Below are 144,179 nucleotides of genomic sequence, written 5' to 3'. Positions count from 1 at the left end.
CCCTCAAAATGGAAAAGTTTTGTGCTCTTTTGAGCAAGAAAATCTCCTCTGAGGCTCTTCTCTTCCCTTGCCTCTCTTACACTGTGGCTTTAACCTCTGCCATCATTATAATTTCCTTAACCAGGGACTATGATGTCACAACATTTTCATGTTATGATGGACCTCTTTGGGTTCTGGGTATAATTACTACTTTTCTGGGTGTAGCTATGCAGTTGTCAAAGAAAAAGAGATAATATAAAAATAAGGAAACAAACTACAATGGCTGGTTCTTGGTCTATTATTTCTTTATGTTGATATTGTCTGAATACCAAAGTCTGTGGCACCTTAACCACTAACACACAGAAGCATTTTGCTATCTTCTGAAGGAATCACAAAGTAAACAGCTAATTGACTTATTTCACTTTTCCCTACTGAAACCTGTTATTGGTTGAAACACAAGAAGAACCGGTATTTCTACCACATCTCATTCTACTGCCTAATCAACTTCTTTCTCCATTCAGCAGAAACTGAATATTAAAATTAGCTATAATGTAGGTCTATGTGATGATACAGAGTGTATAATGTCTATTTTCTGGCCTTCTTTGTGCCATTCAATACACTTTCCCGGATAAATGACTTTTGGGGCCACAAAGTCACTGAAAATTCTCTTGCAATAGGAGCTCTGCACAACGAAACATTTTTATTGTGAGCTTTGCCATTGCAAGTGAGTTGGGCAATCTCTGTTACTTTGGATTTTTAAAATTGCTGGGGTACGGTCTCTCAAAAGAGGAATCCTGAAGAAATCAGCTTCTCAGTCTGCTAAGTAAAATATCAGAACCAACTGATAAAGGCTGAAATCAAAGCTCGGATCAGCTCAGGAGAGTTTAAACAAGAGGCACACTTCCTCACTGAATGCCGCAGACATTCATTTTCCCTGCTGGAGTTCATAGAATCATAGAATGCTTTGGGTTGGAAGGGACCTTGAGAGATCATCGAGCCCAACCCCCCTGCAGTGAGCAGGGATTGAACCTGTGAGCTTGGCGTTATTAGCGCCATGTTCTAACCAACTGAGCTAGTTCTCCACATCTCCCCCAAAAGCCATAGATGGGACCATGGTTTGTCCAAGCAGCCGTGCAAACTGCTGCGCTAGAAGTGCATAATCCTTACTGAGATGCTTTGGCAATGAACACGTATCTGATGGCAGCCCTGGTTTAGATAATCTTATGCTCTGTCCGTTCCTCTCTGCCCATGCTGAGAGCTACACAGCTAAACACAGGGCAATCTCCCCCTCAGAAGAGGAGAAGCGTTTCTCTGCATCTTACCCTGCAATACACAGAGCTCAGCCTTGGCAGTCACCTGGGGATTGGACATGAGTGTAGTCAGAGTGGGTGCGTCCTGTGTGGCACAGAGAGGTGATGAAATCTTCATCAGCAACCTGGAAATGAAGGTCAGACATTCAGTCTTCACAGAGCCCCATGAAACAATCTCGGTTTACTTGAGGTGCTTTGAGTCATGGGGCCTCAGAATGAGAACAAACCCTGCAGCAAGTGGTCAAGTCAAGAGCTATAATAGCAGCTGTATGTGTGTCACAGTTACCTTTACAACATTAAGACTGGGCTATTGTTACTAAATGCAGTCAAGTGCAATACAGGGAGCTTGTTTGTGCCTGGAACGACTGTATTTTAAGTATAATGGAAGAAGCAAGCATCACTACCAAATGTCTGCCTGTTGTGTGAGTGGTGTTTTTATTGCCTTAGCTCACAAGCCAGTAGGAATTTCTTGGTCTGTCAGCTTGAAATAAAACTCAGGGAATTTAAATCTTTATGGAACTGTTTGAATATCATGGCCTGTTCTTTGTTTTCGTTGGGTGTTTTCAGCTTGATGACTTAAAATACAGAGGGTGGGTGTGGTTAAACACCCTACTCCCATTCAGTCATTCCTAAAATATATGTTCATGTTCAGTTTCTCCAAGGTCCCTCTGGACTTCTGTCACTGCAGCAATGCTATGCCAGCTCCACAAGCTGAGAACAGGCATCCTGCTCTCACTCAGTTGCACATGCTCTAGGACGTATAGTAACCACTTGGTGGAGAGGAATAATGTGATTAATGCAGAAGTTCCTTAAAAGTGGTTGCAGAGCTTTGCTTCAAGCCTTTGAGCCCTCAGACTTTCTGACATATTAAAACAAATCCTTGCTCAGACTCTGTCCTACCAGTTCTAAGCAAGAATGTTGGAGGATACAATATGCCGTACAAAATAATTTGCTTTATTTATTTGTAAAAATTCGTGCAATAAAATAATGAACATCAGATGTCTATTTCTTGCTAATGTGCTGATACTGCATAAAAGAAATACCTCAACTCCCAGCCCAGAATCATGCCCATAAGAAATCATAATCGAAATTCATTTCATGAAACATTCAGCTTTCAACTTATCCTTATCCACGTCCTCTAATGAAACTTCTGTAACCAATGAACAGACATAGACACTCAGTCCACCTCAGTCCCTTTCTGGAGGTGACTATCTCTTATTATTAGCAGAAACCTCCTGCAGAAACTGCTCTTCTATCTTCACTGTCTTCATGAAATGCTTGAAGCAGGGGGGATGACTTCATCTCCGGCTGTTCTAACTTATTCTTCCCCACATTTCTCTTCATCTTGACATTATTTCTGGTGGGAATTCAATCAGGCAATGATGCAACATCCTTTCTGCATGCTCTGATCTCTCATGATTTTAACCAATTGGGTGTATTTTGTAATGGGAAAAGAAAGTATTTGGCCATTGATTTTGTCTGCAGTTTCCCCCTGTATTTTTTATAACTGTGTTTCCTAACTGTGTTTGTTCACTGCCTAAAAGCTTACTGGAGTAGATGTCATGCAAATTCAGACAATCTTATTGCTCTGCTATATAACTAATGCACAAAGACAAACCTATTGAACTGGATCACTTCTATGTTACAAGAGGAAACTCATCTACCATGCACCACTCCATTTACGCATGAGGCAAATTAAAATTAGTATCAAATGAAGTAAGAGAGAAAAGCCAGCATCGGCTAAGAAGTTCAATGTATGGTAAGAGAAGTAAGGTAAAAACTTACAGAAGTTAGATGCTATGGTTTTTTGTTTTTTTTTTTTTTCTTTATTAAGTGTCATTCGTATGATGGGTACTCAAGGACTTATTGATCTTGGCAAAACAACAAGATTGTTTTTTAAAAGTCAAATTTTTCTTGAAATTATCCCTGACCAGACCTTATAAAAATATATTCGTGTCTGTATTTTTATCAATATTTAAATCAATATCATATTCCATTTTTTTTATTTTGTTGTATGATCTTACTCTTATGGTCACCCAGATGAAATATCTCTTTTTTTATTTACAGGTGCTCTCTCTGTCTATTTCAAGGTTTTTGATGAAGCATGGGGTTTTTTTCCAGTTTTCTAAACTTCACTGCCTCCTCTTCAAAAATACTCAGGCCAATCAATATTTGAGATTTTATCAAACTCAATTTTGATAAAATTTGAAGGTAAATCCAATGCCAAAAAAACCAGTGCTTTTTTTCTTATAGGTTATCTAAATTTGAGAAATTAGGTTCTTACTATCAATATGTACTGGGGTACATATTGATTAAACATTATATCTCTCTATATTTATCTCAGTATAATAACACAGATGAAGTAAAATATGCTAATTAACAGGCATGATTCTTGTTAATAAATACTATTTGCTGCTGGTTTTTTTTTTGTTGTTGTTGCTTTTTTTTTCCCAAGGATAAGTAACTTCATAACCAAGAACTGTTAAAAAATTGCTGTTCTTTATACAAGTAACCTTTTCTGAAGTTGCAAATTGTTACAGCTGGTCATGTTACTAATTAGTATATATTCATTATTTCATTGGACCCTCCCACCTGTGTGTTATTTCTTCTATTAAGATTTCAGGATCTCTGGAGAAGAAACCATTTTGCTCTGAGTTCGTACAGTATCTACCATGCTATGCTCATATTTTATGAATGATCCTACTGATAGCATAATCTTTGTTCCTTTTAAATAGTTATCTGTCCCCACAAAAACCTCTATAGGAGATTTCCAGTTTCAATGCTGATATTATGAAAACTCGTGCAATCACTTTATTATACTCAAAATTTTATGCTGTGAATCTAATGTAATAGCTATAAGTAGGGATAATCATCTATGTAGGGGATATTTTTAATCTTAGAAAGAATCCAAAGATCAATGTACAACTCACACTATATGCTAAAATGTGCCTCTGTTAACATAAGGGACATCACTGCACTGAAGGTGGATAGGATGAGCACAGTGAATGTACACAGACATTTTACACTGCAAAAGTACCTCTGTGGTGTTAAACAATAAGTTTAGCCTAAGTTTTCAATAGGATCTCATGAGTCATGCCAAGCTGCTTTGCATGCTGCCTTGCAAGACGTAAGCCTGCTACTGCAAACTACAAGTTGGCCTTTTGTCTCAGAGCAGCTACACAATTTGGTGCTGCCATGTTATATCATGTGATTATCATATTCTTGAGGCCACTCCTTGAAAAGCCTGAGCCATTTTCAATGTATGGTTTACTGGATTTATAGTATTATCCATTAATATGCTAGATTTTTCCAGGAATTAACTACTACCTTTTATTGTAGCAGTAAATTATGTAGTAAATGTGGCTTCTACCATCTTTTTACTGACAGTGTCTAAGAATAAGCAAGGTTAAAGAACAATGCTAAAGATATCATCACATGGCATATACGATACGGTTATATTTAATCTCAGGTTTAGAGACATCTTTTGTAATGTAATTAGGACTTCTTGTTTTTCTTGGTGTTAGAGACTCCCTCTGTAAAATGGGGATAAAAATATTAATCTTTATGATGATGTAAGCTCTGCTGTTGAAAAGCTAGGTATTATCCTCCTCCTCCTCTCTAGTGGAATAAATCTTTATATATGTTAAAATTATTCTCCCCATATATTTTTCCCTGCTTCAGCATTTAATAAAATAGCCCCTGGATTACAGACAAAATTGTTTTTTATAACACACAGTGATGTCTGGTTTTATGCAGAATGACAACAAAAAAACATCATTACTGTCCTCATGAGTAACTGAAAAGTTAGATTGATTATGTTTTGCATTCATCCACAGAAAAACTTGGAGGGAAGAATTAGTCTTATTTCTAGAAATAAAATACATGTTTCACTATCCAAGGGTTTCAGAACTCTTTCACTATACCTAGAAAATATGTACTGCATCATATTTTATAAGTGGCTTTTGTTCTGAGTAAGTTTTTTCTGATTTTCATTAAACTTTTCTCTGTAATGGCATGAACAATTTCAATCATTTTATAATTTTGCTGCAGTCTGCCTTTTTACAGTATTCTGGTGCAATGGTTTCTCCATCCCAATGAGACTTAGCTGAGTGTTTTAAACAGTTTCTTGAATTCAAATATAAAATGTAAATGAGACCCTTAACTGAATCACAGATGCAAATAAAATCCAGATGGATCAGTACATGTATTTCATAAACAGTCCCTATCTTTGTAATGGGTTAAATTAAAATCCTGGATCCAACATGCAGTAAGTGGAAGTTTCAGTCTTCTTAAATCCTTATTTGGATCTGATCTGCACGTCCACCTCTAGTCAAAAATCTGTTTGCCCAGAAGAAAATGATTCCCAACGTAGTCACAAATAGTTACACATGTTTCCATGGGTGCCTGTGAAGCCAAAAGTTTGCACAGGCTAGGGAAGCAACCTTGTCAGAGGAAAAAAATATACAAATTCCATACTGCAATTTTTTTCCTATATAAAATATTTCAAGCCCTGGCATGTCTGGACTGCATATGGAATGAGCATATGTATATTTATATGCATGTGCTTATGTTTGTATGTAGTTTCCAATTGTAATATATACAAAAAAAGGATATGAACGAAAACTTATGCATTTGACATCACCATAAGCAAGAATAAATGACCACTTCAGCCTAAAATTGCAATTACTTTCAGTATTGTAAGAAAGAAATTTTATACAAATCTACATGAATTTTATGTATGTACGTACATGTATGTGTGTTCACATCAAACTATATTAAAGCATATTTATAACTGTATGATTTGATGGGACAAGGATTTTTTATTTAAATGTACTGTGATAGTACCAAACTCAATACTGGAAAAACTCAGCAGTGTTACAGCCAAAGTGCTAGACTCAACAACGGAAACAATGGGAGATGAGCGGGAGTTACAATGACAACAGAACCAAACACTTCTTGGTAGCAGCAGACAGCAAAGCAAGGGGCAAGCAAAAGAAATTGCAGCTTGGGAAGCTCAGATTAAACGTTAAGAAAAAAAAAATGTTAACCAGAAGGTTAGTGTTGGCAATAGTCCCACTTTGAGCAGGAAGCTGGACTAGACACATCCAGAGTTTCCTTCCAATCAGCATTTCTATGGTTCCATGAAATGTATTAAAAGTGTGTCCCAAGTATCACATCTTCAAAAAACCAGCACGCTGATATGATAACCCAGGTGGATTAGCAAGGTTTAGCTATGGATATTAATTAGTAGAAAAAGAGGTAACTGTATTTCTATCCAGGTCACAGACATATGCCTATTTGTGAAAATATTAATGGGATTCCTCCAATAAAAATTTTACAGAATTTATCTATAGCAATTTACACTACAAGACTCCCCCCTGGAATATCTAAAATTTATTTTTTCTTTGATGAGTATTGCAAGGTTAAGAGGTGTTAGGCAGCTGTTAAGAGTTATTATCTGTATCAGCATCTTGGATTCCATTTTCTGGTTCCAGTAGTCAGCTCTCCCATTCCATAGTGCAATAAATTGTCAGTTTCTCTGATCGGGAAAGATCTTCCATTATAAATGTGCCAAAAATGTACCTGTATGTAATAATGTTAATTTGAGCCAGCAAGTTATCATAGAAATATAATTACAAGAAATATTAATAAATAGAATTTATTTTAGTATTCAAGTGTAATGTCAAAAATTATTTTTTCATTCACTGTGTTCTCTACCAAAACAGAGTATGAAATATGTACTTGATCATAAATTCTAATTTATTCATTTGAAAACACTTGCAAACATTCCTAATGCTCCATTCATTGTCTTATATAATTCTACACACTGTTGCATCCTTTCTTTCTAAGGAGAGAATGACCTTGTCCTTGTGGTTGCAGGCTCAGACATTTTGTGACACTCCCAAAAGTTTCCTCTTGTGCTTCTGTCCAAAGGTTTCTAAATGTAAATGTAGGTACTTTAAAGTGTGTCCTAATTGCTTAATGATGAACAACCACAGATGACTTGACTTCTACTTACTTAGGTATTAATTGTAGATGTCTAGCTGAAATACACCCAACATTTTGAGTTAGCATGGGAGGGGCTTGGATACCATTCTGACCAGCGCTAGAATAAAAATTTAAGACAGATGAACAGGAATCATTTAGGGAAAAAATGACTGAAAAGATTGACTGTAACTAGTCTTTGCTTTGGTTTTTCAGCTGTAAAATAGAGATAATGGTATCTCTTAACAAAGAAATAACCCTTTGAAGTGTTATGAAGATGCCCTGATTTTGCAGACCACTGTGAGTTTCTCGTCTGGAAGGTGTTATATATGGTGAGAACAAGTTATTGCTTGCTGTCTCCTATCGAAGACAGATGCATAGTTAATCATGAATCCCATGCTTTCATCTTGCAACCCAGATGCAGCAAATATATTTTTTACTTGCCTTCAGCTTAACAAGCAGAATTACTGGTTTCTTAATGAGGTATATGAGCCTGTGTCTAAATCCAGCTTTCACTACCAGACTGAAACACTGGTTTACAGTACCCTGATAGATGTATCTGGTTCTTTCATATTCACTGTAAATGTGTATTCTTAAAAAGTCAGTGCACATTTTAAAAATGTCACCGCACATTTACACATCAATGAACCTCATAGGTTTTTGTTTCTGCCATACTGATCCTGAAGAAAGAAATATTTCTTTTGTAATATTTTTGGTTTTGTGATGAGGAGAAATTACAAGTCTATTTTAATTTACTTGCACTGTTTGGTAACTATTAACACCTGGTGCAAATGAAAAGCTACTGACATAGTAGAGACAAAGCAAAGCAAAGGTACTCTCTCTAGTTAACTAAAATTAAAAATTCTTAATCTTTCAACTCTTCATTTTCCCATATTTACCAAGAAATATTTCAGTATATGTCAAAGACTCAGATATGTCCTCCTTCTGTTTCTCTTATGAAAACTTAAAAAAAATCCCTGTTGCCATCTTACCTCCTAGTGCAAATTTCTTGGAAAGGTACACTGTGGTAGTACCGACGCTCTGAAGAAATAGGACTAGATGGGGTGGGGGGGGGAGGTTCTGCACTGCTGTCTTTGCATTGGTAACATTGGGCCTGCTACAGAATAACTTGAAAGGTGTTCTAGGACTGAGCACTTCAGCAACTGAAGAGCAAATTAACCATGTAGAGTGTGATATTTTATATTACATGATTTTCAAGAGGAAAGTGGGATGACAGAAGAATCACATGCTCTTGCCAGAAACAAAGGAAAGGGTAAAATAAACTGTAGAAAATACACAGAATACTCTTGCCTACTTCATAGAAAGGGGAAAGCAACACAAAATAGAATTGCTCAAGCCTTTGCCTAACTTCTGAAATCAAGATACCATTCATGTGTTAATAAAGAGCTGCCTGCTCGCTTAGAGCCAAGCATTTTTCTGGACTGGGACCGCAGTTCTCAGCACCAGGCAGCATCAGGTCTTTCTGAAACAGTCTCACAACCCCAGTTGATGAAGAAATTCCTAAGAAACACTTGATCAGATAAGAAGAATGTTTTCAAGCAATAATCATGCAAAGGTTTCCCAGATGGATGATTTTGTACCATGAATAGAACACTGTGGGGCACTTTTTTTTACAGATAACTTTTATCCTTTTTTTTTTTTTCACACAGTTGTCTTTTATTTCCTCACAATGTTGGTGGTAGGAATTGCTGTAGGCCTCACAGGAAGCAACCAGCCAACTTGGAGTTTCATAAAACACAGCGTACAGGCTTAAGCCTGCCCAAATACACTATTAACCACAGAGCTGAGTGCAGGGCAGCTACTTTACCTACATTCAAGTGCTTTTTTACCAGTAAAACAAATCATAACATAATCTGATTTAGGATATACCAACACCACAATGTAATGTCCTCTTTGAGCTACCTCAGGTGCTGGAAGGAATACAAATGATGTTCATAAAGTGGTCCGCTCAGCTAATGTAACCAGCTTCGCAGCTGCCTACCAGTTAGCCTAGGCAGAAAGCAACGTTAATAAGCCTCTTCTACTCTCTGTATCTGAACTTCTTCAAATTTCATGAAATAGCACAGAACTTTTATAACCATGACCACAAACTGGTCTCTTTGATGCAGTCAGAGTCCCCTTGAAGGCAGCAAAATTTATTAATAATATCAATGAACAATTTAACCAAGAAGGAAGAGAAGGGGGCATGATAATCTTGTTTGGTCGTCTTCACTTTCTCCTTACCCAGAAATGAAAAACAGTGAAAAAAGAATCAGACTTGTCTTTCGCGCATGATTTCCAGCAGCCTCAGCAATATGAATTGGAAGCCACCCATCTAGCTGATGCACGAAGACCACTAACCATATACTCAATAATGTATTTCCATTTTTTGCTGTCTTTTTGGATTATTTCAATGGCACAGCTCAAGGCAGCTGTGCTCAGTGCCTAAGGAGTTGCAGCTGTTCATCATGGATGTGTCAGGAAGGACAGGGTTTGGAGCTTGTTTCCAGGCATCCTACTGTGTAGAAGGCTGGCAAGGACTGTGGAAAAGGGAGGGTATTGAAAAGAATTTCTGTAAAGCTGTTTCCCATAGTTGTGGCTTTGGTCACATGTGGTGAATAGCTGAGGTGGTTTTTGGTTGGACAGCCTGGGCACTCTCACAGCAACTATCAGGCAGTCAACATTTCAGAGCTGGTAACTAAATTGTTGAGGGCTTTGGTTTTCAGCCATTTTCCTTGATATATCTTATAAGGCCAGTCATGTACGGATGTTTGTAATGAAATAGCTCATTCTTTACAGTTGCTCTTTCAGGTTGCCAGCATATGAAGCCAGGTCTTTCTTTCAGTCAAACTCATAATTTTTTGGGAAGCACTACTCAAAAACACATAAGGATAAGCACAATAACCTACTGAAAGGAGACTTCCCGATTTATTTGTCTTAAGAGAGACAGAGAAGGTTCTTTTCTGATCCCAAATAAGCAGATGACTTTGCATTGATTATATCACTGTAAAGAAGGCCTGGTGTTTTTGCTGCTGGCCTTTTAAGATCTCAAAAGCAACATTCTTTGCAAGACTAGGCAGTTACCATGATGCAGTGGACTTATTTTCAGCCAATAGCTGGAGAATTTATCTAGAGGGAGAATGATGTAGATATATCGTGCCAGAAAACTTGTCACATAAGATTTGTGCAGAAATCTACTGGGCACTTGTTTAGGTAAATATAAATTACTTTTATTCAATTAAAGTTTTGCTCTGGTCTTCGGTGGTTGCCTGAAGCACATTAGTGACAAACTTAAAGATAAATAAATAAATAATGCTACATTACAAGGAATTCTCATCTCTACTGGTAAATGTAGAAGATATATATTGACAATTTTAATATGGATCAAATGTTTCACAGATTATGGAACCTTTTTCCATATGTGACCCACACAGTACAGTTTTATGGGTCTAGTTCTCCAGCTGCATCTGTTTATAGGAGGTGTATATGCCTACAATGCCTGTCTCTTGGTGCTGAACATATTTTGTATCCCACCTCCCACCACTGTGGCAAAGATAAACAAAACAAAATTTAGAAGATAAAAGAGGATGAATGAATCCTGCAGCCTTTTTGTCAACTCAACCCAGAAGATGGAAAGGAAGTGATATGCTGCAACAGGAATCTTATAGAAATTCCTGGCAGTTTTGCCATTCTCCCACAGATTTTACAAACGTTTTGGATAATCCTTCATGTCATAATGACAAAGACTGTACACATGAATGCAGATGATGTCTAACAAATGTCTTTTCCCTCCCCTTGTGTGTATATATAAATACACACACACACATATAAAATTACAATCAACTCTTAAATAGAAATTTTATTACAAGTCATATCCTAAGGACCTTCACGATCCATAAAATGTGACAACAAAGCAAATACGTAACATGTGTTCCACACAATCATGGAAGAGGCATTTACAGGCACTCAGAGATCACAGTGGTATACCTGCATGGATTCAGGTTATACCTCACATGAAGAAACTTTATGTTCATTGGAATAGTATATGCATGTTCAATGTTTATTTCATGTGTAAGTTCCACATATGCCAAGACCCTAATGTGATTTAGGTATAGTTTTGCCTAATGCCTACAGGATCATGAGGCTGAAACCTGGTATTTTCTAGGTGACTGGGTGTGAAAATTGGGGAATACGCTCATGAAGAAGATTCATGAAGAAAACCCCCACGTTAGACAGGAAGGTAATTCTTGAGGCTGGCCTCAAGCTAGCAAATCTGGCACTTAACCTCTATGTAACTTAAAGAAGATCAGTTCAAGGTTTTTCTTTCTTTTGTCCTAACAAATAAAACTTAATGAACTTAGAGAACTGAGTAACTGCCTGAGAATTTACTAATTTTATCCCTTTGGTCTCCAGTCCTCAGCATTTAAGCTTATGACTTCTGTGAGCCTTCTAACATGGAATTGCATTTTCAGCTCTGAGTGAAATTTTCACACAATCATTTCCCATCATCCTCTGAGATGTCATAGTGCCAAAAGTCTGACTTATTTGGTAAAAAACCATAAGGTAAATCATGGAACTCATGACGCATGTGACTGCCACAAAGAAAATCCACTTTGCCTTAAGATTCTCAATGCTTGACTCCTAGAAGCCTGGTGATAGTTTAGTTTCTATCCACAACTTTCAGGAATTTATGTTTTTAATTCAGTGCCTGATACAGAATTTTGTCTGATACATCACATAGTATCTTTCAGTGATAATCTTTGGGGTTTTTTTTGAAAGTAACTTTATTTTTTTCCTTTTTAAATATTTGAAGTCTACCATTTTAAATATGCAGGATATAACATAGTTATGGTGGTAACATGAACTTAAATAACCAGATCTGACATAATCTGATTCCATGATGGTTGGCTATCCACAATCTGTCATATCAAGAGCGATGCACACTTTTTTACCTGTTGTGATGTGAAATAAACAAAACTATTATAATTTTCTAGTTGGCTGGAAATTAGTCTTTATGAATATATCAACAAAAGTCTAATGGAGAAAAAAACCCCAAAAACAAACCCCCAAACAAAACACCAAACTGCTTAAAAGATTTTAATCTATGTCTATAGATCTCCACATCACATTTTCAGGTCTTATCTCTTACAAACTGCAAGCTATTACTAATTGTTAGTGCTAAGCTAGTAAGGTAATTCCTGCAGAATTTCCCCAAATCATCTTGTGTGCACAACTTGTTTTCACTGAAGTTATGTGATCTGAAAGAAAGATATTGAGAGGATAATAAACTGAAGCTAAATCATATATTGACATCTATGGAACTATATGAATGCAAATCAAAGAAAGAATAATATGAGACCTGGAAATGTTGTTTATGCTTTATAGCTGGAAAATGGCAGCCAAAAGAGTTGAGATTAAAAAAATTCAGAACTGGATGATTAGAGGTGGGAAAAGAAGACTTCGAGCATCCAATTTATGCTGTGTGTGCAAGGTTGCACACCAATGCAAGGTTGCATGGCACATCAAAACCCAGGCTAAGCTCAAAACACAAGCCACAGATCTCCAGCTTCGAGCTGGTGTATTGTTCAGACATCCATTCTAATTATCCATGAAGGTATCTAAATAACATTTTTGTCATAGCCATGTAACCTTGCCATGTAACCTTGCCATGTAACCTTGCCATCAAAAATACTGCAATCTTTCTTTGAGGAATTTTAGCCCTTTGTTATGCTGACTGCATTTAAGTGGTTATAAAATATTTTAAGTCATTAAGTTGATCTGCCCGGAATGCAAATTTTGTTTTAAAATATTTTAATTTAAATCTAACAGAGAAAGTGACATGGTTTTGGCTTTACGTCTACTTAATAAACTGGTAGAACTCTTACACTGTACACATTGCAAAGCTAATATTTTTTCTTTTATATCTATTATTTCATAGAAATATGTATTTCCATTAAAATGGCAATTTCTCTCCAAAATATTTATTCTGAAAAAAATATGGGGAATTACATTTTGTTAAAAAAAAAAAAAAGTTCTTCTTATAAAACAAAATTGAGACTTTCAGATTGTCATTGTACTTCTTCAGTAAAACCAGACGTTTTTGCTAAATCAGATGCATTTTTGTATTTATTAAAACTGAAATTTCTTTGGGAAAATATTCATTCTTAGTTGGAAAAAGCATTTTTTTAAAAAAATTATTTCTGTTTCTGGATCTCAAAATTATTTTTTGCAATAAGACTTTGAAATTTGTATACTAACATGGAAATTAGAACATGATTTTCTTGGATTTTTTTTTGCCAAAACTGATGAAAGAATTACTGGATAGTGTGATAGAAATATAGAGGAGAAAAAGGAGAAGAAGATAAGGAAAATCAGTGAATAAAAGTGACAGAAGGAATTACAAAAGAAGGAAAATACATTTTTAATTTCTTTAAAAAAACCCTAATGATAGTAATGCATTGTTGAGTTGGGTTACGATTTCTTTATACAAGTGCAATAGAAATGATGAAGTACAAAATCTGTACAAGATATTTGGAAGAAATTTACAAAATCATTAACCATGCACTAGCAACTCACCAATAACAAATGAGCCCAAGACCGTAAATACAATTTTGGTGTTGAATTATTTGACTAGTTAGATTCAATAAATCTTTAAATCAGACCGTCCTTCTGAGGTATCTTTTATTGTGTGCTTTCACATTCATGTAGCTTTATTGATTGTATCTTCTTCACTGCCATATGTTAAATTGCAAGCAATAAAATTGAAACATTAAATCACATTCCTTGCCTTTCATGTGTCACTTACCTATTGGGAACATATGTTACACTGGCACAATAAAACTTGCCCTGAAGGCCTAGTCTATGTACACAATGCTGTGAAAATGGAGGCATATAAAAATGTCCCTATGTCCTAACTGAAGATTAAGCTTCAATAAAATAATATTATAAATATTTAAAACATAAAATATGACTTGTAATGATGTAATAACAAATTCTCTGGAGTCTGTGGCCGTAAAAGGAATGCAGAAGGATATCTGCAGTGCATGTCTTCCAGCAGAGTTTACCACCTCACCTGTGATGCAGGCCATAATCTTTCCACTCAGTTGACTTTTTTGCCAGAGTAACCTAGCACGTGTTTATATAACACATGTTTTTGCTATTCGTCTGAGACAACTGAGAGATATACAAAGAAAACTAATATTAAAGTCATTAAATTTTAAAATCATTTTAACATGAAGGAAAATTAAGTATTCTATACAGTAGTGAATGAAACACCCTGGGTTTAGTTTGAGTTATACCACTGTACTTTTGATTAGATCAGAAACTGGTTTCAGCTTGGTTTTCTCTTTTGGAAAGGCATAAGCATTTATGACTGTCATTTTTATTTTTCCAAAGACCCGGTTCTGACTCATTACAACTGCAGAACCAGATGTCTGGAGTACGTCTTCCAGAACACTGAATCATATCTGATACTTAGTTAATTGAGATTAGGATATGAAATATTCACTTACGCCTTTGTTAGAATCAGACTGATCAGTTCTCTCTGACAGACAGGCTGTTGAACTACATAAACAGTTCTGATCCAGTCATTCCTTAAAACTCCCACCTTTATAAAGAACTAGTGTAGAAAATGAGATTAAAATGCTAGTTTTCAGACCAAGTTTTGTTCCTAACTCATAAGCACCAGACAGACGATCCTCATACTAAAGTCTTATACTTTGATCATAAACTTATATTATACAAACAATGTACAAATTTACTAAAAGGAAGTGAAAAGTTCTGAATTTTATTTTTTAGCAACGTGCATAGTTCCAAAAGTTTTGCTCGTCTTATTACTTCCCTCTTGGTCTAGCATTGGCAGACATTGTTCGGTAGCAAACAGAAGCATGGCACAGCAGTTTGAAGAAGTGAAGAAAAATATTTTTTATAGCTGAAAGTTAAGTTAAAACCAGAGAGTATATAATCGTCAAAACCACACTGGAACTAACTCACCTATTCTTCCTAAAAGTGCCATGGGGTCTTCATTTCACAACTGGTCCGTAGGACACTATATTTTATTGTTTGTTTCATTGAAAAAGACTGTGAAATACTGAGATTGGAAGTAACTTTAGTTTCATTTCCAAAAGAAAGAACAAAGTTTAACTGATATTTGCTAGAGCATGAGTCCAACAAAACAGCTGGAGTTTAAATGAAAAGGACTTCTATTTCCATTATAAAAAGGAATTTTCTGTGTTGTCTGGGAGAGATTCTAGGTTCCTTCATCTGCTCCAGCATAACAACACTACAGTCTGACTATACTTATCTATCTCATCCAATTCTTTTTCTTCTGACTATAGTCCTTGCAAATGAGTTTTTCACTAAAAAATCAAAACAATGTCTAACTTAATGAGCATTATAGAACATTGAGAAAAGCTGCCAGTTAATATGACCCTTATTATTTCACCATGAAAAGTCTGATCCTCAGACATTACCCATTGCTTTTTATTCTCAAGCCCAGGAGGGAGTAAATCAATTACAAATGCAAAATTTGTCAAAGGCTTTGGGCCCAACCCTTGAAAAAGAAGTACAGCCCATGCTAAATGGCTGTGCTCCATAAAAACTACAATGGGGGTAGTGGGAAGGAGTCTTTAATCCTGGCCAGAAAAAGTGCTTATGCAGCTGGGTCACAGATGCTAATTTAGAGGAAGGGGCACAGAAGTGATTGCAGGCATTTTCCTTCAAAAGATTTGATCCAATATATCTGTACAGCATTTCAATATGTTACATACATTGATGGACTAAAAATAACTATAGCAAACAGGGAAGATGTAACAATCTTATACAACGTATAAGAAGTCCTCTTATAGCTGTTGTTGCCCTCTTTGTGCCACCAACTTGCAGCTCTTCAATGAATGCATCAGTCCCATAGATATGTATCTTAGGGTAGGATATACCTCTTCAAGTTTTAGCCATCTCAGGTTTGATATTTACGTCTGAGCTAGTTACCTTTCCTCTACAACAAAGAAAGCTCTTTCAGAGACATAGATGACTATTTTAGAAAAAGGCAAAGCAGTGTTTGGATGTGTCTACTTCTTTTTGTTGGTATAAAGGGAATTTAGGTGATTTGATCAGAGATTAACTTCTGTTAGACTATTAAAATCCTATTCCTCATTCCCATTTATTGCTCTTATAGAGCTGAATTCTACAAACCTCAGTCACTCTTAAAGCAGTCCCTTCCTAGGCAACTAGTACCACTGTTTGCAAGGGGTTAACAAGGCTGTCAGGTACTACTCAGTGAATAAGCATGGTGGAATCTGGTTCTCTGCCTGAGCATGTTAAATGAAGTTGGATAAGAATTCTTGATTTACTGTGAACAAATAGTTAAAGCAAAATTCAAACCAGATAAATAAATCTTTCTTGTAACTGTCACCCACTACTACCACCCCCTGCTACTATGACATTATGAAAACAGAATATCATTAGGGAACTAGAATTGTGCAGCTTAACTGTATTGCAAATTCTGTGCATGGCTACACAGGGTTATCTCAGTTCTGTGAGTATAGTTCCACAGAGTGCACCCTTGTAGAACTACCAAAAAAAAAAAAAAAAAATGTGTGTGTAACCGTATTGATTAGGGTGAAAACATAACATGGTGAAAGACATTTCCAATACAAGTATAGTGTCTTCTCATCTGTGGCTTTTTGTATAGAAAAAAAAAAGGTGTATGCTTGCATTTAATTCACAGGTAGGTAGGCAAGCCTGCTCTACCATCAAAAAAGCAGAGTAGACTGGTCTGTACTGAGATTTCTGCTGTTAACAGCTAAGCTATCTTTAACCAAAGGTGTTCACCTAAGTTATGTTGGACATCTTTATACATACACATACAGAGATATATGCAGAAATAAACATGTCTATACAACCTACAGTTATTCTTGCACAAAAGCTATGTCAGAGCTATGACAATAAGAGCCTCTGACATTTTGAAAGTATTCTGAGTTGGTTAATGCTTTGAGGTAGATCTGCATAGACAGTTGTTTTGCAGTGAACTCACCAAAGGAGTCTGAAAGACTTTTAACCTGAAGAAAGACAGATTTAATTAGAATACACGTTAGGACAACATAAATACAGCTCATCACAACTCAGTCAAACACAATAGAAAAGGGTTTATATACAACTCTCTACTGTGTCTCTGCAGGGATGCTCTTAGCTTCTAGCCAGCTCAGTAGCTTTGAGTTGCAGCAAAATTGGCACAGCTCTTTCTGGCCCTGGGGAGGTTTCTTTCCTCATTTCTGATGCCTAGTTGTCTCTGTCTGCTGGTCCTCTCAGCAAGCTCCCTCATTTGTGCTGGACTTTTCTGTGTTTTTTACTCTTTGCTGACCAACTTTCAGTCTCTGAAAGCTTGCCTCCTGTGAATGAACTAAATAATTTCCAAGGAAGGAACAATTTTTCTACCCAGGGAGCTTGATCTGACCCAGTGATTTTTCTTAAGAGAACGTAACACGTGAACAGAAACAAAGAAAGAGTAGTTATATTAATATATATAAAAAATAGTAATATTCTTTCCTTAGCAGTGATATTATATACTGATCCTAAGAAGGAAAGACAGGCTACAAGGAAGGTTTGCAGGACCCAATGCAAGATGGAAAGTGCTCAGAGACTGACTGAATCAAATCTATGGTAAAGGCTGGTTCACCTATGCAGGATATTGTTTGCAAAGTTTGGCTAAAAGGCTTGAGTAGGAAACAGTGTCTTACAATTATCCAACTTACAAAATGCATCACAGGAAGAAAGATTCCTCAAAGAAGCTCAACAGAAGAAACCTAATAACTAAGACCTTGTGCACTGAGAAGTGACTTCAGACGAAACAAGAAGAATCACTAAATCCAGGATAGCTCTGAATTACTTTTATTCTTTAGGGAACTGGCACCAACCCAGGAGGAGCTGTAGTCCACCAGGTTTTCAGAGTTTGGAAAAATCCAAACTATAAGTCTCAACGTCTCTTCCTTACAAGAAGGGATTCTGGGTTTTGGTCATTTTGTTTAATTTTGTTTTGTTTTAAACTGGAAGGATAGTAGTGGTAATACATACTCCTGTGCTTCCAGGGGATTTAGTAATAGTTTTCTGCTAAGTGTAAGATATGTCAATACTCCTGAAAGTGGGCTGCACAATAAAATTACACCCTGAGCCACTGGCTGTTTGAACTGCGTAGCTTGGGGCAGAGCAGTAGGCTTATAGGGAAGTTTTCTGTTCAAGTGAGGAAAGCTGCAATAAGTATTTATACCTAGAGAATTAATAGCAAAGCTGAGACCTTTCTATCCAACTTGAAGTAATATTTGATGACACAGTTTCTAAAATGTGTTTTCTAATTACTCCTAGCAAGTCACTGAAAGCCAATTAGGAGAATGTAAATTAGATTCCCTGAAATAAAGCCAAATCATTGCATAATAAAGATCTATGCAACGTGCATTTTAATGAAAGAAAAGTGCAGTACCTAAGATAAATAACTTTTTAACCTTTTCTTCCTAATCCTTGCAACCAATGAACCCTTGAATGGAGGAAAATTCTGGAAAATCTCTGTCCCCTAGCAATACTTATTGCTCTTGAATTTAGCACTCCTGGTTTGTAGTTACAGATTTGGCTACTCCTTTGTTAGTTTAGTAAAAGTAAAGAACAGCTTGACAAAAGTCACATTTTCAAAAAAAAAACCCTCTTCCAATATGAAGCTATAAGGAAACTGTTACACAATATTTCATGACAGACATATATAAAAAACCTTTTTTAGAATCATAGAATGCTTTGGGTTGGAAAGGACCTTTAGAAATCATCCAGCCCAACCCCCCTGCAGTGAGCAGGGACAGCTTTAACCAGATCAGGGTGCCCAGAGCCCCGTCCAACCTCACCTTGAATGTTGCCAGGGATGGGGCCTCCACTACCTCTCTGGGCAACCTGTGCCAGTGCTTCACCACCCTCATTGTACAAAATGTCTTCCTTATGTCTAGTCTAAATCTATTCTTCTTTAGTTTAAATCCATTACTCCTTGTTCTGTCACAACAGGTATTGCTAAAAAGATTGTCCCCATCCTTCCCATAGGCCCCCTTTAAGTACTGGAAGGCCGCAATAAGGTCTCCTCGCAGCCTTCTCTTCTCCACGCTGAACAACCCCAACACTCTCAGCCTGGCCTCATAGGAGAGGTGCTCCAGCCCTTGGATCATTTTTGTGGCCCTCCTCTGGACCCGCTCCAGCAGGTCCATGTCCTTCTTGTGCTGAGGGCCCCAGAGCTGGACGCAGTACTCGAAGTGGGGTCTCACCAGAGCAGAGTAGAGGGGCAGAATCACCTCCCTCGACCTGCTGGCCATGCTTCTTTTGATGCAGCCCACGATTCGGTTGGCTTTCTGGGCTGCAAGCGCACACTGTTGGCTCATGTCCAGCTTTTCATCTACCACTACCCTCAAGCCCTTCTCTGCAGGGCTGCTCCCAATCCCTTCATCCCCCAGCCTGTACTGATATTGGGGTTGCCCCGTCCCAGGTGCAGGACCTTGCACTTGGTCTTATTGAACCTCATGAGGTTCACACAGGCCCACCTCTCCAGCTTGTCCAGGTCCCCCTGGATGACATCTCATCCTTCTGGCATGTCAACCGCACTGCTCAGTTTGGTGTCATCCGCAAACTCGCTGAGGGTGCACTCGATCCCACTGTCTGTCATTGATGAAGATGTTAAACAGCACCGGTCCCAGTACAGACCCCTGAGGGGCCCCACTTGTCACTGGTCTCCATGTGGACACTGAGCTGTTGACCATGACCCTCTGGATGCGAACATCCAGAGAATTCTTTATCCACTGAACAGTCCACCCATCAAACCCATATCTCTTCAATTTAGAGAGAAGGATGTTGTGGGGGACTGTGTCGAACACTTTACAGAAGTCCAAAAGATGACATCCATTGCTTTTCCCTTGTCCACTGATGCTGTCACTCCTTCCTAGAAGGCCACTAGGTTGGTCAGGCAGGACTTGCCCTTGGTGAAGCCACGCTGGCTGTCTCAAATCACCTCCCAGTCTTCCATGTGCTTGAGCATAGCTTCTAGGAGGATCTGCTCCATGATCTTCCCAGGCACAGAGGTGAGGCTGACAGGTCGATAGTTCCCAGGGTCCTCCTTTCTTCCCTTTTTAAAAATGGGCACAACATTCCCCTTCTTCCAGTCAGCAGGGACTTCACCTGACTGCCATGACTTTTCAAATAACATGGAGAGTGTCTTGGCAACTACATCATCCAATTCCCTCAGGACTCTGGGGTGCATCTCATCAGGTCCTGTAGACTTATGTATGTTCAGGTTCCTCAGGTGTTCTTGAACCTGATCTTCCCTTACAGTGGGAGGGGCTTTACCCCCCTGGTCCCCATCTTGCAGTCCATCGACTTGGGAGGAGTGAGGAGAGAGGTTGAGGGTAGAGGTTCAGGAAGTTATCATCAATGCATTCTAGGAATCTAGAAGGCTGAGGTACTCAACAACTTCTTTGCCTCGGTCTTCACTGGAAATCCTGGGCTGCATCAGAAGAAGTGTGGCCAGCAGGTCGAGGGAGGTGATTCTGCCCCTCTACTCTGCTCTGCTGAGACCCCACCTCGAGTACTGCGTCCAGCTCTGGAGCCCTCAGCACAAGAAGGACATGGACCTGCTGGAGCGGGTCCAGAGGAGGGCCACAAAAATGATCCAAGGGCTGGAGCACCTCTCCTACAAGGCCAGGCTGAGAGTGTTGGGGTTGTTCAGCGTGGAGAAGAGAAGGCTGCGAGGAGACCTTATTGCGGCCTTCCAGTACTTAAAGGGGGCCTATGGGAAGGATGGGGACAATCTTTTTAGCAATACCTGTTGTGACAGAACAAGGAGTAATGGATTTAAACTAAAGAAGAATAGATTTAGACTAGACATAAGGAAGACATTTTGTACAATGAGGGTGGTGAAGCACTGGCACAGGTTGCCCAGAGAGGTAGTGGAGGCCCCATCCCTGGCAACATTCAAGGTGAGGTTGGACGGGGCTCTGGGCACCCTGATCTGGTTAAAGCTGTCCCTGCTCACTGCAGGGGGGTTGGGCTGGATGATTTCTAAAGGTCCTTTCCAACCCAAAGGTTTCTATGATTTTATGATTCTAAATATTGGTAAACCTACCCCTAGCAGGTTACAAAGAAAGTGGATTGAGACATGCTAACATGAGAACCACACCTTTTGTCTGGAGTTTTGTTTTCCTAAAACCTTTCAGCTTTTTATGTAAAACTACTCTCTAATTCTGTCCTTCTCTTATCAAAGGTGCTTAGAGTTTTTTGAGAGGGAAAAAAGAAAAAACAAACCAACCCCCCAGAAAGAAATCAGCCTACTTTCTTTGTACCTTTTGTTCACACTTGCCATGTAACTCAGTTTTTTTTTAGTAGGGCCAAGGTATGAAATTTGCCTTTTGTCTTGTTTCACCCAGTCAGCAAAGCAAACCATCCTAGGGAATGCTCCAGGAGACTTAACCTCCACTTCTAAAAAACTAAATATCTTTAATATTAATAGCCCAGAATTGCCAGTATCCACCCTTGCAGGAGGGTGATGAAACCGCTTTTCCTGTCTAAAATTCCCACATGCCATCTCAGAAATGTAATATATAAATCCCATTTAGAAAGATATTTCCAAATACCCCCACATTCACACTATTTTCCTGGGGGCTGAATTTATTTTTAAGATCTCTGCATATTCATTTGTCCAAAAAAAGGACACCAAACACCATGCCTATCAATTACTAAATACATATATATGATCCATTTGGAAAATATTGCAAAAATCTGAAACTGTAAATATCTTTGCAAGCTGCAAAAAAATCAGATCGATATGCCTAAAGGTGGTATGAATACATGAGTGCCAGATGCACTGGGCTACAGAAAGCACCAATCCTTTTTGTTATTTAATGCTTTGAGTCCACATGGCAGACTAGTGGTAAAAACAAATCTGTTCACTAAGGCTGTTCACAAACTGATGAGCAGTGTTACCAAGATAAAAGCAAAGAAAACAAGGACATGTGAGTGTTTAATATGATCAAACTAATGGCAGCACAACTTTAAATTTATAAAAGCTCTTAACCACCTGGTTTTCACAACATACAATTCAGGGTAGAATTATTGTTCTGATTCTCCTGTAACACTGCCATGACAGAGGGTAGGTTTTCCAAAATTAATATAATCAAAACAATCCTAGGCAGTTGCATATACCCAAAACACTCTGCAGGACGAGGCACAGATGTGAATAAATGGCTCAGATGTATGCTTTATAACTCTTCAGGTTATTTTCTGCTGAATTTAAGGGGGACAATTAACAAACAATATTTCTTTACACAGTTCAGAAAATATTTAATACCAGCCATCATTATTTCAAACTAGTAGACCTGCTTTTGTGTTTCAATTCAGACGGATGTTATCTATTCTAGTTTGATTGCTGTATTTTACATGATTCTATGTGGTCCAAGTCATGATTATAATTATGGCCTGTGGGCATTCTTGCAATATGAGTTGATCAATTGTATAGGTCTTCAGTTATAATGATAATAAATGTGTAAAGCAAACTAAAGTCAAGAGGGTAGGTGCAACAATTAGCACAACAGTTCCATGAAAAGTATAATTACAATATTGAGAAGTAGATAATACTTGGGAGAATGAGACTATTAAGTGAAATAGTTTTCCTCTTCACAAGTAAATTTGTCCACGACTTAGTGATCAGAATCTGGGATCATTGTGAGGAGATTATTCTTTTGCTATAAGCCTTAGATTCGTCTCATCAAAATGTAGCTGTCTACAAACCAGGTACCTAGGTTTAGCTAGACATCTGCAGTCTCACTGTGCCTAAAACAAAAGGCAGGGTCATTTCCCCCTCTGTTTTAGGACTGAATGAACTCTACCTAAGGAAGAGTTGATAAGAAAAACAATAGTTTTCTTCAGTATGAATTATCAGGATGAGTTTGTTTATAGCAATCATCAGTTTAGTGTTTCAGTATTGCTAGCTTATATCAAGAGTATCTGATGCACTTTTTCAGATTTTAGCTACTTAGACTCCTCATGCTATCAAAGAAAACTTTGAGATGCAAAGGATATAGGCTTGAGATATACCAGCATGCTGTTCTGAAGGCTTTCATTTAAATGACTTATATTCGACTTTTATCAGAAATCAGTAAATTTTCAGAATAACGTTCTGGAGTTTATGACTGTATTTCCATTATTAATGATGAATCACATTTTCATCTGGCATAAGCTGGCACAGGTCCTTTGAAATCAATGGGTCTATGCCATTTTTTTATAAACAGAAATGGAACCCATTGCACCAGCTTCTGCTTGTTGATATTCTGTGAAATAAAAGGGGTTTGTTTTTGAGTTGAGCCCTGTATTGGGATGCGTGTCAAGGTTTTGGTAGCAGGGGGGCTACAGGGGTGGCTTCTGTGAGAAGCTGCTAGAAGCTTCCCCTGTGTCTGCTAGAGCCAATGCCAGCCAGCTCCAAGATGGACCCACCACTGACCCAGGCCGAGCCAATCAGTGACAGTGGTAGCACCTCTGTGATAACATATATAAGAAGCAGGAAAAAAACAGACAAAAAGACCAATGGGACACAAACTGCAGCTGGAGTGAGGGGTGAGAATATGTGAGAGGAACACCTCTGCAAGCATCAAGGTCAGTGAAGAAGAAGGGGGAGGAAGTGCTGCAGGCACCAGAGCAGAGATTCCCCTGCAGCCTGTGGTGAAGACCAGGGTGAGGCAGGCTGTCCCCCTGCAGCCCATGGATGTCCACGGTGGAGCAGATCTCCACCTGCAGCCCATGGAGAACCCCACGCCAGAGCAGGTGGATGTGCCCGAAGGAGGCTGTGACCCCATGGGAAGTCCACATCAGAGCAGGCTCCTGGCAGGACTTGTGGATCCATGGAGAGAGAAGAGCCTACACTGGAGCAGGTTTGCTGGCAGGACTTGTGACCTTGTGGGGGATCCACACTGGAGCAGTCTGCTCCTGAAGGACCCATGCTGGAGCAGTTCATGAAGAACTGTAGCCCATGGGAAGGACTCATGTTGGAGAAGTTTGTTGAGGACTGTCTCCCATGGGAGGGACCCCACGCTGGAGCAGGGGAAGAGTGTGAGGAGTCCTCCCCTGAGGAGGAAGGAGTGGCAGAGATGACGTGATGAACTGACTGCAATGCCCATTCCCCAACCCCCTGTTCTTCTCAGGGGGAGGAGGTAGAGAAAATCGGGAGTGAAGTTGGGCCTGGGAAGAAGGGAGGGGTGGGGGGAAGGTGTTTTAAGATTTTGATTTTATTTCTCATTATCCTACTCTGATTTGACTGGTGATAAATTCAACTGATTTTCCCCAAGTGAAGTCTGTTTTGCCCATGCCAGTAATTGGTGAGTGATTTCCCTGTCCTTATCTTGACCCACAAGCTTTTTTGTTTTATTTTCTCTCCCCTGTCCAGTTGAGAAGGGGAGTGATAGAGCGGCTGTGGTGGGCACTTGGCATCCAGTCAGGGTCAAACCAGCACAAGCCCTCAGGATTGCACCAAATAGTCTGACAATTTTGCATGCCAAAACTGCGGGCTGTTAGTGTGTAGAATAAATGGGCAGATACACAGAAGACTTGAAAACAGAAATGAATTGCTGCCTGATCTATTTCACCCTCCACATGTGGTGCAACTTTACTCAACAAAACCATCTTGTTTCATTATGAATTTTTTTCTCTTCTTTTTGTTCCACTATCTGGAGATTTTATGGTTGTTTTTGGGATATAGCCATTTTGAAAATATTGTTTTAGTTAATTTTTTGATAAAGTGCCCAGAAGCTTTTGCTCTGAAGGAAGAAAGGCTCATAGTGTAAAAATTTTAGCATTTAAATTTAAGTTTTAGTCTTGCAAACATTTACAAACATGTTCAATTCAGATGTAGTCAACCTAAAGTTGCTGAACTATGAGTGTTTTGCAAGCATAGGATATGAACAGATGATATAGAACAGGATAATAGGAGTTTGTAAGAGCAGACTAGCATTACCATAGAATCATAGAATCATAGAATCGTTTAGGTTGGAAAAGACCTTTAAGATCACCCAGTCCAACCACTAACCTAACATGGATGAGTTTTAAAGTTATCCAGCTACTGAATTCAAGAAACTACTATAACTCGCTCTGCCATGTAGAGTTACTCTATGTAATTACTATAGCTGGGGTTAATAATCTGCATTTTAAATACTCTGACTACATATTTAAAGTTAGTGATGTTTCTTACAATCTGTTCAGGTAATAAAACCTAAGAAAAATTCTTTGTTTAAAATTGTTGTTTAACTTAATTCTTTACCACTACTTTTAATGGAGTAAATAATATTTTCATGTTATCCAGTCCTCAAGAAATGAACCTTTTTTATCCAAGGAATTCACTCTGCAAATTAAGTACATTATATAAATTTTACAGAGATGCCCTTAATTGGTCATATTAAAACTGATTTCCAAAGAATAAGGGAATAAGTTTAGCCAGTTTTTCTTCTTTGGTAATTCTTGTGCCAAAGATGATCCAGAAAAGAACATCTTTTCACACTGAAATACATGTCAAAGGAATGACTATTAAAATGGGAGAAAATGTAGAATATAGAGGAAGATGGGAGAAAGCATAAAAGTACTTTGGAAAAGAGAGAAAAAAATGCTAGGAAAGAAAGGTGGAATAGAGCAGAGTGAAATAAATCCTATGTCTGAATACAGTTTGAGCACTGGAACTAGGAAAACTAAGAAATGAATGTGACACCATAGGTATGAAAGAAGAAACAAATGAGGGAGTGAATAGGTTACTACTGTACTTTGTAAATCAAACAGTGATTCCTACATTTCAGACAGGAAGAAGACTCTAGGAAGAAGCAAGCCAAAGATGATGACGCATGATCCAATTTTTCAGCAGGATTGCTGGAGAATTTATGCTTTACTAGATTTCAGGACCAGAAGAGACCACTATCATTATCCAGTTTAAACTCTCACATCATAAACCAGAGAATTGAGCCAATGATTTTGCAGCATGCACATAATTTTTGATTGAACCAGTACATATCTTTCAGCAATATATCCTAAAGGACTCAACATGCTGAAGAGCTATACCTAGGTTATTCAAGTCACTAGTAAACCACCTTATTAAGCTATTATACTGTTTTTCTTACAAGTTCAGCCCTTGGACCTAGTTACATTTCCCACTGGATCAAAGACTCCCCTGCAATTTTAGCAATGTCATGGACCAGTAAGATTTGATGATGACCTGAGTATAAGAGAAAATGCACCAGGACACTAAAAAAAGGACAGTGTGGAATAGCAGATTTAAGCAAACAGGAAGACTAGGAAAGAACCAAGAGGAAATACGTGATGTCAGTTTTGTGAAATAAATTCTCATCACAGGAGAAACATGGCAAAAGAAATCACATTTTTGCCAGATGCATGAAAAGCAAAACATATGGCTTGTTTGTCTCACATTTTTTGCATATTTCTTCTGTGTTGACAGACAGGTTTTGGAAGATGTAAAGTGCCCTTCATTTCAGTGAAGTGTCCATATACTTTTTATCATTGTTATTATTATTTTGCCAGCTTGAAAAAGACTGTTCCAAATAGTTAAAAATTACTCCAAAGAAAACTAAAGCCAGGAATACATTGGAAAACTTCAAGAACAAGCCAGAAATTTTAATGAAGTCTTACAATTTTATAAAAGATAACATTTTTGGGGAGCCCCATTTTTTCCAAATCCCTGGGAGGGGGTTTTAGCAATGGAAGAAAACAGTACTTATTATCCATTTATTTGTCAGGATATTTATACAGTCTTTGCTTTTATTTCCCCTTTTTTTTTGCTACTTTTTACCTGTCACTGAAAAAGAAATGCTATTCTTTTTGAAGACAGTGAACAAAACAGATTCAAGGAAGTAGCTTCTTATTTTTTAAGACATTTTTCATTTAAAAACAGAAAAAAAAAATCCTGCCTTACTGTCCCACAATATATCCAGAAATTAATAAAATTAATGCTGGTTAAAAAGCTAAGGTAAAGTCCTGACCCACCTGACCCACAGCAAAAAAAATATTTCTAATTTTTCTGCACTGATGAGTGTGATCGTGCCTAAATGTAGATGCCTGGTCCTGAGAATAGACTTCACAGATGGGCTCCCAAGTTTGTTTCAGTCAAAGGAGGCAGTTTGGCAGCTGTGAATGGGCTCTGCAATACACAGTGTATTGGGCAATAGAACAGTGACACATAGTGAAGAAATCTTCCCTCTTCTAGGCCTGGAGTATCTGTCCCTTGAGCAGAAGCATTTGGTCTTGTTTCATAAATGATAACCCTGCATCTGGATGTCCTGGGAACATGTCATGAGGACATCTAAAGCATCTCCAAGCTCAAAGTGTTACATCTATACAGCACTTACATTTGGACATAAAGCATAGTTATATAAGCCCATACCTATCTTCTTCCAAGACCTTTCATCTCAAGGAAATCTTAGCAGCACAGAGCACTTGGCTTACCTCTTCATTTTATCAGGGTCTGGGTACTGGAAGTGGGGAATGTAGATGCAACACTTTCCACACAGAAACAGTTAAAGGGAGAATTTTTTTAATAAATGTTAATTTCATGGGCCATTCTTTCCTTTTTTCTTTTTTCTAGTTTGTTTCTCTCTCTTGTCATTTTTGAAACATAGATTTTTTTTGAGAGTTGTGTGAAACCGCAACCCTCAAAACTATGACAACACTTTTGAGTAACTGCCACTGTGCTGATAGTTAAGCATCCAAGTTTAACACAACATGTCTTTGAAAATGATCCTAAAGTGATGACAATAATGATTTTGATTATGAAGTGGAGAAAAGAAATTATAATTAGTAATTAATCTTCAACATATATGTTGGCAGTCAAAGCAAAGGCATTATTATTATGGATTGAAAATCAAATGAACTACTGGATTCATGTAACAAGGACAGAATTAAGCTGTACATCAGGAAGGTATTCAAATAGGCATCTAACAAATAAAGAGATGCCACTGAAATGCATAGTTTAAAAACAGGAGTAAATGGAGTCAGTGAGATAAAATAGCAAAGTATTTAAATATGTTTGGGGTAACTAAGGATATGTTTTGCATGAAGCAGTAACATAAAATTAAATTCATGGATGTGCTTTCAGCCAAATATTTTAATGGTATGCAACAACTATAAAAAGAATCTGTCTGAGAACAAGTTGTGTAAAAATTCAATAAGGGTCCTGAGATACATGCCTTTGTACGATACCTTTATAAATCATCCCTGCATAACCAAGGAGTCAGCATCCTGCTACGCACAGCTGCTTGCCCAGAGAACTTCAAATAAAAAAAAAATAAATATAGAAAAAAACTAATGTGGAAAAATGCTATACAGCTGAAAAATTAAACAAGCGCAGTTTGTACTGTATCATTAGTCATGTATTGGCAAGTCCTGATTATCAAGGGTGTCACCAGCTCAGAAGTAATTTGGAATTCTGATTTAGCCTGTAAATATCTAGTCACATGCTAAACAAAACAATATTTTTGCCCGTGTTATTTTAGCATAAAATTCTTTAGCTATTTAGAAACTCCTGCGAATGTTTTGGAATTTCAGCATGCAGAACAACTGGAAAAGCAAACCCTTAACTAAGCCAGTTATAAACTACTCTGTTCTTACAAAATGGGTTATCTATGTGCAATAGTCTATGCCCTGACAGTTGATCACACTTTATTGAGCTGAGCCAAGAATAATGCAGGTAAGATCCAGAAAGCTAATCGCAACTAAAACAAAGTTAATTGGATTGCAATAAAAGGTTAACATTGATAAAAAATCTTCCACAAATAGAAGTGAGTCATGGAGTTTTGGTTAAAAAAAAGGTCCATTGCAGGAAATGCCCAAGAAAAACCTGCTCCATGGAAGTGGACAGAAATGGTACTTTCAGAATAAGCAAAGGAGCTTTACAAACGGGGTGGATAATAGTACTATCCAAACAGTTAAATACATTTTGGAACTTAGGAATTTCCAGAATGTTGAATTGAAATGAATAAAGTTTATTCCCAACGCACATACACAGAAGATGAGCAAGGAATGCTTTATCCATTCACAAAGCAAGTGAATGAAGTTTTCCCCATTTCTCCAGATGCGTTAGATTAAAAGGAGATCAAGCTGAGGAGACTGTTTCAGACTGCTAAAAGCAAATACTCCATTAAAAGCAGATTAACACTGAAAGCATTATTGTTCTACACATTTTTCTTAAAGATTTTAATGTCACCTACTAGGGTGCAAAATACAGATGATGACTGGAAATGCTAGGTCAGAGACTAAAGGTGAATTCAAGGTGAGAAGTGTCTTAAGACTAGAAAGAGAGACAAAAACACTCAGTATACCCAGCCAGGAAATCTATAAGATGAATTGGTCTGATGGCATAGTTTATGCTTTTCCTTTAGGGATAGTGTACTTATAACTAGAAGATATCAATGCAAGATCTGCAATGAGAGCAGAATTCAACAACATCTACAGGGAAATACAAGGGTATAGCTTATATTTACTTTAAGCCAGGCAGGGAACTGCATTCAAAGTTGAAAATGGGGAGAACATATTAGCATAAGTTCGTGACAGTTGGATAGCCAGAGAGAGAGTGTAGGGGTTTTAGCATTTGCATTCTTTAAAAACTGTTCTAGATTAATAGGATTCTATTGCCAAGGATTTGACATTCCTAGATATTTATTAGTTTTCCCTCAAATATTTAGGGGATAGTTAAGAATTATTGAGATTTCATTTTATTGGCAATGCAAGACTTATTTCTAAAATATTGGAATGTACTCTGTGTTTCAGGGAGAAATCACAAGAGCAGGAAATCTCACCGGCAAAAAGTTTTTATGACAATAACTGAAACAATCTTTTAGACTGAGCGGGATTTGTAAAGGCTCTTACCTGCCTCTAGATAAAAGGCATGCTACGTCTTTAGCAATACAGGAAGGATGAAAATGGGGAATAATACTTAGAAACAAAGTAGCAGACAAATACCTACTTGCTTTAGTCATGAATGGTCATTTGACTCAGAGGTCAGGGTTCTGTTCTCTATCCACCAATCATAATAGCTGAAAGAACATCAGCACATTGCAATCGCAGAGTAATATAGCAGTAAAAAGAAAGCACATTGGCACTTGACAATAGTTTGGAATAGTAAAGTGGTACAGTGATACAGTGAGTGAGGTCAATGTCTAGTTAGGAGCTGTAATTGTTTACGAGTCTGGAAAAGCTGGTTTTAATGTTTACACTCAAGGTTCTTGGTAAGCAGAGATTTGGCTAGACTGGTGGAAAAAGTAATGCTTTTTTAAAAAGTTTGGCTTTCAGAATGGTTTCTAGCCCTTATATTTTTGGTCACTGAGGATGAATGGCCACTAGGACCGCAGAGCAGTGCTTGGGGCTTATGATTTAGGCATTGCTAAGACTATTAGCCAGGCAGCTGCAGATCCAGTGCTAGTGATTTTACACTGTGGGCTTTTCATTTTGAAGGATCCTCAAATACAGTTTTTCTGGGCAGCCATTTAGTCAGGTTCAATAGAAACACATACCTGTTTCTTCCCTTTTCCCACCTGGTTACAATATTATTTGCTTTAAGAAGTCTAAAAAAGACTTTAACAATAATGCTGATTATTTCTGTCACCTGTGGCTCAGCAGATGAGCTTAAGCAGTACGTGAATGTATATTTGGATCCCAGACAAAACCTCAGTGGAGCCAAAACTAGACTTTCAAATGTCCGCTCCCTGTTTATGTAATATTTCCTAATATTTCACATGCAATTACATTTGGTGTCTGGCTGCCGTCTAACTTACCTGCCTCCACTTTGTGGCTTCCCTAGTCAATTATTTAAACATAAAAAAAGAAGAAATCTTTTTATCTCTGTCTATTTTATGGATTTTAAGAGCTGAGTCAAAGTGAATTTACCAATGGGCCAGACGGGGATGTACAAAGATGAAAATAGATTTCAGACCTGTTATTTAATTCAGGAAGCATCTGTGGGTGGTGGAAATTAAACAATGTCATCTATCCTGAGTTTTACTGGACTTGAGATTCCTTTTCCTCTTCTGTAGGGAAAATAAAGCTTTAGCAGTCATGATTAGACTAAACCGAGGCCTTGTTTTTAGAAAGAGGTGACCCTAAAAATCAAAATTTATTATCAGATCTATATTTTCACCAAAGATGAGAGGTTTTAGACATGTAGTCATATGGCTTGTAACAGAATTTGAGTTTGTCATTAAGTTCTTGCATAGATCCAGATCATTGCTTTGCTGAAGTATGAGGACATCCAGGTCCATTCCACATTCTAACAAATTGGAAATAATGACATTGTCTTGGTTTTGCTCAACTCCATATAATTTGGCTGCAGATCCCTTTGCAAGAACAAATTGTTTAAATCAAGTTATGGTATGTATACCAATAGCAGTGGTAAAGCTACTTCAAAGTATGTGCAGAAAAATATCTGGCCTACTGCCTTTTCCCCGGAGAAGATGGGGAACAGCTGTTTGGCCAGTGAACTCTGTCCGCTCATTTAAGTGAAAAATGCACGGCCCACTGCAGAGGTGGCAGATACTGATGCCGTTGCTGCCAACTAGTGCAACTCAGTTCTTACTCTGTGGTGGCATTCTCTATTCAGGAATTGCAGATATATGGAATTACTCCATGTTGGATATCTTTTTGCATCAAAATATGACTCCAGTTTTCAGTAATCTGTAGTTTAGGTACAAATATTTCTGCAGTCAACATGGTCTAGTGGGAGCCTAACCTAGACTATAGACAGGGTTGGTTAAGATCAACATCCAGTATGTGACATTGGCCAGGGGAGATATTTAGAAAGAGGTGTGTGAAGCTTTATGGTAGACAATCATACCAAGAAATTTTTGGTGGGAAATTCCTCTTTACCCTCAACCAGGTAGTGGTGGGTTGGTGACCTGTACAACAAAGGATCAGAAAAAAAGTCGAAGTGGATGAGAACCTCACTTAACTAAGGAGGTTCACAATATTTTCTACTGGAGTTCTTATCTATTCAATGCTCAGAATAAAGCCTAAAAAATAAACTGTTAGACTACTTGCCTATGTTTTTGTCTTGCTCTTCTTTTGTTAATTTTTCCATGCAAACACGCATACCAACACTCACGTTTTGTATTGCTGTGCTGGTATGTTACTGCAGGACTTAAACTAATAAAATACTTGTTGGTTGAAAAAGTGGTTGGGTGTTGCTAGCAGTGACATATTATTAATTAACATTTGCCTTCTTTGGTTGGAAGAAATGTGGAGTTCTTAGCCTTTAGGTTGGGTGAGGTGACAGTATTACAAACAAGTTAGGGAGAAAGGCTTAACTGTACTCTACAGAAAGAATAAAGTTGGTAAACAAATCCCACTTGAATAACAAGCAGACTACAGAGCTTTGGCAGCCTTGCTTTTGTATTATTTTTGCCTTGTGTTGTTTTTTTAATTAAATGAAGCAAGGCAGAACGTTCAGACCATGACTCAAGCTATTGCTAAAAGTACTAAATTAGATTAGTTTGGCATTTAAGTCCCAGAGATTTTGACTCAAATGCTTGGACTGTAAAGGGAAGCCTTGAGGAATGAGGGTGAAGTCATTGCTTCTGAAAAGTCAAGTCCACATACAAAGCATCAATACAGAAGGTTCTTCTTAATGCTGTTTCTGGATCATCCATATGTCTTGGTTATGCAGTATGTCTTAGCAAAATCGTTTATTAGATGTTTCTGCACATAATTTGGGAGGGGGCAGAAGAGAAGGAATTAAACCTAGGAAATTACAAGACGTCATACGTGAAGCATGTGTAAGCCAAAGGCACTGTGTATGTCTAAATCCTTTGCATTTTTTCAGGCTACCAAATGTCCTTGTCCAGAATGTGTCAATCCACTGTGCACGTGCTATCCTAACATTAAGAGCTTGTGTTGCATCTGCTCCCATTCTGTATACCACAGGGTGCACCAACAGGAGGCTTCCCAAAAAGGGGAAACTCTTATCATAGGGCTGAGATAGGTACCTAGATTAATAACTTTCTAAAATAATTTAAATTTCTTTACATGCCACATTACCAGAACTACAAAGAACTACAGTTCATACACTGCAAAGATCCTTTTTTGCCTGTGAAGAGACTTTTTTTTCCTTTCTTTTTATTTATTTGTTTTTCTTCCTGAAGGATGCTAGCTAGAGAACTGCAGTCTTAATATAAGATGAAGAGGCAGAAACATTTAGAAAAAAAGAGGATGACGTAAGACTTAAAGGTTAAGTAGGTTCTTGCCTACTTCAGCCCCCCTGATTAAAAAAAAAAACCCCAAACCTCATCCACTTTATACAGGAATATGATGACCTTTCATTTATTTACCACTGTCTGACAGCAAGCCCTCTGTGCCATCAGATGTTTGCAGAGCACTCAGCTCAGTCTGACCTCACTTGTTACTGAGGCTTTCCTGTTACTCTAACGCCAATATTTGCCAACCATGATTACTAATAGTTGCAAGGTCGTATGCTTTTTCTGTATGGAAGTCTGTCTAACTTGGGATTAAAATCACATTTTGTCTAATAATTTTCACTTATCTGAATAAATCTAAGCATGGATATCAAACATGTTTATCAGAAAGGAACGTGCTTTATGCCTATGATTTGTTTTTGAAAGTGCATTGTATCACATGCTATATTTCTCTTTATTTAAATTACCTTCAATAATTTTCATTATACCTTCAATTTTACATTCCAGATGTGTGACAACATGTTTTTCATTTATGACACGGCAGTTGCAGGGTATAGGTCATTATCAGACAGTAAGTAACTGACTTTAAGTTGTCCAGTGATGGGATTTTGCTATACTGGATAAATTTTAAATGCATCCTTTTAAAAGAACAAAACATTATGCTTAGTCCCATTATATTAGTGGTGCAAGAAAAGTTTCTGCCTTCATATGTAACACTACTGGGGGCAAAGAAAAAAAAGATTACCTATCATCTTCTCTCTTCTTTAGAAGTTAATAGACCAAAGTATTTTAGTGTTTCCTTAATGCTCCCTCCATAACAGAGCTCAGTGTTGAATCCTAAGTCACAGATCTGACTTGAAGGATGCAATCAATCTACATGCAAAGGGTGTTATATTTCCCCATGACAGGTTCTAAACTTCCTGGATGTAAAATGCATGCCCATAACTGCTTAAGCACTGATTATTGTGCCTCTGGAGCAGATGTTTATTGTTCTAACAATTCCTTCCTCTTAACAGCCTTCCAGTGACACAAATAAAGCAATAACGAAAATCCAATTTGTGGACTTCGGTTTTGTAGAAGAAAAGTGAAAAAATTCTTTTTTTTTCTTTAATGAAGAAATTTTTAGAACAACCAAGATTTCTAAACCCAAGGGGGGAAAAAAAAAAAAGAAAAAAAACCCCAAACCAAACAGACCCATCTTCAAGATATATGAAGAATTTTCAATACCAGTGACCATGAGGGGAAACACTGGTTTTTTTAGCCACTGATTCTTTACCCATATTGGCACATTAGTGTTCGGCATACCCTCTTGAAGCTGATGGTTTTTATGCCCAGTGTACTATTGTAGCACTTTTCACCTTTCCAAATTATGCAGAAATTAATCTATTCCAAACAACACTAGTAAAAAAGATAATATGGAGGACAGGATCACACAATAAAGATTTATTGGGCCAGGAAAAAAAGTAATAAAATAACGTGCATCTAGAAAGCTAAATTCTTGATAGCAGTAATTTTAAATGAGTCCCTGCAGAGCTATTCTGAGAGACCTTTTTGGCTTGTGTAGGGAACAAGTGCTCTGTTAAAGAAACAGAAAGCAATTCTAAAGACTGCAGCAAGTAAACATTTGCTTCCATAAAAAATCACAACAACAACAAAACAAACACAAAAACCCAAACCAAAAAAACCCACAAAAACAATACCACCTAAAATTTAATCTAATAGTAGATCATTGACACATTATTTTTCCTTTTTCATTGGACTCAAACAAATACATAAAATCATGCGGCAGCAGAATGGTACTACTTGTATGAGTAGTGTCTACTTCAAAGTGTGTGTTGAATCTTCATTGTTATGATAATTTTGGACTAATAAATGACATATTCCATACACATTTAAACACAAAATTGTGTGCAAATTTCTGTTATTTCTTAAAAAACAAAATTGATTTTATTCACAGAAGTATCTCAGCATTTTTTCCCTGAAAAAAAAATTGAGATAAAATATTAATGTTTGTTGCCTTGTTACAAATGCATGGTAATTTAAATTATCTCTTAATGGTTTCATTAGAGATGGTTGTTTCCTTCTTGCAATCTTGCCTATCATTGTGGAAAAAAGGAAAAAAAAAAGAAAAAAAAGAAAAAAAGAAAAAAAAGGTGACAAGTAACTTGTCAAAATTTGCAATCCATTTTTTACACCTAGAGTTGTTTCTGAAAAGTTTTAAAAAATTGTACAAGTATGACAACTGAAGTTATACTCTAATATATACAATGACAATTAATTCTTCAGTGGATACTGTTCTAAATATAACTTTGGCTTCTTTTTACTGGCTTTGCCAGCAAAAATAGAGTTCTAAAACCCTGTTATGATATGAATTACTAGAAACATCATCTCCAGTGTGAGCTGAACATATATCTAGACAACTGTCCTTCTCCTGTTTGAGGCTGGCTAAGATTCAGAGGTTAGGTATGATTACCTAACCTATGGAACCATACACAGCAGCATGAGTGCCATGAATGTACTCTGAGAAACGTGGAGCTGAGCACAAGAAGATAGAGGCTGTCTTTTGCAATAAAAGCCTCATGGTTACAACTCTGATTTTTCAATTGGGAAACTTAGATGCAATCCTTCCTTATCCTAAAGTTTGAAATCTGTTTCTTGGGAAAGAAGTTGCTCAGCTACGATCTGTTCTGGGGAAGAGGAGAGGACCCTGTACCCCTCCTGGTGATGTTACCTGCTGTGCTGTCAACCACATAGGGTACAAAGTACTAACAGAAGTCAAATGTCCATGACTTATAACTAGAGCATCAGCAGAAAAGAAGCTCAACTATGCATCAGTTTCCCAGTTAAAGCAGCAGCCTTACCTTGGCAGCCTAGCAGGTAAGCCATTCAGGTGGATAGTACCTGTGTCAAATACCTTTTTCCTGCTCCTGGAATATACTACGGGATAGTGACTGTGCTAATGCTCTAGTCTGAAGCTCCCTCCAGGCTGCAGGCTGCAGAGGTCCACTATGCAGCAGACAACAGTGGTGAGAGGACACCACGTTTTGCACTGGGTCAGTGCTGGTGGTGGTCATAGTCTGGCTCAAACAAGAACTGCCTGATTATCCACCTGCTGCCAACAGCCTTCCCTAGGCAGGTAAACTAGTGCTACTGTCACTTAGAAAATAGTCATAATGAAATTAGCCAGCAACTGAGAGTCAAAAGTATTCAGTTAATAAAAGCAGCGTTGTTAAATTAAATGGGTGTAGAACAGGTAGTCTCAGTACCTCTAGCTATGTTGTTCTCTGTCTGCCAGATACTATTTAAAAGTTGTACTGCACTGTGCACAAAATGAAAATAAGTTTCAATAGCTTGTGAGAGAGTTAATATACAGAAAATTACTTTTAAATGTCTTAGCATTATGACAGGTAGACCTTCAAATATTTAAATCAAAAGTTGCTTCTCATAAAAAAAAAAAAAAAAAAAAAGAGGCAAAAAGCCAAGTTAAGAGTAATACTAAATCACCTGCTTTACCTCCATCATGATAAATCCTCAGCTTGTTCCTGGAGAGATCTAGTGTGTCTGAATGCTCCAGAGTAGAAAATATCCCACCTACTCAAGAAACTATGCAACGTGTGCAGGGCCCTGCTGGGTGCTGACCCATGGTGCGGGTTTACTCCCCGCGTCATCAATCAAGAAGACTATTTGAACACTAAGGTGTACAGAGAGCCTTATTAACTCTCTCTCCACCAGAACAATTTACTAAATATAGAAGTGTACCACATTTTTTTTTTTTGGTAATTTTGGGTTGTAAACAGAGAAACACAAAAGCCACAAGTAACTGTAAATGTTTTCATTCTAAATTTGTGTGTGGTTATTTTAAACTCAGGACTTGTTTTTTGAAAGTGAGGAAGAGGGAATCGCTATAAAAAGCCACTTTCTCATTCAGATCATCTGGTGTACAAAATAATTGCATTGACATTATTCTGCATCTATGCTGTTGGTGTACTCAAATAAAGGATTTGATTCAGAAACTGAAGTTCACGTTGAGCTAAGAAAACTTTCCTTCTGTAACCTTCTGTGCTTCATCTGGTTGAGAGAACATGGGGGGTGCTTTCCTTAGCTGAGTTAGATAGAGATATTGTGCTGATACTGGTTGCTAATGTATCAAGTCTCAAGTCCAAATACAGTAGTCTAATAACACCACAGACAACCTATATTCAGGCAGTTCAACAGCACAGAAAGAAGTCAGAAAGTCTAAGACTTTGATGTACTTTTAGATAAAGATCTTTGTGTGTTTTAAAAAGAAAGGGACATTGTATGTCTTTTACCATTTCTAAAGATGCATTGTGCTGTATGGAATGGATTTTGCTGTCTTATGCATCAGTATTACACCTACGTAATTCCAAAGCTGTGCTGGACTTCCACTGATGCTGATGACAAGAGATCCAGGCCCCAAATCTAAAATCCAGTACATTCTCAACACAGAAGTGCTTAACTTCCAAGACATATGACCGTAGCTGTCTGTAAACCAGCTGTCTCTGCTGATGTGTTGGCATAGCACCATCATTGCCTGTAGAGCTACAGACATTTACACAAAGTGAACATCTAACTTCCTTTTGCACTTGAGCAAAGATCAAAACAGTTAAGCAACGTACAAGAGGCAGATTGGGCTATAGCAATGTTTCTTGGCTAACTAAAGTGAACTAAATTAATTTTGCAATTATAAAGCCTAAATACTAGGATTTAGTACAAGTGACACTGCGAACATTTAGGGATTCTGAGCATTATTTGGAATAAACAGAAGCTTAAAGCCTGGATGGCAAAACCAATCCTTTCTCGTAAGGGCGTTGCCTGAAAAAATACTGAGAAGGAATCCCTCCTCTGGGACATATAACTACTGCACAGGCTTTTTCCCAAGGGGAGGGTACAGACAGATGGTTGTAAATCCTCTGGCTTCTTTCCCCACGAGCCTTACTGCAGACTCCAGAGGACTCTGCTTGAAGGCGGATTGAGTGCCTGTAGAGCTATGCTTTTCTCTACAAGTAGCCGTGGAGCACAGCTCCTGCTCCAAGCAGAAGGGAAGCACATGGTTCTGCGGTATTCCCAGCTGTCCATCAACTTTTGTTTTAGGATGGACAATTTTGCTCTGAGGAAATGTGTTTAAATTCATCCTATCCTCTGGTGGATAACAACAGCCATGCCTGTGTTACCTTGTGTAGTAGAGAAAATAATCACGGGAAAGATGGCAATTATAGTTAAACGGAGGGCAAAGTTTTTAGAGAGAAGAAAAAGCTGATGGCTTCCTGGCTCTGAGTTTTGTATATTTCTCTACATTTATTACTCTGTTGAAATGTTTCCTCAAACCAGAATGATGCAACACATAATCTCTTGTTCAGCTGAAACTGTAGATGGCAGAGAATACAGGGAATACAGCTATAATCAAAGAAAATAAGAGTAGACATTGGATCTGATCAGGCAGTCTGGTTATTTTATGGCTATCCTGGCCCTTAAGGAAACAGATCTCTTTCCAAACAGAACCTGTTAGAATGCAGACATTTTTTGACATGCTAAAAGTCTGCATTTGTTTGATCTTGACCAACAATCTGAATGTATATCAACAGAAGGAAAGCACACATCTGCCACAACAGGCATGTTTACAATCATTTTAATGACACTATTAGATTCTGTTTGCCAGTGTTCACTTATTTCAGGCTTTTATACAAAAAACATGTGAGATAAGTTTACCACCTGTGCACAATGGAAACAACCCATTTAAATGAATAATTTTAATGGCAATACATAGCTTAACTGTTTTCCTCTGTTCACCAACATAATTGTGGGAGCACAATTATGTTTACCTAGAATACACAGAGTTTTTGTATTCCTGCAGAAGGTTTCTTTTCAAAGGAGCCTAGGCTAAGAGTTACTCTAAACAGAAATTTGCATGCTTGCAAAACACACAAACTCGCTTTAAAGATGGGCTACTTTAGAAAGCTTTTCGGGTGACAGGTGGGATTAGTTTTAAATGAGAAATCGAGTCTTAAAAGACATCTGAAAACATTTACCCACAATGTTAAGCTCCTCTGGATTTAAATGTTTTAAGAAAGTTAAAGAGCTTGTCTTTGAGGGCTTGATGTTGTTCCCACTGACGTCACTGAGAAAATTCATGGTAGTTTCTAGAGAGCACAATTTAAATTGAGATGGAATATAGGTGGTGTCACACAAAAAGTCAGAGAGACTGAAGATACGGTAACAGCTTCCACTGCAGATGTTGTATTGGTTAAGATAAACACACATGAATCTCCCTCAGATCATTATTGTACTGCTACTAAATCTCCCAGAACCTCAGGCATTAACTGCGCCTTATTGTGCAAGATAACAAAAGAACAACAAAAAAAGAGTGTCTCAGACACAAAGAGTTTAGCATCAAATCCACGAGGGTGTTTAAATCTCATTGATTGGATGGATATTTATAGTCTAATTATCTAACATGTAATTAGCACTCCTTCTGGAGAGAGAACAGAACAGGGGATTACATGCGATGTTGCTGAGATGTTACAAGAGGTTGTGTGCTACACAATCCAGCATTTTGTGTAAGGGAAAATTGTGATACTAATACACAGCCCAGGTCTGCCCTGTGGCTTTGCTCAAGGGCACTGAAGAAAACCATTGCTAGGCAAACAGCAGTGATGAAGGTGTGAACTGCACACAGGTCGCCTGTCCAAATCAACATGCGTCTATGTCAGAAAACTCAGCTGGAATCAGACCTGTACTAACACCTGGCTTCTGTTAAACTATACATGATTTTAACACCATTTTTAAAAGGAGCTTCATTATCTGCAAGGATGGTGTTCAAAATGTACATAAAATAGTCACTGACTGGTACTTCCACAGAAAAACCATGGGGTTTAAAACCACAACAGAACAAAACAAACAAAAAAATCAGCTAAACCCCAGATTTTTGTATTTTTCAGTTTTACTAAGTGAGATTCCAGTGAGCAGTTCTGAGTTTTGGGTTTGCATTTGGTTTTTGTTTTTTGCTTTTTTTTTTTAATTGCTGGAAAAATATTGTTAGACTTTAGTTTCATTGAAACATTCTTTCTCCTTACAGACACTATGTTTATTACAGCTAGCCTAAAAAGAAAAATATAGAGTTTTCTTCACATGGTACTTTCAGTGTTGTTCTCTTACTGCCTCATGTTGTCTTTCATTCCTAGCAGGTAACACCACTTCTACATCCCAGAAAATGAGACATGCTAGCATTTTATTTTCTTTATGGAATAATGCCCATGCAGAATGCAAAATGGGATTTTACAGTTTTGTTAAGAGTCTTAATTAAAACTTACTGTGAATCTTAAAGTAGTAAAAGTAAATTTTAAAATATACTCAAATAAAGCCTAAACCTTTATTTCAATCTGCATTTTAAATTGCTGGAATTAAGCATAGCAGAGAGCTGCTGGCAGTTACGTTTGCAAACAGATTTGCAAATCATAGCATTATTCAGCATCTTGGACTATACGGAGTCTCAGAAATGCCAGGAGCACCTTTTCAGCAAAACACTTAATTGCACAGTTACACATGTATCTAAGTACCACTGAGTTATATGAAAATGAATTAAAACAGGGTTTGAGCATATACTTACATGTAAGAACAGTGTTAAGCACAGTACTGATCTGGGCTCTATAACATTTCTATTTTCCAAATAATCAGTAAGCCACTCTAGACTATTTAAGGATGTTCTTTCATATTTCACAGGTGGGTAGTTAAATAAAATGGATTTTTTTTTTTTCTTCAGGTGGTTTTAAGTTGTTTTCATAAGGAGAATGTTATATGCACTTCACTGAGCAAGTTCAGTGAACTCAGCTCTGACACATGCAGTGTGTAAACCAGGTGCTCTTGTTTGCCTGCTTACAGTGAATGCATGATTCATTAAGAAGCTGGATTGCCCATCACCACCTCATATACGGTAAACAATGCAAGTAAATGGAGGTTTTGCAGTTAATCTCTCAATAAACCATATTAACTGGGAGATTCTCAGTTATGACAGAACCACCAAGATGGGAAGGTACCTCTGCAGATCATCTCGTCCAACCCCCTGCTTGATCATGGTCAATGAGAGCAGGTTGTCCAGGACCATGTCCAGTCGGGGTTTGAATACCTTCAAGCATGGAGAATTTACAGCCTCGCTGGGGCAACCTGTTCCAGAGTTCATCTAACCTCAGAGTAAAAAAGTGTTTCCTTATGTACAGATGGAATTTCCTGTGTTTCAATTAATGCCCACAGCTTCTTGTCCCATCACCAGGCACCACTGAGAAGAACCTGGCTGTGCTTTCCTCACTCCCCCCGTCAGGTATTCATACACACTGCTAAGATCCCCCTGAGCCTTCTTTTCTCCAATATGAGCAACGCCAGCTCTCTCAGTATCATTGAATGACAGATACCCCAGTCCCTTAATCATCCTTGTAGCCCTTCAGTGGATTTGCTCCTGCAAATGAGTATCTTACTTGTACTGGAGAGGCCAGCATCGTACCCAGCACTCCAGATGGGTCTCACCAGTGTTGAGTAGAGGGGGAAGATCACCTCCCTGGTCCTGTTGGCAGTGCTCTGCCTAGTGCATCCCAGGAGCCTTTTGGTCTTTTCTGCCATAAGGGCTCGTTGCTGGCTCATGTTCAGTTTGCTGTCTGCCAGAACCACCAGGTCCTTCTCTGCAGATCTGCTTCCCACACAGTTGGTCCCCAGTGTGTACTGGTACATGGGGCTACTCTTCCCATGGGCAGGACTTGGTTTTTTCCTTTGTTGAATTTCATGAGGTTTCTGTCAGTCCATTTCTCCAGCTTGTCGAGGTCCCCCTGAGTGGCAGCACAGAGCTCGTATATAGAACCTCCTCCAAGTTTTGTATCATCTGCAAACTTGCTGTGGGTACACTTGGTCTCATAATCCAGCTCCTTGAGGAACAGTAAGTAATTTAACAGTATTGGCCTTGGTATCAACACTTGGGTACACCATTTATGACTGGTCTCTGGCTGGAGTTCATGCTGCTGCTGACAACCCTTTGAGCCTGGCAGTTCAACCAGTTTTCAGTCCACCTCACTGTCCACTTACGTAGACCATACTTGAGCAGTTGCCTATGAAGATGTTATGGGAGGCAGCATCAAAAGCCTTACCAAAAATCAAAATAAACTACTTTTACTGTTCTCTGCTTATCCACCGTGCCAGTCATCTCATCATAGAAGGCCATCAGGTTAGTTAAGCATGATTTCCCCTTTGTAAATTCATGTTAACCACTCCTGATCACCTTTTTGTCATTCATGTGCCTGAAAACAATTTCCAGCATTAGTTGCTCTATCGCCTTCCCAGGGATTGAGGTGAGGCTAACCAACCTGTAGCTTCCTGGGTCCTCCTTCTTGCCCTCCTTAGGTCAAGGAGTGATATTTTCTTTTTTCCAGTCCTCAGGAGCCTCTCCCGTTGCCACAGCCTTTCAAAGATAATCAAGAGTGGCCTCACAATGACATTTACCAGCTCCCTTAGCACTTGCAGGCAAGTGTCATCAGGGCTTGTGTATGTCCAGGTTGCTTAAGTGCTTCCCAACCTTGTTCTCCACTGAAGGTAAGTCTTCCTTGCTCCAGACTTTCCTTGTGGTCTCAGGGGCCTGGGACCACTGAAGGTCAGTCTTACCAGTAAAGTCTGAGGCGATGAATACTTCAACCTTTTCTGTGTCCTTTGTCCCCAGGGTCCTTACCCCATTCAGCAGCAGGTGTGTATTTGCCCTATCCTTTCTTTTGCTGCTGATATACCTGTAGAAAAACATCTTTTTGCCCTTCATGTCCCTTGCCAGATCCATCTCCAGGTGGTTTTTGGTTTTCCCAACTCCATCCCTCAACACTTGGATGGTGTATCCATACTCCTCCTGGTCCCCCTGACCCTGTTTCCACCTCTTATGTACTTCTTTTTCATGCCTGAATTTAGTCAGGAGCTTCTTGCACAACCATACAGGCCTCCTGTCACCTTAGCTTGATTTTCTTCTCGTCAGGATGGGTCTTTCTTGGGCTTGGCAGAGGTGATCCTTGAATATCAAACAGCAATCCTGGACCCCTCATCTCTCCAGGGCTGTATCTCATGCAATTCTTCCAGGCAGATCCCTGAAAAGGCCAAAGTCTGCTCTCCTGAATCCCAGGATTGTGATCCTGCCTGCAGCCCTGCTCCTTCCTTGCAGGATCCTGGACTGCACCATCTCATAATGGCAGACTTACAGTATTGATAACTTATTTACGGCTGGTCATCTTCACCCATGCTAAGCAGAACTGATAACTACTTAAAATCCTCTTATTTCCCAGAACTAGTAATCTGCAGCTTTCACTGCTGTGTAACCCCCTAAATGAATGCGTGCATCCTGTGTAAGGAACTACTTTGTATATTTTTAAGGTTAATCAGTATTCTAAACTAGGGAACACAATTCCTCTCTTGGAAGATGTGGTTTACAACTGTTTGATGAAGTAGACAGTTTATTTCTCACATCTCTCTTTCTTTCCAAAACATAAAAATATTTTGGTTTATGGATATATGAGTCTAGTCTCTATTCTAATCTCTCACTTAACTATTTTTATCATCTGCTATACAAAATCACTCAATTATTGTAGAAACAAACATTTCTAATAAGGTTTCAATTTAATTCATTGAGATTTGCAATGAGGAAGATCATAATATTATAATAGAAATGTCTTCCTTACTGACTAAATGAATAATAAATAGAAAGAGAATAATTGAATCATAGAATCACAGAACAGCCCGCGTTGGAAGGGACCTCGAAAGATCATCTTGTCCAGCCTTGCACTGGAACAGGACCCTAGATGGGATCATCTAGCATCCTGTCCAGTTGCATATTGAAAACCTTCAGTGATGGGAGGTCTACCACATGCCTGGGGAGGTTGCTCCAGTGATTGATTGTTCTCACTGAAAAAAATTCCTGTCTTATATTGAGATGAAACTTCTCCCAGTGCAACTTGTACCCATTGCCCCTTGTCTTCTCCATGTGGCTCCTTGTGAAAAGAGAGCCTCTGTCTACTTTGTGGCCACCCTTTATGCACTGGAATACTGTGTTCAGGTGTCCCCTGAGCCTTCTTTTTTGCAATGAGAAAAGACCTAACTCCTTCAGTTTTCCCTCGTAGGGCAGGTTCTTCAACCCTTTGATCATCGTTATGTCCCTCCTGTGGACCCTCTCCAGTCTTTCCACATCTTTTATGAATTGTGGGGACCAGAACTGGACACAGTACTCCAGGTGCAGCCTGACAAGTCTTGAGTAGAGTGGGATGATCATGTCTCTGCCTCTGCTAGTAATGCCCCTGCAGATGCAACCCAGGATCCAATTTGCCTTCCTTGCTCCAGCAGTGCACTGCTGACTCGTGTTCAGCTTGTTGTTGACCAGGACCCCTGGGTGCCTTTCAGTAAGGCTACTCCATAGCCACACAGATCCCAGCCTGTACTGGGTTCTTCAGTTATGTCATCCCAGGTCCAGGACCTTGCACTTGTCTTTGTTAAACTTCATATGTTCTTGCTACCCCACTCTTCCAGCCTGTCCAGGTGTCTCTGTACTATGACACTCTCTTCTGACGTGTCCATGTCACCACCCAGTCTAGTGTCATCAGCAAATTTGGTGAGGGTGCTTTCAATCCCATCATCCAGAACATCTATGAAGATGTTGAATGGCATGGGGCCCAGTATTGACCCCTGGGGGACTTCACTTGTGACGGGCTGCCAGCCTTGAGTAAAAAACCCATTATCCCCACTCTTTGAGTGTGACCTGTTAACCATCTTCCTACCCATCTTGCACACCACCTACCCAATCTCTATCTTGCCAGTTTTTCTAGGACAAGGCTGTGGGAGACAGTGTCAAACACTTTGCTGAATTCAAAGAAAAGATAAATGAAAAGTTTGGCATAATGATCCAGGATATCCATGTGTTTAGTATCATCCACAAGATTAACTTGGCCCAAAGTTAGCTTTGTGCCCATGTTTAAAGAGTTGTGAAGATTGGAATGTGAAAAATGTAGAAATAAAATACAGTCCATGCTTCAACAGTGAAGTACAAAAATATTTCTACTGTCTTCTGCAGATGCATGGTTTTTGGTGACCTGATCCCTTTCCCTTTCCCTTTCTCTTTCTCTCTTTTCTTTTCCCTTTCCCTTTCTCTTTCTCTTCCCCTTCCCCTTTCTTTTTCTCTTTCCCTTTCCCTTCTTGTTACTTCTTTTTGCCAAAACACATCAAAACTTTTTTCTTCAGAAGAAATATTTTTTTTTTTGTTTCATACATTGTACTGTGTGGCTATCAACCAAAAATCACTGACCCTTGTATGCTCTGTACTTTACAAAAAGATGGTAGGAAACAAAACTTATCTCTAAGACCCTGTGCATTCGAAGTGCACAAAGGTCTGTCACGCTGATAGCTGTGAATATACCTTGTAAAAATACAGGCTTTAATCATCCACTTCATCTTTTGGAGCAAAAGAACTGCATCTCCTCAATTAGAAAATACATCCCTATGCCTTGGATCTTATATAAAATATTCAGTACTTTTGAATATGGACTAGATGCAAATAAGGAATAGGAATATTGTTAGGAATAAATTTAATCCCACTGCTAGTTTTATAGTAGATTAGCAGTTTAATGTATACAGACAATACTAACCACTGCATCTACAATCTACCTTATAATGAACTGGTTGACTCAAGATAGAGGAGTGGTTGGGAGGGTCCATGAAAAAGTATTCATAAGTACCTGATGGTAAAGGTGTGGGTAGGACAACAGGTTTGACACATACTGTGATCCGTGTGAGTCACATTGCTGTAAGGCTGAGTTTACCATTATGATATGGTCAAAGGCACATTCCTGAAAGATCCCTTTCCTGGCTAAGAGGAGGTAGAAGATATAATCACCTGTCAGTGGGAACCTTTTTCCCTTTGTGGATTTATCCTGCACAGAGAACAGTCTGGATGTGGTCAGGGGTCAGGCGTCCTAAGCCCAAGGTGTTCTTATTAAAGTGTGTCTAATTCCAGGGAATTGGCACAGGTAAATCAAATACTGTTACAGAGCATAAGGAGAGTAAGAGTTTAAGGAGGTGTCTATTCCAAACAGGCAGAAGACAGTAAGAGAAAACCAGTTAACCAGTTTGTTTGTTTGGTTGTTTTTTTCTCCCCCCCTCCCCCCCTAGTAAATATGCATGACTGAAAAAGAAAAGAAAACAAAAATCACAGGGGAAATAAAGCCAGAAAAGTGAAATCAAGTATTGTATACACTACAAGTATTCCATAAATGAACATGTTCAAGGCTTTGCTTGTGTGTCTCACTGAATTCACTATTTGAGTTTCTTTCAGTTAAAACAGCTACTTATTTTCCTACAGGATTTTTATTGTTTATTGCACTAAGAGAGAAGCATCTGTACCATGACGGACCCTGACTCCTCCACATTTCCCAGCTGTTCAATATAAAAAGAAAAAAAGAACTTGGTGCCCTCCCTACTCTGATTCAGTGTGCCCCAGACATCCGCCACTGGTGTATACGTGTTCCTCTCTGTTGCAAAATGAACTTGATTTCTACTACTGCTGACTACAAACAGGATCTCAAACATGAAAATCTGCCTCTTTACTTTTCAGTGAAATCAGCAAACCTTAGCATCCAGCATATGAGTGCAGAAAGTTCTGACCCACCCAGTTCATAATGTGCCAACTTCAAGGTCCTAACAAAAAACATCTAGTACAATAAAAAACCCTTTCCATAGTCAGTGTGAATCATAAAATTTCTATGTCTGGTCTAAGTTTAGACTCAGAGATCCAGATTCAGGTAAAGAGTCTTGGCACACCTCTCTGTATACTGAGGAAATCTGGGAGATGGAAGGCTGAATCTGTTCCACATAGTGCTATCCAAATGCCACATAAAACTTTCACTGGAAAAATCATAAACCAAATTTTTCCTAAATAAATTGAGATATACATTCTTTCCAGTCATATGTTTTCTCCTCTGACAGCAGATAACAGCTGGATTATACCAGACAACCCTTTGGTAATGTATTCTGATTTTTATTAAAGAAAAGAATATCAGGAGCAAGTTAGTGGGAGACAAAGTGACATCACCTGACCTACCACAGAAGAAAACTGATTTATAGGGGGAAAGAATCCTATTAAAACTATAGTCTATCCAGGTTATCTCCTCTCTAGGTAACACAGCCATGTTTTCTTGTGTCCCTTTATTCTATGTTAACTTCTTTCAAACTTTCCATATTCTACAAAATGTCTGCACCGTTTCACCCTGAGGTTTTTTTTCCCTTCTTTAAAGAACCATAATGGTCTTTTTCTTTTTTAACTGCGCCTGGCGTATTTTGAAAGGTATCTTCTAAGATTTCATTTATGATAGCTCAAAAATGTATGTCTTGCTAAGACTACAAAGCAAGCTAATGGTTTTAAAAGCACAGCGATGAAAAGCCTGGCAGGGGAGTCCGTGCTAACTACATACACGGATCATGGAAGAGGGTACAAGAGGTCATTTTTTTCCCCTTCTCTTTTTTTTTTTTTTTCTTTTCCCCCCCCCCCAGATACAGGATCAGTTCAGGTTGCATTGGTTACAACCAATTGCACAGTGACATTCTTTGCCATTCATCCTTGTCCAAACCCTTAATTATGGTCTGCACAATCAGAGCTGGAGCGAAAAGTCACAGCCCTGTATTGTTCCATGGCAAGTGCTTAGCAAAAAGGCAGGAAGCCGATACTTGGTCACAGTTTGCAAACACTGTGGCTGAACCACCTGAAAGGGTCACATTTTTACATTCTGAGACAATTTATTAGTAACGGTGCTTGTCACTTGGAAATCCCCCTAAAGCTCCTTCCTTTGCGTAGGCTATCTGAAGGCAATTTTGCTTAGCAGTGATTTAAGCAAGAGGCAAATAAAATAGGTGATTCACCCACTTGAAGTAATTTACAAGACAGCAGATCATCCTTTCCTTAGAAGTTGTCTGTTAAGAGCTTCAAAACATAGTGACAACCCCTTTTAACTGAAAAAAATCCTGTCTGAGAATTACTTTCACATCTAGAACCAGATGGGCCTGATGCAAACTTGACTGATGTTTATATATATTTTTAAAAAATCCCCCATTAGACTTCAAGAGGCAAAAGAGAAGTCATATGTTTTCCTTATATCACTTATGTGCTAAATACTACCGATTTGCAACATGCTGTACAAGCCACAGAGAAATGTAGAATTGCCAGTCCTGCATCAGAGACCTACCTCAACTTTTATTTTTGTTTCTTTTTAAAAAGGCAAATAAAAGAATGGCAAAACAGCCAAACAAGGACACTTTGTTAAAATTCAGTTTGCTTTGTGACACAAACCCTTCAAAAATGGCAAGGAAATTTGACCTTATTGATGCTTCTTGAACTTCTATATACACCAAAGCAAGCTCAGAGGGAAAGGACTCTGAAGTCGATATAAATACTCCTGAGGTTTTAAAGAAGTTTAAGATCTAGACATGTATGTGTATGCTGTTATTAAGTGTGTGCTAAGATGTTCCCACTCATCTGCAACATTTACTCAGTAAAAGTAGCCTTATTATGGTAAACAGGTCTGCTGAAAATAATATTCCAAACCTGCGATGCCTGACCTGCTAGAGCATTCCAAAGTCGAGGAAGTATTTGTCCAGCTAATGGTTACACTGTTCATGCAATTATTTCCCCAAAGAGTCTTCCAGTCCTACAAAAGGTGTCAAAATATGATGTGGTCAACCTATTTTTAAATTGTTGCAAAGAATTTAAGGAAATAAAGTTCACCCCTCTTTAAAGAGCACAACAAAAATAAGACAAAGGCATTTGTCTCATATAATTTTGGCCAAATCCTTTCTTAGAAATATTCTCTCTATAGTAATTTACCTGATTTTTAAATCAAGCCTTTTTTTCTTTTCATGTTCTTCTGGCTACAAGACACAGTGTATCACCATCTAGGCAACATAACATTGCTCATAACCAGGCTATTTGACACAGCTTTTTATGCTCATTGCATTCACTGAAGACTGTGTGGGCAATTTGAAAGCTGTGAATAAGGGAACTTCAGGGAAGGACTGGAACACACAAACTCAACAGAACAGAAACACAACTTCTAACAGGTGACAGAGTTTCAAAGTTCATTTTAAAAGAAAATCTTTTCAGTAACTTCAGCTGTGTTAAATTTTACAGGAAGACAAAAATGTCAATCTTTAAATGAAAAAAGGAGAGGCTGATAAACAACAGATAAGACACTTTTCTCCAAATGCTTACTCTCTTTCAAAATTGTAAACATCCCTTTATATTTACAACAGAATTTACCAACTTTGTTAAAGTATCTCTTTATAAAATATAAGATGCAAGCATCCTAAAAGAAATCTGGTCTTTAATCCAGCATAGTTTACTATTAGAGCCAATGGGGTGGGCAGTTCACCCAGCTAAGTTTCTTGTTTAGAAGTGATATAAAAAAAAAAATAAACAAATTAAAAAAATTGTACCTGAGGATTGAGAGAAGAAAGATTAGAAATGACAAGACTGGGGAGAGGCAGATTTTACTTTTCTTCTGTATTCTCCAGAGCCAGTAATTTTTTTGTGTTCATCTCATATTGTCTGAATTAGCAATGAAAGTAAACTATGGTGTGTCCCATTACCCCAGGCCTAAATCACTGCTATGCACAAGAATTACACTAATACTGTTGAAATAACACTGTTTACACACTTTGTAATTTCACAGTGATTTTGGCCCTGGAATTTTCAGTGAAAATGCTCTGATATGTAAAGTCATAATTGCTATCTTAAGCCTGCTTTTTGTTTCTTTCCTGTGTAGATGTATTTAAGGTTATATAGTTGGGAACAGCATTCTAGAGTTCCTGCCCACCTCATGTCTTGACAATATAAAAATAATAAGAAAACAAAGCAATGCATAATGGTATTCTGAAAATATTCCTCATTATCTTAGCAATCTAATGAAAGTTCAATACTGGGGTTAAGTTGTTGATTCAGCTTCTTCTTAGCATTGTATTTCCCATGTGGTCAGAAAAATAATGAATATTAGGATGGTGGAGAGAAAGGCAGATATTTCTCTGTGTTACTGAGCTTCCTCTGTGATTATAAGCAAGAAGGTTAACCTCACTTACATGTAATGATAATTTAATATATTGTTTTAATGTTTTATATTTAATATATTGATTTAATGACAGACATATCTCCAACTGAAGAAAGGATTTTGCAGCATGTTTTGTAGAATATATTTTTCTTTTTTCTCACTGTCAATATGGATGAATTTTTAGTCTGATGTATTCCTGAGCCCACCCCGCAGTTCTGTGTTGACTACCACAACAAAACATCCAATACACATTACAGTGTTTAATCTTTTTCCCTGAAAGTCAATGGGAGTTTTGCCATTGACTTGAATTAGAATTCAGGTTACCACATAAAAGGAGAGCACTTGAAATAAGTAATATGTATTTTATTTGGACTATGACCAGATATACAATCCAGAGTCCTTCATGGTGTATTGAGCTGGGAATGTATCATTTCATGAGGAAATCTGCTTGATTCTGGTGGTCAGTCAGACAAGGTGCAAGAAATTGTAGGTTCCCAATAACTGGACTATTATCTTTGGAACACATTGTAATAATGATCAGAAAAAAACCTTTGACCCCATACGGGTGAAAATTGAAGAATATAGCTATTGTGATGAAGAAGGTGAAGGATTCATTTATTAAAAAAAACCCAACAATATTTGTATAGATAGTTCTACAGAGACTCTATTTCTACAACTCAAATGCAAGCAATATTCAGTGCCTTTAGTGTTATATAATAAATTGTCTACACATCCGAACGTATTCAGTTATACAGGATTTTTAAAGTAAACATTCCAGTCCCTAGGCTGTATTCAGACACCAGAAAGAATACTTTCTGTGTGTAGAGCAATAACATATACATAATTACAAAAAGATCTTGAAAATGACACTTGTTCTCCTATTTATTCTCTTGCAGTTACTTCTAGATCCAGTTAGTCCAGTTTATATAGACAAATCTCTATGTTTTTTCAAGAACAGAGACATCACCTGGAACTTGAATATCAAACTTTTTAGTTTTTAGTTCATGTTATGGTTGCTAAGAAGCCAGCATATTTTTCAGTAAGGTAGCAACGGTACTGGAATGCAAGGTATGGATGAATCCTGCTTATATGGCACTAAAAATTTATCTGTCTACATAAAAAACAGTCAGAAAAAGACAGGTCAAGTCCCACTGCGTAGGCTTTTTTTTTGTTCATAGCCATACTTTGAGCCAAAGCTGACATACTCATAATTGAAAAAACAGGGTCTTGGTAAGATATTGTCTTTTAATTTCCTGCTCTCAGTCATATCCAACAGTCATAATTTCAAATTCATTTATCAGTCTGTATTTTTCAGTGTTTGAGAAGTTCTGTGCTTGGTATGGTAATGTGTTTTTCTACTGGAAAAAGAAAAAAAGGATCTTATGTAAATAAAACATACTAAAACATTAATATTTACACATAAATGGAGTCAATTCAGGAAACACACAATTAATAACATTTAATGTGGAGTGCCACTTAAGCCTGAATTGGTTTTATTAAGGGAAGCAAAATCCTATGATACTAACATAGGTGATGATTAATCCGAAATATGTAATTTCTCTATTTAGTCACACCTGATTTAAAAACACACTACACTGCCAGTGCTTTAAATGATAAATACATTATTAGACAATTTTTTCCCAGTTTGTTTTATTAAGACATTAATTAATTAGGACATCTCACATACTGTAAGTACATTGCCTATATACTCTTGAATACACCAGACACAAACCTGTTTGGAGACTATTTATTAGTCTAAGTGCATACAGGACTTCCATTTCCGCTATTTTATGCTAATGTAGTATCTAGCCTTAAACAGATATGGCTCTAGCTTCTCCAAGTGGGTTCAGCCACAACCAACCAGACTCATTTCCATGTCATAGCATGTGTTTTCAATTACACCATAAATTAATCCAATTTATTTTAAAAAATTCTTATTTTGCTCCTTTGTTTAGAAAATGAAGTCTGCAGAACATGTTATAATATATTAAGACTTTGGCCTTGATAATTACTGACACTTTTTTTTTCAGTAGAGTGATTAGAGTAAATGTAGCAATAGATATTATAGTGATTTATAAACAAATTTGCCGTACTGCAGAACAGTAAGTGAAAAGCATTTCTGTTGAACTCTGAATATTGCTACCAATTTCTTCATATTCCATTTACATTGAATCTTACTTATGGCTGTGGCAGCTGATGTAACACAATCTGTATTCCTTTTCCATTTATCTGGCAACTGTTTCATTTATAAAATAAATTAAGTTCTCTATGTTATGCTTTAAGAATGTGTTTAAGTCTTTTGTTTTGTTTTTTGGGTTTTTTTAATACTAGTTTAAGTTTTTGTTGTGTTATGACACAGTACATCTAGAATAACTCTTCCAGCATCGAAGGAGTTATTCAGGATTCTCAGCACTAGAGTTTGAACAGGATCAGGCTTTGTGTCTTTCACTAACGGGCATATTCAGAGTGACGGAGTGGGTGGCTACATGCATGCTTCATATGCAGACACACCAGTGTTTTATACATCACCAAACAAATTCCTAATCATTAATGATTTATCTCACTGTCAAATTGCAAAGTAACATTCTGCTCACCTACAAAAAATGTTTTCTTTGGTACTGTTTGATAAGTGGCTCTATTCTCTTACCACCGTATTTCTTCCTCTCATTTATCCCTCCATTTTTCATCATTTCCCCCCTCCAGAAAGGCAAGAATCATGTGTGTGGGATGGATTATCATGAAGAAACAACACTTTTCAATAAGTAGGCTAGTTTCAACAGCTTTCAATTATACAAGGAGAGATACCATGCAATATTCTAATACTATGTTTGTTTACAATAAAGAGAAATATTAAACTGTTCTCTAATCTTACACACACTATCTTTTAGCTGCTAGTGAAAAGGAACTGAAAGACAGAGCAGCTTCAAGACCAAAAGTCACCACTGAAGAAGAAACCAAGCTGACTTGCTTTTTAATTGAAGCCACATTCCGATTGGATGTCTTAGAAACTGTTACCTCTATGGGCAAATATTACTGATGAGTTTAAAGAAAAGAAGTTCTGGAAGTGTTGCCTTATGCTAAGAGACAAAGTTATTAATATGGAGCTTGATGCTTTCCATGAAACTTTGAGTATTTGCAGCTTCAAAGTTATCAAAGTGGAGGGGAAAAAACCAAATAAGTAGATTAGAGTTTTGAACTGGGATCAGATTGGGCAAGACAGGTATTAGCACAATTTTACTTAAGACAACACAGATACTTTGAGTTGAATTCACAGCAGTTTTCAGAAAAATATATTCTTTTTATAAAGGAACTGTCTCTAGAATAAACTAAATAACACAAGATCAAAGTCCATCTTACATCTCAGCAAGCAAATATTCATTTAGATGTCCAGATTTATAATGTTTTGCATCAGGACAGACAACAACTCACACCGCCAACCTTGGAAATTCCAGGTTTCCAAATTCTACAGAGGTACCCAACATTCAGAAGAATAACTTGTGTTTTGTTAAGTATAACCTCAAAAACACTCACACAAAGCCAGAATAAGGCTATATATTCTCTTTGCAGTGGCAATGATATAACTGTGCTTAGGAGGAAATATTTTTTATTGGGAAGAAGTATCCTCTGCCTTCAGTGAAGTGACAAATGTTGTGCTTTGGTCAACTTTAAAAACTTGTAGTGCAAGACTGCATGTAACTTTACTCACCTTATTAGGTCTACTGTACTGAGAATGAATTTACTTCAGTTTTTGCCTAGCTGTTTGCTCTAACTCCTTTCCTTACCAGTTTCATCCCATATTTCTTGTCCTCTTTGTCTTATTTTGCCCTCCAAACTGCATCACTTCATTTAATTTCCTTCTGTTTTCATGTCTACCTAAATATACCACCAAAAATCATAGGGATGCATGGTATCAACTGCTATGATGTTCTTCCTGCTTATGTGGTGACCACTCTGATTATGTCTAGTCTGGCTTGTCAGCTGTCTGGGGCACAGTAATAGATCTATCCTATATTTAAACAATGTTGCAATGGAGATACTTCTGTTTTGGTCAACTGGCAGCACTGTGATTCAGGAAAAAAAAAAAAAAAAAAAAAAAAGCACTCATTCCAAAAAAACATTTGTGTATTCACTTAAGCACCTGCTTAAATTCAGCTGAAATAAAAAAAGTATGTATGTCTGTAAACTGAGCATGTGCTTAAGTACTTTCTAGACTAGAATATGTGAATTTCTGTGACATTAGGATGTATATTAGAATCTTGTTTTCTTTATTTGTCATTAGGTTTGAAACAACTGGTGTGTAAGCCACAAGACAGATCCTTCATTAATCAGAAGATACAGGAACACTTGAAAGGTAATTAGGCAAACTGTTTATAAGAACCAGGTCTAAAGGAAAGCTTAGACTCATAAACTATTTATACTAAAATGTCACTGAATTCTCAGATTGCAATGATTAACATAGCTATTTGTAAACAGGATGGATGATCAAACCCTTATGAAAATAGAGTGAAGTAAGCTTATTTTTTTATTTGTACGCAATCTTTTTTTTAACATATTTACTCAGAAAATGTAATAGATATTCATAAATTTGAGAACTTTGAGCATAGCAAAAATTTGCAAAAGCTGGCTTCTCTAGTATCCTTCCCCTTCTGTCTATTCATGAAGTGATCATGAAATTTTCATGCCTTCCCTAATTCAAAAATATTCACAATATTTTTTTCCCAGGAAATAAGCCATGGTCTGCAGTTCATTTATGAACAGTTCATTTTGAAGATCTTCAGTCCACCACGTGATATTGTTTCTGTTCCAGGTGATTTATGGTATGGTATGTATGTAACAAATGCAGCGTGAAATATGAACTCTATGAATCTTATATACGGCTGGAAGTAAGCTCTCAGTAAATATGAGAATTCTCAAACTTAAGGCAAGATTGTAACTGGTTTGGTTTTTTTTTTTTTTGCCAAAGTCCAAACAACAAGAGAGTGAATCGTCCTCCTTAAAGCACTCAACACTGTTATTTCTGCATGCTTGAGAACACAGATTTCTTACTCTGTACACTTTTTGGTACAAACAACATTTTGAGGAAGCAAGTACTGCTCTATCTTCCTGTATGTGACTAGGGCCAGTGGGCTGCCAATGTCATCTCAAAGATGTCCAAAGCCCTGCATTGCTGCTCTTGTAGTGACCTATTTGGAGAAAGCACAGTACTAATCAGCCTCAGCCAGTATTGTGTCAACAGAGGGAGAACACAACAAATAGATGCATGGAAGAGAGAAGGAAAAAAAGATAAGGATGTGTTTTTAATAAGGAGTAATACAACACAAATACTGAAAGCCAAATTTATTCATTTTGGAACTGACCCACAGCCCACAGATGCCAGTGGGATTATTTATTTTAACTTCAGTGAGTTTTGGTTGAGATCCTTGGAGGAAAGCTAGAAATGGCCAGTTCTATGGAAGAGATGAAGAATGACCCACTAATCAGAGCACAAGACCGTGAGTCAGGACAGCTAGCTGAGTCACCTGCTTTGCCCCAGACTTCTTAGATCATGAGGCTACATCTATATGTAAACAGTGTAGTAGAATGTAGATCTGAATGACCTACTTGAGCGTGTGGCAGCTCTGAAACATGGTAATAACATCAGGCTGGGACTTGACTCAGCATGACACAGGGCTGACACAATTTTGCTTTCAGAACTGAGATTTTCTTTCCACGTAAACACTGTGATGCTTCACATGGACATACCAACTTGTCTGGTATCTTAGATACACCCAGACCAGTGGTTCAATGTGAGCATGTCCACAGCATCACCCCAGAAACCACCACAGAGGGCTGTGGTCAGGTAAATCAGTTACGGGAGAATTCAGGGGCATGCTCATGAAGGCCAGCTGAAAAGGTATACTGTGAAAAAAAAAACCAAACCAACCCTAACTTTCTGTCATGGAGAAAGGACAAAAAGACTCCCAATATTATGGGGAGGGCAAGTTTACAGCTGGTTTGGTAACATTACAGCCAGATTTCAATCAGACATTATTGCATGCAACTCCAACTGGACTCAAAGAAAGATTAAGTTCCCTTCTCATCAGACTTCACTTTCAGAGTCAGAGGGGGAAGGGAAGGTTTCTACAGAGAACTTCAAAAAGGTAAAAAAATTAGCACGTTTCTCAAAATTATTTAGATTAATGTATTTGAAATGGTTTTCTATTTTTTGCTTTTAAATGCAAATCACTTATTTTCTATGTTGTTCTCTCCTTAGCTTTCCTGCAGCTTCCCTTCTACTTGTGTGTATGTAGCATCAGAAAAGTAAGAAACCTGCCAGTTTTACATCTTTGAACTGAATGCACAAAACTTGAAAGTTAATTTCTGGGTTGTTTCATATACAAAAATAGAGACATGGATCAGGGTATGTTTAGAAAAGCGGAGAGGTCTGATATGAGGTTCTAGAGAGAGGTGAAAAAGGCTATCAGAAGTTAATCACAAAGAAGATTTAGATTAAGGCTATCAAATGAAGACATATCTTTCTTGGGCTGACCCTAGAGTAGTGTGAAAAGAATTAAATGCATTTTAAAAAGAGACATCTTTAACAGAATCTGTCAATTTTACATTGTTTTGAATTTTACCATATATAAAAAATGGCTGTTTTGTAGACACTCTGTTATCCTTTTTCTTTGCCATTTAAAAATAATTAAAAATTAAAACTATGTCAAAATTCCACAAACAATAAGAAAATAAAAAGGAGCTACTATCTACTCACTGATAAAATAATGGGCTATATGTATGTGTATTGAGTAAAGATTTCATAGCTTTACAAATCACTGGAGTAAAAAGCAAAAGTAAATTTGCACATAAATACTACTAACATTTTGTTTATTAATATTATTATTAAACCACTAATGATAAATATATTTGAGGTCTATACAAAGATACCTCTTTTGGGGCAGAAGAAAGGTGTATAGTAATATATGTGATTGTTCTGTGATAAAACTGTTAAACATTGTACCTTCTTGTGCCCTGTTGTTTCCAATTGTTTTCTGTAGTAAATTCATGACATATTTTACTTGGTCACCAACACTTGCTTTGCAACTGCAAGGCCTGCAGCGAGTTGAGGAGCAGTGACAACCCAGTGCTGCCTGACAACCTTTCTCCCCTACCCACTGCATCGAGTGACAAGGGCATGCCCCGTATTGTGGGACTATCAAAGATAAGATAATCACATACACCTTGGTATTGCCTAGCACCAAAACTTCTCTTTGCCTTTCCACATGCACAAGGTCAGGGAGCTGAAGAGACCTGAAATGCTAGGAATTTGCAAGTCCTCAGTAATGCGGCGGGGGAAGAGGAGCTAGGGATTAATGGGAGAGCCAAAATGCAGATTTCATTTGGATACTGTCACCCGTCTCCCTCTGTAATAGCACTACAACCTCTACACGAAGCTTTGGTTGCTTCAATACTGTTCAATGCCATTTTAGACTCCTGGGGTAATGGACAGGTTGGTACGGAAGGGACAGTATCTTGCCCCCACTGGAGCAGCAGACTGAGGACAAGAAAAGACAATCTTGTGCACCTTTATGGCAACAGGCATGTACATGAGTGCTACTGAATCCCACTCTAAGTCAGACATTGATACTTGGATATGGTGACTTTGGGATCGTACAGCAAACTGTCTTGCTGGTTTACCCTGTCAGTTGTACCTCTAGGGTCTGGACTGAAGGAAACTGAAACGTCCTACCTTTTTTGTGTATGACGTCTCCTACTTTTTTCACTCTGTTGCTCATTCCTTGGATTGCCCCTTTCAGCATTGAGCTCTAGCACCCCACAGCCCATGGTAGAGGCCTGGGAATTAACCTGTGGTGGACGGCCAGGACTTATTCTCTCCACAGTCCTTAATTTCCTGTAACATAACAGCCCCCATGGACACAGTTCAAATTCTTACAAATATTTCTTCCCTCCCAGCTTGATCCCATGATGTTTCTGAAAACCCACAAGAATCATAAAAAAAATATAAAATTCTTGAGTGGCACGTATTAAAGTCAAGTTAAAAGACTGCAAGCTAACACTGATCTAAGAACAAGGACTCTTTGCAAAATAACAAGTTGTCCACCTAGGTTGTATCTTTGTTTTAGCAACCCACACTAATCTTACTTGTTTAAATCCCATGAAAAGATAAAGACTTTATACATCCTTCTTCTTCCCACTTGGTGTGGGATTTTCTAAAGCTTTTGTAAAGCATGGAAAGTAAAGGTGATTTTAAAACACATGGCACTGGAGCAGTACACTGCAAACACTGTCACAAATGTATCATTCTAAGTGATAGATCATAGAATCATAGAATCATAGAATCGTTTAGGTTGGAAAAGACCTTTAAGATCATCCAGTCTAACCATTAACCTAACATTACCAAGTCCACACTAAACCAATCAAGGGTAGACAAGACTAAACCATGTCCCAAAGTGCCACGTCTACCCGTTTTTTGAACACTTCCAGGGATGGTGACTCCACCACCTCTCTGGGCAGCCTGTTCCAATGCTTGACTACCCTTTCCATGAAGAAATTTTTCCTAATTTCCAGCCTAAACCTCCCCTGGTGCAGCTTGAGCCCAGTTCCTCTTGTCCTATCATTATCTACTTGGGAGAAGAGACCAACACCCACCTCACTACTACCTCCTTTCAGGTAGCTGTAGAGAGCGATAAGGTCTCCCCTCAGCCTCCCCTTCTCCAGGCTAAGCAACCCCAGTTCCCTCAGCCGCTCCTCAGAAGGCCTGTGCTCCAGACCCTTCACCAGCTTCGTTGCCCTTCTCTGGACACGCTCCAGCACCTCAATGTCTTTCTTGTAGTGAGGGGCCCAAAACTGGACACAGTATTCCAGGTGCGGCCTCACCAGTGCCCAGTACAGGGGCACAATCACCTCCCTGCTCCTGCTGGCCACACTATTCCTGATACAAGCCAGGATGTTGTTGGCCTTCTTGGCCACCTGGGCACACTGCTGGCTCATGTTCAGCTGGCTGTTGACCAACGCCCCCAGGTCCTTTTCGGCCAGGCAGCTTTCCAGCCACTCTTCCCCAAGCCTGTAGCGCTGCATGGGGTTGTTGTGACCCAAGTGTAGGACCTGGCACTTAGCCTTGTTAAACCTCATACAATTGACCTCAGCACATCAATCTAGCCTGTCCAGATCCCTCTGCAGAGCCTTCCTACCCTTGAGCAGGTTGACACTCCCATCCAGTTTGGTGTCATCTGCCAACTTACTGAGGGTGCACTCAATCCCCTCATCCAGATCATTGATAAAGATATTAAACAAGACTGGCCCCCAAAAACTGAGCCCTGGGGAACACCGCTCGTGACCGGCTGCCAACTGGAGTTAACTCCATTCATCACTACTCTCTGGGCTCGGCCACCCAACCACTTTTTTACCTAGCGAAGACTACACCCATCCAAGCCATGAGCTGCCAGCTTCCCAAGAAGAATGCTATGGGAGACTGTGTCAAAGGCTTTGCTAAAGTCCAGGTAAATGACATCCACAGCCTTTCCTTCATCCACTAGGTGGGTCATCAGGTCGTAAAAGGAGATCAGGTTGGTCAAGCAGGGCCTGCCTTTCATGAACCCATGCTGGCTGGGCCCGATCCCCTGATTGATCTGCACTTGCCTGTTGAGTTCACTCAAAATGAACCTCTCCATAATCTTTCCTGGCACTGAGGTCAGGCTGACAGGCCTGTAGTTCCCCCATTTCTTCCAGCTCTTCTTGTAGATGGGCGTCACATTGGCAAGCCTCCAGTCATCAGGGACCTCCCCTGTTAACCAGGACTGCTGATAGATGATGGAGAGTGGCTTGGTGAGCTCCCCTGCCAGCTCCCTCAATACTCTTGGGTGGATCCCATCCGGCCCCATAGACATGTGAATGTCCAGGTGGCATAGTAGGTCATTAACTGCTTCCTCCTGGATTATGAGGGCTCCATTCTACTCCCTGTCCCTGTCTTGCAGCTCAGGGGGCTGAGTACCCTGGAGATGACTGGTCTGTCTATTAAAGACAGAGGCAAAGAAGGCATTAAGTACCTCAGCCTCTTCCTCATCCTTGGTGACAATGTCCCCCCCCCCCCCCCCCATCCAGCAAAGGATGGAGATTCTCCTTGGCTCTCCTTTTATTGTTGATGTACTTATAAAAACATTTTTTATTATCTTTTATAACAGTGGCCAGATTGAGTTCTTGCTGGGCTTTTTCTTTTCTAATTTCTTCCCTGCATGACCTAACAAGATCCCTGTACTCTTCCTGAGTTGCCTGCCCCTTCTTCCAAAGGTGGTAGACTCTCCTTTTTTCCCCTGAGTCCCCGCAAAAGCTCCCTATTCAGCCAGTTTTCCCCGCCAGTTGGTCTTATGGCACTTGGGGACAGCCCGCTCCTGTGCCCTTAAGACTTCCTTCTTGAAGAAGGCCCAGCCTTCCTGGACCCCTTTGCCTTTCAGAACTGCCTCCCAAGGGACTTTCCCAACCAGCGCCCTGAAGAGGCCAAAGTCTGCCCTCCGGAAGTCCATGGTAACAGTTTTGCTGCCCCTCCTCTTTACATCACCAAGAATCGAGAACTCTATCTTATCATGGTTGCTAAGCCCAAGACGGTCTCCGACCACGACATCTCCCACAAGCCCTTCTCTGTCAGTAAACAGCAGGTCAAGTGAGGCACCTCCCCTGGTAGGCTTGCTTACCAGATGTGTCAGGAAGTTATCCTCCACACACTCTAGGAACTTCCGAGACTGTTGTCTCTCTGCTGTGTTGTATTTCCAGCAGATGTCCGGCAAGTTGAAGTCCCCCACGAGAACAAGGGCTAGCGATTGCGAGACTTCTGCCAGCCCCTTATAGAATGCTTCATCTCTTTCTACGTCCTGGTTGGGTGGTCTATAGCAGACTCCCAACAGGACATCCGCCTTGCTGGCCTTCCCCCTCATCCTTACCCATAAGCACTCAACCTTGTCATCACCACTGTCGAGCTCTATACAGTCAAAACACTCCCTAACATACAGAGCCACGTCACCACCTCTCCTTCCCTGCCTATCCCTTCTGAAGAGCTGATAGCCCTCCAGTGCAGCACTCCAGTCATGAGAGTTGTCCCACCATGTTTCTGTGATGGCGACTATGTCATAGCTATCCTGCTGCACAATGGCTTCCAGCTCCTCCTGTTTGTTGCCCATGCTATGTGCATTGGTGTACATGCACTCGAGATGGGCTATGAATTTCGTCCCCAACATTGCCATGCCGCCCCTGGGCTCCTCACTAGTGGGCTCGTTTATATCCCTTTCCCCCTTCAAACCTAGTTTAAAGCCCTCTCAATGAGTTCTGCCAATCCATATATTATATGTATATCCAGTAGAAAAGATATTGAAAACAGCAACACTACCAGAGTTCTAGTTATGGATGCATCATTTTTTTCTAACCCAAGGAATAAGACTCCTTTTGTTAGAAGTGGCAATGGCAGGCAGCAGGATATGTCAGTGTACTACATCATGAAAAGACATGGTTAAATGTCACATCAACAAATGGAAGAGAGGCTGCAGCGTGAGGTGTAAGCTGGGAAGAAGTGGGGCTTCCCAGCTGCCTCAGCAGCCTCAGGAACCAAGAATATCTGTCCAGCTTCCCATGCTGCTCAAAGAGTATAATACAGGCAGAGAAGAGTCAGGCAGAGGTGGACTGGAGAAGTCTCATGCAAAAGTGTGGGACAAGCCTTCTACTTATGGTACTGATCTAGAGCACAGCTGTATGTCCCCTGGGAAGTGGAAAGAGACCAAAATTCTTTCCACAGAAGCAAGGACCATGCTAATGGGATGGATCTGTTGCCATTCTAGACTGGAAATAAAGTCACTATCTGACCAAATAGCCTAAAATTTTGGAGCTCAACCCTTCTTTGTCTGCCTGTCCTTGCCATGACATATATCACTGCAGACGAAAGAACTGTAGGACTGATGTCGTGAGTGGTGAAGCAGGGAAGAAAGTTTGAGGGTTTCAGAATACTACAAAAACTTCACTAGCCAAGGGTGGACAACTGCCTTGGATGGGTGAGCATTAATGGATAATAAGCAGGCTTAGAGGCAACTGCTGCTGAATCAGTTCCACCCTTGAGGTATGTCCTCTCAGCTTTTCTAGTTTAATAGTGGGTAGGACTGATAAAAGTGGAAAGGAATGAGGAGGTATGGACTGAACCCACCAAGAATGGATGAAAGAACTAGAAGTTTTGGAAAGGAGAGTGGTGGAAACCAATAGTAGGAGCAAACATTCTTTCCTCCCACCTTGTTCTGTCATAATAGTTAGAGATGCAAGTGGCTTTGTCAACCAGCTGAATGAAATTCAGAATACATCAATTTGAAATAAATTTTCTAATTAATCTGACAATCTGTATTTTAGGTTAGAGTGAGAAACTGGATCTAAAGAAAGCTACTGTTGAATCTGCCATATTTCTAAGTCTTAGTTTGCCTTTTCTAAGCTTCAGAGGGATTTGATATTGTGAGACTTAACTCGGTTCTACAATTCAGATACAAAGTATTAGCCCTCACTGTATTTTTTCATTATCATCATTATCATTCTTCCACTGTTTCATCCTTCCTTGTCAATACTGTATTCTACAATTCAGCAGTAGTTTATTATAATCCATTGACTGTTAATGAAATTAGCTCTTGAGAATGGGCAAAGCTTGTATCACTCATTTCTGCAGTAGTTATAAACAAAGCATAGGTGCTGTGGGCCAAAACTGATGTAGTAGTTTCTCAGTGATGTTAGCAAGGCTATTATCTGCTTTTTCAATGAAGCTGTATTGACAAATGGGGAGTTCATCTGTCAGTGACCAGCAGTGCCATTTTTCTTTGCCTTTTGTAACTTGCTTGAACTCAGAGCAAAAGGTCACTCATCACTCTCTTTGACCATTTGTGCAAGCAAATAAGAAGCATGATTTCGGAAGTAAATCTTTAGCAACTGTCACATGTTTCCCTTCTCCTGTTGACGTTAGTAGAGGAACATGTATAGACCTTTTATCATGTTAAGCTAACAACAGCCATCAAGCTGGAACTATATAATGGGTTATTAGCGCTAAAGAATATTCAGACAATATGAAGGTTGGGTTTGTTTTGGGTTTTTTTTTTTCTTTGTTTCTTTTGTTTTAAATAGCATGCGGGAGGGAACTGGACATCAACAGGTGACTAGTTTGAACATAAGAATGAAATAGTTTATCCACACACAAATTATTTTTCAACTACTGTTATGTAAATGTAATAGTTTTGTATGGGGGAGAGGGGGAAATACTCCTGCATTTGGTTTTACTGTGATTTCGTACTTATAATAAAGTTCATTTCTATCTGTGGATAAAACTCATTGAGAAAAATCCTTCTATTCTATGAATGTCATGTATTCATATTTCAATAACCCCTAGAATGAATCCCTTACCAACTGAGACCTCCTGATCATAGTGTACCTACACACATTTGGAAAATTATGGTCCCTGCTTAGAGTTTAATGATAAAATTAAGTGCTGCAAATGATTGCCACTTAATTGACTTCCAAGTAGACTTCCTCATACAAGATTTCTCTTGGTATATATACTAGAGGAGAATTTGTCCCAGTGGATATATATGGCAATATAAATTCTTGGATATTTAAATATGTGCTGTGGGATGATGTAATCTGAGATACACTATAAATTAAATGAATTATGCTTAAAATATGTTATACTATAAAGAAGAGAAGCAATTATTTGAAAATAGATACCAATGGATTTATTAGGAAAACAGGCACGTGGCAGTGGGCAAAACCTCAGGCATTAACAAAAGCAATCCTCTGTTGCTGCAGAGGCTATATATAAGCCCTGTATATTATTCAAATTTTTATTAAACACTACCTTTATACAAAGAAGTTGTTGGTTTTCCTGCCATTACTATTGCTGAGTAAAAACTTACCTCTTAGGCATTAATAAATACTATTTTTTAGGCTGGTTTTAGATTGGGCCTATATCAAAGTTTAGAGAATAATCAGACAGTTTTCTCAGCTTTTAGAGTATGCCATTAAAAGATTCTGGGTTTTATATACCATATGTAACAATAAGAAATCACAATGTTGGAAGTCGTCTAATGTTTCAATGAGCTTTGGTAAAAATCCCCAAACCTACAGCTTCACACTTTAGCATTAATTTTAAACACAGGCTTCTAAAGATATTCATGTAATTTTCAGAGCCACCTTATTTCATCTGTAATTTAAGATGTCTTGTTTTGATTTGAGAAAAACAAAAAAAAGTCTGAAGAACTTTTCTCCCTGGAAATCATATTTTCCATGGAGTGAAATGTACCACATTATATCAATCTACACATCCAGTCTTTTGAATCCAATTAAAATGTTCAATTTTTTCTCTTTTTTTTTTTTTTTAAAGACAAAATAATAGAAACTTAAAACCAAAGGAAGGGCAAACATTGCTAAAAAAAGATAAACATTTTCTGACTAATGCTTGGGAAGATGATCACACATGAGAAGAGGCTGCTTGCAGGACAAAGACAGGAACAGATTTATCAATGTGAAAGGACGCAGTATAGTGTTTTATGGTATCCAGTTGTGTGTCCTCTCAAGTGACTTCTCAATTCATAAAGAGGCTGCAGTTTTTTGAACTACAAAAGACTTTCAGTTGTGTCCCCAATCATTTTACCTTGTCTGTGTATTGATTCTGATAATCTTGAAAACATGATTGGAAATTAGTATGAAATTCAGAATTTTTTTCCTTGGTTTTGGTTTAGCTTTTTTCTACATAAAACTTTCCAAATTACATCTTTCACACACAAAATCTTTGAACATCTTAAGCCTGTTTGGGTAAGTATTTGTTGAACAAATAACCTAGTTTTATTTTACATTTCATTTCCATACATGTTATTTCATAACTAGTCACGCATTGTTGGAAGCGGTCTAGGTGCAGTTCTCACTGATGTTAGAGTAACTGCATGCTGAAAATGGCAGACTTGCTAATTATGTAAACAACTATTATAGCATCTCTTTACCCTTTAAGGATTTATGACATCTACTTTCAGAATCTTAATTATCCAAACTGGAGACACACTTTGATCCTTTCCTTAAACAAAGTATATCAAAATTCATTCAATAAGATATCAGGCAAGCATCAGTAAAACTTCCATAAAGTACTATGGAGGAGCATAGCAGAAACTGACAGTATGCAACAACTTTATACATCCAATTTACTACTGAAGAAAAGATGATATTATCAAAAGACCCTGACTGTCACTGGGAAACATTTTGCTAATTAAAATGAACAGTAAACTTCAAAATCAAAATTCAGCAAGGAAAAAATCTTAGATTCTTAAGGAATCTAAAGCAGCACTCTATCAATCAGCATGCTTATAAGTAGAAAACAAAAATAAATAGCTCACTGTCCAATCAGCATAGTATTACATCAACAGTCCTTCTAAAGATTCATTAGTGTTTCATCACCAAAGGTTGACTTGTTGCTGTGTTTGAGTTGCTTGAATGTCAGTGGTGAGATGAAATGAATATACCAAGAAAGAGGTGAATAGTTCTTTTATACTTACCCAGAGAGTAGAACCAATGAGTTTTAAAACCAGGAAGAATGCAGATCTACTTTACAGGCCTCTGTTTAACAGAATTTTTGTTCTTCTAATTGACCCCAGCCCCCCCCCAAGCTGAATAAGATAAATGTGCAAGGAGAAATGGTGCTTTTGCCAGCTGTCTGTAGGCTTCATTTCTTTAAGTTTCTACATCTGATTCTGATGCCAGTCAAATAATTTTTATGCCAAAAACAATTAAAAGTGTTCAAGGGAAGCACTCCCACCCTACTGATCTAAAACCCCCGACAACCTCTAAAAATCTGGATGCTTCCCTGATCTGTGATTTCCAGAGGAATTAACAAATATAGGTCAGATGATAAGCCACACCGGCATGGGAATAGGAAGCATTCAGAGCTGTATTTGTTCCATTAAATCTCAGGGAAAGGATTTCCTTACATAGAAGAAAACAAGCTCCATATCCTTTGTACATCAGATGTGTAACACATATGCCCTTTAACAGCAGAAGCTGGAGCAGAAGAGGAATTACAACCTCTTTTAGCTTGTTCTTGTTCCAGAGTAGCACAGTTCTGCTAGCTATCGCCGTTTCTTAAGAGACAGCAATTTGCAGGAAGGCCTTCAAAGAATTCTGAGCTCCTTCTGGACACCCCAGTGGGACTGCAGGAGAAGAATAGGAGGTGGCAAAAATTATGTGTTACATTCAGCTTCCACCATCCACTACATCTTTTTCACGTGGTGCAGGGAAGAATTGCACTGCAACATTATCCAAACCCTTGGCATGTATTAGCCTGCTTGTCTGAGGTTCTTAGAAACATTTTTTCAAGATCTACAGCTATAGATGACTTGGGGTGTATATCAGATACAACTGTTTATACCTCTGCTACAGTGTATTGTGCAGACTAAACATGCCTTGTACATATTCTGAAGAAGTACAGACTTCTGCCTACAGTCTGGAATATCTTCCATAGCATAAAAGTTTTGCTTCTGTTTCTTGTTGGTAACAGGATTTCTGACTTACACAGTTTATGTGGTCCAGCTAAGCAATGTAGTTTTTTCTTGGATTAAATGATTGAAAAGTCAACACAAAATTATAAACATGTATGTAACACATGATTTGCCATAACTTTTCCAAACAGACACACTGTGCAACTTATTCATTATACTTTGTGAGTGACTTCCACTAAAACATGGTCACTGCAGGCAGAATTCTTTCCATACTGAAGTTAATTAGAAATAATGTTTTAAAATATGCTTCTAGGTAGCTGTTACAAGAAAACCTTCCTAGAAAAGCAGCTAGACACCCTTGCTAGCAGATATGAACGTAAAAGCTGCTTGATATGCTTCATGTGCAATAACTGTTCATTACAATCAACAACCAGCATATTAGACAAATTAAAAATTAATTGTTTGCCCTTCTAACAATTCACAACCCTTTGGACTCCCCAATAGTTGTAAATACTTCAAAGAGAGGTGGGCTTTACAGCTCACCATGAAAGTCATCAAATGTAAATTATGTGGAATGCAAATTATACATACTGTGTAATGTGCCTGACAGCCTGGAAAAAAGAATGAAAATGGCAAAAAATCCTTACTGCATGTAGAAATGCTGAGTCAGACTACCCCACACAATCTAGCAGAACAGTCTGAAAATTCTGTTTTAGTAGATTTTGTTAAAATTTTTCTCCCTTCCCAACCACCATGCTTCAATGTCTTGTTACATTGGGACCTAAAGTTGGTAAATGCATGTTTCCTCCAGTGAGAAAGATTCTTGCATTAGAATTGCTTTATCAGTTCTTAAAAATGGAACTAAAAAGAGTTTTTGGTAAGACATGCTTTCCTCACATGTCAATCTACTTTTTAAATTTTACAAATGTATGCATCCTTTGCAGTAAGTATGCAGATCAGTATTTGTATAAACAAATTAGTTTAATACAGTGAAATATTGCCATAATTTTTTCAACATAAGCATGCACTTTGAAGTATAAAATTACACAAATTCCCAATTTCATTTTTATTTCACTTCATCCTGTTTGCATTAAAACAGCTGTTGGAACAGATGCATGAATCAGCCATTTATTCATGAAGAAATACGATTTTGTATTTTGTGAACAAGTAAGGAATAGTCTACAACAATAGGGAAAACTACACTGGCTATGTAAATAATGTAAATGCCTTATGAGAAAAGGGAAAAAAAATCATTTGAAGAAATTAGGTTATGATCTACTTCAAAATGACCAACCTATTTAAGTCTTGCCAACTCAAATATTGCACACCATATACAATTCATTTGGGAAAAATCAATTAATTTCCTAATGTTTATGCTTCATAACAGTTGCAGAATTTCAGCAATGCTTCCATACTTCTAATCTCTCCATCAGTTCAAACTCCACTCCAATGAACTTTTAACTGCAAAGACAAAAGTTGGATCAGTGGGGATTTTTGAAGAATTCTCCTACCTCAGCATTATAGTTATTCAGAGTATTCAAGGCTGTCCTCTTTGCAAGAAATTTATCTGACAGCAATGACTAGCCTGAACTTTCTTGAAATTCTTTGTGTCTGCATATTTAAGCTTCTGCTATGCTTTTGTTTGGAAACAAAAATACAAAACAAAACAAATCTTTTTTACCCATGACAATGGTTACTCACTGTATAACTTTGTCAGGATGCCTCTGAAAATACAGAGACTTACTTCCTAAATCTCTAATAGCTGGTTATTTAAACTCTCCATTGGTTAGATTCATCTGAGATTATTCATTAAGTGAATTAATAGCTTCAAGGTACATGGAAACTCTATGAACATTACAAAGAATAACAGCTTAATGAGATTTTCTTTGTTGTTTGGGGGGAATTTGAAAGAACCTGAAAGGGACTGGTATCCGAAGATTTAATAATAACTTTCAGGTGATTGAATTTGGAGGAAAATAAAATAATTTTGTTTGCTTTATGAATTAAACATGATTTTATGTTTATGTTTTATTTAACAGAAAATGTTAGTAAAGTGAAACATATAATGAAACACTTAAGTTATATTTTTATAAATATATATATAAGGATAGATATATGTATGTGTATGCACACATATATTTTGTTTTGATCATGGTTAGGTGCAACTATGATGATTTCCTGACAAGCTTTGGAGTCACCCATCTTCATTTTTCTAAGAAATAAGGAAGTCGACAATTATATTCTTAAGAGTTTTGGCAAATGTCCAAATAAACAGAATATACATTTTAGACAATCATCTCATTCCTAAATGTGACTGTTCAGACTGGCAGCATTACTGGACCTAGTATACTAGTGAAGATGCAGATATACAAATTTGTCTATCCAGCAGCCTCCCTGGGTTTTGTTACTTTTTTTTTTTTTTTTTTTTTTCCTTAAAGGAACTGTATACCTAGTTTCTATGTACATTTCTATTCCTTTGGGCTTAGTTCTTGAAATTAATCAGGATTTGCTTCCTTGGCATGAAAGGAAGAATAATTTAGTTTTATACTTTAATCTCTTCTGATCTTAATAGCTGATTAGGCAGCAATTATTCAGCATTTCTCATAACAAGTTCAGCAGGGCACCAAGTGAAGGTATCTGGCAGCAGGTTGAAAACAAAAGGGAGTAGTTCTTTATTTTATATAATGAAAATTTAGATCTTGAAGCTCACTGTCACAGAGTGTTGTGTAAATGAAAAGTCGAATCAAGTTAAAGAAGGTAATAACCAGAGTTATTTTTGAGGGCTGCGAGCCAGAAGGATGAGATGTACCTGCAGTCCAGAAGCCAGGGGAGGTACAAAAGGGCAGAGGCATTTTATTCTCACACTTCTCTAAGTGTCCTCTGCTGACCACAGTCATGGGCTGGACACAAGCACAGGCTCACCTCTGCTCTGACTTGAACGATTGCTCGCATGTTTTTATCACATCTGTTGAAGTTAAAGGTAAAAGTACAATGGTTCTGCTCAGCCACTATGTAGGGTGAATGTGTTAACATCTGAGATACACATCAAAAATATTTCACTCAAATCATGGGAATAGTTAATTAAACCAGGGCAACAACTATAACTTGAAATGAATGGGGTGTGAGCTAATTCCACCTGCAAACACCACTGTATACTGATCTGGGCTAATGACATACCCCCTTTTTAAATACCTGTGTTTACTTTAGTATCTAATGGTTTTGTGCAGCACTTTAATCGACATTTAACCAAATCTAGTAACAAGGCTGTTTTCTTATAGGTACTGCTAAACGATGTAATATTACTTCCTGTAACTATGGAGACCTTTGCTCTCGTTAGTGCTGCTATTCCATTTGACTGTAACCTGAATAATCTTTAAAGAATGTTTTTAGTCATGGGCCCTTCACCTTCTGGTGATTTCATCCAGATACAATTTCCACAGGCTTTACTGGGTTAGACAGAATAAAAGAAGGGACCATCTGAATAAAATAAAATGTCACCATTAAATTGGCTTTTGTAGCTTAAGGTATAATGTAATGATATTTTCCCAACAGCTGCTTTCAGTTGAATTTGAAGTTTTGAAAACCCTTTGCATCTGATTCAAGTAATAAAATGCAGGTTGTGTTACTTCCTCCTTCTGTGTCGTATACAATAAGCAAAACGTTGATACTTTACATGCAACTGGTGGTCATTAGGAATTTTTACTGTATGTTAACATTGTTTGCTGACCTCAACATTTGATGAATGAGTCACCCAATGAAAAGTTTGTTTAAAAATCAAGGGGTGAATGGATATTATTCTGGAATTCAACAATTGAGAATTTTTTTCTAATTTCTGTTGCTCACAGAATTTTATTATCTGTAACTTATTGGTTGTATTTTCATTTCTTTCAGTTTTTACAATTACATTGGAATAAAATGAGTGTAATTCTACAAATCTTCATGTGTTGCCTTTTACCCCAAGAGATTTTAAGTACAGACTAGACAAAGGGATCACTTCATCAAGCACTGAAGTACGGCTGTCCCTGAGGTGAAATGTAACAACTGCTTGTCAGTGCATACTTCCAACATGCAAGAATTTAAGACAGGGAAGGAAGAATAAGTATATTCTTAGGAATTTAGTGAGGCAAAATCAGCACCTGAGGCTGAAGTAATATGCCACAGTCCTGTAGTGATAATCTTCTGTGAAACTCCCTTCTTAGTGTATCTAAAAGAAGTCACTTCGTCCTTCATCGTATGATCCTTACTATTATTGCTACCATGGTAAATATCGTACAAACATTGAGTATTTTCTAAAGGAACAAGAAAGACAAGGAGTTTAAAGGAGAAACTAGTCCAGACACATGAATGTCTGGCTCAGGAAGGAAGCCAGTTCTTTCACTTGTATCTTCTGCACTTTCCACCTCCTCCAGTAATACTCTCTTTCAGCATGACCAACATCCTTGATCCTAAAGAAAGACTTTAACCACCTTATTCAGCATCTGCTGCAAAAAACTTCATCACAAGGCATTTTATGGTATACTAATATGAAGACTTTAATCAGTAGAGATTGCAAAGACAAACATGTTACCTCAGAAGCAGGGAAGAACTGATGAATGACATAAGAAAGCAAGAACCATGTTAGCAAGATCTCATACAAACTACAGGGCACAACAACAGGAAAACAGGAAAGTATTGTCCAGTAAAGTCAAAGAGAAACAGGAGGAGACTAAGAAGGTCTCTGTGTGAACAGATGCAAAATGAGTCAGAACAGCAGTAGAAGAACAGGAATGTAGAGCCCAGAAAAGTGGGAGAGAAAGAGATTAAAAAGGTGCATGAGACAGAGTGCAGGAAACCATGGAGTGTGTGAAATGCAGTGAGAAAGAAAAATTACAAATTTAATTCCCAGTTGTGTTTTCCTAGGTCACTTTTTACCAAAACTGTTGAAATGACAAGCACAAAGCAGCCCTGTTTTCATGGAGAACAACTTCTCTGTTGAGGTGACTTTTCTCTTGCTTTTTCTGTTACATGGCTTTACCTGGAGGACGTGATAGGTTAATACTAGTTCAGGTCCTTCTAAATGAGCTGGTGCATTTGCAACACTGTCAGTTCTTCACTCCAGAGGGAATGCCAGTGCTTGAAGAATCTCATTACAGAAATTAGCATTTACTGTGACTTAGCTATCTTCGTCTTAGAAATAGCAGAAAGAGACACAAGCCTTGAAAAGATAAACTGGCACCCCTAAAGGAGCACTTTAAGGAACTTCTTCATGACTGAGGTTTTAATTGGGCTTTGATAACTGTGGAATGACTGTTTATGCTACTAAAATGCAAGAAACTTTCAGTGAGAGAATGTAAGATCAAGGAAATTAAGAACTACGAAAAGTCAAGCACATATCAATGTTTTTCAGCAATTTCAGGCTTAGATTTCAAAAATTTGATATAAAACATCACCCCCCCCCCCCCCCCCCGCCTCACCTTAGCTTTGGTTTATATGTACTCATAATCTTTAGTCTCAATTGAAATTTTAGGTTATTTTGTATCCAGTGACAGAAAGTTAAATATAGCCAACTCATGTCTGGTTTGCATTGGAACCATTAGAACAAAAAAAATTGTCTCAATGACACTTAAAACTATAAATCCCTCAGAATCCTGGAAGTTTTACCAGACTTTCACAAAAAACTCCACATCCCTTATTGTTACAAACTAGATATGTTAACAGGTGTATGAATGTAGTCTAACATTCATTCAGTTTTAATGAAATGTAACTTGAAAAAAAGTTCTTTTTGATTTTGCCATAGAAGTTTTGGAATGAAAGCAATTTGTCTTACCAAACAATCCCTGTATAATTAGAAGTATTTGAAGTGAAGTGAAAGAACTAGCATAACAATTTGCTACAACCGTTTTCACTGAATTTTCAGGAACACAAGAAGTTACACACATATCTGCCCGAAAACCAACTTCTTAGACACTTCCCTCTGAAAAAAAAAATCCCTCTAATCTAATAGCAACAGTTACATGATTGTACTGATTTTGGCTGGAATAGAGTTAATTTTCTTCATAGTAGCTCCTATGGTGCTAAGTTTTGGACTTGTGACAGCACACTGATGGTTCCGGCTATTGCTGAATAGTACCTATAAACCACCAAGACCTTCTGTTTCTCACGCTGCACTGCCAGTGAGTAGTCTGGGGGTACACGAGAACATCTGGCCCCAACTACCAAAGGGATATACCTCCATACCATATGATGCCGTCTTCAGCAATAAAAGCTAGGGGGCATGAGGAATTTTCCAGGGGACTGGCTGAGCATCCATTGGCTGATAGGGAGAAAGTGCCTTTGCATCATTTGTTTTTCTTTGGGCTTCTTTCCCTCCCCCCCCCCCCCCCTTTTTTTTTTTCCTTTACCTGTCTTTATCTCAACCCATGAGTATTCTCAGTTTTGCCCTTCTGCCCGTGGGTAGAGTGAGTGAATGAGCAGCTGCATGGGGCTTAGCAGCCTACTGGGGCTAACCCACAACAGGGATATAAATGTTTCCACTGATCAACGGCAGTAATGTGGTATTTGAGAATTACTGATGTTGATTATGTTCGTCATGCACAGAACAAATAAAATCACATTCCTTCTAATGATTGGAGTTTTTCATAATCTTCATATTAGTACAAGTATTCATCATTATACATTATAATTGCCAAATAGAACTTACCCTACATTTAGCTGATTGTTTCCTGTTAAACATTTGCAATAATTCCAGGTCCTGCTGTGATGTCCCAATGTCACAAAAGAGGGTAAATCACATCGTATTTATCTTTCTTTATAAAGGCTTTGTACTTTTTCACCAAAAAAGACTCAGCAGAAAGTGACTGTTTTCTTTAACAGGTAGAGATGGAAGCTTTGGAAATTAGCACTTATGCTCCCCACATCAGTACTGTATTTGGTAATGGTTACTATAGAGAATAGTACCAGCTGATAAAAAAATCTCAAGGGAGAGAGATAAAGAGTGGGAATATCCAAAATCTAGCTTAAACACCTGGGAAAAAAAAAAAGAACAAACCCAAACAAACCTCAGATAGTAACATTCTCAGAAGAAAGTCACAGAATTGTCAGGCTCTTTTTTCAGTGATTTCATTTCACTATGTTTCAGGCCAAAAGGCTTAAATTCCCAAAACAAAGCAACATCTAGAACCAAATACAAAACTAATCAACCCATGTGTACAGCCATCCTCTCTGGTTTTGGTGGAAGATTTCTTTACTTATACCACTGTCTTTTTTTCCTATTAATTTTTGTTACAGCAAAGGAGAAAATTATTTTTTGTATCTGTTTTCCCCCTTTCCACATCAAGACGCTTAAAAAAAAAAAAAAAAAAAAAAAAATCACACCAAAATAATAAAAATAAAGAACACGGTTAAAAGGTGCACCTATGCTTTCAAAAAGCTCTGTTTCTGGTTCAGTGATGGTCCATGCTACATGTAGATAAAGCTATGAGTTGACTATTGCTTTTTCCCCTAATCAGTCTGAGCTGAGGGGTTGTCAGGATGGACACCACCCAGAGCAAACTATGCTCCAGAGACCTTCAGCTGGTGGGAAGAAAATGATCTTCAGTCCTCTCACCTGAAAAGCAGAGATTTCAGCAAAGAAAACAACAGCCTAAACAGATAACCTGGGTGCTCAAATGACTCGTGTTGAGTTTTTCTGTCTCTGCACTTGTGCTCTGCACAACCACACATCCTACCCTTTACTTGAGGGGTGGGCTCTGGTTGGACTGTCATCAGCAGTGACACATTCCTCTCAAAAGTACCTGTGAGAAGCTGGCATTTTCCTCACACAAAAAAATGCTCTGTCAAAAAGTTCCTGCCAACCTTTGTGCAAAATCATCTTAAAAATGTGGGGAAAACTACTGCTAACCAACAAATGTTGATTAAGTAGTCAAGTAGTTATTAATGGTATTATTACAGCTGCTGGTATTATGAAAGGATTATGTTAGTGATTTTTCAGGAAAACAGCATCTGCAGAAAATGCCGCCTTTGTGATCAACTAGGAAAAACTCTCAACAGGTGTTAAAAATAGCATACTACCATTCCCAGCACCTAACCATGTCTCTTTAAAGCCAATAAAATGTAATTGCCCCATTGCAAAAATATGTAATGAATCGGAAATTAAATAATTCAAAGAAGGGAAAGATTTGACAATGGATGCTCAAATTTTCTGTCTGTGTATATATGTCACTTTTTAATGTATATTTGGTGAAGGTTTTTCCCCATGCCTTTCTACTCTTATAAACAAGCTGGCAATTTACATTATTGCAACTGGAGCTTAGAATATCCCTCTTCATCTATGAACACATCCTGCAAGAAAGTGTCTGATGTTATTCTACCTGATCTAGAGCTCATGTTCAACGATCCTGGCCCAAAACCCACTGAAACCCATGGAAAAACTAGTTCTATGGAATTTCAGGGAGGTTTTGACCAAGTCTAGAAGTAAAAAAACTGAGAGGTTTGTTTCCAACAGCAAAAAACAGAAGAAAGTTCCCTGTGAACTTCCTGCATGAAGGAGTCTGACCAAGTAACTGCACCATTGCTTATTCCTTTCTACTAACACAACCTTGTATTTATCTTAATGAATCTGATTTTATCATTCTTATCCTCGTATCCCTTCAGTGTGTTCTCTTGCCCTAAGATATGCCTTCAAAAACCACAATTAATTCAGTGGCTATGAATCAGTGGAGAATATTACACCTTACCTGATTTTAAATTTCTCTAACGTGTCATTGCTTCTCAGCTGGTCTCTTACACGACTGACCTCTATACCGTCTATCACTTGCATGGATATAGGAATGGGTTGGTGATACATGACCTTCGCTTGACACACTGACTTCCGTTTAACAATTCACCATTAATGATTACTCTCCACATATGGTTATTCTTAAGAATTATGCATTCAGATTTCTCTCAATTACCTCTGAAATTATAATTTATTCCCTCCGAAATTATAATTTGTAAATTTAGTAAATGACTCATTAAAGTTATACATTGTCAACAACAAATGTCACAACAAGTCTGTTAGAGGGATTGCCTTTTGAAAATATCACGTAGATGTACATTTTGTACCAGGTAAATCAATTGGAAGAGCATGTTGTTGATAAAGGATCCCTCCAAAATGGGATTCATAGCACACTTCTATTTCAAGAGTAAGTTGTACATATTTCTGAAGAACTGACATAACAGAGAAGCAAGACCCACAGGGAAGTTTGATTATTGTATTTACAGCATGATCTGTAGACACCCTTGAAATGATGAAGAGAAAACAAAACACTGAAAATGGCTCACAAAGTTGGCACCACACATGCTATGTAAACCGTGAGGGGGATGTGAGCAAGTGACACTGATTCCAGCATATTACAACAACGAAGTGATTAGCTCCACCATAATAATAATGTTCTTTTAATGCATCTTTCAGGGGTGTAATTATAACTAGTATTACTAAAGTGCCAGCTGAGACCTATTATTCCTTGTATCACGTGCTATGCTACAGACACAGTAAAAGAGAACCACTTCATACTATTACAAGATCTGGATACATACCATCCCCTGCATGTCCGTGTTTCTGTTCATATGGGAAAGGCACATGCTAAAAGAAGGACTGTGGTGAACTTTAACTAGTTCCAGGATCCGGAAAGCAGGAGATCAAGGCTGCACTACAGAGCACATTTGCACTGCTTGCAGAATAAAAGAGGGTTTTTTTCCCTCTCCATTTTTCATATGTTTTACAGAGACTGAGAAAGTTGTTAGTTTTCCTTTTTCCATCATGGCAAATGTATGGTAATGTTCGCTTTTCTAAAGCTTGCAGAGAAATGCAGTGAGATTAAGCCCTAAATGCTTTCATATGTTAAAAAAAGAAGAAGAAAAAGAAGAAAAAAAAAAAAAAAACCCCAAAACTATCCAAGGATCTGGTTAGTCAGCCAACAAATCCAGCTGGGGTGTCTGATCCTCCACTGTGTAAAATGCTCCCAGTCCTACTGAAGGTAATAGCAACTCTTATTTGTGCCAGCTGGGGATCTAGCCCATGAGGCCATAAAGCAAACAGGGTAAAAAATCCCATCAAACTAAACATAATACATATAATTTAGGCTACCTCCAAGGGCTCCTAAACTAATAAAATCTGAATTGAGAGCAAGGACATAATTAGCTCTATTTGTGTCATATTTAATTTTATCAATGATATGACTAATTGGCCCCTTTTCTATCTCTTTTCGTTGTTTTCAGGCTTGACTCGCTTTTTGTTTGTACACTTGCCAGGGATTTGATGGCATTGCTGCTCTCTGGATTTAACCTCTGCAGGAAAGAAACATCTCTAGATTTGCACCAGGGCAGCTGAGAACAGAAGGGTGGATTCATTATTACAGACTTGTTCCTACATTCACTGTAGCCACTGGAAAATGAAATACTAAACTGCCACAGTATTTAAATTTTTACTTATTTTTAAGTATTCTGAAGTAAGCTTTACTTATTTTTCTGTGGCCATAATTCTTTTAAATGCATGACCACAGTGAAATAATAAAAACTGTTAAATGTACCTGACTGAAAAGCAGGAAATTTCTTTTCTCTGTTAAGATCATATTGCTCCCTTGAATTCACCATTTTCTTCCCCCCTCCTCTACTTTATAGTGTGTGCAAAATCAATACTGTATTTGAAAATTTGCCCCACTGATGGTTTGCATTCCAGCATTCTGACAATAATGAAGAATTTAAAAATTAATTCAGCATCCTTGTTACAAGTTAAAGTAGATTGCTAAATTGTTTGGTAGACATTCATTTTGAATGCGAACTAAATAGGATCTTACTATATTTGATTTCACCTAATATATATAATGCAGAAGAAACATAATATCCACTCATGAAACTAGCTTGAAGATTGATTGAAATATTGTGTTGCATTATGTATGGGCAAAATACAGTTAATTAAAGCAAAAGACTAGGACCAAATGAAATATGAACTCACCGAGACCTAAAATTTTACATATACAGGGCCTGATTCTAATTTACATGAGCTGATGTAAAATGTGAGTCACAGGAAAAACAATCAAGCCACACCTCTAAAACGAGTATAACTGATAGGATTACTGCTTTAATTGTCTTGAAATGAAAAGAAAGGCTGCAATCAAAACCAAGCAAAGAAATATGGGTTACTGAAATTAAATTATTTCCGTGTTGTTTTTCCTTAGTGTAGCTACCATTGGATGTTGTTTCCAGTTCTGGTGCCCACACTTTCGGAGGATTTCAGAGAGTGAACAAAGAGATGGAGAATATGATTTATAACATAAGACTTTTGAATTTAGATCCAGATTTGTCATGTGTATCATTAAGTGCCTAATACAGACATCTTGATTGATTGGAAAGATTGGAAATGAGTGCTACAAAGTCCTTCTGTAGTTCCTACTGGTCTTTCAGTGGAAAGAAAGAGTTATGCCCCGAGGGCAATAGTATCAACCTAAAAATGAATCATCCAATGGAGGTTCTTACCTCACCCTAGTGAGTACATAAAGGACTCTATATACCCAGAAATTAATCTGGGACAAGTATCTGTAAAAAACACCACTTTTTTTAGACCAAAAAAAAAAAAAAAAGGAGAAAAGGACTCTAAAATATGTGGACAATAACGTTACAAAAACAAAAGGTTGGAACTGGAGTTAGAAACATTAAAATCAGTGATTCAGAAATGCTAATTAACTGCTGTAGCAACCTGTATTTTTTTATCAAGTGTTCAAATTCTGCTGTGACTATTGGACCTGAAATAAGAATGAACCCAGAACAAATGAAATCCTATATCCTGCAAGTTTGGTTAAACAGCTTTATAACTGACTGTTGCCAAGTTCTTCCCCTTCCCTCCAAGTAATTAAAAATCTACCTGTTTTGCACTTCTTTCTAACCACAAAACCATGTTGGAACCAGTTGGACTTCAACATGCATATTCCTTTGAGCCGGTGACAAATTCTGTTCTTATGTTTTTGCTCTCTGTGTTATCTGAATGCTAAATCCCATATATATATGTCATAGATGGTAAAACAGTGCAGAATTACAAACACAGACAGCAGATATGTAAACATAGCAATAATTCTTCTGTTTCTATGGTTGAAGCAGATTTCTTGCTTCTGCTCGGTTTCTTTGTGCCGTGCTGGACACTGTACGTAGAGCCTGGGGACTCAGCAGCTCTCTCCAGGTGGGCGTTCATGAAGCATGGCACGGATCTGGCTTGGCAAGTCCAAACCACCCACCTCACAGCATCTGGCTCCAGAGTGTGCCCTGGGAGCCTGGCCCAGGGCACTGCTGTTCTCTGCCTGCTCTTGGCTGGTATCATCTCACAGCACAAACCATGCCAAGGATAATGTAGAGCTGGCTCAAGAAACAGGGAACCACAAGAGATTCCATTCAGCCATATACTTTCCACGCTCACCTGTTGGGGAAGTGCAAACCCTAGACTTTTGAGAAAGAGGCGTTTTCATGAAGTTGTAGCATCGTTTTAGGAAGGAAAAAAAAAAAAAAAAAAGGCAAAAAAAAGCTCACTTCTCTAAAATGGATCATGCACAACAGCACTAAAACTAAACAGTATAGCATCAAAATTCACAGAAATTCATTCTTTTCCATAATCTTTCTAGTTTCACTAACAAAGCCAGTCTGGAGGTTGGGCTTTCATGTGACTGAGTCAAAACCCACTCTGAAATTCTGTGCTTACGAACTGGAAATATATTTTAGCAATGATCTCTGCTTTTCTTTGCAAAGATTTGCAGCTTTATGTAAAGAGATCAACATTAAAAAATTATTTTCTAAAATGTCTCAATACTGATTTCCCAGCTTCTTCTACAATTCCAGTTAATTAAAGGTAAATTAAACCCAACCATGTCACCCAATTACATTCGCATTGCCCGTTTTATTACATGTGTCTAGGCTGACAGCATAAAGAATTGCCTTCAATAGAAGAAAAGCAAATTATTCTCTATTTAAACTGCTGGGACGGCATTTTAATTCTTTAACACTTGATAAGCACTTAACAGAAGAGGACAAAATTACCTTAAAGAACCAAACCTTCTGTTTTTCAATTGACTTCAGTAACTTGAAGCTTTTTAATTAAGTACACCAGAGCAGTTTATTGCTTTAGCTGGTTCTCTGTACCTTTGAGTCTTCTAAAGTATAAACCCTTTTATGTGGTAATAACATTCCATATAGGTTTTCAAACAGCATAAAGGTAGTGGTTTAGCGTATTTATACTTAGCTCTCTACATCTGCTAAGTAATTGCTTTTTTCTTAAATGAAATATTAGAACACTATAGCATGTACTTTCTATGTATAGACACTGTGGATAGTGTATAATAAAATCATTCATGCTGCAATAATTAAAGCTGTGTCAGCATTTTCATTACAAACTCCATTTTTCAAGTGTTTATAATTCAGCCATAAAAAATTGTCTTGGACCCTTTCCACCATATCTGAAGGCCAAAAAAATATAACCATAAAGAAGTTTACAAGTTTTGAACACTTGTTTTGCAGGTGTAGAACTTAAAAACAATTTTGATTTACAAATGAAATCTGACAAGTAGCCACTGGCATTTTTAAATGCAAACAAATCCAAAACACTAGAGATTATCAGGTTCATAAAACAGTGCTTTCTGTGAGATTGTATTAATTGCTCCAAATGGGTGTTGTCATCCCTCATCAAATTTGTGATTGGTCATGAAAATACTGGTAAATGCTAACAATAAGTAAATTTGTAGCCTACAAGATCTTAAATCTAATAATGTGAAATGTGATTGATGTATTCTTTTATGGATGCAAATATATATACATTTAACTCTTTGTAAAGGTGCTAAATCAAAACCCTATGCTAAATCCAAGCGCTATGGAAGTCAGTGTGAGTTTTGGCATGACTTTCTCTCTGGAGACAGCAGTTATCTGTTTTTTTCACAGATCCAATACAGCACGGGCATCAGCTGTGTCTGCTTTCCCACAATACCCTGTTAATGCGCCTTAAACCTGGTGTGAAGGGAGCCATTGCAGTGATAACGGAGTAGCTCGCTTGACATGTCATTAAATCTTTTTTCTCAGTCTGCTAAAATGGCTGCCAAGTAAGGTCACTTGGATTGAGTTTTGTGTAACAGGACAAATGGATGGACTGCAGAACCACAACTAATTCCGTGAAATAACAAACAGGGCTTTGCTTGGTACATCCCTGCCACCTCACACATACACTCATCAGCTGGTGGAAATTTGGCCTGTGAAGACACGGAAGCACTGATCCATGGCCCATCAAGCTTTGCTGGCAGACTGCATCCTTGCAGATGCATAAGGAGCCCTGACAGAGCTGTTTTCTGCAGTGCTGGCCATCTGCACAGCCTTCTTAAATCTCTACTTCATCAAGGGGAAATGCGCACCATCTCTATTATATTAAGGGTGGGGGTTTTCCGCTAATAAGGTTCGAAGTGTGATTATTTTTCAAGTAGAATAACCCCTGTAGCTTCTGCCCTGTCCTATCCTACCCTCCCCTATCCTGTCCTCGTTACAAATCAACACCGCCGCAGCACTGTATCACTTTTCAGCTGTGCATCAGCCAGTGGAAGATCTGTCAGGGATGACTCTTTTTGTCTTGTAGATGGAGGCAAACAGAAACAGGCTTTGCCCTGCAGAGCAAAAAGCTCTACAAACCACTGCCCTCGGGCCCTGTTCACACCCATTCCGTATATTATTTGGCTTGGGGAGTCGTAAGGCTTCATGAGGCATCTCTATGGACCTAAAACATGACTATTATTTTGTTTTGTTTTCATCGTGATACACATACAATATTTTGAAGGCTGTGTTTCAGCTGTTTAAGTGGTATTTTTAAAGCACGATGCCCAGGATTATGAGGTGAATGCCTCATTATGTGATAGGGCGGGTTAGACTAGGAAGACTTTTTGGGGTGTTGTTGGAAGATTCGGGATGGGACAGAGGTGATATTATTGGTGACGTACTTGTGTGTAATTTTTGTTTCCCTACGGAGACCCCTTTGCCCTTTTCAGAGTCTTGAATAGGACAGTAGATATATCGGGCACTATCTTTGGATGAGGGATATATTTGGATATTTGGGCTTACTAACAAACTATTTCTTTTGGAATTTTACAAAACTTGGTTTAGAAAAATAGGTGTTTTTTTCTCATATTAAAAAGAAAATTTTTCTCTCTATTAAAAAGAAAATCTATGTTTGTGTGGATGCACAAAGCTTAAGATTTAAAAAACATTACTAAAAGCGCACCACTTATCTGTTCTCAAAATGGAAAGGTTTATTTGCACTGTGAGAAAACCTACTGAGGTAAAAAAATTCCAGTAGAAATCACATTAGTTTGTACAATGCATGTTTCTCTCATTTTCTCAAATGTAAATTTTGAGGGTAACACTAATGTTATTACACAGGTATGATACACATCTGTGATATGCACCATGTGAATTTGCTGTGCTGATATTTCAAAGACTGGTTTATATTCATGGAGCTTTTAAGCTCCAGCACAACCTTCTGGAAATTTAACAAACACGTTTTTGACCTCAATCCTTCCTGTGTGCAGTATTGTTGGCCAGTTTGTCCCAATTTTACAGGTTTCTAATTTCAAAGTTATCAGAGTAACAAAACTTGTAGCTGGTGTTACTTTAAAACAGTTCAAAATAAAAATTGAGCCCTGCTGTTAATTCTAAGGAAGCAAATGAGATAACACCTGAGTTGAATTTAATATTGTAAACCCAGAATAAGATTTGGAAAAAACCACAAACCAATGTTATTGTTTAGTTTAGCTGAATTTTTTCTCACTCTTAAATTTAAAGGAAAAAAAAAAAGAAAAATAAATTGTTCTGTTTCATGGTTTCCTTATCACTGTTTTCTGAAGTTCTACACCAGAGTATAAGCTACTGAATCAAACTCGTAGTCATTGTGCATAGGATTTGTGCATATCATGGGGTTCATATATCTTTATCACCCTTTAAAGAACAGCAGTAAAAAAAACCCAGAAAGCCTTTCCCATTAATCATTTCAAGTGAACTCACGTTTTTAGAACAAGGACAGAGGCATGTTGCTCTTAAAATGCACTCCTATGCTGTTTGTTTTAATAACATTTGCACTCCAATGCCTCATAGGAAGGACAGGGTAATATGCAGCTTGGCTCTAGAAAAACATGATTTATAATTTCTCCCTGCAGTTTTACTCCCATTATTCCTGAATATTTGTATCACTGCCATCAGCATCCAAGCTGCTCACCTCTGTTGAAGACCAACGTTCTAGTAATTATGAGAAAAACCACTTGACAAACTGGTACAGGAATATCAGAACGATAAATCAGAATGACAGCGTTATTTCATACAAGCGTTTTATGTAACCATCCGCAAGTCCATATATTAAGAATAAAATTATCAACAATCAACAAATCAACACCTCTTTACTGTGAAACCACTGAGTAAAATAAGCAAAAATAACAGTTTTATGGTATTTTAAGACTTTCATTCTGATAGAGAGCAGCAAGAAACAAAATGTAATTATTGTCTGAATGCACCAGAAATTTTGAAAAACTTTTTCTTTTTTACTTGAGGTGATTTAGTTTTACTATAGACAGCAGCAAGAAATCTTTTATTGTATCCAGATTCCTAACATATTGGTTTATCTTTAAATCTCATGGTATTAAACATTTAAAAAGTGTGTGTCAGACATTCATTACCAAAACCTAATTATCAACGGACATAAGCTTTCTAGATCAAAGGCGTAGTTTCCATGGCAGTACCTCAAATGCCCTCTTAAGTAACAGCTCATGCATCAAATCAGCATTGATACTTAACGTAAGAAGAGTGAAAAACAAATTGTGTTCATTTCTACCTAAACTCACAGAAGTAATCAAGACTTAGGAAAGTAAAATTTGCAAATCTGGAGTGTATTGGAGTAAATAATTAGTGTGATTTTAATGTAAATAGCACTAACAATGCTTGCTAACTAGACTTGCAGTACATTGGCCTTAACAGAACAAAGATCTGAACTAGCTTAGAATTGATGCTTTATATGAAGAATAATAATACAGATGAAGAGAAACTTTCTTCAGGGTTGCTTATGGAAAATATTTTGGATTTGTGGAATATACATGATTTGAGGTTTTCCTGTAACCCTAGCTAATGTCCTGGTAATCTTTTGATGCTCATCAGTAACACATTGTTATGCCTATAAGCACTTTTACTACATCTTTTTCAGTTTAAGACTCATTAAATCCTTAGCAGCCATGAGTAATAGTATCAAAGAAGATAATACAGGATTCATTGTGTCATACAATACCTATAGCTCCCACTACACTAACAAATGGGAATAAAATTAAAGCCTTCTGTAGAAATGTTAGTTATAGAAAGACAAAAGACTTGCTTAATATTTATGTCTTCAGTGAAGTTTAGTTAGTAAACGATATGGTCAAATTATGTTTATTAACAAAATATTTTCAAAATTACTACTGATTAATTAATAAACTCTTTATTACTATAGATTACTGAAGTGTTAGGCACTGCATTTCCATTATAAATCTTAACTAAAACAGACAATTTGCCATTGGGCTCTTGGTTGAACATGGAACTAATATAGCTAAAAATCTCAAATGTCTGTACCTAAACTAAGCCTCCTAGGGACGTATTCATGCATTTAAACAAAAGACCTAATGAAGACAAACAAGTCTGAACATTTAGTTGAATAACTTGTGCTTTCAGACCGGATATTTTTTCAGATCCTGATCTCTCTCCCCCACCAAAAAAAAAAAAAAATTAATTGTAAAAGTGGATGGTATAATAATACCAGTAACTGACATTTTGCTATAAAGTATACTGTCAGCACTAAGTGATAATTAATATCAGAAATAAACATTATTGCTCAACATATTGCTACTTGCTCTTTTTTGAGTAAGGGTAATGACAACCAAGTTTATGCACAAACCCAGAACTCTGTTACACTCATGAGTTGTAGTTGAGGTCAGGATTAGGCTGTATGATATGGAAATGCCATATTTTTCATGTTCAAATTATTTTAGGCACTGAAGCCAACACAAGAGGTCGTGAAGGATCCAAAGCTCTGTTTCAAAGTGGGGAGCAAGCATAGGAATTAACATTTCTTGTGAGTATATGTGTGTATATGTGCATGTGTATATCAGAAAGATGGTGAGAGAAAAAAAAAGTAGATTAAGTGGTTACACTGCACACACTTGAAGCTCACAGTCATAAACAAATGGGAAGAAAAGGTATCACATGATACTTATTTAAAATATTTAAAAGTTGTTCTATTGCAAAAATGCAATACAAAAGAGTGGATGATACTGTAACTTACATGCAAATGCATGTCTGAATTAAAAAAAAACTAGATTAAAACCCAATACTTACACAGTATATATGATCAAAACACATGACACTTTTTTAGTTTTCTTGAATTAAATTGGCTAGCAAACTGGGATTTATGTAAATAGAAACTTATCAGTTTGTTTATGTAAATAGCAACTTAGCAGTTGATAGCATCTTCATACTTTTTTGTTCCTATCCCTAAATGCCTTACAGGGCAATGAGTTGCATTGAAAGCAAAGGACAAAGTACCACTCAAAATTTGTTAGAGTGGAAAAACCAGAGTAATTTGGTTTTGATCTAAATACCAGCAGAGTACTTGATGTGAGTATGATAGGGAGAATGTGCCCCATAACTTTATCACCTCACTTGTAATTGGTTGTACCTTAACCTCATAGCTATACTGCAATATCTAGGACCATTTTTTAAAAGTATTATTATGTATGAATTGTTACAAAGTTGTGTTCAAGATACATACATACTGACATAAGGTAAGCAGGAATTTCTTGTGAATTCACACTTGCACTTTACAACTGTGAAGGAAAAGCACTGCTGATTATGGTTTTTAAAGCCTAAAAGCTATTTTCCACTGGGTTAAATTTAAAAGAGAGAAAATGCCTATTGCTATTTATTAGTTGTGTTATTTATTAGTGATCCAGTTCTTTGAAAATGACTTTCTATTAATCACAGTCTGACCTTGCCATTAAGGGGCAGTTGTTGGAGCCAGAGAATAACTGCACTACTCGAGTGGATGAACTGAACTACTACAGTGTTCATGCACTAGGGGAGTCACAATGAAATTAGATTCTCTCCCTGTAGGGGGTAGACGTTGACCGCTGTCTGATGCCAGCAACTACAGGTCTAAATATTTCTTCTGAGACCATTGTTTTACCTTCCTAAATTTCCAACTTCATTCTTTTTAAATTGCCATATTTAGAAGCTTACTGTTAAGAGACTAGATGTTTTTCAGCAGCAGAGTTAGGCTAACAGCTATCATGCACAAAGGATAACTGTAGCAGCCTAAAGCCACGGCTAATTAAAAGGACCATATATACTTGTCTGTCCAAGAGCAAAGAAAATAACTCTTCTCCAGAAGGGAAGACTACTGAAAGCATTTTATAGGCATAACTGTGCAGACTCATTTGTTCGACTTCCAGTGTTGACAACAGCCACCAACCTGGGTAATAGTTCAGAATAAATTAAGCCTAAAGTGAGAAATGTCATCTCATTGGATCCTCCAGAAAATAAATTCAGACATACTTCTGGTATGCATTCTTACACCGTGTCATCATCTACTGGAGACACTGGCAGATCCTTTTTATACTGCGTATGTTTATTTCTTGGACAGAACATTTTGCATATGCAATGGACACATTCTTTTACATTGGCTGACATTCCACCTGAAAGTCCATCACAGCAAGCTTGTTAATGTGCTTCAGGATATACGGTACAGTAGTAAACAGACTCCCAATAGCAAAGTAAAACTCTGGTAGGAGGCTCGAAGAATATGTGTGTGCTAAGATCAAATCTTGACTTCAAGTTCAAGCACAGTTTAACAGCGAATCTGAAGTTGTAAATGCAAAGTAAAGGCAGTTTTAAGGCTGCTTTAAACCAAGCATGAAAGACTGAGGAGTCAAAGTTGAGATTCTATACATCTGGTTCTAATATGCCTCTTGCATTTTAGACAAGCGACCTTCTTTTTTTGTTTCAAGCTTTACTATCACTGTAGTTGATACAGTTTGTTAGGTTATAGTTTGGCAACATTCTGAGTACGTTTGAATCAATGGGTTGGTAAACAAAATAATGCAGCTTTCTCTTTCAGGTTAAATTACTTTTATTTTAATGCCTAGCATTTCTAATTCTTGCTTCCTCCTTTGCCTCCCCTCTTCCACCTCCCCCCCCTCCAAAATAAAATAAAAAAAAAAAAAAAGAGGAGGTTTAGAGTATTTTACTTTCTTCATTTAAGGATTTTCATTTATGCATTTTATAATGAAAATGATTAAACCTTACTTCTGCTCAGTAACCAGATATTGTACAGACACATATCTTAATAGAGAAATGGACCTACGTGTTACTGATTTCATTATATAGATCAATTTTAGATGAGAAAACTGCTTCAGTCCAGCTGTATGGTCTGAGCTATCAGACTGAAGTGGCAGGACAAGGACACGGTGTAAAATGAAACAGGAAGAAATACACAAGGGATCTGCATGCAAACATTATTCTGCTTCATTTCTGCACCAGCCTTTAGAGGATTCCCTCAAAAGTAAACACAGTTAATTAATTCCCAAGTAAAAGAAGTAAACACAAATTTTCCACTTACTGCGTGCTGTGCTTTGTCCGTGCACTGAAGAGAAGAGACAGTTCTGCAGCGCTCACCTAGATCCAGGTTGCTTTCTAAATTAGTCATACATGTAAGCTGGAGGAAGCTCATTGACTTTTTAACTGTGCAAAGAGCAACCCATCTCACTGCTGCTAGACAACCCTTCAGGACACTGAGCTGAACTTCAGCACAAGAGCACGGCATCTATTACGCTTGAGGCTCTACCATTTCACCTACACCTGGGTGGATCTATCAAGCTTCATCTCTATTAGGGCGGTTTGACTATGTGGTTTAAAGAAAAAAATAAAAAGAGAAAGGGGGAGTGAGAGAAAGAGAGAGGGGGAGAGAGAGAAAAAAGGGCTTGCCGTTGTCACACTTGTTTCCTATTAAAGAGCCTTACGGTGGATTGAGTAATTGTGTACGAAGGTAGTCTGGCTGGCAGATGTGTGCAGCCCCAGTGGAGCACTAGATTCAAGGCAGATGGGTTGTACCAGGGCGCAAACAACACTGGAAAAAGAGAGGCGTGATTAAAACAACAGGCCGCCTTTTTACAGTGCTAGAAGTGGGGAGAGCATGAAAGCTCCCAGGAACTAAAGCTCCCCAAAATGGGAACTGTACAGACGCGAGCAAGCTGCAATAAACCAAACCTGATAAAGCAGAACGGATGATCAAATTGACCAAGTTATGCAATACTGAAACCATCATGATTATTAATGAACCTCTCTCCCCTCCTCCTCCTCCTTGCAGGCACTTACATTAGAAATACTCAGTTGCAAAGAGCATGAGCAAGGGTTTATTCAAAACAGAATCCTGGGCTACCGTACGGTGTGAGGCATCCTTTGGAAATGGATTAGAGTTGCTTTGAGGGTTTTACATTGTCTGTCAGGTCTGGTTCAGTTTAAAAGAAAAAGAGAAGCTGAGTAGTGGGAGTGAATCTGCCGTTAGCAGTTATTTGTGAGAACAGTTGAAGCAGATTATCAGAGAAGTGAACAAGGAATCCTTATTATAAACTTCTGTCTGACATGCATAGGGCCAAAATCAGCCCCTGTATAACCACACCAGTATATGTCAGGGGTGATTTTGTCATGCTGCCTCTCGCAGGTTATTGAAACTTGGCTGCAGAAAATAGTCAGAGAATCCCTGTTATCAAAACAATAGTTTGTAATAGTACATTTTAAACTCCTATGCAGACAGGAGAGAAGGGCTACTTGTACAGTACCAAAATGATCTCAAGTGCAGAGCTCCCATGTGTGAGCTCATGTGTGCCCCGGCTGTCTACTTTGAGGTTTAAGTAGAACTTAAATAACGCTTACCCAGCTTTTGCTGGACTTCTATTCAGAAATGATGAGTCTGATACAATTCCCTCAGTGAATCTCTGCCGTGTTTCTTCCACTAAGAGTGAATGACACCACAGTGCAGATGTCTGCATCTGAGTTGATCAGCCTGGGACAACTTTGTGGTCAATGGTGAGAAACAGGCACTGCTAGAAGCCAGGTAGTCTGAGCCTGTGTAGGTATCTAAAAGAGGTCAAGTGAATCACATCCTGTTCCTATTGATTATCATGGCATTTCAGATTTGAGTTAACTACGGTAAATGCCCCACTCTGCACGTCTGATCCTCAACCAGTTTAAATTAACATTATAAAATAACAGTATAGTTATGATGTTTTATAAGAACTGAGATTATGGCCATGCAGCCCAAAACAATACTACTATAGTATTCTAGGATACCATTGTAGGATACTACAGTACTTATTTGTTGTGTATAGGGAATGCTGGTCCTTAATATCTACCAGCTGTTTTATCAGGCCCTTTAGACAAGAATGGTTTATATACAAAATCCTATGGATATTTCCCATGTAAGCTCTTGTTATTAATTTTTCAATAAGGCCCATTCATATCCAGGTAACTGAAACAGCAAAGGAAACATAAAAAGTGGGCAAATATTTTTCTTTTTATAGCAAAGTTCCTTTTTTTCCATATCTTAGAATTGTTTTCGCACAACGGGAGTTTCACAAGAAAGTATTTTTCATTGGTCCCCCAGTTTAAGAAGCTAGATTGTTGGCATGCTCTTCTCTCTTAATGAAGTTTCTTAACCACACAAAGAAATGAAGCAAGAGTTAGGGATTAATGAGCCTTAAAATTCATATACGGGAGTTGCCTATACCTGAGGTTAGGAAAAAATCTAAATTTAAAGTTCATCAGAAATCTTAAATTCTGAGTTTAGCAGTAGTAGAATGTCTCAGGCCTCACAACACTGAACAGTGTGTTGTCCTTTTCATGGCTAAATTGTTGGGATCCTTGGAAAGCGAGGGGTTCGCCTTCAATCTAGAAGCATTTTGTCAGACTGCTGATGGAGTAGCCTTGGACTTCTAATTTTTAAAGGCAACCACATGGGTTCTACTGTCCAGCTAATAGCAACAGGCTTTCTGGAATTAGATATTTTCAATGCCTGCACTTTTCATGAGATAGGAAAGGATTCCCTGGCTCAGATTTAGCATGGGAGAGATACCCTGTTTAGCTTGGTAGCTGAGACATTGACCTGAGGCAACAGAGATGGAAAAAGTCTCTTTTTCTATTTACGACAGACTGTTTATTCAAAGAAAGTTTAACGAAAAATACACAAACAGTCTTTGACAGGAGGCAGAGCTGGATTTGATCCCTTCAGGAAGAGAAAGGACCAGACCAAGAATCAGGATATTTATATTCCAGAAGAGGGTTTCAACAGAAATATTTTAAAGGCAGCTCTGTTACAAGCATCATTTCTGCCCTCCTGCCTTCTCTGACCTTCTGAAATGAAATCAGTAGACATACACTTTCAGGGAAAGTATCTAAATGAAAGTAGATACGTAATCTGACATATAAATGAGGCACCTCAAATACACAGAAGGAGGCATTCAGCAATGACCTCCCATTTCCTGTGGCACCTTACTCAGCATGCTGGGTGCTGAGGATTCCATTCTTGGTTCCTTGGGTGCTGTGGAAAAGGTCAGGGTGTGTACAGAAGACTGACTTTAGGCCAAAGAGAAGTATACCTGCCCAAAGGTCCCTCAGTAGTCAGTGAAGTCAGAGGGGTCTACAAGTGGCAGTAGCCTATGGACAACAGACTGGGGAGAATAATAGTTTAGCTCTAATAATGTCTGTGCTCTCGGTTAGCTCGACATCCAAAATTATACAGTTTTCATTTTATGTGCTAATTCTTTACCAAGGTGACTGATGTGTAAAGTACAGGTAAAAACTAGCAGGGTCTATGCCTTCTCTGTGCTCCTCACCCAACCATTGGGAGTCACTGGGAGACAGCACTCTGCTACCTTACGAAGATATTGACATATCTTGAGTCATTCTCATCTATTTATGCTGAAATTACTGCAACTGCCATGGGGTTCTGACTGTCCTTCATATTTTAAATAAGAATTTTCCTGGGAAATCTGTCTTTTGCCGTGTAGTTCCTGGCATGTACTTTTATATGGCTTCTGAAAAGAGAACCTTCCAGAATGGTGGGGCAGATTCTCCTCCTATTTACACCTTTACACCTATTTACACCTCACTGTCTTCAGGATAAGTCCCTTCCTGACATCTCCAAGAGTGTTAGGATGGTTCTGTTGTCTATGAAACTGTTACATGACCACCCACTATTAAACAGATGTTCCCTGGCTCAAAATATAAATAGAGTCTGGAGCGTGAAGCTGGCTGTGATTTATTTAGGTAACTGTGACCTTGTATAGAAATATTCTCACTTTTTTCTTTTTGGCAAAACCCGCTTTGATTTTCAGCAAAAGAAAGCTCCTGGGTTAGAAAAAGGTTTTTCCTTCACATATAATTATATTGAGATTTACCTGAGTTGCAGGATGTAAAAAAAGCCTTCTTCAGGAAAATATAGGCAGAATAAAAAATAATAATAAAAAAAGAACAGAATATTTTTAGAAACTGGGTCCATATCCTCCCTTTAGTGAAATGATTTGGGTAACCACCTGCATCTCAACAAGTGAACACGATTCAAGTGTTTTGTTAAAAACCCTAATATTCAGTCAATATTTTCCATAGGATGCCTCTGATTTCTCTCTAAAAAAATTCAAGAAATTGTAAGAACTGCCCCACTGGAATACTGCTATTGCAGGGCAGACATGTTCTGGCAGCGGATGGGTGGCAGAACTGTGGCTGTAATGGGAAGGCAAGAGGAGATGAGGTGGCAACTGGAAGAGTCTCAGTGAGTTGGCTGTGGAATGATGGAGCTCACCTGGAGCAGTTGTCAACACAGGGATTTCATTGACATTTCCTGTCTGGCGAAAGAAACCTTGTCTTTTTATTAGGGAAGGGTGGAAAATCGCACAGAAAATACACAACCCTTAGGAGGGTGGTACCAACCTCCTAGGCTTGATGGTCACTCCTTGAAACCAGTGGTGGAAATGCCTACATGACACGTCTCTCTGCTATCTCTGTGCAAGTTACTCTGTGTGTGCATTAGATCACGCTCCATCCAGCAGTACCAGAATTGAGGTTATACACTGAATGAGTCCATTTATGTCCAGCAAATCTGCGTGTTTTTTCAGAAGCGATGAATTTGTGGCGAGATGGATGCAGAAAGTTGTAAGGGAGGAAAAATGGTATGTGGGCAGCAGACGGCTACATTGCTAGAACAACTCATCCCACCCCATGTCTGCTCCCAAGCTGCCTATGATGCAATAACCTGTCTTTGATGATCCCATACAGCCCACACACTACTACAAACTGAGTGCTTCTGACTTGGGCCAGGAGATATGAACTTCCCTCTGTTTTTTGAGTCTGGATAATGAGTTGTGTGAATTGGATGTAACTGGAGGGGGGAAGACAGAGCCCATAACTTTGACTGCCCCATGCTGCTGTAGGAAGAGTTGAGGGCCAGGGATGAGCCTTGGGGACAGCAGTCTTACCTTCTGTTAATTACTTAGGTTTCCCAAGATAATGTTTTAGAGGGTCTCCCCCCAGACAAAACTCTGTTCATTTAACTTTCTTTACACAAAATTATGGGTTTTAAATGAGGAAGTATTTCTTATTCTGGACACCCAGACAGGGCAATTTATTCTCCCAGGTTTCTGGATGAGGGCCTGAGATGTTGTCACATAAGAATTTCAGAATCCACAGAAAACAAACCCAGGCACTTGCTATTGTGAGACCATCCCTGGAAAAAAGATCATGCTTTTGTAGTTAGTGTCCTGGTTTCAGCTGGGATAGAGTTAATTTTTTTCCTAGTAGATGGCATAGTGCAGTGTTTTGGATTTGGTATGAGAATAATGTTGATAACACACTGATGTTTTAGTTGTTGCTAAGTAGTGTTTATACTAGTCAAGGACTTTCTAGCTTTCCATGCTCTGCCAGGAGCACAAGAAGCTGGGAGGGGGCGCAGCCAGGACAGCTGACCCAAACTGGCCAAAGGGCTATCCCATACCATATGACGTCATAATCAGTATAGAAACTGCAGGAGTTGGCCGGGGGGCGGCGATGGATGCTCGGGGACTGGCTGGGCATCAGTCAGTGGGTGGTGAGCAATTGCATTGTGCATCACTTGTTTTATATATCTTTTATCTTTATTATTATTATTACTTTCTCTTCCTCTGCTGTCCTGTTAAACTGCCTTTATCTCGACCCGTGGGTTTTACTTTTTTTTTTCCGACTCTCTCCCCCATCCCACCAGGTCGGGGAGGGTGAGCGAGTGGCTGTGTGGTCTTAATTGCCAGCTGGGGTTAAACCACGACAAGTTAGGTAAATAGTGTAGGAGAAATAAGTTATACTAGAATTCAGGATTTTTTTTTTGTGGTTACAAAATGTGAATATTCACTAACACTGACTTGTGCGTAGCAGGGATTGTATAGCCCTGACTCGAATGTGGCAGGAAGTGGTGGAGGGAAGAAGATGCACAGGCATCATGTAACCACATTGCATCATCTGGGACCATGCCCACACCAGTGAGTGATAATTGGGATTGTCACCTCTAAAAACAGTTACTTCAGACATGGACAAACTTCAAATATAGAGATCATTAGGGTCAGGGGTCTAGGACATGCTGGAGGAAAACCAGATGGTTTAAATGGTCTGCAAGCTAATAGAATAAAACTAACCAGTTGGTATAAATATGGGTTTGAAACTAGCCAGATGAGTTGGGAATTGCTAGGTGTGCTGTGGGGGGAGAGGAGGGGGAAGGAGGGATGGTAATTAAAGCCTTCTTGCCCTGCTAGGACAACAGTTTGCCTATGAGAGGTAATAGAACAGTTTCTGTGGCTGCAATTTTGCCCAAATCTTGGCCAATCTGATAGTTTGGCAGTGCTGAAACCAGGAGGTGCCATTGCTCCCCCTCTCCTGAACAGGGCAGGAGGAAGGAGATGTGGGCTGGAGGCAGTGGGGCTTCCCTTTTGGCACTGGTGAGTTGTGACATTAGCTCACAGCATCTCAAAAAACCTCAGCCTAAGTTTTAGTCATTTCTTACTGCTGGAAAAGATGTATTAAGTTGTTCAGAACTTTCCCAAATATTAGGTGACTATTACCCAAAACAGGGGCTTAGCATTATTCCATCAGAAGCTTTTCTATCAGCTTGACAACCACAGCAGTTGCAGAATTGGGTCCATTTCTGTAGTAATGCCTTTAAACATTAAATGAAGAAAGCATTTGTGAATTAAACTCCTTGACAACAGAATGTGAAAAATATGCAGCACGTTTACAGATTACCGGACTTTCTAAAATGTCCTTCTGCATTGCTGTGCCCACTTGAAACAACTGATTATCTTTTGTGGAGAATTTATGGGTGCACGCAGCTATTTTTTTCAGCTATATTAAAGAGAGAAGGAAAGAATGTTAACAGGGAGAACATGTTCATAAGTTTTTACTACTGTCTCCTAGTGGAGGTGCTTAGGGAATTACATCATGGTGAGTTGTTCCAGCAAGAGCATAGACATGTCTTTCGGGTTGTTTTTTCAGCAATTACCAGCGGTTGCCGGTAGGTAATAAATATTTCTGTAGTGACTTATTACTGTGCTTCTTAGCAGTGCTGATAAACTTGGGTTGCTGTGCTTTTGCCACAAACCAGTTGCATCAAGAAACCCAAAGCTCAGATTTAAGAGTCAAAAAGTATACAAAACAGGTTAGTATGCTTTAGGATTCATGTATCTAATCCTCCCCCTCCTCCTCCTTCAGAAGCCCCTGTTAAACATATTTCTTTTCTGTGAAAATGGCTGAAATCCAGACTAACAGGATGGGTCTAGTTTGCATACAGCAGCAGAGCCTTTTCTCTCGGTCCAAACTTGCACATAACGTCCTCTACCTCCACCACAAAGTTGCAGAAAGCCTCTAAATACTTCTGCAGACAGGAAGATCCTCAGAGTAGCCCTGCAGCCTTGCCCCTGTATTTTTTCTGGTATGATTTCCAAACTGGAAAAGCAGTGGAAGCTGGTGGGTTTTGGGGTGATCTTGGGTATATTGCTTTATTTTATTGCTCCTTAGTCTCACCATCTGTCAAAAGTCAATGATACTGCCCTCCAGAAAGGTGGTTTGAGATTTATGGATGGCAAATGCAGAACAAGCAGTAGTTTTTATTATATTACAAGGTGGGACTTCCACAGGCTTAGTTAAATGTCATAAAATGCATACTTCAGTAAGGGGTTTATGTATTTTTTAAGTTTAATGCACTTTTCTGTAATTCTTACAGGACAGAAAGCTGCAAAGGGAGAGAGAAATTAATAGCCAGTTTCTCACTATTTTAAATTAGCATAGCTCTGCTGAACTGTACCAGGCTCTGCGAGTTAAGAATTGGGATTTCCTCAGTTTTACTACATATAGGAACTCTCTTTCTCTTTGAAGAGCTGCTTCTTTGATGTCATCAGGGGAAAATTCCTTTGGTCCTTTAAGTGATGATATTGGTATTTCTGTAAATAAAAATCTTGTTGTATAATTCTTCCTTCACCCTAGTTTACAAATTTTGCATCTGTGAAGCTGCTGAAGTTTACAAAATACGAAACAAGAAACTTTGATTATGACTGTTTAGCCTGTTTATGCGTAACTGTTAAAGAAGACAAAACTAAAACTAGTCTTGAGGCCTTTTTACACAGGAAATTTCAAGTGGAAGTGGAAGCTGTTTCTCATTGTTCAAATTCTCATTCTACAATAATTTCACATTTCAGAGTGGCATGTAACATGTGTCATTTTATTTATGTCGTGGAACCCTACAAGGCAAATGCAACCTATTTAGTAAGTCCAGATTTTGCTATGACCACAACTTAAAAGCACAGGAAGTTCAGTTCCTTTAACATAACATTTGCTCCTCTCTCTCCATTCATAATTTAGTGGCCTGTTACTGCCTGGGTTCCCATAGAGGTTTCTCATTTGACCCTTTCTATTTGCAGTTTCTACCAAATTATTCTCCGTTTTTCTACTGACCAACTCTCCTTCAACAGCCCCCCCACTCTGGCCTCCACATTTTGACTTTTCCCTGGTTGGGGTAGTGAAGAAAATAAATGCTTTCCTATTTAGAATTGCCAAATCTTAGTTTGGAACCAAAATTAAAAACTTGAGTTTTGGAGCTTATTCCAATTCAACTCAGTCTCCAAGAGGTATTGGTGGTTAGACTCAATGGGCTCGGATTCATCTCATCTCTGCTCAGATCATATCACAGCTTCCTGACCTGGATCCCTGCATCGGCCTTTTGCTGACTTGTCTAACTGAGTAATCGCTGGGCTATGCTCATTTTTAAGGCATTTTATGTTGCTTTCACTATATGACATCATTCAGGCTTTTTATACAAGTTCCCTTTCCTACTCATTTATTCACTTTCCTCTTCTCCCCTTCCTTATGTCCCAAGCATAATTATGTTTCTGTTTTATGCTCCCATTTTAACTTGTTCCTACTCAATTTTTAAGTCTTAAACTTCTTACTGATATCTTGCTCTCTTCCTCTGGCTTCTGAATTCTTTTCCCACACACCATTTTCTCTTGAATCTACATAGTAAGACCTAAAGTGCAAACCTCTATCTTTGGAGCGAAAAGAACACCTTTTGATTATAAGCAATTAGCTGGTGAATAGAGTGGACAGACCATGACACCCTTTCACAGAGAGGCATACTATACTGGATGAAAAGGAACACAGTTGGCTGGGTGGGCCAGAAGGAGCAAGAAGAAACAAGATTCTTCTGCACCAAACAACGTAGCACAGGCAAGGCATCTGTCAGCCCTTCTGCTTCATGCTTGGCCCTGGCCATAATGACATTCACATAACACATATGTAGATTCATACAAGCTGTCTTAAAGTCTTCATAAATAAACACACAGAACACAAAATACCTCTAATATATCACTTCCATTGAGAAAAATCCTTGAAGAATATGAAATTCTTTGAGCTCTGTTCCTAAGCCTCATGAAAATGACAATTTGTTGCAAGCTAGAGTGTGTGTATTCTATTTGGAGTTCATGAAATCTTACGTTTCTGCAGGCCCTGTCCTTTTTAGGGCAAGATTCATTGTGGCTAGATAAATGAAATACTAAAATCACATAAAGAGGTCAAGGCTAAACTCAAGTTAAGTGGCCATTTGAAGAAAAACATATACACAGACAGGGCAACAGCTGAAATGCCTAATGCGAATTACTTTCAATAAACACATAAAGAGTCAGACACAAATTACCTGAAATGGGAAGTAAAAAAACAAAAAAAGAATTTTTGGTATCCAATGTCTAATTACTGGTATGTGCAACATTGAAGCTTTCAGCATGGCATGTGGAAGAATTAAAACAACGAGATTAGGTTTGAAAATCAGTGCTAAGGTGATTAAAGTTTTTTTTTTTAAGATGTATTTTTTGTTTTGTTTAGTTTCTTTTTACAGCCTTCTCTGTCCATCCTTTTTTCCTCCAATATTCCACAAAATCTGTTCCTCATAGCCAGTCTGCTCCACAGTACACCCTCCCTCTGGAATGACAAGTTCTCAGGTGCTCAGCACAGCTATTGTACCATTACATAGATGTTACACATTTTACTCTGTATTTTCTTCTTGATTCATGTTTTGAAGATTAGAAGTTCAGTCAAAGGGGTAGGTAATGTAAGAAGGTAGTTCTCAGATTTATTCTGAGGCCACCATCTTGGCTGAATAAGGGAAATAATTTTCAGAAAGGATCCTTTTTTCAGTACACTCAAACCCAAAAATATTTTGGTGTTTATTTAATTTTCTTAAGCTAAAAAATTGGTAGAGTTAATTTAGCCCAGTTATTGTTTTGTGAAGAATTTAGGGACAGGTTTTTTTCCATAGAAAGCCTGGGACTTTTTTTTTTCTTTTTTTCCCCTTTCTCTTTTTTCTTTTTTCTTCCTTATTTTTCCTTTTCTCTTTTGATTTCTTCTCCATTCTTTCTTCTTTTTTCTTTCTTCTTTTTTCTTCCTTTTTTTCCTTTTTCCTTTTTCCTTTTTTTATTTCTTCTTTCTTCTTTTTTTCTTTTAATGAAAAATTGAAGCCTAAATCTAAACTTGATAAAAAAATCAGTTGCCAAAATTCAGCTTTTTCACATGGCTTCTACCTGAAGCCATTACTCTGAATGGTACTTTATTCTAGTATTAGTCTGACTAATTCAAGTTTAACATTTCAGAACAGCATGTATCTTTTCCACACAAATAGAGATGCCATTGCTATCTTGATTTACTTACATTTGCCGTTTACTGTCTTTACTCATCCTTGGTGTTTTTGCCTATACTTTCTTAATTTAGTTGGCACCTTCTTTGCAGCTGATGATGTGATATTCCAAATTCAAGAACATCAGAGACTCAACAACCCCCCAGGCTCCTCTCTGTTCTTTCCTGATATTTTGTTATATTCTATCTATTTTCTCAATTTCTTCTAAGAAAAATTCAAACATCTTCACTTTTTTTTTTCCCCACCCCCGAGTCACATAATGGCTAATTCAGATCCCCTTGAGGCAATACATGTATAGCTGAGAGGGCTATATCCCCCATTGCTTCACATTTCTAAACACTGAATTTGATCATACAGAGTTTAAATCATTATGTCCAGCCATACAGTTAGTTACATCTTTTCATACAGCCTTGTGCTGGTTTTGGCTGGGATAGAATTAATTTTCTACCTAGATGGTCCTACACCCTCCTCATTCCTTCTTCTTCTACTACCCCAAAGAAGCAGTACATCCATGACAAACAGGAGTCACCAGACACATTAGCCATACATCTGTCTTTGAAAGCTCTTCACAGCAGGAGCTTAGTTTTCAGAGGGTCCAGAACAAATGAAATAGAACTTTCTGGGGGCTGTATTATCTTTCATAGAAGTACTTCTAATACCTACATGTGTTAGACCACAGAGGATGATTCCAGGGAAATATGAAAATAACAGGGAGAAAGCAGCAACCTAATTATACCTTGTTACATTCAAATAGAGCCTGTCTAGGCTAGCTTTGGCTGTTTTAAACTCATTTGTTATATTTAAAGAAGATGTCAAAAAGTCCTCTACAGAGAGGAGAAAATGATGGGCTATAAAGTGATGCTCCTCACGCATCCAGAACACCTATTTTAAGAGGGATTAATAATCCTCTGAGATGCTTAGTGCTTTCTTTTAACTATAGAAGGGCTTAGAAAAGTCTTTTTAGGTGGGCCAGCTTCAGAGGTCAACATATTCCTGTCCCTCCTTTACCAATCCTGCCCTACCCGCCCAGAGCACTGCATCCATGTTACTTCCATGATCTCTACTTTAGGCAAAATTCACCCTGAAAATTAAGCTGTAATTACCCATATCTGGCCTATCCACACATAGCTACGTAGCTCAATTAGCTCCAGGTAGGTTGGTTTCCTGTTTTGGGGTATAAATGCATCTGCCTTCTCTTCTTGCAAGCAGTTGTGAAAATACTCAAAATGTGACACCACCCTAATGACTGTGCATCACCATCAACACAGTCAGTATTCTGTTTGAAAGGATTTGACTCATAGTTTATTGGAGCCAAAATGTTCAAATAGATAAAGGTAAACATTCTATTCACAGAATCATAGAATCATAGAATCATTTAGGTTGGAAAAGACCTTTAAGATCATCCAGTCTAACCATTAACCTACACTACCAAGTCCGCACTAAACCAATCAAGGGTAGACTAGACTAAACCATGTCCAGAAGTGCCACATCTACCCGTTTTTTGAACACTTCCAGGGATGGTGACTCCACCACCTCTCTGGGCAGCCTCTTCCAATGCTTGACCACTCTTTCCGTAAAGAAATTTTTCCTAATTTCCAACCCAAACCTCCCCTGGCACAGCTTAAGCCCATTTCCTCTCGTCCTATCGCTAACTACTTGGCAGAAGAGCCCAACACCCACCTCACTACAACCTCCTTTCAGGGAGTTGTAGAGAGCGATAAGGTCTCCCCTCAGCCTCCTCTTCTCCAGGCTAAACAACCCCAGTTCCCTCAGCCGCTCCTCAGAAGGCCTGTGCTCCAGACCCTTCACCAGCTTCGTTGCCCTTCTCTGGACACGCTCCAGCACCTCAAGGTCCTTCTTGCAGTGAGGGGCCCAAAACTGGACACAGTATTCCAGGTGTGGCCTCACCAGCGCCGAGTACAGGGGGACAATCACCTCCCTGCTCCTGCTGGCCACACTATTCCTGATACAAGCCAGGATGCTGTTGGCCTTCTTGGCCACCTGGGCACACTGCTGGCTCATGTTCAGCCGGCTGTCTACCAACACCAAACCAATTCATGCATCCTAGAGTATCTTGTGCTTTCTTCCCTTTTTCCTGCTCCCTCAGAAGCTCTCATACACATATTACATAGTGTCCAAACAAATTGGAACCTCCTGCTTCAGCTAGTGTCTTGGCAAATTTCTCTCTTCCTGGAGCTCATTCAGGATTTTCCTGGCTTTGTCTATAACAGAATGGCATCCAGACAAACCTCCACCTCCCAAGCCAGCCTTCTGATTTATTTTCAAAAGCAAAGGCAGTATTTAGGAAACTATGACTAGGCATAAATATGTAAAGCAAAGGCATACACCTTTCTCCAGTGGGATTGATTTAAGGCTTAATGTACTCAGTGGAAAGATCCTCATAGATATCAGGGGCTTTGCATCAGACCTATTATTGGTATCCCTTTCAGAATGCAGATCCAGGAATGTGGAGGTAATTCTAAAATAATGTCATGATTCTTACTGTAAATTAATACAGTTTTTCTTTTCTTAAAAGAAAAAAAAAGAAAAAAAGAAAGAAAAAAGAATTATTTCATGATGGTTTACTTTGAAACTGGACGAGGGCCAAGAACTACAAAATGGAAGACAGAGAAATGTGTTATGCTGAGCAATGGAGTAGATCTGATCAGTAATCCAGATATCTCCCCTGATTGCTTAAGATCAAGTCTTGATAAAAACAAGGTTGCTTCTGCTCAGCTCTGATGTGGTTTCAGACTGAAGTTAAAGAACTCAGTACATTCTTTTTTTAAAAAAAAAAGAAAAAAGAAAGAAGGAAAACTCAGAACAACTGATCCTCCCAGGATAATCCAGGACAAAATTATTCTTTGCAGAAAAATAGGATTTAGTTTCCAAAGTTGTGGTTTAATCTATTTCTCTTTTTCACCATGGCTGTATCATGTTCACTCACCAATATGTAACGTTACTGGCACTAAACAGTGTTCTTTATAAAGCCCTTGGGACATGCCAGGTATAAATGTCAGTCAGTCATATAAAAACTTCTTTGACAGCCTTACTCTGCTTAACCAGACTTCCCAGAGTAGCATAACAGCTAAGTGAGGTGCAAATGTGTGTATAGAGCTTCGACTTGCAGATTAAATTGTTGATGGACGTTGATGAAAGACAAGCATGATCAAATGAGGCTCTCCACTGTCCCAGTGTTTTAACCCTTTTAATTCCTGCCTCTGAGCTACTGTGATCTTGCATATTCTTCTCTATATTTATGTGGTTACTGGTGGTTAATGATTCAATTTATTAGTATTGCTATTGCTATTTCTATTGTTATTGCTCTTGCTGTTGCTCTTGCTATTGTTATTGCTCTTGCTATTGTTATTATTTTTATTACGCTTATTGCACTCACTGGCACCTTTTTGTAGACAATACACTTACAAACGTTTCTAATACCATTGTATTCAAAACAGACCAAGTTCTAATTCCTTAAGGATGTTTTGAAATCAAGGGTGGATTCAGTCTACCAAATTGTGGCTTCCAACTCACGTTTAGGGCATATTTACCTTGTAATCAGAAAAGACATAGCTTTAATTTAGTTGTCTTTTATACTGAAAGGTGTTAGAGAGCAGTGAGTAAACATCAATGCTGTTGGAACTGGAGTGGGCACCATTCTGGTGACCATCTTGAATGAAAGCCCCCCCCAGTACCCCAGGCTTCCTGACCATAGAAGCAGATTCAACTCATGTGGTGTCGTCATAAGAACAGATTTGGTTTATTTTACTGATTAGGCTGGGGCAATCAAATACAGGACGACTCCCAAAAAACTGGATTAGTACCTAATGCAGACATAATTCAATTATCTCTGAAGTTTGGTTGTTCCTCACATAACGCCCCTTTAATCACAGATGAAATCCAGCCATTCTTCGCAGCACTGTCTGTTACTTTTGTGAACTTCTTACATTTTTATCTGTTATGTCCAGCAATTTCTTATGTCAAGTCTAGCAGTTTTTCATGCTGTATTCAGTTAACATCACCTCAAGCCAAGGCCAGCTTAAACGATAACAATTGATAACAAGCAGCAGTGTGGACTTCTGTACCAGCATTACAGGTCCATCAGGGTTCACATGGCAACCCAGTCATAGAATCATAGAATCATAGAATGCTTTGGGTTGGAAGGGACCTTGAGAGATCATCGAGCCCAACGCCCCTGCAGTGAGCAGGGATTGAACCCGTGACCTTGGCATTATTAGCACCACGCTCTAACCAACTGAGCTAACCAGTCCCTCCCATTAGCTGATAAAATGGGTATAAATAAAAAAATCCATAATAATTAATGGATCTGCTATTTTCACACTGACAATTAATTCAATGTCACACAAGGGCATATAAAAAAGGGCGGGAGAATTTCAGCTCATAGAAAAGTCATTCCAAGTCTGCTTCAGAACAATACCAAGTTCCCTAAACAATGTCTATGACCAATAATGCCATTCTTACATTGAGTAGAATTTTGGTCCAAAATTCCCAAACTCTCGCCTCCACAAAACCACAGGGGTGTGAGATGACTTCCTTCCACGCAACCACATCATAAATACCCCAGGTGAAAAAGCTCCTTTCGTCTCACACAGGAGACTGTTTTACTGTGAGAAGTATTCCCTGCTGTTCATCTTATCTTTAACTCCCTTCTAATGCACTTTTCACTGTACTTTCCTGCATTTCAGCAAACAATAATTCTTTGCCCCTTGTATTTATATATTTATGCTATATGTGTACAGATTTAATTTTTAAAGTGAGCCAACATAAGCACAACCCTCATGAATCAACGTCTGGCCCTATATATTTCCTTTTACATCTGTGAAGTCCTTTCCAATTTGTCTACATCCTTTTGAATAGTCCTTGTGCTGTAGCGTAATCACTTATATTCAAGGACTATCATCTCCCTGTGACACGAGGAGATGTTCCTCTGCAGGCGGACCAATATCACACTTGCCTAAGCCATCATGCTGTGCTATGAATTCCTATCTGACTTAAACATCTTTGGGATACATTATTTCCTTATTCTTTCTTTTCAAGTGTTTGGGGCATCTTCTGTTTTGCTGCATGTGTGTATTTCTGATTAATTTTCCCTTTGTGCATTAGAATTCATGTGTAACTTAAGCTTATTTTATCATTTCTTGACTGATATTTCTAGATTCTCAAAATATCTTGTTTCTATTTTTCCTTTTTATCACTGCTTTCTTCCAAATTTCCCACTGTAGCATACAGTAATAAGTTTAATATTATGACTGCCAATTTTTCAGAAAATTAATGAAGATTTTGAAAAAAAACCAACAGAAATTATCAAAAAACTCAGCAGAACATGCAAGACAATTCTACGGGTCTGTACTCCGCAAAATAGAACACCATTTTATGGCTTAAAACGTTCTCCATTCTTATACAGAAACAAGTAATTACAATTGATCTCTACATCATTCATTCAATTTTTTTTGCTCCTGCTTTAGCTGTTGGTAATAATCCATTTACTTATGTAAGATTTTTTTAGCAGGAGATTCAGGCAATGGTATACAGGTTCTTCAATGACCAACATTATTAGGAGCTGAATTTATAAGAGCAGACTAGCAGCAGTATCTGAGACCAAAAAGCAACAGAACAAATGTTATAGAATCATAGAATCATAGAATCGTCTAGGTTGGAAAAGAGCTTGAAGATCATCCAGTCCAACCATTAACCTACACTACCAAGTCCACACTAAACCAATCAAGGGTAGACTAGACTAAACCATGTCCCAAAGTGCCACGTCTACCAGTTTTTTGAACACTTCCAGGGATGGTGACTCCACCACCTCTCTGGGCAGCCTGTTCCAATGCTTGACCACCCTTTCCGTAAAGAAATTTTTCCTAATTTCCAGCCTAGACCTCCCCTGATGCAGCTTGAGCCCATTTCCTCTCGTCCTATCGCTAACTACTTGGCAGAAGAGCCCAACACCCACCTCACTACAACCTCCTTTCAGGGAGTTGTAGAGAGCGAGAAGGTCTCCCCTCAGCCTCCTCTTCTCCAGGCTAAACAACCCCAGTTCCCTCAGCCGCTCCTCAGAAGGTCTGTGCTCCAGACCCTTCACCAGCTTCGTTGCCCTCCTCTGAACACGCTCCAGCACCTCAATGTCCTTCTTGTATTGAGGGGCCCAAAACTGGACACAGTATTCCAGGTGCGGCCTCACCAGCGCCGAGTACAGGGGCACAATCACCTCCCTGCTCCTGCTGGCCACACTATTCCTGATACAAGCCAGGATGCTGTTGGCCTTCTTGGCCACCTGGGCACACTGCTGGCTCATGTTCAGCCGGCTATCTACCAACACCCCCAGATCCTTTTTTGCCAGGCAGCTTTCCAGCCACTCCTCCCCAAGCCTTTAGCATTGCATGGGGTTGTTGTGACCCAAGTGCAAGACCCGGCACTTGGCCTTGTTGAACCTCATACAGTTGGCCTCAGCCCATCAGTCCAGCCTGTCCAGGTCCCTCTGCAGGGCCATCCTACCCTCCAGCAGATCGACACTCCCACCCAGTTTGGTGTCGTCTGCGAACTTACTGAGGGCACACTCGATCCCCTCATCCAGATCATTGATAAAGATATTGAACAAGGCTGGCCCTAAAACTGAGCCCTGGGGAACACCGCTCGTGACCGGCTGCCAACTGGACTTAACATCATTTATCACTACTCTCTGGGCTCGGCCACCCAACCAGTTCTTTACCCAGCGAAGAGTATGCTTGTCCAAGCCGTGAGCTGCCAGCTTCCCGAGGGGGATATTATGCGAGACGGTGTCAAAAGCTTTGCTAAAGTCCAGGCAGATGACATCCACAGCCTTTCCATCATCTACCAGGCAGGTCACCAGGTCATAGAAGGAGATCAGGTTGGTCAAGCAGGAGCTGCCTTTCATGAACCCATGCTGGCTAGGTCTGATCCCCTGGTTGACCTGTACTTGCCTGTGGAGTTCACTCAATATGAACCTCTCCATAATCTTCCCCGGCACCGAGGTCAGGCTGACAGGCCTGTAGTTCCCCGGGTCCTCCTTCCAGCCCTTCTTGTAGATGGGCGTCACATTGGCAAGCCTCCAGTCATCAGGGACCTTCCCTGTTAACCAGGACTGCTGATAGATGATGGAAAGTGGCTTGGCGAGCTCCTCTGCCAGCTCCCTCAGTACTCTCGGGTGGATCCCATCTGGCCCCATAGACTTGTGAGCATCCAGGTGGCATAGCAGGTCATTAACTGCTTCCTCCCGGACTCCATTCTGGTCCCTATCCCTATCCTCTAGCTCAGGGGCCTGAGTACCCTGGGGATGACCGGTCTGGCTGTTGAACACAGAGGCAAAGAAGGCGTTAAGTACTTCAGCCTTTTCCTTGTCCTCAGTGACAATGTTCCCCCCCACATCCAGCATTTCTGACATCTCGGAATAAATAACAAAAAAAATAACAAAAAAATAACAAATAAAAAATAAATTAAAAAAAAAAAAAGTGGTAGCATGACAAGAGTAGTGTAGACCTTACAGAAGAAAAAAAAGCTGTAGAGTAAAGTCATCCCAAGGGCCCAGCTGATGTTAGGATATTTTGCCCGTAGAAAGAGTGCTACACAATAAAAAGCTGTGTGACTAATAAATGGAACTGTGAAGCTGGCCATATCCCCAACACACTGTGTGGGTTTTCCTTACTTTTTGAAACTATATACTTATTGTATTTTTCCCAAATAAAAGATATTTGTAGTTTCATATTCTCAGAAGTCCTGCGTGCTTGCAAGAGGAGAAGGAACACCTGTAAAAGGTTAGATTATTAAATTCCTAAATGTTGGTGTTTTAGGTGGGGGACCAAGCCACCATTCATATTTATTTTAGAAGGAGTCCCCTAGACATGTTATTGAACCCAGACCTGGTTACTACCACTGACACCTGGCAGGAGGGCTACATGTGCAACAAAAGTAAATTACAAAATTCCAGCACTTTTATTTCTTCATTCTCCTTAAGCACATAGGTGGACACTTCAGACTCCTGCTGAAGTTGGTGGGAGCTGAGTCTATAACCTGCAACAGAGTTTGGCCTTCTAACTAGAAACTTTCTGAAAACATTTTCTAAGAAAATGCCAACTTGCTAGCACAAAAGATTTTGGCAGGAATGGGTCAATGTGGAATCCTCTTCTGCCAAGGCTCAAGGAGATTTTCTGCTTAACAGCAATAGAAGTGCTATGAAAAAGGTACTGAAGAAGCCCAGACTTCAGAGCTCAGGTGCCACTACCATGTAGAACTAAACTACAGGCTTAGAAGTCTGATACGTTTAATTATTCCTGTTTGCAGAACACGTATGTATACATATGTGTGTGTGTATATATACTTATATATGCACACTTAGGATAAGGGATTTGTTTGTTTGTTTGATTGTTTGTTTCAAGTATTACTGTAGTAAAATACTTAGTAGCTTAAATATTTTTGAATCAATAAGTCTTGGCTTTTCCAGAAACATTCGAAGTCTAGGATCCTGACTGGGTAGCCAGGATCTGGAAACCCTCATAGTCATACCTGAACACAGTGCTCCTGTCTCAGTAAGTTGAAGACAGTTGCCTGATGCATTTTCTTTTGGAAAATAAGATCCAAATATTTGCAAACTTCCTAAGTGAGATATTTTGGAACACTTTGTGGAAATAAAATAGGAAAAGACAGAAAGAGAGAGAGAGAGAGACAGACAGGTTGATTTAATTCCAAACTTAGGAATTAATCAGTTTTACATGTGATATTGATGCAAATCTAGAGCAACCTGAGATTACTTGACCATAGAAGAACCACAATGACAATTCAAAAGAAAACCTTGATGAACCCCTAATTGAATCAACACATACGGAAAACTAATATAAAAGCTACTCATTGTTCCAAAATACACTGGTTTCATTAGTGGTTTACCTCATCCGCTTTTTACTTATTGCTAAAGGTCACAATTAGAAACATATTTTCTTATTTTGCTACCGCTTATATCCCTGTTCATATTATGAAACTGAAACAAGAGTGCTTTATTTTTCTAAGGAACTTTCTCTCAGTCCACATGGTGTGAATTATTAACAAGCTCAACTTATTTTTACTACAGACTCATAACTGTAGAAAGTTGGGTCCAATATACCACAAAAGTCATTAAAAAAGTCATATACAGGCCTTGTGCAGACCTTCTGTTTATGTGGATTTTCAGAGTAAATCCTGATGCTTTACAGGTTGACTTGTCCGAAGGATAGTAAAAGATGGATCTAAAGAGACAAAGATTTAAAACTGGAGACTGATTGTACATGGAAGAGTTTATAGCAAAAAAGTAGAGCGCATCTGGATCCAGATTTTCATGGCTGTTTTGATTCCAGTTATTGATTGAAACTCCTTTCTGTTCCATATTCATGTAAATTACAGTGCAATGGGTCAAAATAACAAGACACGCTTTGGAATTGTGCTAATACCTCTGCAAATTTAAACAGAAACAGATGGAAAAAGATAGTTCTGAAGCTTACCAACCATCCAGATATAAGATATCCCACCAACATCAGTCTTTGTAGTGTAACATCCAGGCAAATAGCACTTACATGCCCTTTATACACTCACAACTTATAGGAGCTGTGTCCATTGCTCCCCACGTGTCATGCTGGAAATCCCTTTTATGCCATGTAATTGAAAATAATGAGGCTAAATGAAATACAGTAGCCTTGGGAGTGAAGAGGGCTAGGAGCTCGTGGGGCTTGCAAGTTATTCAATGTAGAAGAAATGCCCAAATTAATGTTTCAGAAATTAGAAGATGTCAAACCGCTTTTATAAATGAAACATATATGTGCATTGCAAGTGCAGTTCATTTTTCAATTGTTTAGGTAATGATATGTGTTTCTCTGGAGGTTTCATAAACATTCAGTTTTAGAAACTATCGATACATCTCATCAAAACATCTTTAAGCCAGTATTCAGTATACTATAACACAGCATGGCCATGTGCAGCTTAATTCATTCCTGAATTCATTTTTGTGTGTGGTTTGAATAATAAAAATTTTACCTTCATCAGGCAGATGCTTCAAACAAAATTCAAATATTGTTATTATTATTATTAACCTTCCCAAATTGTTTACTATCCTTACTTCCTGGAGTGTAGTATTTCAAACATCTTTGCGATCGTAATGTGAAATAGATGTCAGCAAACATATAGAGATAGAAAAATAGTTCTTGTAAGAAAAATGTGCGCTACTACTGGTAGAATAAACACTTAAGAAGTAATATTTCTGTTAATCCTTGAGGACTGTTTTTTGGAAACTTTCGGGGAAAGGAGAAATTGTGCCAGTAAGGTTTTTTTCTTACTAAAACTAGATTTTATTTACTTATTTAATAATAAATAAGTACAAAAAATAGGAAAAGTTTTTGAAAACAAAACCAATATTATTGAATTACAGAAAAAAAGAGAAGGTTCTTTACCTACAAAATGTCATTCATGGAAAATCAGAGAGCATTCCATTGACTAGAATAGATTTGTACCATGTAGCCATGTGTATGTAAGTTTGTTTTGCAGATTTTACAGCCAACAGAGAGAAATAGATAATTTAAGGGCCTGAATAATTTAACTGAAGAATAAATATGTAATGTATGTTACACAAATTTCCCCCTCAAAGTACCCATTTCAGTCCATTGACTAATGAGTCACTGAGACTTAATAAATAAAAATTAATAATTGCAGTTACTAATCTCACTGTAAATCTGTTCAGTGTAGATATTAAAAAGTAAATGAAATGAATGCAACTCCTGCTATTAAAAGACTCATAAAGAAAACATTCAGGTTTGTAGAATTAAAAAGAAAGAAAATAAACATGAAATATTCATTTGTATTTATTAGAATGTCCTTAGTCTAATATTATAATAAACACAAATTAAAATTGTAGTGAATATTTACATGCTATACTAATTATCACATTTCTAGTGATAGATTAATATTATCTCAAGAATGTAATAATTGTAGATAAACCTGATGCATGTAGATAATCTGTATTACTAGAGGTAAAGTTTTAAAATACATAATTTCATCTCCTGTATTACTTGTAAAAATAGTTTTGAGATATTAAGAACTTCACTTTATTTTTTAATTTTTATTTTAAAAGACACTTTCAAGAAGACTTTTTTCCTGATTCTCCACTAAAAAAATCCAAATTTTTGGGTGTGGTGAGAAGTTGCGTATCTTAATATTCATTTGGTAATGGTTAAAATTGCACTTTCAAAAGAACCGAACTGATATGACTATAATAGCACAGATCAGCCTAGAGTATTTTGGTTTAAGGTTTGCATTAGCTTTATAAATTTCTTCTTCTTGTAAATTCTTTAACTCTAGAATTAGTATGCCAGCAAAAAACCCCAATTTCTGGCTTTCATGCTAAAGGCTGCCATGTCACAACTTTACTGGACATGATAATATGGTAACTGACTTAAAGATTTCATAGCTTTATTCTTCTGGCCTGTAAAGCAATGCATCAGAAAGAGAAGAATTACCAGAGAGATTATTAGACTTGAAAATTTAATTTTTAGAAAGATTTTTTTTTTTTTGGTACTATAAATACAGGAAAGTTAGTCAAATCCTTCTTTTTTCTCTTCAGTAGGGAGAATCTGAAGTGACATCTGTGTAAATCACTTGTAATACCATCAAACACTGTGTTAAATCAGGAAAGTAAGTGAACATAAGGAGCAACATGTCTATTCAACATTACACACCACTGCCAATTTTGCTGTTCAGCATTTGGTCAAGGCTTCTCTAGAAAGATACAGAAATGAATGGTGTATAAAACAAACAAAAACCTCCTGAAGATATTGTAACTGGCATGGGAAGATAATCATGGATTACAGAAAGGGTTTTCATGGGTGGTACAAAAGTTACTGAAAATTTCACACAAATGCTACATCCCAAATGCTGAATTAGGGGGAAAAAGTTGGCATTCAAGGTAATCTACACTCCAGTGATCCCAGGTTGATGTAACCAGTCCCTGTGACCAGGTGGCCTTACTGGGGACAGATCACTACAGACTGCTCCTCAGCCACAGCTCGGACCCAAACTACTTGAACAACTAACCTCAGATGTAATCATTTTAAGGTGGTGAGAATTATTCAGCCCGTCCCCACTTCAGAAAAATACATATATAATTATTCCTTGAGCACCTAATCATCCTGTATACATTTGCCTCCTGAGATTCAAGAGCACCCAAGGTATTGCTTGCCAGTCATGCTAGATTATGACAAGTAAAAGATATTCCAAGAATCACATAGGAATATAAATGGTATCAGACTGTGATTTAGAAGTGATACTTGAATTTTTTCCAAGTGCTGCAGTTACTGTGGGTACATTTATGTAACACTGTAAGAGTTTTAATCTCAGACATGCATTCTCTATATTCTTTTTAAGTATGCTTTGCTACCAAAATCTACTACAGTCAAAGAAATACAAGACAAAAAAAAAAAGTTTTTCAAGAGAAAAGTAAGAAGAGGGCCAAATAAATACCTCTGTAACTAGAAAAATTAAAAGCAGAATAAACATGTGATTAAAAACATCACTGCAAGATGTTTTGACAATTTATTTGGTTGCAACTCTTGTCATTTTACTGAAAGAAGTTATTACATTGTAGCAGTCAGATTAAAGTCTATTTACTTTAATTAGAGCTATATGAATTACAAGCTCAAAGTCCGAGTGAGTGCAGATTTCTGGGTTCTATAGAGTCTGGGGAAAAGACTGTACATGAATGGAATTTTTAGATCAAATCCCTCCTTTGTAACAGCAAAATATGAGCTTCAAATAAACACTTTTTTTTTTCTCAGCCAGACAATAACCTTCCTGGCAAGAAAAGGATGATGGAATGAAATGACAAATCCAAGACAGAAAACATGCAAAGTGTTTTGAAACAATTTAAGAATACACATTTGCCAGTCTACTGGGAAGATAGATTTCGCATTGAAGTCCTGGAACCAGGATCTGAGATCTAAATTAATTTCTAGCTCTTTCACAGAGCAATTAGTGAGAAATGATTTTGATTAACACTTTAAAAAACAACTAAAATACCTGACTCTCACAGTACAACTCTCATTTTCAACAAGGACTTCAGCTTTTAAATGTCTATGTCTCAATGACCTATGGATTTTAGAAATTCAACACTGGAATTCCATTGATAAAGTAATGCATTGTCTGGTGAAGGTGAAGAAAACTTCTTTTGCCTACTGCATGACCAGAGCCCAACATCTAAAATATTAATTGTGTCCACCTCATAAAACAAACTGAACAGCTCATAAAAACAAAACTTCCCCAGTTACACTCCATCCATCTATTTTCTGCTATGTCAGCAGTGTTCCTGTGGCACTGAAGTCTAGAAAATATAACTCAAATAAATGATAACGTTATGAATAAAGCTATATGCTGGAAAGATAACATTCTGTTTCAAAGTGTTATATGACTGTAGCTAAAATCCAAGTTTCCTTATCAGGGTAAAAATTTTCCCAGGCCAAAAGATTAATTTTCTGTATTCAAAGCACAAGCAAGCTATGCATGACTCATAAATGGAGCACCATTTGGATTTCTCCTTTCTTTCAGTCTAGAAAACAGTCATATAGGGGTGATTCCTAAGGATAACCCTTAGCTCTGTTGGAACACTCAATACAATCAATGTCTGTCATGCACCTACTGCTACTGTCACTGGAGAGAAACAAAGCAAAGGTCATCTAGCTCCATGTAAATATCTACATCTCAGCTAGTCACTTCAGGCTCACTTCATAGTCAGTGAGGAGAAACAGACATTTTGAGGAAAAGATTAATCTCATTCCAAACAAGATAGCCAACAATAAGCTACATGAATCGCACTTTAAATGAGTTACGTGGATATTCGTCATGGTTTAACCCCAGCCAGCAACTAAGCACCACGCAGCCGCTTGCTCACTCCCCCTGCCCCAGTGGGATCGGGGAGAGAATTGGAAGAGTAAGAGTTAGAAAACTCCTGGGTTGAGATAAGAATAGTTTAATAATTGAAATAAAATAAAGTAAAATATTAGTAGTAATAATAACAATATAATAATAATAGTAATAATAATATACAAAGCAAGTGATGCACCATGCAACCACTCACTACCTGCCAACCGACACCCAGCCAGTTCCCGAGCAGCAATCGCCACCCCCCAGCCAATTCCCCCCCAGTTCCTATACTGAGCATGACGCCATATGGTATGGAATAGCCCTTTGGCCAGTTTGGGTCAGCTGTCCTGGCTGTGCCCCCTCCCAGCTTCTTGTCACCTGGCAGAGCATGGGGAGCTGAAAAGTCCTTGACTGGCATAAGCAGTACTTAGCAACAACTAAAACATCAGTGTGTTATCAGCATTATTCTCATACAAAATCCAAACCACAGCACTGTGCCTGCTACTAGGAAGAAAATTAATTCTATCCCAGCCAAAATCAGGACAGTATCTAAAGTTGAATGAGACAGTATCACAGCCAGTGCCCAAGGTAACTATGATACAAATACTTATAGGATTTGGTCACCAATTTTCTAATACAAAATACTCTACCGTTGGCAGGAAACAGTGTAAATTGAGTGATTCAGTTCCTTGACCCACGAGCTGACTCATTTGCCACCTAAACTTTTGGGCCATATTCTAGGCAAACAATCATATATATGATTGGACAACATGTAAACAAGCCTAGAGAAATCATTCTTCATTCAGTCCAGTTTTGTCACACTGGAAGAAAGGTGTATTTTTTCTATTTATTTGAGTTTAATTTTCATTAAAACTCAATTTAATTTCTATTATTTTCTATCTATAAAATAAAGCACTTTCAATTCTTCAGCTTAATGTCTTTATGGATAAAATAATAGCTTTAAAAGCACAGGAAAATTTGATTCAAAGCTCAGTAATGACAGAAGACAGCTCTCTATAGAGCTAAACAGATCTTTGATCAGGTCGGTATAATTCTTGCAGAAATGAGTGGAATATATTTCATGAAGGACAAAAGAAACTAAGTAGGAACATCATTGTCATCCTTTACCAGTTCTCACTTTATTAGAAAAGGAAGACTTTGATGATGGAACATGTCTTGATTTTTTTTTGACCTGATGGTCACCAATGCAAGTGAGCTCATTGGTGATGTCAAGACTGGAGGCAGCCTGGGCTGCAGTGATCATGCTTTGGTGGAGTTCACACTCCTGAGGGACATGGGAAAAGCGAGGAGTACAGTCAGGACCCTAAATTTTAGAAAAGCAAACTTCCAGCTCTTCAAGGAGTTAGTCAGAAGGACCCCCTGTGAAACAGTCCTCAGGGACAGGGGAACAGAACATGAGGTTCAACAAGGCCAAGTGCAAGGTCCTGCACCTGGGATAGGGCAACCACCGATATCAGTACAGGCTGGGGGATGGAAGGATTGAGAGCAGCCCTGCCAAGAAGGACTTGGGGGTACTGGTGGATGAAAAGCTGGACATGAGCTGGCAATGTGTGCTTGCAGCCCAGAAAGCCAACCGTATCCTGGGCTGCATCACAAGAAGTGTGGCCAGCAGGTCGAGGGAGGTGATTCTGCCTCTCTGCTCTGCTCTGGTGAGACCCCACCTGGAGCACTGCATCCAGCTCTGGGGCCTTCAGCACAAGAAGGACATGGACCTGCTGGAGTGGGTCCAGAGGAGGGCCACCAAAATGATCTGAGGGCTGGAGCACATCTCCTACGAGGCCAGGCTGAAAGAGTTGGGATTGTTCAGCCTGGAGAAGAGAAGGCTGCGAGGAGACCTTATTGCGACCTTCCAGTACTTAAAGGGGGCCTACAGAAAGGATGGGGACAATTTTTTTAGCAAGGCCTGTTGTGACAGGACAAGGAGTAATGGTTTTAAACTAAAGAAGAATAGATCTAGACCAGGTATAAGGAAGAAATTTTGTACAATGAGGGTGTTGAAGCACTGGCACAGGTTGCCCAGAGAGGTGGTGGAGGCCCCATCCCTGGCAACATTCCAGGTCAGGTTGGACGGGGCTCTGAGCAGCCTGATGTGGTTAAAGCTGTCCCTGCTCACTGCAGGGGGGTTGGGCTGGATGATCTCTCAAGGTCCCTTCCAACCCAAAGCATTCTATGATTCTATGATTCTGTGATTCTATGACAGCTTGTGTTCATAGATTTGAATTGGGTGTATCACTGTTTGTGTCTCCAAGCATATTAGAAATCTAGCAAACTTATTGCATGCCCTTCCTTAAATGCAGTTCAGGACTGTACAATAAATGTCATTATTAGCGACAAAATTTCCTTAATTATTTTTGGCATACACCCAAAACCAAAGAAAAAAATAGATCTCCTGGCATCTTTAATAATTCCCATTTGAATAAAACACTGAAAAGCAAAAGTAATATAATCCAGAGCTTTGAGTAATCCCAAAATAAGTATACTTGGACTTTCAGTAGTTATTGCAACACGTGAAATATTCCAGCTTTTCTCAGAGTCTTCTTGAAACTGGCTCTGTCCTTGAGGTGTCAGATTAACACTCCACTCAGAAGACAAATTGTTCATGGGCATGCTGGACATATGAGAGCCATTAGACAGTGTGATCTACATTCTTGAAAAATGAAAAATTCTAGGCAACATTACATTTTATAAATGCAAGATGTTTATTATTACTGCACTAGCAATAAATGTTTAGAAACTGGAGAGGGTTCACAATGATTCTGACTAGGAACATATGAGGATGGAGCCATTGAATTCTGGCATGAAATAAAAGGTCTGGAAGCTATTATGTATTTAGCCCTCTATGAGTATTTAATTATATCAATAGGAGAACACAATTTCTGTTGCGTGCTTTGTGATGAATGTCTTCATTTATTTGTGTTACAATGAATGATAGATGAGTTCAAGCCAGATGTGGGAACTCATTTGCAATTTGCTTAAATTATTTTAGTGAAATTTCTTCTAAAGTTCACAGGACACCTCACTGAATGCCATGGGAATTTATCTGATATGTAAAATTTGATTTCTGCTTGAGGAGTGAATTTGCTTTTGCGAGGCTGTATGCAAATAAGTGGCAATAAACATCAAATGTTGTGTGGTTAACTGCCTTTTAGACACTAACACAGTCTTTAATGAGAAAAATGGATTTCAGTTTCAGAGTCTCTCATTTAATCTGTCAGAGGAAAGAAAGCAGTTGTTAGGCAGTTTAGTACTACTCAGTTTAGCTTAATAGATGATTCTGTCAAAAGAACTTACTTCAGGTAGGGAAAAAAAATTCTTGATTACAAATGAAATATCTTCGAGGTTTTTGAAACCTTCTAAAGGTTTTTGAAAAACATCATGACACAGAAATTATTGGTCTATTTCTTGAATTTCAGTCCAATAGGTGTCTTCATAGCTTATATTTCCACTGATAAAGTGAAAACATACTTCAAGTGTTGTTGTGAAGTGTTCACTACACTAGGAAGCAAAAACGGTGACCAAGGAATGTATGGTTAAGAAGGTATAAAACGTAAGGGATGAACTAAGGCATTCAGACCTGCTGGTAGTTTGGCTTATTTTTTTAAAAGTGTTGATAAAATCATTAAAGTTCAACTTATTCATATATTTTGTTTGTCCTTACACAGCAGGTATGTCCATCCTTTCATTTTGATTATCTTAGGTTGTTGTGCATCCTTCCACTTGATCCACCTCTTCCACTGTTGCTTCTGTTTATAAAAGCAGACACAAGAGAAAAGTTAACTCAACACAGCTTTTTTACCTGGTGTCAAGTTTGTCATTTCAGATTCATTCTACTTCTCTCAGCAGACAGCAAGATAAACACATACTATTGCATTGGAGACTCAGAAGGAATTTTTTTGTGATGTGCCTTTATCAAACATATGCTATTCAAATGCATCTAGCTAAAAGAAAGGGAAAGAAGCACAGAGATGAAATTTTTAGCCTTTTTCACTTTTTATGTAGGGTATTTTTATATCTTAAATTTTTATTATATTCTATCCTACAACCTATCCTAACCTGAAAACCAGGCAATTTGAATTTTTTTTTCAAAAAGCTGTAATTTGAACACACATTTAATGTCTACTAAATTGAAGTCTGTGTTCTCACATGACTGCCACATTTGGTATTTTCTAACTCCAGGGGGCCAGTTTAGCGAAGGGGGTCCACTTTTAATACCCAGTCTCCAGCAGTGTTTCAATGACTAATTATAAGTACCTAAGTTAGGAACATACATCTTTCCATTTGTTACCTATGCAGGTCAGGTACTCAGATACTGAAATATTGTCCATAAAATCTGGTGATGAAAACATGCAATATGCTTCTGATTGTCGCTGCTGTATTTATAATTTTGTCCTGATATCTCTCTTGCTTCTATGCAGTCTCATGTAATTCTGCTTTATCCAGAATGATTTCTGGTGTCTTTAAACAACACAGAGATCTGACAGAATCAACGTATGATAAAATGCATTGACTTGCACTTTTTCCTCAAAGACAATTTAAGTTATAAGTATGAGCAGGCTGACTCCAGGAGAATCTTTCAACAATGTACACCAAAATATGTTGTCTTTTTAGTAACTTATTACTGCTTAGCATCAGAAGTTATGGGCAGGGTGTTGTTGGTTTGTGTCTGTGCATGTGTGTTCCTTATGATGGTGATTTTTTGACCCAAACAGAGGTATATCATGGTCTATCCTCCTATTTCTTTCCATTGATTTTGCCAGATTGCTGTTTGGGAAACATTTTCTACTGCATAAGGCTGTGTCTTGCATTTATTTCCTGGTCATGAACTGCAGGGTAACATTTTAAATATCATTATAATTCATTTGTGGTGAAGAGATCTCATTGATATTCCTCAGCTACCATGAGGTAGAGTATGGGGCATATCAGCACAGCACAGGCCACTAGGATCCCTAGAAATGACAGTGTTATTTACCTTGCAATATAATAAAAATGAATCTCAGTGCTGGAAAAAATGCAGGCCACATTTAGTTTCCATAACAAAATCACGGCTCAGCTGGACAGAATTTGACCCTGCCACCACTCTCTGTGTCTCTGGCGAGATCAGCAATACCCCGGCCAAGTGTTAGGGACAGCATGAAACTCCTGTCTGTGGCATTCCCAGCTAGGCACATCGTGGTATGCTCTCACTTCCACAATCAGTACTGTATTTGTGTGTCTTGTTATGACACATACAAATGAGGATATCAGATTACCATCTCAAAATTCAGTTAAATGATAGCTGGACTGCAGATGACACTTTGTTCATGGACATGAACCAAGAGACATAAGTCTTGTAACAGCCATAAGCCAAGAACAGCTGGAAATTGATCTGTAAAATCAGCTCACTTGAAAATTTTATATGCTTCTAAAATACATGTTTACATCTGCAGATATTTCTCATTTGAATGACATGGCTAAATGGGAAAAAGATCTATTGCTAATTACCTGTCTTTCTAGCAGATTTTCCTACCAAGTAATTTGACTCTTATCTTCCTATATCCCCAGTTCTAAAATATATTTTTGTAATTATAATTATTATTCATTATCTCAGATTTTATAATTTTCTTCCATTTTTCTTATTCCTCTTCTTCCACCATCCCTATCCTCATCCTAGCTAAGTTTCCTATATACATTTAGTCTGAAAATACCTCCAAGACACTGTGATTTCTTAAATAAGAAAACCTTCTAGTGAGATGTATATTGATTACTTGATTTTCAGAAGCAGATTTTGTTATGCAGTTTCACTTCTCCAGGGTCTACTAATTAACTGAATCACAGAAAAAATGGGGAGTATTTCCTGGGATAAACAAGTATCAATAACCTTGTCTGTTACCAATGATGTTATCTGTGTTACTTGCTGATGGATTACACCCCTCCAACTTAGCTTCACCCATCCATTTTCAGCTACCAGTAACTATCAGACTGTGTAGTCTAGTGGGTTGCAGGTGACAATAAAAAATTTCCCTGATTTAATGGAAGAGGAAAACAGAAATATGAGAACAGAAGAAAGGTGGGGGGGGGGGGGGGGGGGAAAGGAGTTTAAACTATATACTCATATAGGCAGTTATACCTTGAAAGCATCCATGCTTCCATGGCATCCACATACCTTGTTTCTATTATAATGCAGTCAATATGAAACACGATTGTTACCGTTTCTTTCCCTTCCTGTACTATAGCCATTTTGTCCAAGAGATGGAAAGCTACTGTGCTATGAATTCCATTACATCCTACATTTGTTAGCAGATATTTTAGCTGAAGCCTACTATGTAATTGACACCATTTCATCCTGGCCTAGGTCTGAATACCAATGAGATATGAAGAATTCCTTTTGTTTTAATTTCTAGTGGGCTGGGGAGACATGATGTATTACATAACTTCATTGTACCTGATCTCAGAACAAATGAACAAGCAAGTCTCTTAGCAGAATCATCTTTCAATGCTAAGAATGATTTTTTCTTTTTTTTTTTTTTTTTTGAGTGATATCAGCTGCCATTTCTTTCTAACACAATTTGTGGTTTTCTCTTCATTGTTAAGACAGTAATATTAAGCCTTCTGTTTCATATAGTTCTCTTAGTGGAATCAAAAAATAAAGAGCCATTTTTTTTTTCATTCTGGCAAAAGAATTGAGATAATATCAGTGCAAATCCACAACCAATGTATCTTTTTCAGCTCAGCTTAACTTTTTTTTTTCTTTTTTTTTCACTCTCTTGTATTTCAGACATGAAGAAACTACTGCTAAATAAGTGATGAAGTTTAATGAGGTATTGTTCCTGTTTCTCTTGGACTGAATTTGCAGTTTTAAATATATGATTCCCTGGTCTAATTCTTTATCTGGGCTTTTCTTAAACAGTGCTAAATGGCAAGTGACAAACCATTGCTCAAGTCTAAAATGACTTGGCAAAAAATCTTTTAACCATAAAGGCATTCTTTCCAGACAGCATTGTCTTAACTAGAAAACTTTAATATTCTAAAACTGCTCTAATTGTAAAGCCAGACTGCTGGAAGCAGAATTGGTTTATAGAAATGAAACTGCAAATTTTGCACACTTTTGTTTAAATATTTCTCCATGACATCAGTCTCAAGACATTTTAGATCTATTGGTTTATGAAGGTAAAATGAATTTTAAAGAGATACATTATAAGGAGTGACGTCAGTTGCAATGGACTTCATTCAAAATGATGTAAAAAATAAGTCTGACAGAACCTGTTTCCAAAGAGACCAGTCTTAGCTTATAAAACAAAATAAAAAGACTAGTACTTTCCATTGGCTTATGACAAAGGTATTAGTAAATTATATGTGATGGAGAAGAGACAACAGCACAAATATGTACTGCTTTAGAGTTTCTCCTTACATTTTCCCTCACAGTACAGTTTATTTAGTCTTCTGTGCTGACATCTAGTAATAACTGCATAATGATGAAGATTCATATTCAGGCAGACTGGGTCTTTTTGTTGGTTAGATGCTTCTGAAGGATTTGAATTATATAGTAGCTAGCATTTGGCAACAGACATGTAGAACAATGTTAAAACAATGAACGGGAGAATAGGATTCTTGATGTTACTTTGGTCTGTTACACTGTTTTTCTGTAAGCCTGATACAATGACATTCACTTAGCTGAACATGGTAGACTGAATTTTAATTCAACAAAGCTCCAAAGCCTATAGAGATCACAGCTGGAACTTGTTCATAATTACACTTATCCAAAAGAAGACTGTGATTTCTTCATATCAGTAATTTTCAACCTTTTCCAGTTTATAGTGCCACTTTCTATTTCTGATTTGTATTGCAAATGTATGCTTATTTTTCTTTCATGAATCGCTGAGGTGTCCATTCCCCAAAAGCCCAAGAAAAAAGGCTGAAATCACCTGGACTATAATGTAGCTAGTGTAGGAAAAAGCTTTCCTAGTGGAAGAATTAAACTGTGTAGGACGTAAAGAAAAGTTGTACATAAGTAAAAATGTAAATATTTCTGCATTACTGTCTATTTAGAAGGAAAAGCACAAGAGTTTGTGTGCATGATTTATGGAGAAATAATTGAAACGAGGACAGAAGATGATCTCATTCGGTATCAAGAATTTGGCAACAGACTTTGGCTTGTGGTACTTTATTCGTCTATCTATGTGTTACTTTTTCAGACAAGAACTTTCTTACTTCCTCCCATGGTGCTTCTTATGTTACTTATAAAGATAAACAAGACTATGTAATTTTTCCCTTTTCAAATTCTCTCCTAAAGCTCTGACTTCCATGCTTATTAAAAGATGTCATTCTTAAACTTTTTCATGCTGTCTTCAGTTTATTGTTTCAGGCTATATGTTCTTTGGGCCAGGCACCATCCTTTTGTATGGTTGCCTTTGCATCTGTGAGTTTTTAAAACATCTAGGACACTGATATCCCATCTATGTTATATTTGGTGCAATAACACTATAAAGGTAAAAAGGAAAACGCATAAACAAAATTGATAAAAGCATTTAAAAGATTCTGTATAGTTTGACCAGGCAGAAAAATGTAGTTTGCCAATAATTGTTTCTGTTACATACCACTTTCCTATTCTGTGATACTATGCTGCAGTCTGGTTAAACAGACATATGCATTATTTGACCAGCAAAACAGGAGTAAAACTTTCATTACAATTTTTAAGAATAAATTGCTGAAAATAAAGGACTACAATTTCCAGAGGAAGATGATACCCTGTTCTTCAGCTCTGCAAGCAGCTAGCAAAGCACCAAAGTACAGAGATTTGGGATTAAGGACTGCAAGCTTCAACATTAACATACAATTAGCGATGAAAGTTCAGATGGGCTCTTTTTCCCACCTCATCCTAGCATTTAATGGTTGGGCTGGATGATCTTAAAGGTCTTTTCCAACCTAAACGATTCTATGATTCTATTATTTACTGAAGGAATGGTGTCATGTTTTCACAGGCTTAAGAGTTTGTGTGTAAATGATACACATACAACAAGCCTTAAACTACAGCACACTATTACATCTAAAATATAGAAACTTCTGTACTTCCACTAATGTTGACTCAAAGTTTGCACCCAGTCCTCTGCAGAATCAGCTCCATCTTTTCACCAGCAACCCTGTTTCTCCCTCAGAATTACTACACATGTATATCACTGAACCAAGAATGATAAACATTGATGCTATCCCAATAAATACTGTATTACTTTCTTAAGGTTGACTGATAGTGTATTATTAACAGCTTTATTACCAGGGCAAAGTTCCATGGGTAACAGCAGTGAACTGTCAAAGATACTCATAACGAAATAACAATAAGCTTACATTTATAAAGTGCTTTTCATCCCAAAGGAGGCGAGAGTACTTTCCAAAGTTGATACAAAAGAAACATAGCAACATCTGTTACTGAATAGAACTGACTCTGAGATGAGGACAAAAAACGTTGTGAAATGTGCTCCAGAATCTTTACTGGCTGCAAACGAATTACAAATAGCTTTTTTTAATGAAGAAAACTTTAAGAAAACTCTTCAGCATTGCAACAAGCCATGACACTCTTGGTTGGGTATTAGTCCAAAAGAGTGCCATCCCCTGACCATATCATGTGCCTAAATTCTGAATTTTTAAAATTGGAATTCTCAGAAAATGACCAGGTCAATCTACTACAAAGATCCTACAAATAAGGGTGAATGAGTTCACAGATACTGAAATGTAGAAAACACTCAGGAAAATCTCAAACCACTTGATGTCTACTAGAAAAAAAAAGAAAAAAGAAAAAAAAATAGCTGTCTATATGTTCAGAAGGTATACAGCTGCATTAATACTACGTGGACACATGAATACATATCTACTATGCAGAGACATAATCAGTTCATCGTTAGGCAACTGAGAGCTATAACATGAAAGCAATTAAGAGGAATGATTTTTGTTGGAGTATTCTAGGCTAGAATATATAATTGTAGGCAAGTGACCATATCTTTCTTCAGTGAATATTTCAACTTATTATAAAAGTTTATTTTTTTCAGTTTTCATGGCTGATGTTGTGAAGATCACTGTGTCCCTTGCAAAGGCCCTGGATAGGCTTTCTTGGGAAAAATGCAGAGCACAATCCTGACTACTGAAAAAGGGAATCTCATATGTAGTTCCGGAGAGGTGTCAAGAAGTCCCCTGGTTGCTGCTGATATACAGTAGCTACAGATTCCTAAATACAGTGTCTAAATGTATATGGGAATGCATCTGTATATATGCTGAAACATGCACACAGATGCACACACACCACCACACACACACACATATATATTTAAAACTCTAAATGTACTTTTAGTACTGCTTTTCACATTCATGCTGCTTTTCATCCAAGGATTTTGGACCACTTTGCAGACGTTATCTAATAATCTCACAGCATGGGGTAGGTAAAGGATATTACTGAGCTTGAATGTTTGTCCACTTACCTAGTGGGAATTCTTCTGGTGTTTCTGACAAAATTCTGTCAACTTCTAGCAGGCAGGTGAAAGCATAGAAAGAGAAACATGGAAACAAAAACAACCCTGCTTCATGCCTTCTTGCTGAAGTAGGATCACACCAGCTGAGGCCACAAATGGAAAAGGCATTTGAATGCCAAACACATAAAAGTCCCACAAAGGCAAACATCATAATTAGCAATGGATGTGAAAGCCAGCATGAGGCAAAGTGATCAGTTTGATCTTCAGAGTTATCATTCAAGAGTGTGAAACTGAGATTATACAATGTCATGCAGGTAATGCAAATGTTAAACAAATCACCCATCTTGAAATTTCTTAAACTCCTACTTTACAGCTTTAAGATCAGACATGTTTTTGATATTTGTAAGTTTTTCTTTGTTAGATTCCCTAATGAATATAACAGTCTTTACCTTAGCAGGAAATCTGGACTGACCATTTGAGGCCTGTTTTCTTTATATCTTGTGGCTCACAGGTTTGCTTTTGGACACCTAATAAATCATTAACTAACATCTAAGAATTTGACAATTCCTCCTCCTTATAAGCTCATTGCTAAATCAAGGAACACGAAATAGGCGAGAAACTTGTACTATTTCTATTTTCTGACCTAAAATGCCTGCTTGGTGGATTTAAGACTCTTTTTCATCAAGTGTTCTTCTATCTTGGGTTCAAATTTTACCTTTATTTGTTCTGCAAATGGCATTGCAATTAATAATTCCAAACCTTTCTTCCTATGTACCATGGACAGTCATGGAATGCATCCTATGTCCCTCTACAAGTCAGACAACTCCTGGCAGCTTTTTGGACTGGAGGGTATCTCCTGTTTATTGTCAAACCTTGTTATACCTAATTAGTGAAAAGCACACCTTGCATTTGATTGGAAGGCAAGACAAAGATAGTTGCAGATCATGGCCAAACACAAACTCTACGAAACCTTTATTCCTCTATGGGCATCACGGAGGGACATTTAGACCCTATGTGTTAAATTTCCTTAAGACATCTAGTATCCTTTCAGATTGTGTGAGTAAGCAAAGTGAAGGAATCTAGACCCAAACTTGTTAACAATAATATTTATTTCATTCATAGATGTGCAAATATGTCATCATCTCACAGAAGACAATGCAGTTATTCTGCATATTTGTGTAATGAAAGCAGAGCGTAACCCAAAAAGCCTACATCTGTCTTAAAAAGCTTTGGAAATTTAACTCATAAATAAATTACAACAAGTCAAACTGGCATTCTCTTCCCCAGTAAAATATTAATGTTTGACTTCCACGGAATTCCTCCCAGACTAAGGTAATAGAGGCTGTTCAGCTGATTTTCCCTCTCAGTAATACATTCTGAGGGCCCTACACTATCAGTCCTCAAGGGAAAAGAACTGCTTACATGGCATGTTTGCTGGAATGAGGATTGCCTTCCAAAGGATTGGTGAATATAAAAAGTAGACTAAATTTCCTCTTAATCTTCCATGGTTTCACCAGATCACATTGAAGACAATCCTGAAGATTTTGCACAATTTTCCATTAAAACTATCATTAAACTGAATAAATTCATATGTATATCTTTATGAAGATGTAAATAGTACGTTAAAAAGGAACAGAGGAAGCAGAATTGTGTCAAAAGAAAAATGTATGTCTGTGTGTGTGTATAAAGACTTTGTGCTTTTCTTAGAATACTAAGGATAAAGTTTTTTTTTAATATTTTTAAGTGTTGTGTTATATGTTATGCTAAAAATTCATTTTACTTTTATATTAGGTGACATTTTTTTCTCACTGAAATAATCAAACCCAAAAAATATTTCATATTTGTTAGCCTACAAAATTATAGGGAAAACTCTATGGCTTACTGAGATATTCTTGTTTGGCTAGAGTCTTTGAAGGACAATAGTCACAGAGGGACTGTGAAGACCAGCGCTGGTGAAAGAGGAAATATACTGACAGTTTCATTGATAAAATCATCACAAAAGAGTACCTGGTGATCTTTCATTATCAGTCAATCACACAAAGCCCCACAGCCCAAGGAACAGACAGCTAGTCTGTGACTAAAGGGACATGAAGATTTAGAAATAAATGGGAAGCAAAGAATGCAACAAAGATAGTCCACTGCCACCATTAATGACATGAAAATCACTTAGCCCATTGCTTTAAGTAAATGCAGTTTTAATAGATTCCATAGAGCTGATGAGGATTTAGCATGCAGGATTATGTAGGGTCAGAGTCTGAATATTAAAAGAGCTACAAGGCAACAATTCTCAGCTACTACATATTATCTGGGGTCTACTAGAGTTGGTTGGTCTGGTTTTGTTCCTACATCTGAGACCTACAGCAATCTCTAGAATTTCATTTATTGAGGAATGTGAAAGTGGACTTTAGAAAACTTGTATGTAAATGAAAACTCATCTTCAGAGAACATTGCCAGCTTTGCGTTGCTTGTTTCTCCTTTCTGAATCTTTGCCTTCAAAGCAGATGGAGATTTTATCCCTTTACTCGGAACAGCTACAACAGGCTACAGAGATGTTGCACCTGTCTGACAAGTGCATCGTGATGTGCTTAGTTCCTCCCACGAGATGGAGCAGCGGAGCTTAATCTCTTGATACTGTGTACCTCTACCCAAAGAAAATAACGTTTCCTGCAGGTGCGGTGGTTGACAGTCACCTTGCATAGGTAGTCCACTGTGACATGTATCTCACACCTAATCAACTGAACTAAAATTGCACATTTTGAAAGTCTCCAAGCTGAGCAATCTTTTATATAGTCTAATAAATTTGGACAGGTGCTAAGAATGATACAATCTACCAGCAGACTAGTGCTCATGAGAGAAGAAAAAGACCCACGACTCTGGACATAGAAAGTGAGCATGAAGTGCTCGTATGAAACTTCAAGTGATGAAGTCAGCAGAGTCAGTGCCAGAGGAAGGAAGGGAAATGAGACAGAAGACAAACTTATTCCTCCTCTGCCTTACAGTTTCCAGGTCAGTGTTTAGATAAACTCTGATTAAGCTCCAGTTCAGGCCTGATAAAACATCTTTGAAATCAACAAAAATCAAACCTTACAGCAGCTGCTGAGAAGCAGAGAAAAGCTAGAGGCATGAGTAACATAAAACCAGTGAAGTATCCGAAAATCAAAAACTCTGGTGGACAGGAACTTTCTGTTTTTCTTGGTAAACTGCCTCACACAGGAAACAAATATACTGTTGTAACAGTATACTGGTGGCATGAAGAGTCCTACCAAAGTAGCTGAACAAGTTTAGTTCTTCCCAGGTTAAAGAAGTGCCAAGACAGTTCATCCTAAACCTGGCTTCCCCAGGGTCAACTGCAAATTCTGCATGATATTCTTCTGTTGGATGCTTGAATGTATTGTACCAACATTTGTTTTCAGCTCCCATGCTGATGTTATTTGCAGAAATGCATCTCAGGCAAGCTACAATAGCAGTCTGGAAAACATAGAGGCAAAAAAAGAACAAATGTGGAGGACAGGCTTACAGCAAAGAGGAAAGTATAAGTTAAACCCACCAGCTGTTTTAATTAAAGGTTGGAGAAGAAAAAGGGGGTAGGAATACATATATTTTGGGGTGACATTTCAATTTTTCATTATGCCTCCTTGTTACAGTTTGATTTCTTTTCATACATATATCAAAGCAAATAAACAGGTCATTCTCACATCTTTAGATTTTTGCTTGGTTCAACTTTTTTGATAAAAGAAATATAATATGAAAAAGAATCACCTAAAACAACTGATAGTTGTATAACTGACAGTATGACAAGAGGAAGAGTGAATTGCCACCATGTCTCACCTCTGTCAAGAACCAGCTAATGAGCTACATACACGTATTTTGTTCAGGGGTTTATAACAACCGTGTTTGTTAAGGTACACAGAGATACAGACATGAAGTCCACCATAAGGCACATTCCATGTGAAAATAGGTGAACAAATCCCTGAAGGAAGAAGGAGAAAAGAAATAAGAGTTTTAGCCCTTGGTAAATCACAAAGGTATTGATAAAGCAGTCAAGTACAACAGCGCTTGATCTAACAAAAAGATACCTTCAACTCTAAGGAAGAAAAATAATGATTTTTTTTTTTTTTTAGTTAAGAAACATGTGACGTCTCTCTCATGGTTAATGAGGAAATTGAGAGCTCTTATAGAAGAAAGGATAAATCTTTCTGGGCCTCCTAGAACACTTCAAAGGAGAGAGTCTGTGAGAGCTAATGTTCTGCAAGAAAACATGCACTCTGATGAAGTCTCTTCAGTGGAGAAATTATCTCCAAAAGATTTAGAGTGAGACATATGGTATGTATAAGGAATGAAACACTGGCAACCACCTATTCATGAAAGGAGAGCAAATCAGCTTGATAAGGGAAAGAGAAAGACAGAAAAGCTTTATGATTTGAACTTAGAGTAAGATTAAAGTAATTTGAGCATACTTTTTCTTGCAGTCCTTCACATCTATCATTTCCACCTCTCTCTTTTTGTAACTGTATTATCTACTTTGGCTTTTACGAGAAAATTCTTCTAGTCACACCTTCCTTTAATCTGATTGAATTAAGTGTGAATTAACTGGCCGGATAACAGTAAAGTATTCATTCCTCATGCAAGGCTGTGAAAAATCTATGAACTGGGGCACTAGCAAGTGCACCATCTTCTCTCACATCCTTCAGATTATCTAAAGAGTGATGGACTGCATTCCCTTCCCATATTCCATTTCAACTGCCTGAACCAGATGAGGAGCTATCCCTACAAAACTCAAGGCAAAAATTTATTCCAGTGACTGATAGTGATTAGGAAAGGCGTCTGGCAAGAAATTAGATATTGGCCTGCACACTTAAGCCTCAGCAATCTACATGCAGTTTGTTTGTTTCTTCAGTAAATAGGTAATTGTTTCTTCTTCCTTCTTGTTTTTGGGAGACTTTTTGTTTGGTTGGTTGGTTGTTTTTTATAATTTTATTAATAGCATGAAATCCAAGGGACACCTGCATTGTGATTGAGAAAAGAAACTATGCTGTGTTTACATAACCCTATAGAAAAAAATTGTCTTTATTTCAAATTTGTCCTGATTTAGTCTGCTTTCACCTTTTTCATTAGGTATTATTTTTGTAAAAGCACTGTAGTAACTGAGCAGTTCTTTTGCCTAGCAGAAATTAAAGTCATGGTGCAGGAGTGTAAATTTAATGTATGCCCTGGGAGTGAAAGTCCACCAAGAAAGCTACAGTTAATTTAAAGGAGCTCATAATATACACTCATTTCTTAGCCATGGGGACTTGACTTTAAACTGTCTGAAGGTCAAGCATACAGCAACTGCTACAGAATCTTTCAAGAACACGAGCCACATCACACATCTGCCACTCCTCGCTTAGAACAATTCAGCACAGTTAGGAGCCTCCCTCTAAAAAGAAGCTGAAGATAAAGTAAACACAGCAAATGAATTACCCTTCTCCCTCTGGAGAGGTCACATTCGAGGTTCACTGCTGATGCAAGATGGTGAAGCTTGCACCAGTGCCCACCTGCTAGGGATTAAACAGAGAGCTACAGTCTCCAGTGCAATCAATGCCTAGTCTTTAATGGGCTCTAAATTCATCACCGGAAGCTCTGACAAGCCCATAATCCATTCATTAATGTGTGTTAATATGTGCCCTGTGGAGCTGTCCTAACTTAAAAACAAAAGACAAGGCATTCACATGTGTTATTTGGAGCAGGATGGAACAGGGAACCCTTAGCGCCATGGAGAGAAAAACGATTACAAAAAGGGTTTTATTGCACGTCTCCCAGCAGGATGTTTAGAAAATAAAGATCCAACACATGCTGCAGCAATAAAGCAATTGCTTCTTGGCCAGATCCAGACAGTGCTATGCAATTGTTCCCTTGACTTATTTCAAATGGATAAACACTTTTTCTTGTGTGCATCAAGCAGGTGTGCATGGTTTCAAAGAAGTTACAAAGAACAAGCTCTGATCCTCTGTACTGCTGGTTTGGGGAGAGCCAAGACATGAAAAAGGTAAACAGCCAGAAGTGAAATGCTAAGACTTTACGCCTGTCTCCTTTCAGCCTTACAAGTCAAGAAAATTGACCCAGCTCTGTCCATGCACAAGATTTGCAGGTGTCTCATTCCACAAGAGAGACAAAAATGTTGATGACGACACGTAAAGACCCTTCACCACTATGTGTGATCCCTGTTTACTGCTGGCAGCTTGGACTGTGGACTAGAGACACAGCTGAATGCTAGTTAAAATGACTGAAAATATGTGGACCCTGAAAGAAATCTGCATAAGCATAGGCATATAGGCAAAAATTGAGTAAAATGACAGATGGACACCAGGAGCCAGTTCTAACCCAACTGTCAGTTTTCTCTAGATTTGGAAATTTATAAATTTGTTATTATGGTTTAATATTGTTGTTATGGTTTGGTTATGTTTTAATTAAACTCAACATTTACTTGCATGAGCAAATAAAAAATTAGTGCATGCTTATAAGTAATTAGCTTTAATTAAATTATGAAGAATTTGCATAAACACAGACACTCTTGTTGTTCGTCCATATAATGGTGACAGCTTTCCTGATATTATTTAAAGGAAGCCGGCAGAACTTGTTAAAATCAGTTTCACTACAGATTATAAAAGATGAAGTTCAATAGGGACTTCTACTGAGCAACAATGAATCTTGCAACATTTGGATCATTTACATCATCTTTTGCCAGTTTTGAATATCATCTTCAAAAATAAATCATCACTTTTCATGACATTTTCCCTACTCTTTAATAAAATTAGCCAGCCGACAATATTGAAAGAAATAGATTAAGAAGTTCTTGGAAGCATTAAGAAAGTCTTTTTTTGGAAAACAAAATGAAAAGAATAGTGCCAGCTGAAAATGTCATTATTTTTTAAATTTCTTACCTTATAACCAAACTCTAATTTATTACAGTCTTTAGTGTCCCACTTCATAGGGATAAAACTTAGCCACTGTCTACAACATTTCATGAAAACACACTTTTGAAAGCCTAAAAAATCATGTTGATGGTTGTCCATAACATTTAGCTTTTAAAAGCTCCGTGTCTTCTCAGAGGCTGCAGTGGTTTTATTTCTATTTTCTTTATTACTAGGCTGGTTGAAACAATTGCTTAGGACCAAAAATATCAGCAAAGCAAAAGAAAAAGTTGACTGTGATTCTGAACAAGACTTAAACTAGGAATTACTAAATAAAACGTTTCCAGGAGGTGATTCAGGAAATAAATGAATGGAATCATATTCTGCCTCTCTCTCAACACTGACTATAGAGGCAACCTAGAACAATTAGTATCCCAAACTAAATATTCATATATATGCCTAACTGCATTCAGAATGACTTTGGGAGGAGACACCTTGGAGGCCAGGCAATGGCAGAGAAGAATCACCTTTATTTTCACTATGTGTTCACCTATGCATTTGGAGGCTCTGCAACAAGGATCAATACATCACCTGGTTCGCACCTAAAGTGTAAAGTTCACATGTTGTTATCTAAATCATCATTGTAATAGACAACAGAGTCTTGAAAACAGCATCCTGCGACAGCGACTGGCAGGACTGGTGCCAATCCCAGTAGATTAGTATAGTACTGCATTTGGTACAGCAGCCCCTAACTGAACCTTAACAAGTTCAATTCTTGCTTTGCTTCCCCTCTTTTTGATACCTCTGTATCAAATTAACTGTAAAGACTAGCTGTGATGTAGACATCTTTCCAGCACCCACTGTGGTGAAGACAGATGCAAAGAAACCATTTATCTTCCTTGCAATCCTGTGCTTTTAGACCGGCTTCTCTATACTCTGGAGGACCAGCAGACACACTGGCTCGCTCTGCGATACTTCTGATCTGTCAGGATAATTTAAAAGAGGATTTCTTTGTCTTTATGCCCTCTGTTTTTTTCTTAATCTTCTTTTATATCTTACCTTTCAACCATTACATTCCTTTATGTTAGCACCATTTGTCCTTACTTTCTAGTATTTAAACTGGCCTGTGTAACCTCTCATTCTTGCCCACATAATTTAGCTATTTATTCCTTTGTGTTTGCTTTCAATGCATTCATATATATTTGTTTTGAGATATGTAAGGATCCCATATGTTTTCTGAGCAAATTCCATGATGATTCTTTGGGTTTTCATTTCCTGAATTTTTTCTTTAATTACTTTAAAAAAATATCCTCTGTTTGAATTTTGGTATCATAAACCTGATTCTTCAGTGAATGCCACCAGAGTGCATACCGGATTTGATTACAGTTATGGTCACCGTTTTTAACAAACCAAACCAGCTTATAGTATATTGAATGAAACTTTGTATCTTGTGCAAATGTAAGTCCAGGCTAGTTTTTCCTTAAATTCAGAGTGCACTGTTCAACGGAAACCATAGTCTATCTTTCTACCCGTGTTCTGTTCTTACTTTGCAGTTAGTCAAAACATGATTCATGCCCATGAGTGATAAATTTGAAATATAAAGAGGACCCAACTTCAGACAAATCATGAAGTGTAAGAATCTAAACTTTATCTCCCCTGTTACCAAAAAACACAGCAAGTGAGCCCATACCTGCCCTAGGAAAATTATTTAAGGCTTTGATTACCAAAGTCACTACCTAAAAAGAAATCCTTGTAGGAGCACCCAGGTGATAGGTTACAGTTGGATGCTGCAGATGCTACGTTGTTTCTGCAACCCTGTCTATTATAATACAAAGGACTGAAACTGAAGGCAACATGCTGTTTCTTTTTTCAAAACAAATAACAGATTACAAGTCTATTTTCAGGGTAAGGTGAAAACTTCAATAATAAGCCACGTGTTAACATACTTAATGAATCTAAACAGTAATTTAAAATACTTCTATTCCTTTCTTAAAAGTAACAGATACACTTGAGCACACTTGTGTAGCTCTATCATCTGTATCACTACTGCTGGAGGGCTCTGGAGGGTCTCTCCACCAAAGGCACAAGTGGATGCACAGTAAGAGGAAGAAATACATTAAAAAAAATGGACACTGATGTTCCACTATTTAGTTTCTTTATTCTCAGGTTCACAGATATACTTATTGGGTTTTACATCTTTGTGAAAGCAATCAGTCAACAGAGATTTTAAATTATTTGTCCAAAGATACAGTCAGCGGGCATGGTAGCAATGGAACAGATTGCTCTGACCACAGGTTTGCTTATTCTTTCTTCCTTTTTTTTTTTTTTTTAATTTTATTTAATTTAACAACACACATCTTTAAACAGAATAAGTGATACACTTACTACTCTGCAGTCTGTATTTACATCAGCATAAAATGTGTATAAAAACCTAGCAACCTAACTCAATAAGTACTTTGTTCTGTCTTTGCAATGCATAGAAATGTTAAGTGTCTAAAGACAGGTCCACAATTATCAAGGCTTACTGGCAAAGTTTTTGGTTTAATTTACATGGTATGGTGTTATTTAAAATGAATCTATTTAATCCTGCCCAAACATTTCTCAGCAAAATTGCTGTTTAATGCCAATAATTCCCAGCATAAACTGTCTTGGTAATAAGGCTGTCCTTCAGTGATCTGGGAGGATACATTTGTTGCTATAAATATTTATATATAGACATGATTTATTTCCTTGACATTCTTTGAAGTTGTTGGCCTTCTCTGAGTATCAATGCATCAAGCGAAGAAGGTGGCTGAATGTCATTTTCCAAAGCAAACTTTAAATGGATGACCCTTATTAATACTAACCATAGAACTATTTTAAACTCCTCCAAGCACCATGACATAAAAAGTCAATCAAATAAAAAGATTGAGCCAGCTCTTATGCATGAATAGCATTGTATTTCCATTTGACACATACACTTTCCAGAAAGTTCACATTTAGAATGGGAGATGGCACTATAATAGAAACAGTTTTCAAAAAAATTAAATAAGAATAAAAAATAATCTCCTTCTCCTCAGGAGGAAAATCATACTAAATTGCATTACTTATCTAACAGCAAGAAATAATTCCCTCCTGGAGGAACAAAGAGATTAAAGAATTCTGTGAAAGTGAACTGGATGTTTCACTGAAATCTGAATATCTGGTTTTCTGAGGTACATGAATTATTTCAAAATACTCAATTTGTTTGTGCTGCAATCTGAAATCTGTCATTAATCCAGCAGGTGCACAGGGAAGGAGAATTCCTCTGGTGCCCCATATTTACTTTTCATTGCTGTTGTAGTGAATTCACCTGTAAAGGTGAAAGGAAAGTTGGTCTCACAGCCCAGGTCATTTTCCAAACTTCCCACCACTGGTGCCAATTAGTGCTAATTGTGAAGGGGATTTTTAATGTTATAGACATCTGTCCATTAAGAAATAGGCTAAGACCACCAAAAAATTGTACTGCCTAGCCTACAGATGGGAACAATTTTCAGTCACTAATGATTGGACTGCAGTGCCCGCTGAAAGTGAAATGCTACATTTTCATGTTACTCATTTGAACTGTTTACTTCTTTATCTATATAGATACATGTGAACAGTGTCATCAGACCATCTAAATTTGAAAATTTCAAATTGAAACGTGTCAAACTATTTAGCTTGAGCATCTAACTAGTATACTTGTGTATCCACTGATTAACATAAATCCTATTTTAAAGAAGAGGAACTGAAACAGAGGATAAATAATTTTCCCAAAGACCACAGAAGAGCCATTAGTGCTGTTTTCAAATTGAATACCAATCTCCAAAGTGTCCATCCAAAGCCTTGCCTGTAGAATGATTTTCCTAGTTTAGAGCAACTAATTACAACTAGTTGAAAATACATGACTATTTTTCAATCATAATAAGAATACTTTGCAAGAATACGTCATTGTCAGTGACAAAGGTTTGATAATGAAAGTGAATATGATTAACTTGATTATATATTCTATGTTGTTAAAAACTGGTATCATAATAAATATATCTGAAATTTAAAGATAAAAACAAATAAAAGTGTGAAGAATGTAAGAAAAATATCACAGTTAAAATGAAATGTTTCTGTGATTTCAGTTCAAATTGTTTTATTTCATGGGATTTTAAGGATTTTTGTTCCAAGTCATAATTTCTTTGTTTTTCCAGAACTGAAAGTTTAGGCTGAAATCCTAGTAGCTCACCTTCTCTAACCGTGTTCAAATTAACCTTGTGGCAGGATAACATTAGTTTTATTTCTAACATAAACATCCTACCATAGCTGTTATTGGGTTCACTCATAATATTTCAGCAGCAGTCATTAAAAAAAGTAAAAGTGGGTTTTTTTTCCAATTAAAATACATTAAAGCCATTTTGAAAAGAAAGAAGACAAAATGTGAGTCAATGTATTTAATCCAGTATCTAACTTAATTGAAATTAATGGAAATGAAATGTCAAAAAAAGGCATGAAGTCTAGATGAAGCATCGGTGAGTTATTTCAGCCACCCTCCTGCTGCTTACTGCTGTTCTCTGCTGCTCACCACCACTACTGCCAAACTTGTAGGAGTGGCTAAAAGAAGCTAGGAGGAGCTGAGCTGCAAAACACAAAGCAACACTCTTCCCCATCACTAGTACTTCCTTGTGAGTTAAAGTCTATACACTCTTTCCCCTCCTCCCCACTACTTCCCCACTTTGGGACTACTATTTGTCAGCTTGAGATAAGGCTGTGAAGAATGGAATGAAGGAAGGAAGGAGAATAAATGAAATGGCTCTCAGCTGAACATGCTGAGCAACAGTTGGTGTGATCAAGTGGTCCTGTCTCCTAAGTACTATCTAGAGACCATGTCCTGTTTATCCTCCCCAAAAATTCTGCTGTGATCTGAATGCAGATGTTCCTTGTAGAGGTAGTGGCAAGACAAAAACAAAAGAAAAAGATCAGCAAATTCATTTTGAGAATGTCTGCTGATGAGCTGTGAAATTTCAGTTATTTTTGCCACTGTTAAGTTTTGATTTTGCTCCGGTAACAAAATCTGGGACAAGAGGCAATCCTCAAAAAAATCTATTAATGGGGAGACTGAGTGAGGGTTCTAAATTAGGTGAGATGGATTGTCTCCTGAAGATATTGCTCTCTCCCTATTTTATAAAGGGTCTAATGAAGCAGCTTAGGCAACTTTTTGTCTGCTAAGACCTGATGAGATAAACCCCACATTACGCGATATGCTCAAGATTGCATAGGAAGTTTTTAACAGGACTGGGGATATTAACCAGATTTTGAGTCCAAAGCCAGAGCTCTAATTATAAAATTGTCCTGGCTTCTGCCTGCTGCTTTCCTTCCATTAGTTCCAGTGCTGATGCATTGCATATTCCCATGGGATTCAGACAGCAATGGATTAATAAATTGCAACACAGCCAATAATGCTGTAATAGATGAATACTGCTAAATCAGCAAAAACTTTAGATTGAAGAATTTTGGTAGGAAGGATTCATAATTCTTGAAGTGGAACCATGACCAGCTGGGACAAAGAACTTGACTGGCATTTGAAACTTATTATACACTTTTATATCAAGGCCCTATAAGCAGAGAACATTCTGTCTTTAGTACAGCAGCAGATAAGGTTACCCCCGCAGGATTACAGGTATATTATGAGATTTATGTGTTACTCATTGTTGGGTTATGTTTCAGAGTGCTTGAAGCATAAAAACAAGAAAGACAATTTCTTGAAGGCTGGCATTTAATTATAGACTTATCCAATAAACCATTATTGAACTGCCTTGTCAAATAAACTCTGTCCAAAAGATTATACCTAACTGTGCAATTTTTCATTGGATTTAGTTTTAAGGGCTGACCAAAGGCTTTGGAAATGAATGCAGGACTAGAAGACCGTCAACAAAATGCTCAGATGTTACCATGAAAGCATCAATCTTTATCAGGATATAAAACTCAGTCAGTTGTTTTGATGATTATCCTTTGCTATGTACTTTATTTGCTGGAGGTTCCAGCAAGAAACTCCAGCTTTTTAACAGAATGCTAAAAAGAAATTTAACAACCTTATCTAAATCTCTCCAGCAAGGTCAGAAATATTTATTTTATTTCTTTTAGTTAGCTGAATATCTGTAACTCATGTCGTCTTGAAAATAAAGTAAAAGAATACAAAAGCTTAATCATTCTTAGAACGTACCTGACATGAAAAGACAACAAACCTTAGAAAATTAGTTGACCATAGTATTGCTTAGATCAAACTTATTAATGATAAATGGGAAACAGTGAAAATAAACTCCCTTTGTGGCATATAGTACAATAGCATAGAAAAAACCAAGAGTGGACAGAGAATCAATGAGCAATATGCCACTAATCTAACCATTTTATCTTTATTAGAACAATTTCACAGTGTACCCCTAAGGTAAATGGTAGAACTCCAGCTGTCAGGTGGTGGGAAACTAAATAAGAATCTGCCACTGTATAAAACCAAACCAAATTTGTTTCAAGATCTGAAAAACTGCAAACCAAATAAAATATTTCTGAAAACATTGCAGTGCCACTGTCCTTTGACAGATTTCCAAGATAATGACCCAGGGCTTTTCAGAAATTAAGAATTTTCATGTTTCTCTTCTATTTTAAGTAGAGAATAAGTGGGATGCAGGCATATCTGGAATACTCTGCCTTCTCTCCCTGGTTGACCCCCTGATTATTAAACAGTGCAGATGGATGCATCATTACTAAATTATCATCCTAACCCATTCTTAAGAAGGGTGGAGTAGAAATGTGACTTGGACGTCTCTTTTAGATGTAACATCTCTCAGATGCTCTCTTGGGTTTGGTACTTACTAACATACTACCTGTCCCACAGGTCTATTTAACTCATAGTTTAAAGCCAAGGCTCACAAATGTGGACGTACAAAATATGCATACTTCAGAGTGTTTGAACGACTAAAATTGAAATTGTACCAAATGCTGTGATGATGTTATCTCCATGGGAGATAAAATTACAGCTTGCCAAGGGGATGAAACAGAACAAAGGAAAGCCCAAAGACTCATGTGGCTCTTCTGTAAGAAATTCTGCTTTTGACTTTAAGATATGTTTGTCATTGGCACAACAGGGTCAGCACATGTGATTAGCATCAGCACAATAGTATGTAAACGCTTTTGTCCTTCTAGGGTCTAGAGTAATAAAAGCAAGAGTTTCATGCCCTGAAGCTTTTCATCATTAGGAAATGGTCTGTTTGCATTTGTACATTGTATGCACTTGTTTATTTAGCCAAAGTTTATTTGTTTTCTCCTCTGTCCCTGAGAGCTCACATCTGTAAGGTTATGTGAGATTCCAGATTTCTGTTACATTAGGGAGTTTCATTTGGTTTATCTTTCTAGGACAATAAGCCTCTGTTCGGGTGCAGTAAATTCTATGAATATTATTCAATGATAAAGCCATTTTTCCAAGTATTGTGACTAATTTTCCATTTGGAAAGTTATATTCTGCTGCCTAAAATTACCCTACAAGGTTCACAAGTGAAAGCATTCCTCAGTCCCTAAACTTTTGCTGTCTAGTGTTGTAAAATTCCATTCTGAATATTGCTTATTCTTTGTAGACACTCTTTGGGACTAAAAGGTCCACAAGAACTTCTAAATTATTCCAGATTAGAACCTGAGATGCAGTGTAAGGGCATGCACATTTTAAGTGGAGTTTGTAGTGAAATCCCAGGATCTTAAACAAATTCATGATCACGATTTGAAGTTGTATCCAAACCTGAAAAATGTTTGAGTCCAAATTTAAGTTAATGTTGCCAAGTATGTTAGAGATGCTCTGAAAACAGTTTGTTTTGAGGTATATCTCATTTTGTAAGTAGGTTGTGGGTTGATAACTCACAAAATATTAATTTCCTAGAGCACAAACCCACTATTATACTTATGTTGACCCAAACCCATATTCTAAATTCTAGTTCAAACACGCAATTAAATACAGTCTCCTTGCCCTGGCTAAGTAAAAAGCCACCTTTTAAAGTTTGTTTCAACAAAAGCAAAGACTTGGAGAGGTCTCTACTCTTTTTCCTGTACCTCTGTTTTGCTGAAGGCAATGTTGTCAACTAATGATGTGAAATGGTTACATCTGACAGGCTGAATGTCAGTGTCAAAGCATGGAGCCTGACCTGGACTTGCAAAGGGAGGCTCATTACAAGCACACTTAGCCAGCCTTTCAATCTTCAGTATCACTTGGCACGATTCATAGTTCAAACGAGAATAAGTAAATACCCCTCTACCAGTCCCCCAAGAGTTCTACAGGGCTGAAGTGTTAAACTGTGCAGTTCGGACAGCTCTGTTTTGAGTTTGTTCAGTATTTGTTTAACCTGTACTGCCAGAAACACTATAAATCCATCTTGTTCAATTTTCAATGTCCTTTTTCAATTACTAAGCCTTCTAAAGGTCAATACAGACGTACTCCTCCCTGAAAGGATTGCCCTTTCTTACACTGCACATCCAGGATGGGAGATGAGATGACATGTGAGAACAGCAAAAGACATCAGGAAATCCAGCTTGGAAGAATAGCCAAGACTAACACACCTGCTTAAGTATGTGTTCCGGTTATTTTTCAGTAGCACATCCACTGAAAATACAAAAAAAAATTGTTTCACATCATCCTTGTTAACTAGGTGGGCATGTTGCAATAACACTGCATCACAGGAAATGATAGTTAAGACAATTAAATTCAAACTGACAGGAAATTAGTTAAACATGCTATCTGCAATAATCTGGTTTCTGTAGGTGGCTGAAGAAGAAGTCAAGCTATCAGTTTGCTGGAAAACTGTATTTAGTTTGCATATAACAAAGCTGACTATGGGCACCTACATTTGGGAATGGTAATACTGGTCCCTCTGAATCCAGATCACACACTGAACACTAGCTCTTCCTGGGAACAGGAATCCCACAGAAAACTTCTGTGATGATATTTCTAACACAGTAGGATACATATTGAGTGTAAAGATTAAATAATACCTGCAGTTCAAAATACCTAAAGCAAAGCTGGGCAATCTTTGTAGCAGGGCCTTCTGCAATCCTCAAGTCCTAGGACCCCTGTAAAGCCAACAAAACAACTTCACTGTTTTTCCTCTGATACCTATTGGCTATGAAAGTGTTATCTGTTAGAATACAATATAATAGAAATATCTATTATAAGTGAAAAATCAACTAGTTTTTAGAATTTTAAAACATTTTTTAAAGTCTTTGTTGGATCAAGAAAAAAAGTTCCAATAATCAAATCTTTTCCAGAACAAATGTCCAACATTATTACCAATGGTGATTCTAGAATCTTTCAAAAGTATGTTTTATGTTAGTATAACTAAGCAGAGAATCAGTTCCTTGGATTCTGACATAAATAGTGTGTTAAAGTGTACACTATTAGGAAATCAGAAGTCAACAGAAGGATTTGCCTAGAAGCTGTTTGTTCTTAGAACAGCTTTAAGAAAGACAGAAGCCTCATACATAGCAATGGAGGAATAGTAAAGTAACATTTTGTTTCATTAAAAATTACCTTGTCATAGTATTTAGAGATTTGTTCCAGATTATTTTGCAATAAATCTAGGAATTCAATTTTGGAAACCAAAGTAACCTTCAAATGAGATGAACTATATAAGCTTATTGCCAAAACTAACTTGCAGGAACACTTCTTCAGGACTAGCTCATTTTTCACAAGATGTTGCTAATACAAAAGTGCTTACTATGCTAGATATCGGTGTCTTTGTTTCAAAATAATGGACTGTTTAGACTTTTGGCTTTGTATGCCTTTTTGATGACATACTTTTTATAAACCAAAATCTTTTCTGACAATCAGCTCAAGTGAAAGAGGAAAAAAAAAAAGATCACAGAAATCCTTTGTTTGGTGTGGCTACTCCAGAAGAATAAAAGAATGATTCTTTGAAATCCCAAAATTTTTGTTAGGTTATGGTAGACCACAGTACTTACAAAACTTCATGGTAACTCAACTATCTCTGCCAATTCACAACTGCTTTTCAATAGGAATGGAAGGAAGAGTGGAAAACATAAATTGGCTTTGAGAAACTAGAAACTGGAGAAGTTCACTTTTCTGACTAGTTTTAGAGTTCCTTTCACCGTTTTTTGCTATGCTTTCATAAAAGGGCAAGTTATCCTTCATCCTTCTGTGGTGTTAGAAAAGTGTCTTAATTCCTTTCTGCCTCAGTTTGTCATATGTAAAGTAATGATTAATAGATTTGTCTTTCATATATATTTAAATGTAGTCTATGGAGCAGATAATCCACATTTTTGTAAGCATGAAGAGCAAAAGGACTCCAACTTGAAACTGTTCCCATAAGAGAAATAAAAAGTAGCAGCAGCTACATGGATGACATTTTAAGGTAAACTAGTTTTTAATGAGCTTGGTATGAAATTTTGGGCTTATTCAGAATGTTCTTTCACCTAATATAGATTATCCAAATGCATAGAATGGTAAAGTGAAAATACAGATCACGCTAAGCATTAAATGGAAAACACCAAAGTGTGCTCCTTCAGTACTGAGGCAAATATATTTAGCAAAAGAAAAAATTAAGCAATATTGCAGTATGTAGATGCATGCACAAACATCACACAATTGTATAATGAAGCAATAAAATACCATAGAACTTTAGAGAAAAAAATCCATTTTGTTCCCCAAATTAGCTCACACACTATTTTTCCTGTTGTTTTATGCAACTGAAACCTATTTATAGCACACCAGTAGCATGTGTAATTTTGGAAGCATGCAGAGCAGTTGTCAGACACTTTTGACATCTACTTGAGCCTAAAAAGTTTTCCTCACATTTGTCCCTGTTAAAAAAAGAATAATTCCTTGCACTCCTGAAGAGGAGCCTGTTCGTCAGCAAATTCCTTCTTTACTAACTTGTTTAAACAGGCACCCTTAAAAGCTGTTAAGAGTACAGCACTTGATAAGAAGCTTGCATGAATGATCAGCAAAGGAAGAGTTAGTTATGCATGTAAATAGCTATCAGGCTACATAGATTTCTCCAGACTTTCTTTTAGAATTTCCTTTGCTGTGATCAGAAGTTGAATTTAGCTCCAGTAAAGCTGGGGATACCCTGTTCTCTTCCATCCCAAATAAATATTTGACTCATAGGGAGCAGTTCAAGTTATCACTAGGCTGAGGCAATCTCATGGCACAGGGCACAAGGCGGCCAGAGCTGGAGGGGGCAGGGGGGCTGGGTGTGTGGAATTTGAATGGCTCCAAGACCATCCAATAAAAAAAAAAAAAAAAGCTGGCACTGGTTAACAAAAATTACTAAAACAATAGAGTTAATCTTGGCATCCTTCTAACACAATTTTTGTTTCGTTTGTCTCTGGAAAATCGCAAAGTCAAAATAAACCTGAAGCAAATGTAAGTAGAGCCTCAAAATCTGGTTCACCTCTGTAGGAATGAGACATTTCCTTACTGCTATTTTTTTATCTGCGTGATGCCCAATGGACCCTTTATGTGAGGCAAAATACATTGGTGTAGTAAAAATATCCCCTGACATAAAGTAATTATAATTTTAGTCTAGGAAAAAGCATCAGAAGCTGAAGAAAGAAAGCATCTCCATCCTCTCAGGAAGAGTGAACAGGGCAGCCTAGGGGAAATCTGGATGCTGTGACCATATTGTCAAAAAAAAAAAAAAAATGGTCTGCCACGGTTGCAGGATTGACTGTAATATGGAAAGCTGAAGGAGACTGCTACAGTGCAAACAGGCCCTCAGAGATGCTTAAATTGAAGCTGGAGTTAGTGTTTCCTCTGGAAATATCGCTGGAACTGAAAGGGACAGAATGGGCATAAAGCTATTGTAGTCTTTGCACTTCCAGACCTGGAAACTCTGTTTCATTTAGCATTACAGCTTAAAATCTCACCCAGCTGTATTAGAGGGAGGGACTGTAGGGAGAGGAGAAAGTAGAAAAGAAATCGTAGAATCATAGAATCATAGAAATTCATACATTCAATTTGACAAGCAGAAGCTGATGAGATGGCTGCATTCAAAGGCACTTGTAAATGCAGCTTTGAAGTTGAAAAACTTTTCAAGACCTCCACCCAACTATTTAACCCCCCAAATAAATAAATAAATAAAGCTTTTAAAAATTGCCTTAGATAAGATTTCAGGCCAAAAATAGCACATAAATGCTGTATAGTGGGTTTGTTTTTAATGCACTCAATTAAAGTAGTCATAAAAATACATTTACATATGTTCAGTAATTAATGCCATAAAGTATTCACACACAGACAATAGTGGGACTATAATTATGTCTCTCCCAGTCTGTCTGTGTAACTATTTTTACCGTATGACCTTTTTATCTTTTTTTCTCAACAATCAAAAGTTTTGCTTTTAATAGTTCCAATCGCAACTTATATTATTATGCCAAGATTTTCCAATAGTTGAAAGACTAATTATCCAGGATTCAGTTCTAATACTTTCAGTTCTTTTTGTTGAGAGTGTTGTACATATGAATCAAATTATATGAGCAGTTGCCTTCTGTTTCTCTACTGATTGGTTAGGATGACTGAAGTAGACTATCATTTCACTTTAATTCCCTATTTTCTACCCCATGTTGTGCACAGTATTAGGTGATTTACTTAAAATATTTTTTTTTGGTAAATAGAATTACCTCAGAAGACCAGATTAGAGATAGGTATAGAAAGAAGCACACAAAAATCTAACACAAAACTTCCTATGCAAAAATAAGATTGAAGGTTGTTTGATATTTGGCATATATGTTCAGTACAGCTGATCTTGGACTTCAGAAACGTTTGGCATAAAGGGAAATGCTACTAAGAAATGCAGTGTAATTATTACATTTCTATCACCTCGTATTGTTAAGCGTTAATTATTTACTGTAATATATCTTGTTGGAATTAAACATTCATCGCTACAGAGCTGTGGTCTTACTGATGGTCTTTAGGGACACATTTTCTACTAGTGCCTAATCCCGTTCCTCAGCACTGGAAGGAGCTACTCGAACATAGGTTTTTGTCAGCTGCAACAGACGTGATATTAACCCGCTTTTCTTTGACTACAAGGTTTTATTACAATTCTGACTGGACTTAGCTGAGATGGGAAGTAATCAAGCTACTGTAGTAAATTCAAAACTGTCCCTAGCTTGTAAGTATTAATATCCACTATACCACTGCAGAACCTCTTTTGCTTTATCCTTTAATTCATCCAATTCTTTTTGGCTTGTGCTGGTGAGAGTTTTCCTGGCTCTTTATGGATCATTTAAGAGGAAATGTTGAATTCTACTAGAGTCTGGAGCCAGAGTATTTTGGCTCCCTGCTCCTGAACTGTAGGAAGGGAGATTCATTGCCACAGCCTTAGCATGAGCCTATCGCCTTGGCATCAAGCACATTCCCTGTGTTATTCCAGGCTGCAGGGTATATTACCACCCACGTTTCTGTGAGCCTAGGGTATACCCCTCTATTGTGGCAACATTGCTAAGATTAATTGATTTGCAAATGCAGTCTGTCTACAAAAATCAGGAGACCACTGTTCCTAACATAGGCCCAGAACTGCCAACTGATTTTGCATTTCAAGCTTAGTAGGAATGTTTCATGCTTTGTGGCAGCAGCAGAATTAAATGTACTGTGAAATGTTGACTATTGCATTGCGTACATGATTGCTACTGTAGTGCTGCTGTAGAAATACATAGTAAACTTAGCAATTATATACACTTTCAAAGGCTCTTCAGTACAATACTGTAATAAAGGATGTTTACATCAGTTTCGTAAGTGATAATGCTTAATAAATATTCTTGGACACAGGGAAAAAATCAACATTATCAAATTTCCAGTCTGTGTTTATTATGTTTCCACTTCAACAGTGGTCAAAACAGACCCACAGACTGTGTATGATGACCTATAATTTGCAGCTAAAATGCCAACTCAAAAGTATGTAGCGTTATGGCTAACCAGAAGTTTTTTTGAATGTAAGAAAATACAGGGCTGTATTTTATAAAAGAAAGAAAGTACTATAAGAAACTATGTCCCCAAAGAAAGAAAAGGCCAATTCCAGAGCAGGCGTGTTACATTAAAAACAAAAATGCAACATAATTCTCAGTACTTCTATCTTTTGTCATTTTTCCATGTACATTTGACTTTCCCCAAGGCCTTAAACATCTGGCAAGATTCATAAAAGCTTTAATGAGTCAGAAAAAAGTCAGAAGACATTTGCAACTTGTAAAAGCATCCTCTTGATTCAAATTGATGGCATCTTTGTAGTCAATCTTCTAACTGGCTTGTATTCAACAACAGAGTGACTATTTATTTAGACAGACTTCCCCACTGTGGATTTTGTTATTCCAATATAATTCCAATAATAAGAATGTGCCACTGAGTGTCTAATGTTAGATGTATCTCTTTATATCACACATATTTATGCAAGCAGTTTTTGACTGTCCTGTTGCACAAGCAGACACTAGACTAGATCTTCAGCTGATACAAAGTGGTGTATCTCTGCTGACTTCTATGAGGATCTTCCTTGAAGACTTTCTGTGTTGAAAACTCACA

Source organism: Pelecanus crispus, chromosome 1 (assembly GCF_030463565.1).
Source record: "Pelecanus crispus isolate bPelCri1 chromosome 1, bPelCri1.pri, whole genome shotgun sequence".
Lineage (NCBI taxonomy): Eukaryota > Metazoa > Chordata > Aves > Pelecaniformes > Pelecanidae > Pelecanus > Pelecanus crispus.
Note: the sequence above shows the minus strand (reverse complement) of the source record.